Here is a 144,179-nt window from a genome sequence, read left to right as displayed (position 1 = left end):
TTGTGGACATTGATAAAGATGCCTTCATTAACAGACAAGCCCACTCTGTGACACAACATGACGAGAGGATAAGGTAGAGTGTTGGAGGTAAGAAAGAAGAAGAAGGAGAGGTTGAAGAGGAGGAGGAAAATGTTGAAGGAAAAGAGGAGACATAAAATACTCATGGAAGAGAGGAGGAAGGCAGGAAATAAAAATGGAATAATAAAGCAAAAGAGGAAACCCATGGGGAATCTTCTAAGCCTAGAGAGAAGAAGATACAAAAGAAGAAACTAAGCCTCTCAATAGGGAACACATAACAAGAGGTGGATTCCACCTTGGTGACACTTAACATGACTGCAAAATCTAAGAGAAAGCACCCCAAACAGGGACCATTGTACTTCAAGAAAAGAAAAATCACAAGAATCAAACAAGGGAAGCCTCAACCTATCTCAACAATCCCAATTACAATTGAGGAATCAACTAGCCACCAGGGAATGGATTTGGGACAGGGTGAAGGGAAAATTGAGGAGGTCACCTCCCTTAAATAAAATGGAAACAACTCTTGACACCCATGACAAGGCCCACCACTAAAGTAGTCATAGCCAAGTAGCTCAAGGCTAAAAACTTCCCTACTACAGGAGAAAACAAAGTTTCTATAGGAAGGAGAAAAAGTGCTACAAGAGGGGGGAGTAGCATCAAAATAGGTAGAAATAGGTCCCCAGGAACTCTAAGAGCTTGAATCACAACCTAACCTTGAGTCCTATTATAAATTTGTGGAAGCAGGAAGTATTATTCCCGAGAAATGTGCAACACCCCTCTTATTTGAATTTGAAAAAGAAGGGTAGAACTCATAGATGGATGCAAATTGAAAAATCAAAGAAGGTAGAGGATGTGGGTCTTATGGAGGAGAAATTGAAATAAATGGGCAGAGAAATAGCTAACCTAAGGTTAAGAGAGTCAAGCATGAGAGAAAAACTACAATTAGAAAATCAGAGACTAAAAGAGAAGCTACAGGAGAGAGAAGCACAACTTTCCACCATGGAAAGACTATCCATGGAAGCCATCTAGTGTAGGAAACCATCCAATTCCTATGCCATATTTCTCAAAGAGAAATGGTTGCAATACCAAATCAAGACATTGGCACAATATGGTTCTCTACCATTCCAAGATTATAGAAGGTTCATTAACTTCTGCCAATAGGTAAGCATTGAGGATAGGGCCAAATTGGCAAAATTTTACATGCATAACTTGATCCTCACAGACATGAAATTTTGGGACCCCAATTCAAGATTAGGGGATGCACAACTAATGGCATTGACCTCTTGTCTAGCACATGAGGAAACAAGGGTTGAGGAAGTCAAGAAAGTAATGGCCAAAGAGGAAAGTGAGCCCTTATACATCAGAGTAGAGTTAGTGAGCCCCAAGGCTCTCATTAGTAACCATAACCTCATCTCTACATATGCTAAATTAGGCCCTCTCTACCTAGAAAATAAAGAACGATCCATCCTCTATTTTTAAGACACCTTTAGGTCATTGTTAACTCAGAGCTTGTAGACTTGTCAGAGAAGGTGGCTTTACCCCACATCTTGCAAATAAGGGAGTATCACTCCCCTGAAAGGCTGACAAATTCCCTGGAAAGGAATCCATTCTACAAGGGGCTTATACAAAGATTGAAAATCAATTAGATAGTGCTTAATATTAGTTCTTATTTACTATTGGGCCTACAGGGAATAAGAGATCAGATAGAGGAACAAAGGGTGTGGGCATATATAGAAGCAAATGTAGGATTTTACCCATAGGAAGGCACACCATTTGAGATACCTTGGGATGTTAGGGAGGCCACCAGAGCCATGAATTAAATTTACATCAGTGAGAAACACCTTCAACAAGGTGGTGATGATGGGTCCCATCAATAGATATATTTTGAGGCTCATTGTGCTATCCTCCAACCCTTAAATTCTATTTTTCTCACATTTATTTACATTCCTTAGCCATAATTTGATTATTAGGAAGACTAAAGGGTGCTTCTAATATTTCATGGCCTAATGCGGTTAATGTGCAGGAAAAATAAGAATTTTTAGAGACATTTACTATGTAGGGGCACATTGGAGGCATCTAGAGAGAATATAGGAGGCGTGTCCACTATATTAACTCTCCAACTCAAATTAACTCCCAAGATTCCTCACCAGCAACTCGGATTCCACTGCTAGTTGATGAAATCAATTGCATGCAAGGACCTAAGGGGACTAAATCCACTAATTTCGAGGTTTTGGAGGGATGTAGTCCTCCTTTCAAGGGAGTTTCCCTTATTCATCTTTGGTATAAGTAAACGAGCCCAAGAGCTCATTAGGATTCGAACTTTAGAGAGATAGGAAGAGTTATTGAGATCCAAGTGCTCAAGTTTTTTATTTCCATTTTGATGTGATGTACCTGAAATCTATTGTCTATTAATGAAAGGTTTACTGTTGGTATATCACTAAGTCAACTTTAGAGGGGTGAGACCCTTGGGTTAGGGCCCAACATAGAGGCTCTAATCTTTGTCATGTATTATATTTTATCACTTGTATAGTAGCATTTCCTTTTTCTTTTTTGTTTTAGAAGAAGTTAAATTACAAAATTTGTGGTTGCAAGCCTGAGTACCACCTCTCCTTTGGAAATGTATTTGCAAAACATACAACAACATTCCAAAAATAAATATTTGTTTTACTTTTAAAATTGTTAGGATTTGGTTCATGGTTTCTTATATACTATGCTTTTGCATTCTAGAAGATACATCCATGTCCTTGAATAAGGATTAGATGCATGTTATAGGTTAGAATAATTCTTATAAAAATAAACTCATCCTTTCCATCTTGATTTGTTTTTGCTGCAACTTGACCACTAGGTTGATGTTCTTTCCAAGAATAAAAATGGGCTAATTGTTAGGTTGCAGGAACTATCAGTTATTTGCAGTGACTGGCACATTTCATCTTACATTTAGTTTTTTATTTCCCTTCTCCCCCTTGTTCCCTCATACTCTTCCTAAACTTCTCCACTAAGATCATCTTTTCAAGGTCAATGGAGGAAACTTTGGGCATGTACTTTTGTGCAAGATGGGCCTCTGAGGAGTGTCAAGCTTGGAAAAAGACTTCACATATCCTGCATACACCTTCATTCAACTCTTCCCACCTCTAGTACACCTTTTTTCCCTCATGATGCTCTCAGATCTAATCCTGTAGCAATCCTGAGTATCCTGTAGCACTATCTAAACTCCACTAGATTTTCCTCAAAACCTTGATCTTTTCATTTTGGGATTGAATAATGACCTCTAGGCCTTGAATCCATGGTTGGGGAGGATCAAAGACCACTCCAGACCCATTCCTCCTTCACTACAAACACAGATTAAATTTTAGTAGAGTTATGATTTACATGTTGCAAATAGAATGTTGATTTGAGTCTTGCAAGTAGAATAGTATGGTTGGTTTCTGCAATTAGCATATATGTTTACTTCCTACAGTTGTAATTAGTCATTACATTTGATAATTCATTTCTGCAATTAGTTTAGTCCTTTCCTTCCTACAATGGTAGTTAGTCTTTGCAATTGGTGGATGATACTTTCCCTTCTGCATATAGGATAATGTCTTTAGATTATATTATTGTCTCTTCATGCAAGTTTTCTTTGCAATTTAGTTGAAGGAGTGGCCTCTGTATGCCTTCATATGATTCAATGAATGAAGGTGACATGAATAGATCTTGACCTACTATGCATATAACATTGTCACCTCTAAGTTTGTATGAATCTCAAATTGATAATTAAAGTTGGTAACCCTAGTAAGTCTCAACATTCTTGGCAAGATACTAGGGCTCATTAGTATGCAAATCCACCCATTGCAAAATGTGTAGTTCTTCCAAAGGCTACACCATATTTTTCATGCCTTGTATATGATGACTTGTATAGAGCACTTAATTTACACCTAGATTTGACAATAACTTCTATCCTAGAACCAATAAGATGAATTACGAATGAGTCAGAATAAGAGCTCATAGTTTAAATAATGTGTTCATTGTGTTGAAGAAAAACCTTAGTTGGACCTTCTTCATTGTCTTAAGAAAATGTGAAATAATCTGAGGATTTTAAAAATAGGAACTCGATAATCATATTTTTGACGAACAAAACACTAGTGTCAAGAAAAGTACCCATTGTTTGCAAATAGCTTGTTCATTGTGTTGAATAAAAACGTGAAATAATTTGACGATTTTAAAACTAGGAACTCAACAGTCAATATTTGTTTCCAACAAAACACTGCCCAAGTCATACTGTGAATTAGGTAGCATCCTATGTATTAAAGTATTGAAAATATTCAATAAAAAGGGTGATGTATTCATGTAACTAATAATAAACACCATGAAAATCACCAATTGATCTAGAGTCTCTACATGCAACAAATTATTATAATTTGCTTCTCACAGCCTCAAGAATCAAGACCACAATGAAAAGAAACGTGCAAAAGAAGCCTACAAAAGAATATCATCTCAGGGAATAAAGTTTGATCTAATATCCAGGAAGCAAAGAAAAGTAGATAACACATGGAGTGAACCAAAAAAACTATACGTGGAGTATGTATAATTGGAAAAATCAGTAAAGATATAGAAATTATACTAAACAATCATCCGGAGTAGACTCAAAACAACTTTCTTATAGAAATATTTTGCACAAGGTGCATATTTATGAACATACCCTATAAGATTGGCACAAAGAGATAGGACACATATGTGAACAGGGTTGGCTAGTATGGCCCTCCCATACTACTACTCAATTGTTTCCAGATCATGTCAGACCTACATAGTCACAAGACCAGTATTGAGAAATTTTATGTATGAATATAAATTGTATACATAGCATGACTTTGATATATAAGGTATGGATGATACACAATTAAAAAAATTGAGATTACTTGTTATATAACAACACAAGGCTACTAAATGAAAATCAATTTTATTCTTCGATACTAACCTCTTGCAGGAGCTTCCCATAATTTGTTAACAAAAGTGTGTTTCTTGGTTCTACATGCAACATTTTGTTATAATAAGAATTCTTTTATTGGAAATTTTCTATTGGAATCTGATCTGAACCCAACTACTATTTTTTCTCACTACTATTTTTAGATCTATCTGTAATTCATCAATAAGGTTAAATTTAAACCAACTATATTTTAAGGAATAACTTCATATTTCCAACTAATTTACATTATTTAAAATATATATTAAACAAACTCATAAACTATAAATGTCCTTTTAACATTAGAGGGCTACTCGTATAACATATATCCATTTGAGGTGAGGAAAATGGATTTTCTTCAACGTGAAGCACTCCTTTCTCTCCACCTCTAATATGAAACATTGATAGGTAGATGAAGTCTTTTTCTCTACTTGAAAGCATTGTTTCCCTCTCTACCAAATAATAGAAATGAAACATTTGATAAAATTTATCTACATTTGATAAAATTGATAAACATTTGATAACATCATTTCTCATCAAGCTTTGTCTACAATAAACTTTAGTGTAGAATGTAGATGACATTCCAAGCTTATCTAAATAGCTACACAAAGTAGAGGAATCATTCATTAATATGAAGCAAGTTTCTGATAAGCATGATTTAGTTATGCATGATCCATGTCACATAGTTGAAAGAGCCATCATTCTACCCTAATCACAAGGATAACCATGGAGCCAATACACTTTGAAGGTGCACTGACAGTTAACATGAGTGACCCACTTCATACCTAATAAAAACAATGATTACACTTTAGTAGACTTTGCTTCCTTTGTATTTCACTTCCATGGGCGTGATTGGGAGGAAGCTTGCTAGGAGGAGGTAGGTGTGGTAGATTAATACAAAACTTTTGATAAGCGTGATTCGGTTGTAGATGATCCATATTTTTACTCCACATGAACCAAGGTCGATGCTTGTAAAAAGAAATGTCCATATATGCTATTTTTTCACTAACTTTCTGTGATGCATGGGTTTGAGATCTTCAAATGCATATTCAGAAAGGAAAAGTATTGAGAATGGCCAATGAATAATGTGATCTGATCTCACTTTGCTATACATCCTTAAATCATCTTAAGCACATTCATATTTTAAAGCACAAAGTATCTAGGTTCTTTAATTTAAAAAAAAAACTAACATATACAAGATCACCCCCATTAGATATTTGTGTTAGCTTTTCATTTTGATTGTCATAAAATATACTTAGGATTCAAATATTCTAGATTAGTTGATGGGCTTGAATTACGATAAATATTTTGAATTTCATTGCAAAAATTCTTGTTACTCTATTCCTTAAAGATTTTCAATTGCATTGAAAAAATTCTTGTTTCTTTGTTCCTTAAAATTGTTGTTCATCTAGCCAAAGACTTGGAGAATGGAGAAATTTATGAGAATCACATAAGAACACTCTCTTGCTAATCGAAATAAAGTCATTGATGAATTTGGTGATTTCATATACTATGTGAAATTTCCTTTGCGTGGTCTTGGTTTCTTCTTATTTTTTGTTTTGTGTAGTAATATCATTTGGTAATGTAGAGAATGCTTCCATTTGATTTGGAGTGGTGAAGCTTCCAAATGTCATGCCAAGTGTTTTGAAGTTTTTGGCTTGGGCCTGAAGCACAATAATGAACTGAAGAGGTATTGTGAAGAACCTTGCCCCTATTAGGGCTTGGTGGCAAGCACCATATGATGAGGCTCATCAATGGGTCAATTATATGGACCTTAATGCACCTCCAACTTACTAAAATAAACTTTTCTCATAATTATTTACATGTTTTAATTATATTTTGCTTAATGAGAAGAGTAAAGATGAGATGTCATCTCTAGTGGTCTAATGTGCATTGATTGCAAGTTTTGGAGCAAATTTTGGCTATTTAAATTGCAAGAACTCGAATGAGACAAGAAAGAGGGATTCTAGGAGATAGGATCTCCCTCCTTAAATCCTCACTCACTCGAAGATTACTCAATCAAATATCATCAGCTCGGAGTTGTAAGCAACTGAGTCATGAGGATCATTCGCAACCAAGCCAGTGACAGTTGAAGACCAATTGATCTCGAGATTGGGATCCAAAACTCCCTAAATTTAAGGAAGTTGTTGGTAACTTTAGTTGTATAAATAAAGAGGCCTAGAGCCTCATTAGGATTCATATTTTTTGTTCAAGATAGCTAAGCAACATTTTCGAGTTGAAGCATTGTAACTGAGCACTCTTGTGTATTTTTTATATTTTAATGAAAATGAGAAGCATTCCCTTGATCTAACACTGAGTTGACTCAGAGGGCTGAAGCTCTTGGGTTAGGGCCCAACCCTAGCAGCAGAGGTTCCTCTTTTTGTAGATGTATGCTTAGATTATACTCATAGTTAGCTGTTGAACTGATTTTGGTGTTGTTAATTTGCAAGTATTGGTAGGGTTAATTAGTTTTCTTCCATTTGTGAATAGTTCTAACAGTAGCATCGTAGTGACAAGAAGATATTCTAGAAATGTTGTCAGCAAGTGGTTTCCACCTCATTTCTCCCTTTCAGGGATCATGATTTGAGGAACACTTCCCATACAACCCAAAAAATAGAATTCTTTCTTTTTTGCATAATCTAGGGTTTCTTGATAATTAGGTCATTATCTTTCAGTTTCGTAGGATAAGTTGCAATTGGAATTTCTGATCTCTTAGGTTTTGTACTAATTTCACAGTGCTTTTGTATTGATTTCAAGCACTTCCATTCATGAACTTAGCAAATAAATGGTAACAACTCTATTTTCTTCTATTGAATAAACCCTTCTTGTTTATAGATGAATTTATGTATAAATGCAAACAATGATGTGTGTTGCTATAGGATCTTATACACTGTATGGAGACCTCATCTCATTAGCCTCATCCAAGCCATATCCACCCATGTTGCCAAAAGTCACTAAGGTCTCAATTCGAATTCTTGTTTTATAAGGAAAAATTGCCATTTCCATTAAGCAAATCCAACCATCTTAAAGCCTTTGCTTGAGTTCTGAGTAGTGTCTGCCATTTTCATGCCTTATTCCCTCATTATTAACCTTCTCCAAGCTACATTCCACCTTCTAGACCACTTCCTAAGCTTTCGGCCTATTCCTGTATTAAAACAGGGGATCCAATAGGAGAACTAGTACATCTTGTAGACATCTTGTAGGAAATCCTGTAGCAACCTATTTTGAGCCCGAAATGATAAAACTCATCGCTGAAACCAAGATTAGGCCCCTACTTGACCTCCAAGCCATCAAAACCATTGTACCCCTCTTCCTCCACACCTATCTTCCCTACCAAAGAACAAGGAAATATTAGCATTTACATTTATAAAGCAAAAAGATTTAAAAAAAAGGAGTTCTTTTATATTTACACATGCACACAACAGTTAGTACTCTCTAGATCAGATTTCATGCTTAGATTAGTTAAAACCTCACATGTGACAAGTAGGTTTCTTTTGCAAGCAAAGTGTGTTAACAAGTAGATAGAGGATTTCATGTTACTTTGCAAGCATTTTTTCCAGTCTTTCATTCTTGCAATTAGGCAGCATTTCTTTCTCTCATTTAGGGTAAATTTCCCCTCTCCAGTTGGTAATCAAACTTCTTCTAGTCAATAGAAGGTTGGTTTGAGAAACCCTAGTGGTCTATCACCCCAACTAAGTAGTGACAAGAGTAGACCAATTACATCTATTTGCTTATACAACATTGTCACCTCCAAGTTTGTATGAACCCTGGGTTGATGAAGTAAAGTCGGTAGCCCTAGGAGTTGCAACATCCTTGCTACAATGTTGGTGTTCATCACGTTTTGGCACCATTACCAGGGAGGTCTTTGAGTAGATGTGATTTACACTTTCTTTCTTCCTTTCCTTATCTCTTTCATTATGCAATTAGTTCCATTCAACGAATAGTTGCAATTTAGTTATGTTTTCTTTCAATTCTGCAAGCAGTTTCATGCCTCGTAGGAATAGATACAACTTAGGAAATTTTTGCCAAATACGCCCACAACTTCAAACAACCAACCTTCCCTCATCTTTAGTGGTTGTGAGCTAGAGGACCCCTTAGGCAAACAACCAGATATTTTTGAAGAGCCTATAGTGGAAGAAGAAGAAAGCATTCCACCAACTGACACAATGGATGAAAATAGAAATGAAAGGGGGGACAAAGAAAGAGTTGAGGGTGCTTTTCCCATCAGAGAAACTAATGGGGATGCTAAGATGAAAAACATAAACCCCTCTTCTCTTCCTCACTTCCATGGCCTAACCTCATAAGGTCCATATACTTTTTTGTTTGCCTTTGTTGGCATATGCAAAACTTATGATTACACCTCTGATGATCATAAGTTTAAATTATTCCCATCCACTCTCAAGGATGCAACCCTACGCTAGTTCATGGGTTTACCTGGGGATAGTATCGCCATTTGGGCTCAGATGCAACAAGCCTTCAACAAAAAGTATAGGGACTACTGTAGGTCCAAAGATACCAAAGAGGAAAATTTTAGAATGACCTTGGGACATGATGAATCTTTATAGGATTATGAGGAAAGATTTCAACTCAGCTACAAAAGGGCCAGGTCCACCCTTGACCTTGAATCACTTAAGTTAGTCATTCTCAGGGGGATTAGGGAAGATCTCCTAGAAACCCTAAACTTGTTGTCAGGAGGGGACATCTACCAGTTACCCTATGATGATATCAAGACAGTTTTCATGAATCATTCTAGAGTAGCTAGAAAGAATGGTAGGGCTAGTCAAGCGGTGGCCAGTTCATCCTCTTCTAATACATCCATAAAAAGTGAAATTGAGAACATGTTGGAATACTTTAAGAGTGAAATGTTGCAAACCCTTTCTCTGCAAATGGACACTATGCAAATCAAAAGGAAGCAGGAGGAAGCATAAGGAGCATTAGCCATCTTCTGCCCTAGATGCACAAGGAGGCACCCTAGGAATGAATGTCCATTGAACCTTATAAAAATTTGCTTGGTCTATGAGGAAAACCACTCCACAGAGAAGTGCCCTTCTCTTCCTGGATTAAAATTTGTGTATCAGGGAACTGAAGGGGTGACTGAACAACTCTGCTACATAAATCAAAGGAGGCCTCATGAACCTTAACCATATCAGTAGGGTATGCAAGGGTCATCCTATTCATATTACAACCTTAATAAAAAAACATCCATTCCCCCTTGGTGTCCCCCTATTCATCCTTCCTAGTCTACACCTTCTCCCGGTCTTGTGCACCTCAATAATATTCCCAATTGGCCAACCAACCATTTCAGTCATATACTCCTCCACAACCTCAGTGGAATGCACTGCCCCAAGGGTGGAAGCCCCCATACAACCAAGCTCCAGCTCTATTGTCTTCACCTCCATCTCAACCAAAACTCCTACACCCTGCTCCACCTAAATAAGCTCAGATGCATGCTCAACCAAACTCGAACCCGAACAATAGACATGCAGAACGGGTCTATAGTGGAGAAACATCCTACCCTTCCTATGCTATGTAAATTCATGAATTAACCTTAGCTCTAGGAGAGTGCTTCTGGATAAGCAACATTCATCTCCACCTAGGGAGAGTGAGGAGGAAAGGGAGGAAAGTGTACCTAGAGTGAATCCACCCCCCTTTCCTGAAAGGTTAACCCATACTATCCAGCACACCCCAGAAGAAACTGAACTTCTAGGTGAGTTGAAAAATCCATATGTCAAAATCCCGCTTCTCCAAGCTATCAAAGATGTCCCCATCTACAACAAGCTAATCAAAGAGAATTTTTTCAAACATCTAGGAAGGCAAAAGAATGACACACCTACCATTAATTTCATTGGACATATGTCCAACTTAATGTTGGGGCATGTAATTTTCCCAAAGTATCTAGATCCTGGGAGTCCCATAGTAGATGTACACATCGATGGAACCATTGTTCCCCATACCTTGATTGATCTTGGGGTTGCCATCAACGTGATGACTAAGGACACTATGCTCAAGATGAATCTCCAGGGATCATTAAGGAATACAAGGACAGTCTTGTAGCTTGCCGACTAATCCATAGTAGCTCCTGAGGGAACTGTTGAGGATGTGATGATCTCCATTGATTCCTAGGAATACCCTACTGACTTCTTAGTTGTCCAACCTAATACAAAATTCAATGGTTATCCTCTCATCCTTGGGAGGCCTTGGTAAGCCACTGTTGATGCCTACATAAGCTACAGGGCTAGAAATATGACCATAAAAAATGGGCATCTATCCAAAAAATTGGTCTTGTACCCTCCTTTGCAACCATCCAGAGAGCATGACTTACCTTTATGGCTAGAAGAGGAGGAATAAGATGAAGTCTATTCTTCCCAAATCTATACGCTAGAAACTACCATAGGAGGGGGACAGCCTGATGAAGATGGCCTGATTGAACACATCCTCCAAAATCAATCTCCCAACACCATGTCTCTAGAGGAAGTAGTAAAGGAAGCGAAGGATGACCCTCGAATTGATCTATGCTCAGCTGAATCAAACCCTACTCATGTCAAGACAGTAGAATTCAACCTGAAAAGAGCTTTGAAAATCAACCCCCCTCTCTGTACACCAAGAAGAGGAGTTATGTAACATGCTAAGAGAGCATTTGGATGCCTTTGCTTGGAATTACAAAGAAATGAAGGGAGTGCACCCTTCGGTTTGTACTCACCAAATTTACATCAAGGAAGGTTGCAAGCTAGTTCGCCAACCCTATAGCAGAATGAATCCAACCCACAAGGATATAGTCAAAGAGGAACTGCAGAAGTTGTTGGATGCATGATTCATTTACCGCATCGCGGACATTGAGTGGGTGTCTCCTCTAGTTCTAGTTCCAAAAAAAAATGGAAAGTGGAGGATTTGTGTGGATTACTAAGAGCTAAACAAAGCCACAAAGAAGGACCATTTCCCTATACATTTCATTGACCAAGTATTAAGTGGTCTGGTAGGAAAGAAGTCTTCTCTTTCTTGGATGGATTCAGTAGAGCAATCAAATCCAGATCAGCCCAGAGGACCAGGATAAAACCACCTTCACCTGTCCTTGGGGCACTTTTACTTATAGGGTCCTTCCTTTTGGTATATGCAATGCCCCTGCCACTTTGCACAGAGAATTCTTGAGCATCTTTGCAGAGCTAGTCCATGATTCAGTACAAATTTATATGGATGATTTCACCCCCTATGGGTGCGATTTCTTGGAGGCTCTCTCTAACCTAGGAAAGGTGTTAAATAAATGCATTGAAATGAACTAATCCCTTAGTCCAAAAAAATGTGAATTCTTAATGACTGCAGGGACTATTCTAGGTCACTCAATATCCTAGGAAGGACTACAAGTAGACCCAAATAAAATAGCCATCATAAAAATGGTCCCTACTCTGTAGAAGCAGAGGGATGTCAGAAGTTTCTTAGGTTTATCCAAATATTATAAGAGATTTATAAAAGATTTCAGCAAGTTAGCCTCACCATTCTTTAGACTACTGGCCAAAGACTCCAATTTTTTATGGTCAGAAAGCTGCCAAGTGGCCTTAGAAACCCTAAAGGACAAGTTGACTAATGCACCTATTCTCTAAGGCCCAAATTGTGCTCTTCCTTTTCACATTCATGCTGATGCCTCTCACAAAGCTATAGGAGCATCTCTAGGCTAGATAGAGGAAAAGCTACCTTATGCCATTTAATTCATCATAAATAATCTGTCCAATGCCAAGTTAAACTACAAAGTAATTGAAAAAGAGCTACTAGTTGTTGTCCATTCATTGAATAGATTTAGGAATTACATTATTGGTTACCAGACATTTGTACATACCAACCATGCTGCCATTAAATATTTGATGAACAAACTTGATGTGAATTCTCTGATTATTGTATGTTTACTTTTATTACAACAATTTGATCTAACTATTATTGATAAGCCGGGTAGAGAGAATGTAGTTGCAGATTTTTTATGTAGATTGACTTTGCCTGCAGGTGAGGAAGGAATGGTTGATGACCAACTACCAGATGAGCATTTATTCTCCATTTCAATTCTCTCTCCATGGTTTGCTGACATAGAAAACTACTTAGTATCTACAAAGTTTCCTACAAATTTGTCTTCCAAGGAAAAGAGCATAATCATAAGAAAAAACGCCCCATTCACTTGGATTGGGGGCAATCTCTTTAGGATGGGTCCATATCAAATTTTGAGAAGATGTATCAAGGAGGAGGAAGTTTTTGAAATCCTTTTGGCCTGTCATGATGGGCCTTGTGGAGGTCACTTTGCAGTCAAAAGGACATCATTCAAGGTACTACAAGCTGACTATTACTGGCCCACTCTCCACCAAGATGTAAAAAGGTATACCAACCAGTGTGATCGATGCCAAAGGATGGGGAAAAATACCCCCAGGGGTGAAATGCCTCTGCAACCTCAAGTGACTTTAGAGCCATTTGACAAGTGGGGCATGGATTTCATTGGGCGCATTGACCCTCCATCCAGAAAGAAGAAGTACATCATTGTGTGCACAGACTACTTAAGAAAGTGGGTTGAAGCCAAAGCTGTCAAGGTAGCCACAAAAGAAAAAGTTGTTGAATCAAGGTAGTCAATTTACATCCCACATGATTGAGAATCTATTAAGCCAACATAAGATCAAGCACAGAAAGTCCACTCCTTACCACCCACAGGCTAATTGGCAAGTAGAGGTAACCAATCGAGCATTGGAAAATATTCTCACCAAAGTGATTAGCAGCAGCAGAAAGGATTGGCAGATAGATTGGTGGACACCACCTAGGCTTACAATACTACTTCGAAGACCACCACTGGCCTCTCTCCTTATGAGCTGGTCTATGGGAAGACAGCCCTGTTTTCCATTGAATTTTAATACAACACCTTAAAGATGGCAGCACAATTGGATCTAGATGTCACAAGGGCACAACAAGAAATATTGCTCCAACTGAATGGATTAGATGAATTTAGGATGCAGGCCCTCCTCCACACAGAAGTGACTCAAATACAAAGTAAAATCTGGCATGATAGAAATATCAAGGACAAATTGTTTCAAGAAGGCGATTGGGCCTTGTTGTATGACTCCCAGTACAAAGATTTCAAAGGCATGTTATTGACCAGATGGTTGGGACCATATGTGATAGAAAAGTAACATGATAATGGTGTTATTCAAATCAGAACCATCAATGTAGAAGGTATCCCTTTTCTTGTCAATGGATATAGGTTAAAAGTATACAAAAATCCCTTATCAAAGCATGAATTCATCAGTAGAATCAACAAGGTAGTGATGGTGATTCAAGGAGTCTCGGTTTCCACCTCACCAGGTTCTTAAAAAAAGAAGATCTTTGGGTAAAACCTATTTTGAGGCAACCAGGGCAGGAAACAAGGATTAAAACCTACTTCGAGGCAGCCTAGTTGTCTTTAAAAAAAAGGGAAAAGAAAATAAAGAAAAAAAACATACAAAAATAATGGCAAGGACCTCACACCTTCCACTCATAACAATTATGTTTTTGCAGGTTTGTAAGAAGATGATGAGCACATGATATAGAGGGAAGTAGGCCCTACAACACACTATGTTTTCCTTCATCCATTTCATCTCCTCCATAATTCCCATGTTCTTCCATCCATACTCAACTCTAGATTCCAATTCCAAGCAATTTTGTGTTCTCTACGTGATTTCTTGTAATTACTACAGGAGTTTCCTATAGGTATTACAAGAGGTCTTGAAAAAGTACAGGAAGGGCAGTCCAATGGAAAATTTGTGACACAGGTATGTTTTGGAATATGAAAAGAGTCATTGACTTCACCACACCTTAGCCAACACCCTTCATGACCATGTCACCCCTGTGTCCATTAGAAAAAATCAAGTTAGAAAATATGAAAAAGAAAAAAGAGAAAAGAACATCAAAAAGGGGCATGCCAACAACAACCTACCTCACCTGCCACTCCATAACCACACCTTCCACTCATTCCAATACCCATTCAACTTCAAAGTAGAGAAAAGATGCAGAAATTCAAGAAAAAGGCAGCTACAAGACATCCTATAGACATCCTGTAGGAAATCTTGTAGCAGCCTATTCCACAAAAAAGACCACATCAACTCCAACCCACTTTCAGCACAATGACTACAAGAATAAGGAAGCTCCTCTAGAGCTTAGCAACAAAAAAAGTCAGCACCTATACATCATCAAAGAAACAAACCATCAGCAAAAGAAGAAAAAAACAGTTGAGAATATGCAACTAGGTCAAGAACAACAAATTGACACCACTCTCTAGCATGCATTAGCAAGGCAAAGGACCAACAGGTATGTCATCTCACCAATACTCCCTCATAGGTACGAATATGATTAAACTGTAGGAATATGTAGGAAGTTGATTTTATAAGTGAAGGTGGCCAGTTAACTTGGCCACCCTCAATTCGATAATGAAAAGTAAAGGGTTAGTCAACTGCACACGTGGCAAGGTCACATAAAAAAAAAGGAATGAATTGAAAAAGTGGTTAAGTTATGGTGAATAGAAGTGGGAGATGATTATGAGGAAAGGTGGTATGATGAACTTGTAGTGGGACCAATGGTCCAAAAGGAGGTATTTGTACTTGGCCAACCAGCACATCACTCAACGAAATCATCCACAAATAGAAATAATCACTGACTCCCATGCAAAGTATTGGTTATTTCAACAATCTGAAGGCGGAGGTAACCTCGAGGAGTCATCAAAGGAAAAAGTTACTCTCAGCCTCCCTGCAGTGAGCACCTACAACAAACAGTCAGCACCCACAAGAAACAAGAGAACCTACAGGAAACTACAGGAAAGTTACAGGATACAGGGAGAATTATCACATAATATTGTAGGTGGAAACCGAGGGCCATCAATTCAATAATTCTCATCACTAGAGCATAGAAAAGGAAGGTAGGTGCCATACCTTCTATGTTTTCCATTTGTAGGGAGAAAAAAAGGAAGAAATCCTCATTTCTTTTAAGTATTTGCAGTACGCATAGAGATAGACAGATTTCTGTGAAAGTTAATGAAGGGTAAACTTCGAACCCTCATCACCTACAAAATTTCTTAAACTATAGCCACCCAAACCCCATTCAGACAAAAAAATGCCAGAAAAATATGACAGGGGGTTTCAACAAAAGAGAGCCCACAAGCACAACCAGAATACACCATCATCCTCCTATGATAGAAATCTTTACAAGGCATTAATGGATGGGGCTCTTTGAGCTACTAAGGGGATACGATGATGATGTGGCTAGGGAATTTTCAATTCCACTCATATCTCTAGCTATAGCCAGTGCCACTTTTGTAGTGAGGGGTTTGTTAGTAAAAATTACCCTTGAGAGTATTAGCAAGATAACTACACTCCCCCCTAGGATTGTAGTGGAGAAAAGGGGACAAAACTGACAACGCTCTTGCCAATAAGGAATTTTTATTGGAAGGAGAAGAACCAATTGATGACAAAAATGGGGTTAGAAGGGAAATCATTATGTATCCTTGGAATGAAGTAAATTATCGCATCATCAAGTATATTTCCTGTGAAGGTAGATATAATGTAGTGTATGGCTACCATTTTAGACTCCTCCATGAGCTAAGATTTGGAGGGGAGACACCTCCTCTTAATAGACTTAGTGTACCTTACTTTTTGTTACAATCAATGATAGACATGAACATCAAGGTACAAGAAGGGAAACATTAGTAGCTAGCACATCATGGGTTGATCAAACTCATCCTAGAAAATGCTCTAAACAATTTGAGAATACCTATTACATGGTCAACATTTGCAAACATGAAGGAAGAATATGAAATTTAGGCCATTGAGTATGATAGAAGCCATACTTCTAGTGAGGGAGAAGAAGAAAAAGAGCATGAAGAAAAGGAGGCAAAAATAGATGAGACAAAGGATGAAGTATAGAAGGATGAACAAAATTATGAAAAACAAAGCAGGGAAGAAGAGGAATAACCAAGGGGGTCTCCAAAACCTATAGAGAAGGAGGTAGTAGCTGCTTTTACTACCATAAGTACACCTATCAAATCAAAGGGAAAGAGAGAGAGGCAAACTCCCCTTTACTTCATAATAAGGAAGAGCACCCCGATAAAAAGAGAGAGACCTCAAACCCCTACCAAGATTCTGATTATCATAGAGAAATCACTAAAAGAATAAGAGGAAGTAGTCCCTCTAGAGAAGAAGGAAGAAGAAGAAACATCAAAACAAGCTTCTCCTAGGTCACTAATCACCTATGTTAGGAGACTTGTCACCAGGACAGCCTCAACAAAACAAGTTAAACAACCTTTTACCCCTTCAAAAAAAGGGAAAGGTATCTTACATGAAACATAGACAGAACTACAAGAAGAAAAACAATCCTACAGGAAACCCTGTCAAAACTGCAGGAAACACAACAAAAAAGATCAGGGAAGGCTGTAAGGGCAAAGGGAATGAAAAGAGGCAGAAATTACTCAAGAAACAATATAGGGAGAGCCCCAAGAGTTGAAGGAGCCTAGCCCATAGCCAAACATCAGCTCCTACTACATATTCATTAAAAGGGGTAGGGTGATCCCAAAAAAATTTGTCATTCCTCTATTCTATGAACTTGAAAAAGAGAGAGCAAGGACACATTGGTGGATGAAAATTGCTAAATCAAAAGGGGTGGAGGATGTAGGCCACGTGGAAGAGAAGCTGCAAGAAATGGGAAGAGAATTAAGTAGCATAAGAGGTAGGGAAAAAATGGTGAAATCTAAATTAGAGTATGAGAACACATGGCTAAGAAAGAAGCTACAGGAACAGGAAGGCAAATTGACAACTATGGCAAGTCTATCCATGGAGGAAATTCAATGAAGGATGCCAGCAAAATCATATGCCTTATACCTCAAAGAAAAATGGCTGCAGTTTCAGATAAAAACCTCTATCACAAAGAGGAAATATGCCTTTCCAAGTCTACAGGGTGTTCATTGACCTCTGTGACTAAAGCACCCTTGAGGATAGAGCAAATATATCTTAATTCTACCTACACAATTTGGCTCTGACATATTTAAATGTGTGGGACCCCAATCCAAAGCTAGGGGACTTACAACTAATGGCCTTGGCATCTTGGATGAATCATGAGGAAGCCAAAGCTATAAAAATAAAAAGGGTATTGGCAAGAGAAGAAGTAGAACCCCTTTTCATTAGAGCAGAACAACCTAACTCAATGGTTGTCATTAGCACCCACAACGTCATTACCAATGATTCAAAGATTGCACCAAGATACCTTGTTGTACAACAACAATCAGTCACTCATTTTGGAGACATGCTGAGATTGCTAGGGGATGAGAGCCAGCAAGCCTGCCAAAGGATATGGAACACCTTATCCTACAACCTAAATACCAGAGAATATCATTCTCCTAAAAAAATGAGGGATGAACTAGAAAGAACCCCAATGTATAAGCAAGCATTACATAGACTCAAAGTCAATTGGATTAGATTGAAACTTAGTCCACCATTGCTTTTAGGTATGTTAGATGGGAGAAAGGAAGAAGAAGAAAGAAAGCAATGGGAGGAGCTAGAGAAGAATGCAGGGTTTTATCCACAAGAGGAGAAGACTACAGTAGAAACCTGGACTATCAGGGAGGCCACCAAACCAATGAAATGTATGGACATAGATTGAGTTGCTCAGAGGATGAGAAACATTTTCAGTAGGGGGGTGATGATGAGGCTCATAAATGGGTAAATTATATGGACCTTAATGCACCTCCATATTACTAAAATCAACTTCTCTCATAATTCTTTACAAGTTTTAATTATATTTTTTTTAGTGAGAAGAGTAAAGATGAGATGTCATGTCTAGTGGTCTAATGTGCATTGATTGCGGGTTTTGGAGAAAATTTTCGCTAATTAAAGCACAGGAACCCGAATGAGACAAGCAAGAGGGTGTCTAGGAGATATTATCTCCCTCCTTAACTCCTCACTCACTCAAAGATTCCTCAATCAAATCTCATCAGCTCAGAGTTGCAAGTAGTCGAGTCATGAGGATCATTGGCAGCCAAGCTAGTGATAGTTGAAGATCAGTTGATATCAAGATTGGGAGCCAAGCCTCCCTAAATTTAAGGAAGTTTTTGGTAACATTAGTTGTATAAATAAAGAGGCCTAGAGCCTCATTAGGATTCAGATTTTTTGTTCAATATAGCTAAGCAAAATTTTCGAGTTGAAGTATTGTAACTCAACACTCTTACATGTTTTTTTATATTTTAATGAAAATGAGAAGCATTCCTTGATCCAACACTGAGTTGACTAAGAGGGTTGAAGCTCTTATGTTAGGGCCCAACCCTAGCAGCATAGGTTCCTGTTTTTGTAGATGTATGCTTAGATTATACTCATAGTTAGCTTATGAACTAATTTTGGTGTTGTCAATTTGCAAGTATTGGTAGGGTTAATTAGTTTGCTTCCATTTGTGAATAGTTATAATAGTAGCATCGTAGTGACAAGAAGATATTCCAGAAAGGCTATCAGTAAGTGGTTTCCACCTCATTTCTCCCTTTTAGGGATCATGATTTGAGGAACACTTCCCATACAACCCAAAAAACAGAATTCTTGATTTTCTGCATAATCTAGGGTTTCTTGATAATTAGGTCATTATCTTTCAGTTTCGTAGGATAAGTTGCAATTAGAATTTCTAATCTCTTAGGTTTTGTACTAATTTCATAACGCTTTTGTATTGATTTCAAGCACTTACATTCATGAAATTAGCAAATAAATGGTAACAACTTTGCTTTCTTATATTGAATAAACCCTTCTTGTTTATAGATGAATTTATGTATAAATGCAAACAATGATGTGTGTTGTTGTAGGAGCTTCTACATTGTAGGGAGACCTCATCTCATTAGCCTCATCCAAGCCATATCCACCCATGTTGCCAAAAGTCACTAAGGTCTCAATTCAAATTCTTGTTTTATAAGGAAAAAATTCCATTTCCATTGAGCAAATCCAACCATCTTAAAGCCTTTGCTTGAGTTCTGAGTAGTGTCTGCCACTTCCATGCGATATTCCCACCTTATTCACATTTCCCAAGATCTATTCCACCTTCTAGACTACTTCCTAAGCTTTCGACATGTTCTTGTAATAAAACAGGGGATTTTGTAGCAGAACTAGTAGATCCTCTAGACATCCTGTAGGAAATCCTGTAGCAGCCTGTTTTGAGCCTGAATTGAGAAAAATCATCACTGAAGCCAGGATTAGGCCCCTACTTGACCTCCAAGCCATCAAAACCATTGTACCCCTCTTCCTCCACACCTTTCTTCCCTACCAAAGAATAAGGAAATATTAGCATTTACATTTATAAAGCAAAAATATTAAAAAAGGAGTTCTTTTAAAACATGCACACACTAGTTAGTACTCTCTAGATTAGATTTCATGCTTAGATTAGTTAAAACCTCACATGTGACAAGTAGGGTTAAAGTAGGGTTCTTTTGCAAGAAAAGTGTGTTAACAAGTAGATAGAGGATTTCATGTTACTTTGCAAGCATTTTTTTCAGTCTTTCATTCTTGCAATTAGGAAACATTTCTTTTCTCTCATTACCCTCTCCAGTTGGTAATCAAACTTATTCTAGTCAATAGAAGGTTGGTTTGAGAAACCCTAGTGATCTATCGCCCCAGCTAAGCAGTGACAAGAGTAGACCAATTACATCTATTTGTGTATATAGCACTGTCACCTCTAAGTTTGTACGAACCCTGGATTGATGAAGTAAAGTCGGTAGCCCCAGGAGTTGCAGCATCCTTGTTGCAATACTGGTGCTCATCACCATCTCTTCTATATTTTTAATAATAGATAGTTAAACAAATTTTCTTATATGGTTATTTGTAATATTTTTTCAAGATAAATTAAAATAAAAATGACTTAGAAGACCAACAAAGCTTACAATACCAGTGAAAGCAATCGTGTTAGTAGCCATGTTGATTTTCTAATGAAATTCGGGAGGATACTAGACTTCTGATGTTTTAGACTTTGTTTCTACGACAAAAAAATACTAGACTTCTAAGGAGGGAGCTACCATTAAAAAAAAATAAAAAATCAATACCTAAACTATGCATAACTTTTTTTTAAATTATTTAGTTTGATTTTTTTCGAAATACATGTTCTTCCATATTCAAACATGCCACTTCCTTTACCAAGATAATGTTATTTTCAACCAGTTTTTGAGAAATGAAACAGAGGAAACCTAACTTTATAACAAGAAATACAGATGATAGTTTTTAAAAATACAAAAAAATATCTCCTTTCTTACCCTTTCAATAAGAATTGAGAATAATTAGTAATCAAGATGAGAATTATATCTTTTCCATTTCCATGTTAGAAGGCTATTCATTCTCCTCACTTGAGATACAAGATGCACTTGATCGTCCCTTCTCCGATGTGGGAAGACATTAAAACCCTCACTTCTCCTTTGCACTCGGAACAATTACCACTTCAGGGAAGCATCCAATAATTCATTAATAGAGGATTTTCACAGTAAAAGAGGGTCTTTCTCATTAATTTTTTGTTTCATGTATTCAGGGGATTCATTTTTGCTTCAGGATTTCAATAAGGGAGTTAAGGAGAGAGTGAGCGTTCTTGTTTCAGAGATGCGCTAGACTTGAAGGTAAGTAACAACAACTTAAGTCCCATCCATAGAGGGAACTTAAATACCATAGGCAAAAGTAGTAGCAAATCTAGATGTTCCTATAATGAAGTATGTAGACTCCCTAGAGACCTAGTGTGTTATTTAAACAGATTGAGGATGAGAAGGGAAAAAAAAGAGGCCTCAGATTAGGTGGCTGCAAGAAAAAATTGGTTGATAAAATAAAATAGGATATGAAGAAGCATGGATAGAAATTGGATGACCGAAACTTCCTATTGCTCATGATCATTAGAATTTGGCTCTAGTTCTGGAACTGATATGGGTTAACTCTTACCGACATGAAGAACAATCCTTATAAGGGTATGGAATGATGGGAAATTCAAGACTTCAAGGAAAAATAGAGTGCCCAAGACTATTGTCAGCTATTCTCTCCTACTACCTATAATCTTCTCTCATACTAGGGTAAAGATAAAGTAAATGAACCAAATGGATTTGGCCAGTAAACTAATGCACCAAATGGCTTTAGGTCGATCACTCTAGCTTGAGGAGGCCATACAATAGTAACAAGCTCATTTTCATGCCTGCCCTCTTGTTTAAATAATTTGGAAACAAAAATTTAAATCAAGACCTCCCTGTGCCATGTGGACCCCACATTAAATACATGTGGTTCACCATTCCATTCTCCAAAACAACCATGCAAAACCTGAATGTCCCCACATGAAGTTGCAACGAACTAATGTATCCATATTGGGTCAGTTGTTTATTTGGTAAAGCCAAGTATCCTATTCCATTATGCTAAGGATGAATATCCGTTTGTGGATCCATAAAGCTAAGAACCTGGATACTTATGTTAGTCATTGACTATGTTTTTCCCTTTCACCTCAACCAATAGATTTCGTCCTTAAATTTACAAGTATTTCCCCATTGAAAATGTCCTAGTGCACCGAGGGGAGGAAGAGGAGGTCTCTTAATCGATCAATTATAAGTAGGAGTTCAAGGAAGGAATATCTATCAGTCGATCTCCACTCATCTCTCATATTTAAGAGGATGAAGCAGTAGCGACTTATCAAAGGAGAAAACTGAACAGAAAACACTTGAGAAATTCATTCCAAATGCTACAATTTATACACTGAGTGAGTCCGACAATCAATAGTGAGCCCAATGACTACCATTTATTTCTTACTGACTCTTAACGACTATTTATTATAAACCATCTATTGTCGACTAGGGAAAAATCATCGTCAGCGTTGTGATTAATATTTTGGCACCTCCCCTTAATCACAACCTACATGTTAACTTAACTACTGGTCTAAGTATTAGCTAGCCTTATAACATAGTTTGGATTTTCTACAACACACAACTTGGTTCTAAAAATTTAAAATTTAGCCTTTCCACGAGGCTTGGTGAATATTTCAGGCACATTTTCATTTGTATTACAACATGATAAGTCAATTTCTTTTGATTTCATTTTTTCTCTTACAAAATTATGTTGTATGTTTATATTCTTTGTCCTTGCATGATATATAGGATCGTTTTTCAATTTTATAGTGTTTTGATTGTCAAATCTGATTATTGTAGGTATTTGTTGTGTTTCTCCAACATCTTCAAGTATCCTTCTAAGCCATATTGCTTCGCAGGTATCAATGCTTAATTCCTTATACTCAACTTCAATGGATGACAAGGAAATAGTTGGTTTTTTCTTGTTGCTCCATGATATGCTTCTCAACCAATATTGAACACTTATCCAGTACTAGATTTCATGTCATCTGGATTTCTAGCGCAATCATAATCAGAATAACCTGCCAACTCAACATCAAATTCATCGGTATACATAAAACCAAAATTAAGTTCTCCTTTCAAATATCGAAGGACTTTCTTTGTTGCTTTCCAGTGGATTTCACAAGGCTTAGCCATGAATTGACTAAGTATGCTGACAGAATATGCTATATCTAGCCTGGTAGTGGTGAAATAGTTCAAACTTCCCACCAATTGTTGATACGAGGTTCCATTCACCTCTTTTCTTCCATCATCACTACACAATTTGACATTTTGTTCTAAAGGATTAGATACTAACTTACATTTAATTATATTGAACCTTTTAAGGATTTCCCTTATATATTTTATTTGTGCAATTAGTATCTTACCAGATTCCCTCGAAACTTCAAGACCTAAACAGTAATGCAATTCCCAAGATCCTTCATCTCAAATACCAATGATAATTGAATTTTAATTTCTTCAATCAACTTGGATGCATTTCCTGTTTTGATAAGATCATCAACATATACAGATATCAAAGAAACATTTCCATCTTCATCTTTCTTGTTGCATAAGTTAGGATCATTTTTGCTTCTCATAAAAGAAAGAATCAATTTTCATATACCAAGATCTTGGTGCTTGTTTCAAACCATATAAAGCTTTCTTTAACCTACAGACCAAATGCTCATGTCCCTGTTTTACAAACCCTTCAGGTTGAACCAGATAGAATTCATCTTTTAACTCACCATTTAAAAATGCAAATTAGACATCTAACCGCTGTATTTTTCAATTATGTTTTGTAGCTAATGCAACCATGATTCTAATTATGTTCAAATTAGCTACAAGTGCAAAAGTACCTTCATAATCAATTCCCTCTTTTTGTGAATAACCTTTTGCAACCAATCTAGTTTTATACTTATCAATACTTCCATCAACATTAAACTTGGATATATACGACCATTTACATCCTATGGGAACTTTATTTTTAGGCAATTTTGTTATTTCCCATGTATAATTCTTCGTTATAAAGTTATATTCTTCATTCATTACATCTCTCCATTATTCATATGCTTTAGCTCCTTCATAACTTGAAGGTTCTACAACATTCATTACAAGAGACATTGATGCATAATCTTTATACCTTATAGGTGCCTAAATTTGACGTGGTGACCTTCTTGGAGTTTTATTACTTTCATATTTCTTTCTTCTTTGTGGAGTCTCCTCTCCTCTGCTTGATGATCCTTTCTCTTGAACCTATACTTGTTCATGTGATTGTTCATGTTCATGTGCTTGTTCCTAATCATGTCCAACACTTGTATCTATTTTGACATGATCATCAGTAGCATACCATACACCAGTATTATTCATTTGATCACCTTTATTTGCATTCTCATCAAACACCACAACCCTACTTGCAAGAAATCTATGAGTATTATGATCAAACAACTTGTATGTTTTTTTATCATCAAAATAACCAATAAATATGCACTTAATTGACTTTGCATCAAGTTTTCTTCTTTCATATTTGGAATAATATGATCAAATGCCTTGCAACCAAAAACTCTTGAATGACTCAATTTTGGTTTATACCATAAAATAATTCAAAATGTGTTTTAAGCTCTAAAATTTTGGTTGGACTCCTATTTTTCAAATAAACAACATTATTAATGGCTTCAACCCAAAAACCATTAGAAATCATTTTACTTTGAATCATACTATGTGCACATTCTATTAGTGTTATGTTTTCCTCTTAGCAACTTCATTTTTCTTAGGTGTATGTGGCACTGTAAATTGCTGTAGAATCCCACTGATTTTACAATATTGATTAAATTATCTTGATTTATATTCTCCCCCCTGATCATATCTGATAATTTTGATGCACTTTCTAGTTTGTTTTTCCACCATACCCTTGAACTCTTTAAAGTACTCAAAAACATCACTCTTCTTTCTTATGAAATAGACCCATGTATACCTATATCTATCATCAAAAAAAAAAAAAAATACCATGCTCCACCAAGAGATCTAATGTACATATGTCCACATACATCAGTATGAATTAATTTAAGTATTTGCCTCTATATTTTCTATTTATGTATAAGAAATTCCTCCCCATTTTGTTTTCCAAGTACACATGCTTCACATTCAACATGATCATTCTTCATAACAGGAAGAACTTCAACCATTGTGTTCCTTTGAAGTAACATTGAATCATTGTGATTTAGATGCCCATACCTTTGATGCCATAATTCTACAGTTGAGATTGTTGTAGATGCCAACACTTGATGACCTATCCTGGTCACATCCAACTTATACAACCCACCAACTTTGGTACTTGTGGCAATAACCTTGTAGTGATCTTGAATGTCTTTCAAAACACACTATGATTTAATAAATTCCACCTTCAAATCTTGGTCAACAATAGTAGAAAAAAAATTAAATTCTTTTTAATATTGGTAACATACATGACATTATGGATTTGTCTCTCTTGTCCATTAGGAAAATTCACACCTATTACTCCATAACCTTGAACTTTAAGTGATCATTTATCTCCTAGATAAACATTTGTTCCATCAATGTTCTCATAATATTCATCAAACCAATCCTTATTACAAGCCGTTAATGGCATTGGACATCTATCCGACTTAATGTTGTGGCATTTAATTTGCCCAAAGTATCTAGATCCTAGGAGTCCCATAGTAGATGTACACATCGATGGAACCATTGTTCCCCATACCTTGATTGATCTTAGGGTTGCCATCAACGTGATGACTAAGGACACTATGCTCAAGCTGAATCTCCAGGGATCATTAAGGAAAACCACGTCAGTCTTGTAGCTTGCAGACTAATCCAAAGTAGCTCTTGACGGAATTGTTGAGGATGTGATGGTCTCCATTGATTCTTGGCAATACCTTGCTAAATTATTAGTTCTCCAGCCTAATACCAAATTCAATGGCTATCCTCTCATCCTTGGGAGGCCTTGGTTAGCAACTATCGATGCCTACATAAGCTACAGGGCTAGAAATATGACCATAAAAAATGGGCATCTATCCAAACAATTGGTCTTGTACCCTCCTTCGCAACCATCCCTAGAGCATGACTTACCTTTATGGCTAGAAGAGGTGGAAGAAGATGAATTCTACTCTTCCCCAATCTATACACTAGAAAATACCATAGGAGGGGGATAGCCTGATGAAGATGACTTGATTGAACACATCCTCCAAAATCAATCTCCCAACACCATGTCTCTGGAGGAAGTAGTAAAGGAAGCAAAAGATGCCCTCAAATTGATTTATGCTTAGCTAAATCAAACCCTACTCATGTCAAGACAATAGAATTCAACCCTGAAAGAGCTTTGAAAATCAACCCCTCTCTCTCTATACACCAAAAAAAGGAGTTATGTAACATGTAAAGAGAGAATTTGGATGCCTTTGCTTGGAATTACAAAGAAATGAAGGGAGTGCACCCTTCGGTGTGTACTCACCAAATTTACATCAAGGAAGGTTGCAAGCTAGTTCACCAACCCTATAGGAGAATGAATCCAACCCACAAGGATATAGTCAAAGAGGAACTGCAGAAGTTGTTGGATGCAGGATTCATTTCCCCATCTCGGACATTGAGTGGCTGTCTCCTCTAGTTCTGGTTCCAAAAAAAATGGAAAGTGGAGGATTTGTGTGGATTACTGAGAGCTAAACAAAGCCACAAAGAAGGATCATTTCCCTCTACATTTCATTGACCAAGTATTAGATGGTCTGGCAAGAAAGAAGCTCTTCTCTTTCCTGGATGGATTCAATGGAAAAATCAAATCCAGATCAGCCCAGAGGACCAGGATAAAATCACCTTCACCTTTCCTTGGGGTACCTTTACGTATAGGTCGCTTCCTTTTGGTTTATGCAATGCCCTGCAACTTTGCAGAGAGAATTCCTGAGCATCTTTGCAGAGCTAGTCCATGATTCAGTAGAAATTTATATGGATGATTCGCCCCCTATGGGTGCGATTTCCTGGAGGCTCTCTCTAACTTAGGAAAGGTGTTAAACAAATGGATTGAAATGAACTAATCCCTTAGTCCCGAAAAATGTGAATTCTTAATGACTACAAGCACTGTTCTAGGTCACTTAATATCCTAGGAAGGATTGCAAGTAGGCCCAAATAAAATAACCATCATAAAAAGGGTCCCTACTCTGTAGAAGAAGAGGGATGTCAAAAGTTTCTTAGGTTTATCTGTATATTATAGGATATTTATAAAATATTTCTACAAGGTAGCCTCACCCTTATTTGGACTATTGGCCAAAGACTCCGAATTTTTATGGTGAGAAAGCTGCCAAGTGGCCCTAGAAACCCTAAAGGACAAGTTGACTAATGCACCTATTCTCTAAGGCCCAAATTGGGCTCTTCCTTTTCACATTCATGCTGATGCCTCTCACAAAGCTATAGGAGAAACTCTAGGCCAGATAGAGGACAAGCTACCTTATTCCATTTAATTCATCAGAAAGAATCTGTCCAATGCTGAGTTAAACTACACAGTAATTGAAAAAGAGCTCCTAGCTGTTGTCCATTCATTGAATAGATTTAGGCATTACATTATTGGCTGCCAGACATTTGTACATACCGACCATGCTTCCGTTAAATATTTGATGAGAAAACCTGATGTAAATTCTTGGAATATTGTATGTTTACTTTTATTACAACAATTTGATCTAACTATTATTGATAAGCCTAGTAGAGAGAATGTAGTTGCATATTTTTTATGTAGATTGACTTTGCCTGCAGGTGAGGAAGGAATAGTTGATGACCAACTACCAGATAAGAATTTATTCTCCATTTCAGTTCTCTCTCCATGGTTTGCTGACATAGAAAACTACCTAGTATCTGCAAAGTTTCTTGCAAAATTGTCCTCCAAGGAAAGAGCATAATCATAAGAAAAAACGCCCCATTCACTTGGATTGGGAGCAATCTCTTCAGGATGGGTCCATATCAAATTCTGAGAAGATGAATCAGGGAGGAGGAAGTTTTTGAAATCCTTTTGGCATGTCATGATGGGCCTTGTGGAGGTCACTTTGCAGCCAAAAGGACATCATTCAAGGTACTACAAGCTGGCTATTACTAGCACACTCTCCACCAAGATGTAAAAAGGTATACCAACCAGTGTGATCGATGCCAAGGGATGGGGAAACATACCCCCAGGGGTGAAATGCCTCTGCAACCTCAAGTGACCTTAGAGCCATTTGACAAGTGGGGCATGGATTTCATTAGGCCCATTGACCCTCCATCCAGAAAGAAGAAGTACATTATTGTGTGCACAAATTACTTAAGAAAGTGGGCTAAAGCCAAAGCTGTCAAGGTAGCCACATAAGAAAAAGTTTTTGAATCAAGGTAGTCAATTTACATCCCACATGATTGAGAATCTATTAAGACAACATAAGATCAAGCACAGAAAGTCCACTCCTTACCACCCACAGGCTAATGGGCAAGTAGAAGTCACCAATCGAGCATTGGAAAACATTCTCACCAAAGTGATTAGCAGCAGCAGAAAGGATTGGGAAGAATAGATTGGTGGAGGCCACCTGGGCTTAAAATACTACTTCAAAGACCACCAGTGGCCTCACTCCTTATGAGCTGGTCTATGGGAAGAAAGCCCCGTTGTCCATTGAATTTGAATACAACACCTTAAGGATGGAAGCACAATTGGATCTAGATGTCACAAGGGCACAACAAGAAAGATTGCTCCAGCTGAATGGGTTAGGTGAATTTAGGATACAGGCACTCCTCCACACATAAGTGACTCAAGTACAAAGGAAAATATGGCATGATAGAAATATCAAGGACAAATTGTTTCAAGAAGGCGATTGGGCCTTGTTGTATGACTCCCAATACAAAGATTTCAAAGGCATGTTATTGACCAGATGGTTGGGACCATATGTGATAGAAAAGTGCCATGATAATGGCGCTATTCAAATAAGAACCATCGATGTAGAAGGTATCCCTTTTCTTGTCAATGGATATAGGTTAAAAGTATACAAAAATCCCTTATCAAAGCATGAATTCATCAGTAGAATCAGTAAGGCAGTGATGGTGATTGAAGGAGTCTCGGCTTCTACCTCACCAGGTTCTTAAAAAAAAATATCTTTGGGTGAAAACCTCTTTTGAGGCACTTATGGCAAGAAACAAGGATTAAAACCTACTTCGAGGCAGCCTATTTGTCTTTAAAAAAAGAAGGAAAAGAAAATAAAGAAAAAAAACATACAAAAATAATGGCAAGGACCTCACACCTGCCACTCATAACAATTCTGTTTTTGCAGGTTTGTAAGAAGATGATGAGCACATGATACAGAGGGCAACAAGCCCTACAACACACTATGTTTTCCTTCATCCATTTCATCTCCTCCATAATCCCCATGTTCTTCCATCCATACTCAACTCTAGATTCCAATTCCAAGCAATTTTGTGTTTTCTACATGATTTCCTGTAATTACTACAAGAGTTTCTTGTAGGTATTACAAGAGGTCTTGAAAAAGTACAGGAAGGGCAATCCAATGGAAAAATTGTGACACAGGTATGTTTTGGAATATGAAAAGAGCCATTGACTTCACCACACCTCAGCCAACACCCTTCATGACCATGTCACCCTTATGACCATCAGAAAAAAATCAAGTTAGAAAAATATCAAAAAGAATTAAAGAGAAAATAATATCAAAAAGAGGCATGCCAACAACAACCTACCTCACCTGTCGCTCCATAACCACACCTTCCACTCATTCCAATACCCATTGAACTTCAGAGCGGAGAAAAGATGTGGAAATTCAAGAAAAAGGCAGCTATAAGACATCTTATAGACATCCTATAGGAAATCTTGTAGTAGCCTATTCCACAAAAAAGACCACATCAACTCTAATCCACTTTCAACACAATGACTCCAGGAATAAGGGATCTCCTCCAGAACTCAGCAACAAAAAAAGTCGGCACCTACATATCATCAAAGAAACAAACCATCAACAGAAGAAGAGAAAAACAGTTGAGAATATGCAACTAGGTCAAGAGTAACAAATTGACACCACTCTCTAGCATGCATCAGCGAGGCAAAGGACCAACAGGTATGTCATCTCACCAATAGACCCTCATAGGTACGAATATGATTAAACTGTAGGAATATGTAGGAATTTTATTTTATAGCTGAACGTGGCCAGTTCACTTGGCCACCCTCAGTTCGATAATGAAAAGTAAAGGGTTAGTCAACTGCACACATGCCAAGGTCACATAAAAAAAAAAGGAACGAATTGAAAAGTGGTTAAGTTACGGTGAATAGAAGTGGGAGATGATTATGAGGAAAGGTGGTATGATGAACTTGCAGTGGGACCAATGGTCCAAAAGGAGGTCTTTGTACTCAGACAACCACCACATCACTCAACGAAACCATCCACAAATAGAAATAATCACTGACTCCCATGCAAAGTATTGCTTATTTAGAAAATCTGAAGGCAGAGGTAACCTAGAGGAGTCATCAAAGGAAAAAGTTACTCTCAGCGTCCCTGCAGTGAGCACCTACAACAAACAGTCAACACCCACAAGAAACAAGAGCACCTACAGGAAAGTTACAGGATACAGGGAGAATTATCACATAGTGTTGTAGGTGGACACCAAGGACCATCAATTCAAGAATTCTCATCAGTAGAGCATAGAAAAGGAAGGTATGTGCCATACCTTTTGTGTTTTTCATTTGTAGGGAGAAAAAAAGGAAGAAATCCTGATTTATTTTAAGTATTTGTAGTACGCATAGAGATAGACATATTTTTGTGAAAGTTAATGAAGGGTAAACTTCGAACCCTCATCACCTACAAAATTTCTTAAACTATAGCCACCCAAACCACATTTAGACAAAAAATTGCCAAAAAATATGACAGGGGGTTTCAACAAAAGAGAGCCCACAAGCACAACCAAAATACACCAGCATCCTCCTATGATAGAAATCTTTACAAGGCATCAATGGATGGGGTTCTTTGAGCTACTGAGGGGATACGATGATGATGTGGCTAGGGAATTTGCAATGTCACTCATACCTCTAGCTAGAGCCAGTGCCACTACTGTAGTGAGGGGTTTGTCAGTAACAATTACCCCTGAGAGTATTAGCAGGATAACTACACTCCCCCTAGGATTGCAGTGGAGAAAATCGAAAAAAACTAACAACACTCTTGCCAATAAGAAATTTTTATTGGAAGGAGAATAACCAATTGATGACAAAAATGGGATTAGAAGGGAAATCATTCAGTATCCTTGGAATGAAGTAAGAATATGAAATTCAAGCCATTGAGTATGACAGAAGCCATACTTCTAGTGAGGGAGAAGAAGAAAAAGAGCATGAAGAAGTGTTGGGCAATGGAGGCCCCGCATAACGGTTTTGGGGCATAAAGTCCATGGTTTAGAAGAATGATGGGGTAAAAGTCTGTAAAAAGCGTGGAGCGCGAAATGTAATGGGTCGAGTCAAGGGGTTGTTCGCCGAAAATAATATAAAGAAATAGGAAGTGAGTTGGCTTGACCATGGTCCGCGGACCATGGGAAGGTATAAATAGAGCAAGGATCTAAGGTAGAAAGTAGCTTTTTGGATAGATCTGATGTGTTATGGGTTTGAAGAAGCAATTATAGCTCTAATTCTGTACGTCTGAGTCTGGGGTGGTGATAGGAGATAGAGGCTCCACAGCTGTGTGCACGAAGGCCTCGTAGAGTTCGCAACTGTGTGCACAAACCCTTGTAGTTGTGTGCAAAGGGCGGAAGTGGAATGTACTAACTAAACGTATTAATAAAGATAAGTGATTCTGGAAAATCAGAGATCTGTTCATGTTCTGGTTTATGCATGGTTTAAGATCTATTTTTTATATTTATGATTGGGTTCTGCAAATGTATCTATTGAATGAATGCACACACTAGAATTATTGGTTAAAATGGTTGCTTAAGTATTAAAAGAAGTAGATCTGAACTTCATTAATGCCATAAGTAATAGAATAAAAGACCTGATCTATGCAGAACGAAAGGGCATGAGGCTAAGATATGATTTGTGAACAGTTAAATCCTCTCCAAGACACCCCCACGGTGCAGAAACCTGGTTCCAGCATCCCCTTGCTACCTCGGGTGAGACTTCAGTCCGCGCTCCATGGACTGTTGCTGAAAGGGCCGGTAGCACGGGTTTTGTTTGGCTAAATAACTCTTCCGAACCTAGGTCAGTCCCCAATAAGCCAACAAATGGTTACACTGCAGAGAAAAGGAATAAAGATCGACTAGATCAGAAGATAACATGGCAAGCACAATCAAGTTACTGGTGTTCAGGGGAGTAGGAAGAGAAAATCCAAAATAGTTTTGGTTTTTAGTGAAGGCAGTATGGGAATTGTACGAAGTTACAGACGACAATGTCAAAAAGGCCACTCTGGTAAGTGCACTACAGGATCAGGTGCTAACATGGTATATAAAGCATTGTAGCGATAATATGAATGCGAGGATAGCAGCAATTTAGGATGCATTGAACAAAGAATTCAGTCGACCGAAATCAGAAACATAGTCAATCATCAGATCCAAGGACATCTCGATGCTACCAGGTGAAACCCCATGGGATCTGGATCATAGACTGAAGAGTACGATCCGGGAAGCTAACATGATGCTGACGGACGTGTAGAACTGCGCATGGTTTGTGGCATCTTTGACACCACACCTCAGGACGGCGTTGTCGCAACAGAGGATCTCGACCCAGGCGGAGGCACTAGAAACAACAATGAGGTTGCACGAGACCCCAATACAGGACCTGGGGTTGGGAGTTTAGCAGATCCACGCACAGATCCAAAATATATGTCTAGAGATGCAAAATTTGAAACAGGAAAAGGCACCCAGACCAGAAGCACACGAAGAAGTATGGTGTATCAAGTGTAAAGGTCAGGGTCACGACAAAGATCACTATCTGGTGTTTACAAACTATTTGATCACAGGGGGACAAGTACCATTGCGACCAAAGGCATCGATAGGGCCGAGCGCGGCACCCTCGCTCTGGTGTGTAATTTGTCAGGTGGGAGGAAAGCACACCACAGACAACTGTCACCTGCTGCCAAGATTCACCCAAACCACCCCCCCCCCAAACAACTATTTTGTAGATCGGTAGGGCATGATAAGCGAGATTTCCGTAGCTATGAGTTATTGATGGATCAAACACTTGCCTACAGGATGCATACTGAGGCGCGAGGACAGGATCCAGCCGTAGCAATAGCGTGTGGTGGTTTCTGGGGACGCGAACGAGGACGAGGAGGCATGGGCCTAGGAAGGGGTCGCGGCCAGGGGATATGTTATAACTATGGAGGACCAAGGCACTACGTGTGAGATTGTACCAATCCGACAAGAATTTCGTGCCCATATTGTGAAGAGTTCGATCATGTAATGATAGATTGCCCCATGTTGATAGCACAGATACGCGAGAGAAGGGCAGCCCAAAAAACACCGACGCAGAATGTCCAAATGATGAGATCTGAGTAGCGCGAGGAAGATGCCCGCGTAAATCGGATGCACAGAAGTGGCACGACCACACGAGAAGATAAGGGAAACCTGACCAAGGAAGACGCTGGGGTCCGCAAGGAAACAAGGTTGGAAGCTAGGAAGAGCTTTGCGGAGGTCTCTACCCCAGGTATGAGGGACTAACCTGAAATAGGTCCCTCAATGCTAACTACCTTTTTAGAGACATGCATGAAGTTGCTACGTGATAGTAAGGCGGTTAAAGGATTGCAGGAGCTAATGAATAGATGCGTAAGGTCAGGTGAACCTCGCGTAATCAGGAAACTGGGGAAGCAGGTGTTGCATATTGGTAGAGAAATGCAATTAACGACGCGGATTGGCAATTATGAGATGGACCAAATCATTCTCGACTTAGGGTCGGATGCAAACGTCTTACCTAGGAAGACATGGGAATGCATGGGGCAACCTGCATTATAGTGGTCGTTGATTCAGTTACTGATGGCGAACCAACAAACGATCTTGCCCATGGGAAGACTGAAAGGAATCTCTATGGATATAGTCGGCGCTAGCACACAAACAGACTTTGAAGTAATAGAAGTCGTGGATGGTCGTAGCTCTTATCCTGCATTATTAGGGGTCGACTAGGCCACAGATATGAATGCAGTCATCAATTTAAAGGAAGGGGAGATGGTCTTTGAAAAGAAGTCCCTACGCGTAGTCATTTCGCTCGACCCAAAAGAAGGATCACGTTGCACGGAACCCATCTGCTAAAGGAATGCAGACTTAGATCATATCTACAAGATAACCGCGCGAGGGTAGGATTGAGTAAATCTGCCCACAGAAGGAAGGATGACAGAGGAACACGCAGATCCAAACTCTGACAAAGAAGATGAACGGTGGCATAACCGGTTGAGCAGTGTAACCACACTAAGTATCACGAGTTGCCAAAGTATGATGGGCTGACAGAGGTAGGCGTATTCCTGAACAAATTTTGAGAACACAGTACCAGAGCACCAGCGGTTCAACGCATTAAAATGGGCATTACGCACGCGGTGGTGGGGAACACATGAAGGAACCTTTGAAGATTGGCGCGACTGCAGAAAAATGATGCAGATCAGGTTTGGGAAACCAGAACTAAGACCGACCATGAAGTACGATGGACGTGATGACCTGCGCATGCACCTTAAAAGATAGACCAAGGCGTATGGGGAAGAGCCCGAGCCGGAGTGGGTTCATTTATTCTATCATACCTCAGATGTTATCCCAAGGAACTGGTATAATGAAACAGAGCTTGGACATGGTACCGGCGAGTGGGATATTTTGTGTGAAGGATTCTTGAAAGCATCCCTGTTCCAAGATGAATGGATGGATACTGTTGACGATGTGCTGAAAGCAGTGAAAGCCACCATTTTTAGAATTCCACCAGAACTAGAACAAGTAACGCAACCGAAATGGGCGCAGCAATTAATCCAGGCCTTGGAATGTTACAATGTGCAGGCAGAAGATGATGAGGATGACCCCAGGAACATTAATATTCCAGAAATAGAGGGGAGTTGCAAGGTTTGCAAACTAGCAATCAAGGACCCGGACATCACTGCACCGTTGAAAACAAAACCGGTGAACATTGGCACGGAGGAGGAGTCGAAGTATGCCACACTTGGAGACTATATGGGATAACGCAACAGTAGAGAAAGTCATCGAGTTACTCAAGGAATATCAAGATTTATTCCTGACAAAAATCACAGAGTTAAAAGGGATCCTCGGCGACCTAAGAATGATGAAGATAACTCTGAAGTTGGATGCGAAACCAGTCAAGCAGCGACCCTATTAGTTGAACCCAAAATATAAAATGAAGGTTTGCGAAGAATTGGACAAAATGCTTGTAGCAGGAATAATCGAACCAGTGGAGGAATCTGATTGGGTGAGTCCCATGGTTGTCCAGGAGAAGAAACAAAAGGGAGAGATTCGCATCTGTGTAGATCTCAAGAAACTAAATGATGCATGTGTGAACGACCCTTTCTCGACATCATTCATAGATGAAGTACTAGAGAACGTGGGCGGATAGGAAGCCTACTCTTTTACGGATGGTTTCTCGGGGTAACACCAGATCAAGATTGCGTCGGAGGATAGGAGAAAAAAAACATTCATGACTGAATGGGGTTGTTTTTAGTACACGGTGATGCCCTTTGGATTGAAGAACATGCCTGCAATATTCTCGCGCATTGTGGTAGTTGCATTCAAGGAGTTCATACACAAGTTTTTGGAGGTATATCTTGATGACTGGATTGTCTTCGGGCTAGTCAAGAAACATACCATGAGTTTTCGTTAATGCTGGATACATGCTGACGACACCAGATTGCGCTAAACCTAAAGAAGTGTACGTTCCTTGTCCCGTTTGAGAACTTGCTAGGTCATGTGGTGTGTAGGCAAGGTTTGATGGTCGACCCAACAAAGATTGTCGTCATACTCAATCTGCAAGCGCCGCGAAGTGTCAAACAATTGCGCACTACGCTAGGGCACACTGGTTACTATTGGAAGTCCATAAAGAGCTACGCGCAGATTACGGCTCCGATGGAACAATTATTGAAGAAAGATGCTACTTACTGTTGGAATGAGCAATGTAATAAAAGTATGGAAACTCTGAAAGAAAGGATGGCATCTGTGCTGATATTGGTCTTTCCAAAATGGGACGTCGAATTTCACATGTATGTGGACGCGTCGTGCTGGGTGCAGTACTCACACAAGAAGGGGTGGAAGGAATTGATCACCCGATCGCATTTGCCAGCAGACAATTGTCCAAAGCTAAAAGGAACTACACTACTATGGAGCGTGAGGGGTTGGACATGGTATACGCGCTACAGAAATATCGCCACTATCTACTCGAAGGACATTTCAAGATGTACACGGATCATTCTGCATTGAAATACCTAGTGAATAAGCCTGTGTTGGGGGGCGCATTTGTAGATGGTTGTTGTTGTTCCAAGAATATGATTTTGAAGTCGTTGTAAAGTTGGGACATTTAAACGCAGGCCCAGATCATTTGTCCTGAATTGAGAATGGTGAAGAGCCCATGAACCTAGAGGAAGGGTTACCGGATGCACACCTGTATTAGTACACGTCGCAGATGGTTACTTTGAGGATATCATCCACTTATTAACTACAGGAACTGTGCCACCAGGGTACTCCATTCAATAGAAGAAAGAATTGGTGATATGGACAACAGATTTCACTGTTATTGCATGACACCTCTACAAAATGGGCAACGATGAAATCTTACACAGATATGTACCAGAATTTGAGCGCGGACAAATCCTTGCCAAGGCACATGGGGGAGTTGCAGGCAGACATTATGCGGGGCATGCCACAACATAGAAGATTCTTCGAGCTAGATTATGGTGGTCGACTCTACATCAAGACTCCAAAGCATTCTGCCGGGCCTGTGATGTCTGTCAACAAACCAGGAAACCATCATGAAGAGATGAAATTCCACTCAAGCCACAGATTACGCTGCAATTGTTCAAAAAATGGGCGATCAACTTTGTAGGGCCTATCGCACTGCCGGGAAAGACGGGCGTGCGCTATATTATCACCGCGACAAAGTATTTGACCAAATGGGTGGAAGCACAGCCAGTTAAGGATTGCACGACCACTATAGCCGCAAAATTTTTGTTCGAGCATGTGCTGATGCGATTTGGATGTCCAAAAATTCTAATGAGCGATCGCGAAATGCATTTCCTAAATGAGACAATTAGCGTGCTCACGGAGGAATTCCAAATATATCATCAACAGAGTACGTCGTACCATCCACAAGCAAATGGGACTGTTGAAGCTTTTAATTAGATCCTAGAGACCGCGTTGACAAAGGTATGTAATGCGCAGTGAAATGATAGGGATTTACGCATACCTGTTGTATTATGGGCCTACTGAACAACGTGCAAAAATTTGACGAGCCAGACAACTTTCTGGTTAGTCTATGGCAAAGAAGCTGTGATGCCAATGGAATACATTGTCCCTAGTTTGCGCATTGTCGCAATGATAGGCATGGTTGACCGCACAATATTGGAAGAGAGGATCGCGTAACTAGAAGAGCTGGAGGAGGAACGATTCCTGGCAGGATTCCACCAACAGGTATAAAAGAAATGGAAGAAAGCTTGGCATGATCGTCACATCAAGTTGCGCACGTTCAAAGAGAATGACCTAGTGTTACTCTACGACAGCAAGTTTGAAAAATTTCCTGGAAAGCTCTGAATGCATTGGTTGGGGCCCTATGTTGTCAAAGAAGTCACTGATGGAGGCGCAATCCAGCTGGCCAAGCTTAATGGAGAACCCTTCTCGACCAGAGAAAACGGAAGTCGCCTGAAGCTATACAAAGGTGGGCCGACCGCCTAACTAACCGACCGACGTATAGTCTCACCGCTCCGGGCAATTGAAAGAGAGCGCAGGACGATAAAGAATTCTGCAAGGAAGCTATGTGTTCCCAAGGGTGCATGTAGAATCAGTATGGTATAAGTTTCACGGTTGTGCAGAAGGAGATGTGATGCTACGGGGCAAAATGAGGAAGTGATAGCAGCTGTCACTGTTCATGACAAGATATCTGAGCTAAGGCACAAAGGAGCGGGTGGCAGACATTTAAGTTACCAAGTATGAGCCAGATTTGGAACGATCCACCGCAGATGCAGTAGTACAACGCTAGGAAAGGAGGGAACAACTAAATTTGAATTTTGAACTGCTTATAAATTACAAGGGCACATCCATCGAACGAGTTGCGGTTGTGAAGCGAGTAAGCTATCTTGCCTATCTATTGTTATGGCGGTGTTGATCATTGAAGCCAAGGGGGTCAGCCCGGGGGTTGTTATATGGCCAATAAAGATGCAGGACCCTTTGGGAAGTGCCGTGTCAACGGTAGGGGAGGAACCGGTGACTCATAGACACGAAGCAGAACTGGTCCGGATGTCGTTTCCTAGCCCACGGGCTGGCCAGCGACCCATGAAAGATAAGGAAAAGACTGTGAATAAGGAGACAAAAGATGGAATTGCAGTTACCAGTTCGTCTCCACAGTACCTTGAAGATTGGGATTTCATGGACAACAACATCGTTCTTGTAAAAATGCAACACAGGCGGCAGCAGACAGTGCATAAGGTAGATCAGAGATTGGAGATTGGCTACTATGGCGCGAAGAGTTCCCGTATGTGGCACCCCAGCTTGAGCTAAAATCCTATGAGGGGGTGCTCTGTGTTAACTGAGCAGAGCAAAATGAGCATCATCGGTTGTGCAAGATAGTAAAGGAAACGAAGCAGGAGATTGTAGAAGAGTTGTAGGAGATCAAGAAGGAACAACAGTACGTAGAGCATCACTCAGAGGGATGGTAGACCGTGAAGCGATGGCAGAGCGTAGCACCGTACTGACGAGTAACTCGGGACAAGTCATGATGATTGTGTTGGGGGCCTGTTGGGCAGCAGAGGCCTCGTGTAATGATTTTGGGGCATAAAGTCTATAGTTTAGGGGAATGATGGGGTAAAAGTCTGTAAAAAGTGCGGAGCGCAAAATGTGATGGGTCGAGTCAAACGGTTGTCCGCCCGAAAATTTTATAAAGAAATAGGAAGTGAGTCGGCTTGACCATGGTCCGCGGACCATGGGAAGGTATAAATAGAGCGAGGCTCTAAGGTAGAAAGTAGCTTTTTGGATAGACCTGATGTGTTATGGATTTGAAGAAGCAATTATAGCTCTGAGTCTGTAAGTCCAAGTCTAGGGTGGTGATAAGAGATAGAGGCTCCATGCTGTGTGCGCGGAGGCCTAATAGAGTCCGCAATTGTGTGTGTGGACCCCTGCAGCTGTTTGTGCATGGCGGAAGTGGAATGTACTGACTGAACGTATTAATAGAGTTAAGTGATTTTGGAAAATCGCAAATCTATTCTCGCTCTGGTTTATGCATGGCTTACGATCTATTTGTTATATTTATGATTTGGTTCTGCAAATGTATCTGTTGAATGAATGTGCACACTAGAATTATCGGTTAAAATGGTTGCTTAAGTATTAAAAGAAGTAGATATGAACTTCATTAATGCCGTAAGTAATAGAATAAACGACCTGATCTATGTGGAATGAAAGGGCACAAGGCTGCGATATGATTCACGAATAGTTAAATCCTCTCCAAGACACCCCCATGGTGCGGAAACCTGGTTCCAGCACCCCCCTTGCTACCTCGGGTGAGACTTCAGTCTGCGCTCCGCGGACTGTTGCCGAAAGGGCCGGTAGCGCTGGTTTTGTTTGGCTAAATAACTCTTCTGAACCTGGGTTAGGCCCCAATAAGCCAACAAGAAGAGGAGGCAAAAACAGATGAGACAAAAGATGAAGTATAGAATGGTGAATAGAATTATGAAAAAGAAAGCAGGGAAGAAGAGGAATCACCAAGGGTGTCTCCAAAGCCTACAGAGAAGGAGGTAGTAGCTGCGTTAACTGCACTAAGTACACCTATCAAATCAAAGGTAAAGAGACATAGGAAAACTCCCCTTTACTTCAGAACAAGGAAGAGCACCCGGATAAAAAAAGAGAGACCTCAAACCCCTACCAAGATTCTGATTATCATAGAGGACTCACTAAAAGAACAAGAGGAAGTAGTCCCTGTAGAGAAGAAGGAAGAAGAAGAAACATAAAAATAAGCTTCTCCCATGTCACTAATCACCTATGTTAGGAGTCTTGTCACCAGGTCAACCTCAACAAAACAAGTTAAATAACCTTTGACCCCTTCAAAAAAGGGGAAAGGTCTCTTACATGAAACATAGACAGAACTACAAGAAGAAAAAACAGTCCTATAGGAAACCCTGTCAAAACTGTAGGAAACATAGGAAAAAAGATCAAGGAAGGCTGCAAGGGTAAAGGGAATGAAAAGAGGTAGAAATTACTCAAGAAACAATACAGGGAGAGTCCCAGGAGTTGAAGGAGCCTAGCCCATGCCCAAACCTTAACTCCTACTACATATTCATTGAAGGGGGTAGGGTGATCCCACAAAAGTTTTCCATTCCTCTATTCTTTGAACTTGAAAAAGAGAGAGCAAGGACACATTTGTGGATGCAAATTGCTAAATCAAAAGGGGTGGAGGATGTAGGCCACATGGAAGAGAAGCTGCAAGAAATGGGCAGAGAATTAAGTAGCATAAGAGATAGGGAAAAAATGGTGAAATATAAATTAGAGGCTGAGAACACATGGCTAAGAAAGAAGCTACATGAAAAGGAAGGCCAATTGGCAACTATGGAAAGTCTATCCATGGAGGAAATTCAAAGAAGGATGCTAGCAAAATCATATGCCTTATACCTCAAAAAACAATGGCTGCAGTTTCAGGTAAAAACCCTAGCACAAAGAGGAACTATGCCTTTCCAAGACTACAGGGAGTTCATTGACCTCTGTGACTAAGCACCCTTGAGGATAGAGCCAAGATATCTGAATTCTACCTACACAATTTGGCTTTGACATATTTAAATGTGTGGGACCCCAATCCAAAGCTAGGGGACTTACAACTAATGGCCTTGGCATCTTGGATGAATCATGAGGAAGCCAAAGCTATAGAAATAAAAAGGGTATTGGCAAGAGAAGAAGCAGAACCCCTTTTCATCAGAGCAGAACAACCTAACTCAATGGTTGTCATCAGCACCCACAACCTCATTGCCAATGATCCCAAGCTTGCACCAAGATACCTTGTTGTACAAGAACAAGCAGTCACTCATTTTGGAGACATGCTGAGATTGCTAGGGGATGAGAGCCAACAATCCTGCCAAAGGAGATGGAACACCTTATCCTGCAACTTAAAGACTAGAGAATATCATTCTCCTAACAAAATGAGGGATGCACTAGAAAGAACCCCAATGTATAAGCAAGAACTACATAGACTCAAAGTCAATTGGATTGGATTGAAACTCAGTCCACCATTGCTTTTAGGTATGTTAGATGGGAGAAAGGAAGAAGAAGAAGAAAGAAAGCAGTGGGAGGAGATAGAGAAGAATGCAGGGTTTTATCCACAAGAGGAGGACACTACAGTAGAAGCCTGGACTATAAGGGAGGCCACCAAACCAATGAAATATATGGACATAGATTGAGTTGCTTATAAGATGAGCAACATTTTCAGTAGGGGGGCTGATGATGAGGCTCATCAATGGGTAAATTATATGGACCTTAACCTTAATGCACCTCCATCTTACTAAAATCAACTTTTCTCATAATTCTTTACAAGTTTTAATTATATTTTTCTTAATGAGAAGAGTAAAGATGAGATGTCATGTCTAGTGATCTAATGTGGATTGATTGCGGGTTTTGGAGCAAATTTCGGCTAATTAAAGTGCAAGAACTTGAATGAGACAAGCAAGAGGGATTCTAGGAGATATGATCTCCCTCCTTAACTCCTCACTCACTCGAAGATTCTCAATCAAATCTCATCAGCTCAGAGTTGCAAGTAGTCGAGTCATGAGGATCATTGGCAGCCAAGCCAGTGACAGTTGAAGATCAGTTGATATCGAGATTAGGAGCCAAGCCTCCCTCAATTTAAGGAAGTTTTTCGAGTTTAAGTACTATAACTCAACACTCTTGCATATTTTTGATATTTTAATGAAAATGAGAAGCATTCCCTTGATCCAACACTGAGTTGACTCAGATGGTTGAAGCTCTTGGGTTAGCACCCAACCCTAGCAACAAAGGTTCCTCTTTTTGTAGATGTATGCTTAGATTATACTCATAGTTAGCTTATGAACTAATTTTGGTGTTGTTAATTTGTAAGTATTGGTAGGGTTAATTTATTTGCTTCCATTTGTGAATAGTTCTAATAGTAGCATCGTAGTGACAAGGAGATATTCCAAAAAGGATGTCAGTAAGTGGTTTCCACCTCATTTCTCCCTTTCAAGGGTCATGATTTGAGGAACACTTTCCATACAAACCAAAAAAAAGAATTCTTCATTTTCAGCATAATCTAGGGTTTCTTGATAATTAGATCATTATCTTTCAGTTTTGTAGGATAAGATGCAATTGGAATTTCTGATCTCTTACGTTTTGTACTAATTTCATAACGCTTTTGTATTGATTTCAAGCACTTCCATTCATGAACTTAGCAAATAAATGGTAAAAACTTTGTTTTCTTCTATTGAATAAACCCTTCTTGTTTATAGATGAATTTATGTATAAATGCAAACAATGATGTGTGTTGTTGCAGGAGCTTCTACATTGTAGGGAGACCTCATCTCATTAGCCTCATCCAAGCCATATCCACCCATGTTGCCAAAAGTCACTAAGGTCTCAATTCGAATTCTTGTTTTATAAGGAAAATTTTCCATTTTCATTGAGCAAATCCAACCATCTTAAAACCTTTGCTTGAGTTCTAAGTAGTGTCTTCCACTTCCATGCCTTATTCCCTCCTTATTCCCCTTTCCCAAGCTTCATTCCAGCTTCTAGACTACTTCCTAAGCTTTCGACATGTTCTTGTAGTAAAACAGGGAATCTTGTAGGAGAACTAGTAGATCCTCTAGACATCCTGTAGGAAATCCTTTAGCAACCTGTTTTGAGCCCAAATTAAGAAAAATCATCACAGAAGCCAGGATTAGACCCCTACTTGACCTCCAGGCCATCAAAACCATTGGACCCCTCTTCCTCCACACCTGTCTTCCCTGCCAAAGAAGAACGAAATATTAGCATTTACATTTATAAAGCAAAAAGATTTAAAAAATGAGTTCTTTTAACACATGCACACACCAGTTAGTACTCTCTAGATTACATTTCATGCTTAGATTAGTTAAAACCTCACATGTGACAAGTAGGGTTCTTTTGCAAGAAAAGTGTGTTAACAAGTAGATAGATGAGTTCATGTTACTTTGCAAGCATTTTTTTCAGTCTTTCATTCTTGCAATTAGGCAACATTTATTTTCTCTAATTTAGGGTAAATTTCCCCTCTCTAGTTGGTAATCAGACTTATTCTAGTCAATAGAAGGTTGGTTTGAGAAACCTTGGTGATCTATCGCCCCAGCTAAGCAGTGACAAGAGTAGACCAATTACATCTACTTGTTTATATAACATTGTCACCTCTAAGTTTGTACGAACCCTGGATTGATGAAGTAAAGTCGGTAGCCCCAGGAGTTGTAGAATCCTTGTCGCAATACTGGTGCTCACCACCATCTCTTCCAGATTTTTAATAATAGATAGTTAAACAAATTTTCTTATATGGTTATTTGTAATATTTTTTAGGATAAATTAAAATAAAAATTACTTAGAAGACCAATAAAGCTTAGAATAACAGTGAAATCAATCGTGTTAGTAGCCATGTTGATTTTCTAATGAAATTTGGGAGGATACCAGACTTCTGATGTTTTAGACTCTTTTTCTACCACAAAAAAAATACTAGATTTCTAAGGAGGGAGCTACCATTAAAAATAAATAAATAAATAATAATAATAACTAAAAAAAAAAAATCAATACCTAAACTATGCATAACTTTTTTTCAAATTCTTTAGTTTGATTTTTTCGAAATACATGTTCTTCCATATTCAAACATGCCACTTCCTTTACCAAGATAATGTTATTTTCAACCAATTTTTGAGAAATGAAACAAAGGAAACCTAACTTTATAACAAGAAATACAGGTGATAGTTTTTAAAAATACAAAAAATTATATCCTTTCTTACCCTTTCAATAAGAATTGAGAATAATTAGAACTCAAGATGAGAATTATATCTTTTCCATTTCCATGTTGGAAGGCTATTCATTCTCCTCAGTCGAGATACAAGATGCACTCGCTCGTCCCTTCCCCAATGTGGGAAGACGTTAAAACCCTCACTTCTCCTTTGCACTCGGAACAATTACCACTTCAGGGTAGCATCCAATAACTCTCTAGTAGATGATTTTCACAGTAAAACAGGGTCTTTCTCATTAATTTTTGGTTTCATGTATTCAGAAGATTCATTTTTGCTTCAGGATTTCAACAAGGGAATTAAGGAGAGAGTGAGCGTTCTTGTTTCAGAGATGGGCTAGACTTGAAGGTAAACAACAACAACTTAAGTCCCATCCGTAGAGGGAACTTAAATACCATAGGAAAAAGTAGTAGCAAATCTAGATGTTCCTATAATGAACTATGTAGACTCCATGGAGACCTAATGTGTTATTTAAACAGATTGAGTATGAGAAGGAAAAAAAAGAGGCCTTAGATCAGGTGGCTACAAAAGAAAAACTGGTTGATAAAATAAAATAGGATATGAAGAAGCATGGATAGAAATTGGATGACCGAAACTTCCTATTGATCACGATCATTATAATTTGGCACTAATTCTGGAACTGATATGGGATAGCTCTTACCTACATGAAGAACAATCCTTATAAGGGTTTGGAATGATGGGAAATTCAAGACTTCAAGGAAAAATAAAGTGCCCCAAGATTGTTGTCAGCTATTCTCTCCTAGTACCTATAATCTTCTCTCATACTAGGGTAAAGATAGAGTAAATGAACCAATGCACCAAATGGATTTGGCCAATAAACTAATGCACCACATGGCTTTGGTCGATCACTCTAGCCCGAGGAGGCCATATGATAGTAACAAGCTCATTTTCATGCCCGCCCTCTCGTTTAAATAATTTGGAAACAAAAATTTAAATTAAGACCTCCATGTGCCATGTGGACCCCACATTAAATCCATGTGGTTCACCATTCCATTCTCCAAAACAACCATGCAAAACCTGAATGTCCCCATGTGAAGCTGCAACGAACTAATGTATCCATATTGGGGCTGTTGTTTGTTTGGTAAAGCCAAGTATCCTATTCCATTATGGTAAGGATGAATATCAGTTTGTGGATCCATAAAGCTAAGACCCTGGATACTTATGTTAGTCAATGACTTTGTTTTTCCCTTTCACCTCAACCAATAGATTTGGTCCTTAAATTTACAACTATTTCCCCATCGAAAATGTCATAGTGCACTGAGGGGAGGAAGAGGAGGTCTCTTAATCGATCAATTATAAGCAGGAGTTCAAGGAAGGAATATCTATCGGTTGATCTCCACTCATCTCTCATCTTTAAGAGGATGAAGCGGCACCGACTTATCAAAGGAGAAAACTGAACACAAAACACTTGAGAAATTCATTCCAAATGCTATAATTTATACACTGAGTGAGTCTGAGAATCAATAGTGAGCCCAATGACTACTATTTATTTCTTACTGACTCCTGCCGACTATTTATTATAAACCATCTACTGTCGACTAGGGAACAATCATCGTCAGCGTTGTGATTAATATTTTGACACCTCCCCTTAATCACAACCTACATGTTAACTTACCTACTGGTCTAAGTATTAGTTCGGCTTATAACATAGTTTGGATTTTCTACAACACACAACTTGGTTCTAAAAATTTAAAAATTAGCCTTTCCATGAGGCTTGGTGAATATGTCAGCCACATTTTCATTTGTATTACAACATGATAAGTCAATTTCTTTTGATTTCACTTTTTCTCTTACAAAATGATGTTTTATGTCTATATGCTTTGTCCTTGCATGATATGTAGGATCATTTTTCAATTTTATAGTGCTTTGATTGTCACATTTGATTATTGTAGGTATTTTTTGTGTTTCTCCAACATCTTCAAGTATCCTTCTAAGCCATATTGCTTCGCAGGTATCACTACTTAATGCTTTATACTCAACTTCAATGGATGGCAAGGAAACAGTTGGTTTTTTCTTGTTGCTCCATGATATTGCTCCTCAACCAATATTGAACACATATCCAGTACTAGATTTCATGTCATCTGGATTTCTAGCCCAGTCAGAATCAGAATAACCTGCCAACTCAACATCAAATTCATCAGTATACATAAAACCAAAATTAAGTGCTCCTTTCAAATATTGAAGGACTTTCTTTGTTTCTTTCTAGTGGATTTCACAAGGCTTAGCCATGAACTGACTAAGTATGCTGATAGAATATGCTATATCTAGCCTGGTAGTGGTGAAATAGTTCAAACCTCCCACCAATTGTTGATACAAGGTTCCATTCACCTCTTTCTTCCATCATCACTGCACAATTTGACATTTTGTTCTAAAGCATTAGATACTACCTTAAATTTAATTATATTGAACCTTTTAAGGATTTCCCTTATATATTTTCTTTGTGCGATTAGTGTCTTGCCAGATTCCCTCAAAACTTCAAGACCTAAACAATAATGCAATTCACCAAGATCCTTCATCTCAAATACCTATGATAACTTAATGTTAATTTCTTCAATCAACTTGGATGCATTTCTTGTTATGATAAGATCACCAACATATATAGATATCAAAGCAACATTTCCATCTTCAACTTTCTTGATGCATAAGTTAGGATCATTTTTGCTTCTCATAAAAGAAAGAATCAATTTTCACATACCAAGATCTTGGTGCTTGTTTCAAACCATACAAAGCTTTCTATAACCTATAGACCAGATGCTCATGTCCCTGTTTTACAAACCCTTCAGGCTGAACCAAATAAAATTCCTCTTTTAACTCACCATTTAAAAATGAAAATTAGACATCTAACTTATGTATTTTTCAATTATGTTTTGTAGCTAATGCAACCATGATTCTAATTATGTTCAACCTAGCTACAAGTGCAAAAGTACCTTCATAATCAATTCCTTCTTTTTGTGAATAACCTTTTGCAACCAATCTAGTTTTATACTTATCAATACTTCCATCAACATTAAACTTGGATATATACAACCATTTGGATCCTATGGGAACTTTATTTTTAGGCAATTTTTTTAATTCCCATGTATCATTCTTTGTTATAGAGTTATATTCTTTATTCATTACATCTCTCCATTATTCATATTCTTTAGCTTCTTCATAACTTGAAGGTTCTACAACATTCATTACAAGAGAAATTGATGCATAATCTTTATGCCTTATAGGTGCCTAAATTTGATGTGGTGACCTTCTTGGAGTTTTATTGCTTTCATATTTATTTCTTCTTTGTGGAGTCTCCTCTACTCTGCTTGATGATCCTTTCTCTTGAACCTGTACTTGTTCATGTGCTTGTTCCTGGTCATGTTCAACACTTATATCTATTTTGACATGATCATCAGTATCATGCCATACACTAGTATTATTCATTTGATCACCTTTATTTTCATTCTCATCAAACACCACATCCCTACTTGCAAGAAATCTACGAGTATTGCGATCAAACAACTTGTATGCTTTTTTATCATCACAATAACCAATAAATATGCACTTAATTTACTTTGCATCAAGTTTTCTTCTTCCATCTTTTGGAATAATATGATCAAATGCCTTGCAACCAAAAACCCTTAAATGACTCAATTTTGGTTTATACCATAAAATGATTCAAAATGTGTTTTAAGCTCTAAACTTTTGGTTGGACTCCTATTTTTCAAATAAACAACATTATTAATGGCTTAAACCCAAAAACCATTAGAAATCATTTTACCTTGAATCATACTACGTGCACATTCTATTAGTGTTATGTTTTTCCTCTTAGCAACTTCATTTTGGTTAGGTGCATGTGGCACTGTAAATTGCTGTAGAATCCCATTGATTTTACAATATTGATTAAATTATCTTGATTTATATTCTCCCCCCTGATCATATATGATAATTTTGGTGCACTTTCTAGTGTGCTTTTTCACCATACCCTTGAACTCTTTAAAGTACTCAAAAACATCACTCTTCTTTCTTATGAAATAGACCCATGTATATCTAGATCTATCATCAACAAAAATAAGAAAACACCATGCTCCACCAAGAGATCTAGTGTACATATGTCCACATACATTAGTATGAATTAATTGAAGTATTTGCCTCTATATTTTCTCTTTATGTGTAAGAAATTCCTCCCTATTTTGTTTTCCAAGTACACATGCTTCACATTCAACATGATCATCTTCATAATAGGAAGAACTTCAACCATTGTGTTATTTTGAAGTAACATTAAATCATTGTGATTTAGATGCACATACCTTTGATGCCATAATTCTACAGTTGAGATTGTTGTATATGCCAACACTTGATGACCTATCCTGGTCACATCCAACTTATACAACCCACCAACTTTGGTACTTGTGGGAATAACCTTGTAGTGATCTTGAATGTCTTTCACAACACACTATGATTTAACAAATTCCACCTTCAAATCTTGGTCAACAATAGTAGAAAAAAAAAAAAATCTTTTTAATATTGGTAACATACATCACATTATGAATTTGTCTCTCTTGTCCATTAGGAAGATTCACGCATATTACTCCATAACCTTCAACTTTAAGTGATCATTTATCTCCTAGATAAACATTCATTCCATCAATGTTCTCATAATATTCATCAAACCATTCCTTATTACAAGCCATATGGAGTGATGCAACAGAATCAATGAACCAAGCATTCACATCATCCATTTCCACAGACAATGCAGCATCAGAAACAAACAATTTAAGATTTTTAAATCCATTTGTGATTGAGGTGTCTTTGTCCACAAAATTTTCATTATTCCTTATGTTTCTTTGTCTGGACTCATGATATTCACTTTTATAACAATATTTAGAGTGATGATTAGGTTTTCCACAATAATAACAATCACCATTTCTCTTATCATGAGTTGGAAATTTAGATTGTATCATACTTTTTGTTTTGCTTGAAACTTGCTTCCTTTTTTTTGTCCCACAATTTGCCTCTAAATGGTTATTTACACTTGGCTACTAATGCCAAATCTGAACTATTGGAGCCTAAATTAAAGCTCTTCATCCTCTCCTCCTCTTGTAGAAGAATTTCTGCCAATTCATCAAATGTAGGGGGCTTCTCTCTAGCTGAAAGACTTGAAACATAAATTTGATAATCTTGCACTAAGCCATTTAATGTGATGGTGACTAAGTTAGTACTAGACACCTTTTCACAAATATCTCTTAACTTATCACTTAAATCTTTGACGCGAGATATGAAATTGCTTATATTTTCATTTACTTCCATTTTTAGAGATAAAATCTTAGTCTTCAAAAACAAGATCTGCTTTGTATTTGTTGTTTCATACAAACCCTTGAGAACATCCCATGTTTCCTTGGATGTTTTGAAATCTCTGATGTGAGTAATAATGTTGTCCTTTATAGACATACACAACAACACCTTTGCTTTCGTCTCCTGTTTCCCCCAATTTGCAACAAAAGTTGCAACAGTGGGCTTGGGCTCATCCCCACTCAGAATTGACCACAAATTATAACCTTCTAGAATTGTTAGCAACTTGAATTTCCAATTCACATAATTTCCTCCATCAAATTTAGTGGATTCATTCAAATAAGTATCAGCGAGAAGATTTGACATTTCTAGATGTCCCCAAAATTACACGAAATACCAAATAATCTCATAAATACTTTCACCACACATACACCATAAAAATATATTTACCAAGTCCTTTTCACCATTAAATTTATATCAATAACCTTTTTTCTTTTTCTTTTATATAGTCCTTTTCACCACAAAAATTTCCACCAACAAATATTTTTTTTTTTTATTCTCTCCGCACGTAATAAAAAAAGGCAAATATTTAAAAAAAAACCTTATCACTCCTTATCTCTTAAAAACCTTATCATTGCTTATGATAGTGTTCAAAAAAACTTCTTTATAAAACCTTTATACCACAACGTTACTTAAAAAAACACACATATTTTGATTTATTCAGTGCAGTGCATAATACACTTACTTTACTGTTATAGACATTTTTGGGCACTACAACCCCAATCAAACATGTCCATAAACCAAGGTCTCATAAGTCCCTAAAATTGTTGTTCCATACCCTAAAAGAACAAGGTCAACTGATTACATCATCTCCCAGAAGTTCTCCATGGAAAACTGCTCAGAATTGGTCAAAACTGGACCATCTCACCTGCTCCATGGTCAAAGTGTGATGCATCCCACCTAATGCACATGGGAGGTGCGATGCATACTGAAAAGCCCTTTTGTAGGGTGCGATGGGCGAGAGTGGACAAATGGCAGAGACAGTTTGCGAGGTGGATGATCATGGAATATTCCAAAAACTTCTCCTGTGACACTTGCCTCTCTGAATTCGCCCAAGGATGAGTAAGAGATCATCAATCTCCAAGTGGAATCAAGAACTATTAGAGAGAGGACACTAATCAAAATCCCAGAAGCTGACTCACCCCCCTGCAATCATCTATATATGGATCCCTCATCCCAGAGATCTAGAGGCTGGAAAATTGTATCTTGTAAGGAAGTGTTGTTGGTTTCTTGTTGGAATATCATAGTGTTGGGTGATATAAGCTTTTCATGAGGTGAAAGAAGGGCTTTCATGCTGGAGGATGACACTGAGTCAGAACAATTGGTTGTAATCCTCTTTGCTATTCTTGATATTAATAAAGCTATTCAAGTTTTCCTCCACATTCTTGTATGTTTGATGATATATTCATTTGTGTGGTCGATATACATCTGGTCCTATATTTTTTATGATTGTAGATATTTGTTCTTCGATAGTATTATGCTGCTTTGTTTCCACAGGTGCTCTTTGAAGCTGAGTAGATGAAGGAGAAGCAGCAAGGATCTGTCAGAAGGGAGAGGAATCAAGCAAGGAACCAAGTGCAAGACTGAGGTTGGTGTCCTTCGTTCCACTCTTATCTACTTCTCATAAAGGAAAACGAAAGTAGTTTTAGTTTGTTTGTTTCTAAGACGAAAGTGCTATCCCTCCTCTAGATTTTAATATTTTTGGACTTGACGGATTATTACACAAAAAGATTGAGCGCTTGTTTTGTTTGGCTCGTTAAAATTACAGAAAATTCATCCCTTTCGTATTATTTTATACTTTTTCGGACTTAAGGGATTATATGACGAAAAAGGATTATTGAGTTTCCTTTACGTCCCTTTCAAACTCTCTAAAATTGAAAAGGATCGAGTTATCTTTGTCGTTAAACTCGTTAAACCCAAATAGCGAAAAACTTGTCCATACAGACAAGAACGAGTTTCACTGTTGCTAGGCTCATTAAAATATAGTGACGGGTTTGCCCGAAGGGAAAATTATAGAACAAGCATATGTTATCCTCCTCAAGCTTGACAAAAATAAAGAGGTATTGGTCAGCAATGACTGGGGGAAAATTGGGAAGAAAACTTGAAGAAACTTTATTGGTAGCAAGTTGCTCTTGAACATGACACTTTCACTCCGCATCCAAGTCAGGTTGGGTTGTTCAGTTCACTGGTCATATCACCATTGGTCCATCACACCATCCATATTTGGGGTTAACGCTACCAATCCATGTCAGTTTGGCCGGTATGTTCAAGAGAAGTCGCTCAGAGAATTCACCTGTGTCTCATCCGTTGCAATACATTCACGCTCCATTCTTTCATGACGCCACCCTGAACCCTGTATCATCAGATCGTTTTCACCTCCAAAATCATTTACTCCGTTCCGTGTCGTAGATGTGGGATTCATTAAGGCCCTCCTACGACAGGTTGCTTCTTGTCGACATCAGCTCATTATCCAAGAAGTCGACCTAGGAACAACCCTTTCAGTACTTTGAAGCTTGCATGCCTCAATGGCAAGTTTCTCACTTCCGGCGACAGGTTTACATCAATGACCTTTGACCGAAAGATTTTGCGCGGTGTTCGACGCCAAGTCCCTTATTCACACCACGCGAATTGTACTGTAGTACCTTGAGGGTCATCATCATTATCGGTGATTCCTCTCGTGCCTGTTAATAGCTTACATCATTGGCTGGTAATCAGGCGATGTCTTTCCATGTTCGACTCCAGAACATCTTTCACATGGATCGACTTGTACTCCGAGTGAAGATTGAATGAGTTTGAAGACCCTGAATCTAGTTTCATCCATCCGGGTTGCGATATATTCAGGAAAATAAAGACATCAAATGTACATTGTTGCTACACAGATGATCATCTGAATCAAAGGATGATGACTCTATTAGAATCATCAGTCTCCCGCACAGACGGTTGTCTGTCTTATGTACATGAAAATGAATTTATAAAGCTGAGCATGGGAATGCCCGCCTCAGCTAGATCATGAAAAATATTATGAAGATAATGTATTGTATTGTATCTTATTACAGGTCACCTTCCAGCTCGAAAAAACTTCGGATCCTCATGATAAAGCATTTCACCCGACATCAAAAGATTAACGACCTCATGCTTTAGGGGGCAACTGTTATAGACATTTTTGGGCACTGCAACCCCAATCAAACATGTCCATAAACCAAGGGCTCATAAGTCCCTAAAAGTGTTGTCCCATACCCTAAAAGAACAAGGTCAGTGGATTACATCATCTCCCAGAAGTTCTCCATGGAAAACTGCTCAGAACTGGTCAAAACTGGACCATCTCACCTGCTCCATGGTCAAAGTGCGATGCATCCCACCTAATGCACACGAGAGGTTTGATGCATACTGAAAATCCCTTCTGTAGGGTGCGATGGGCGAGAGTGGACAAATGGCAGAGACAGTTTGCGAGGTGGATGATCATGGAATCTTCCAAAAACTTCTCCTGTGACACTTTCCTTTCTGAAATCGCCCAGGGATGAGTAAGAGATCATCAATCTCCAAGTGGAATCAAGAACTATCAGAGAGAGGACACTAATCAAAATCCCAGAAGTTGACTCACCCTCCTGCAATCATCTATATATGGATCCCTCATCCCAGAGATCCAGAGGCTGGAAAATTGTATCTTGTAAGGAAGTGTTGTTGGTTTCTTGTTGGAATATCATAGTGTTGGGTGATCTAAGCTTTTCATGAGGTGAAAGAAGGGCTTTCATGCTGGAGGATGACACTGGGTCAGAACAATTGGTTGTAATCCTCTTTGCTATTCTTGATATTAATAAAGCTATTCAAGTTTTCCTCCACATTCTTGTATGTTTGATGATATATGCATTTGTGTGGTTGATATACATCTGGTCCTATATTGTTTATGATTGTAGATCTCTGTTCTTCTATAGTATTATGCTACTTTGATTCCACAGGTGCTCTTTGAAGCTGGGTAGATGAAGGAGAAGCAACAAGGATTTGCCAGAAGGGAGAGGAATCGAGAAAGGAACCAAGCGCAAGACTGAGGTTGGTGTCCTTCATTTCACTCTTATCTACTTCTCATAAAGGAAAACGAAAGTAGTTTTAGTTTGTTTGTTTCTAAGATAGCTACCAGTCTTAGTGGGACTAGCAGCTCCGAGTGGACACTAGATTTCCCAATAACATTCACAAAGCAACGGTGGCATGCACCAAACAAATACTTTTCTTCACGTTGACTTAATCACAATGCATCAGTCCTACGCGGCCAGCCACAAGTCTAAATGCGAGTCGAGGCCAATATTTGATATAGGGAATATGGCACAATATTTGGGCATAGCCTAATGAGGCAGAGGAGTTTCCCTGAAAGTTATGGAAATTCTGGTCATATTTAGAGAAAATCCGGTAAGGATTTTTGTAAATCCAAGTTTTAGTTGTTAAACTTCAAAATTTTAGGTGTCTTAGACGTTTTTGATGGTGCTGAATCCATTTCCACCATCAAAAACACAATTCAAACACTACCTCTACAAGATTTTTTGAATTGTTTGCCTAGATTTCAGCTATTTTTGGCTGTCCGGGCAATTCCTCCACCTCGTTAGATGACTCCCAATATTTGTAGCCATAACATCTTCAATTGACAGTGACGACGAAAATCGGTGGTTTATACAAAGAAGCACCTCCCATGTAGCGCAAATCTTAATAACCTTTGGTTTCACACAAGCCTCAAAGCAACTTACAGTTGACAAGCTCGCTACTCCATAGAGCCAACTCACAACAGATACCACAAGCTCGCTACTCCACAGAGCCAACTCACAACAGATACCACAGGCTCACAACTCTTCATAATAAACCTCCAAGCAACCTTCACACTCAACCTTTACACCAATGATATAGCCCTCACGACCCTCGCTCTGATGAGGAGAAAAATGAACAGAAAATACTTGAGAAATTTATTCCAAAAGCTGTAATTTATACAATGAATGAGCTAGAGAATCAATAGTGAATCCGTCGACTACCATTTACTTCTTACTGACTCCAGTTAACTATTGATTATGAACCATCTATCGCTGACTAGGGAAAAATCATCACTTGTCTCTTGATTAATATTCTGACAAGACTTAAGAAATTGTATAAACAAAGAGCTCCTAATGTGGAGTAAAAGATTTAGCTCAGGACCAATGTCCCTATCTGGTTCAAAACCTTTCCCATAGGTAGCTCACTTAGGTCAAGACCATATTATCCAGAATTCACAAAGTGGATGAGGTCAGGTAGACATATTGGTGTAACATTTGCATAGGCCAGGTAGACATATTGGTGTAGCATCTGCACAAAATATTTTTTTGGCAGGTTTTTGATTAATTAAGGGATTCCTGCAAGTATGTAAGCCCTCTCCTCAACTCTCCTCAACTGGTATGGATGTCTAACTGGTGCGGAACAAGATTGAGACGTTCATTGGAGTTCCAGGGCTAGCATTCATGCTACTAATGACAAATAACCAATCAATCTATATTTAGACCTTAGAATGAAATAAACATGACAATATCCACAAGAATACTACAACCCTTCATCAGTTGATGAAGCCCATCCATAACAATAATCAGATCTAAAGCAAGATGCTCTTTCCTTTATTGTGAAACTTTGCTTTTGAGGAGTAATTCCATTACCTCCAGTTTCGAACAAGCACAACAGCCTCTGCTTTTAATGCATATAGGAAGTAGAGGTATTTGGCCTAGTTAAGCGCACAACAAAAATAGGCAATAATGCTACCAAATGTTGTAGAGAATCACGCATAAGTAAGTAAGGGCCTCATTTTTAACTAGTTTTCCTCTTTTATGATGATATAATAATTTTTAACTAAAACGCTGACACGAAGTATTGACTATGTTATTTTGCATACTTATGTGTAGTAAATTGATAACATAGCATTAGTAGACTATTTAAAAATCAATGTTTTGGAGAAGAACTTATTAGGGAGTCACAACCAAAAATTTATCCCATGTATTTAACCCTTATATTCTTTGTTCAAAAATGTAGACAACAAATTCAACAAAAAGTCACCACTAAAAAAGTTAATTTTAACTTGCTTGTGAAAATGTCTCTCGTAATTCTTCTCGGATTTACACTCTTAAGCTTATATACTTCATGTTGGATGTATGCTTAACACCCATCAAGTTGTAATTTCAAGGGCCATTTTCTTATAAACGGAGAAAATAATGAATAATTTAACAAAGACGCTACAAGCTATGATTTAAACCTAGTCATTTAAACTCGAAATGGCTTCCATTGTCTTTGTTGAGCCACCCCCACTCATAAGTTGTTCAAGTAAGCTAATATGCAGTTAAGGAGTAGGAGCTGGGAGGGAAATTGTATGTAAGAATGATGCACATAGCACAAGCATATTTTGGATCAAAGCATAGAGAGAAATATCACTTGTTGTCTACAAACAAAGCTTGATACTTGAGTGCTTGCTCTCCAGCGACAAAACGTGATACCTAAGCTCATGGGTGCCCTTGCCATAGGATTGAAAGATTGAAAGAACGACACAATTGAAAGAAACAGAACTACACAATTAAAAGAAACATTGAGACGAAGAAAATACATACAAGTGAAGGCCAATTTTTGCATGGTGTGTGTGTGGCACACCAACATTAGCATGGAAGGTGTATGTGAGAAAATGAGTTGTAGTATATGGTTAATTTTATGATTTAGAACAAATATTTAATGATAACCAACTACTATAAAATATTTTAGCATTATTTAGTTATCAATAAAATTGTTCAGTAATATTTTTTTAACCCAAGTTGTTTTCCTCCTATGCTTCAATGAAGAGGCTAAATAAGGAAAATATTTTAGCATTATTTAGTTATCAACAAAATTGTTCAGTAATATTTTTTTAACCTAAATTGTTTTCCTTCCATGCTTCAATGAAGAGGCTATATAAGAACTCAATATTATTGATTGGTTAAGGAAAATCATTGTCAATATTCAATAGACTAAGAAAAAAATGTTTTGATTTTTAGTTTAATATTTCGTTTTTTATGCGGGGAGTAATAAAAAAGAGGACGGATTACTATAATCCCTGCTGCCTTATGGGAGTGACTAATAAGATGCTGCCAGGACGACTCGTACATGTCCTTATATGAACTGGATTGAAATCCGTTGCATAGGTCGGTTGGATAATTAAGATCTTAAACTCTTTCAAAATATATATAGGGATGAGAGAGAATATCGATCATTGATGTGACATATTGATATATTTTAACGCGTCAATTTGTTAGGATTCAAAGGATCGCAGCACCTCAAACGGTCGTAACCCTTCAGACTGAAATAAAAGCCAACCTTTCAAATTTCATCCGGGAATCCTTATTTAATAGGTACCCGGATTCCTCAAACGAAGCCATTCACCGCCTTGCTGCTATTTCTCCAACCTCACCTCACCTCACCTAAACTTGTAACTGGGTAAGTCGGGCAGCGTTAGCGCACTCCCACATCACATGAACAACACAGCCAAAATGACGGATGCCCTCCTTGAAAACTACCAATTGGAAGACGAAGTTATCGGCAAAGGTAAATTCGGAGTTATCAAGAGATGTTTCAACAAGCGAACTGGCCAAGAGGCTGCCTGCAAGACCATCAGAAAATCAGATATCCTGCGCCACAATCGCGTCGACAAACAATGCTGCAACAATGAAATAAGGATGATGCAGCGTGTTTCAGGTCACCCCGCTGTAGTTTCCTTGCATGCAGCTTATGAGGACGAAGAATATGTCCATCTGGTAATGGAGATGTGCTCAGGTGGAGATCTGTTCGACAGAATCGACAGCAAGAAAGATACAGTACCCTTCTCCGAAGAAGAGGCAGCCACCATCCTGCAGAAGCTTATGGAGGCCATCAGTTACTGCCATTCCATGGGAATTGCCCACCGAGATATAAAACCCGAAAACATTCTCTTTGCCAATAATTCAAATTCCCTTGCTGAAATCAAGCTTTCAGACTTTGGGGACGCTTGCTCTTTCTCTCCAGGTATGTTTCTTATGCTAATTGCCTCCTTTTACTGTCACACAAATCTACTAAAATTGTATGTGTGGATCGAAATCTCATGGTTGAAATTCTCGCATTACTATACGCAGGGCAAGGATTAATGCAAGGATTTGTGGGTACTCCGTATTACATCGCACCTGAGGTGGTAGTAGACACGCGTTACAGCGAGAAAGTGGATGTGTGGAGCGCAGGGGTAATCCTGTACTTAATGCTTAGTGGACAGGTTCCTTTTGGGGGAAAGACAACTTTGGAAAGAATTGAGGCTGTCATCTGTGGGCACCTTCGTTTCCGAAGTGATCGGTGGCGCTCAATCTCTGACTCTGCCAAAGACTTGATAACCCGTATGCTCTCCAGAGACGTCACCAAGAGACTCAGCGCACACCAAGTCCTCGGTATTCCTTCTTTTCCCCTTCTACCGTGTTTGTTGTTTTCATAGTAAATTTTTGCGCAGCTTCAATACAAATTGTTGTTGGGTTCTGTAAGATCCATGAGCATTAATGTGAAATATTCATTTTGCTGCAGAGCATCCATGGATCACAACTCATGCCCTGCGCAAACCCACCTAATGGGTGGTGGAGCTCCGTTGGATATGACAAATGGAGAAGGGCGGCTCTCTGTGTGGCCACAGGTATAGTAGATAACAGGTGAAGTCACAACGGCATAAAGTTGCAATTTATAGTTTTGTTTTTCTTTTTGAACTCTGGGTTATCTTCAATTCAATTCAATTATACGAGGCATAGGTGATTTTAGATGTAACAGGCAGAAAATAGTGCGCTTTCCTGTGTAACGATTGCCATGCAGATTTCTCTGAAAAAAAACGATTGCCATGCAGATACCACTGTCTAGATCAAAATTAGTTAATTTTGGGTACCAGCAATTCTTCTTACACTTACGGTCTTTGGACTTTTTATATAAAGATATATGATCTTTAATATAAAAATCTTTAGATATGTTGTTTATGAAGCTTTCTCTAACATTCGAAACTTGTTTCTGGTTAGCCGCTGCAGAAAAGGTAATGATCTTGAGAAGACGACGACATCTCCACAACCCTTGATGCCATTGTTTTACTTTAACTTGCATCTAATCATTTTGTTGATTTTTAGCTCGTTTTAAAAGTAAATGATTTATTTTTTTTCAAGAAGTTTTGCATATTTATGAAATATGTTTAGATCATAACGATAATCAAAATTTCTTATATATTTTCATGATAAAGTTATATAATAACCTATTTATAATAAAAAACATATAAAAGTAATTACGCTTGAAATTTTCAAATTTAATTAAGTTTAATTGATTCGTGAGAAGAAAAGAGAATGTTTATAACTTTTTCATTAGTTTATGATGAAATACTTATATTTTTAAGGAAGACGTTAAACCTTTTATGCTTTCATCCTGTTCACTTTGGTAAGCCAATTGGAAATCTATGCCAAATTGCTATTTTGAACCAATAAAGTAATTTATTTATTTATTTTGGTAAGTGGACAATATTTTATTAAATCATGAAATTTATATATTGCGGGAAGCCTTTCTGAAAATAAAAAAATAGCCTCCATCTCACTGGATTAATTATTTATTTTAGTAAGTGGACAATATTTTATTAAATCATGAAATTTATACATTGCGGGAAGCTTTCCTGAAAATAAAAAATAGCCTTCATCTCATTGTATTTTTTTGGCTTTCAAGTACAAGCACAACAAATAAAAATCAATTGAGTAAAGCAAGGGTCTGATTTGTCCATAGTTTATTGTGCACGAAAATCCATCGATAATCACTCCCAATGGGGAAGTTTTTTCTATTTGAATGAGCGTTTCTAAATGAACCAGGTTGGCTCCATTGGAGAATAAAAATCAATTGAGTAAAGCAAGGGTCTGATTTGTCCATAGTTTATTGTGCACGAAAATCATTGGAGAATAAAAATCAATTGAGTAAAGCAAGGGTCTGATTTGTCCATAGTTTATTGTGCACGAAAATCCATCGACAGTCACTCCCAATGGGGAAGTTTTCTCTATTTGAATGAGCGTTTCTAAATGAACCAGGTTGGCTCCATTGGAGGTGGCTAGTCTGATACAAGATCACGGGAGTCTTCTGCAGCACCCTGGTTTGCTAGCCAATTTGTTATTTTATTTCATTCCCATTTGTTATGAGTAGGAATCATATGAGGGAAGGAGAGAAGAAGGTCCTTGTTGTAGGACCTTTATACCTCTAGTCTCCAACTTCTAATCACCTTTTCCACTAGTACACCATGAAGAATATTTTGCGTCGTTTTGATCTTTGAGTCCCTAGTAATACGAATATTTGGGATGTTTTTCATTTTGGCTATTATTAATTCCTTTTCAAGGGAATTTATCTCTGCCATATTGTTTGTTGTGTGCTCGCATGGTCCAAGGAAAATGCCTATAGGATATCCCAACTAGTTCCTTAAAATTCCACAAAACCTAATAGGACTTGGTTTTCCTTCCAAGGCAACAGGTGGATAGAGCATGCACGTAAGTAAAGTCAAGTAGTATTAATAAAGTAAAGAGCAATCAATGTTCAGCCCACGCACGCACCCACTAAGCAAGCCTGTCCAATATATAAGTTAAGGTAAGCTGGTATATATGCCTCTGGGGTCAAGAACTCATATTTTTGAGTAGGGTGAGTAAACGAACTCTCGACCAGGGGGAGAGGCAACTCGATTCATTTCTCAAAGTTGTCCCCTGAATGAGGTGATATGCATAAAACTGAGTCCTCCCGTCTGGGTATGAATGTAATAAACCTTCAGGATGTAAGCACTGAATGTATCCGAACACGTAAAGCAAGCTGTCATTGTGATAAAGAAAATATCCTCCCTTCCCTAAAAAGGTGGGGTGTAAAGGCCATAAAAAGTTGGTTACTACCTTTAGTATTGTTGCTCTACTTAGAAGATTAAGTGAAAAGAATGTCCCTGAAGACATATTTTTAACTAATTTATTACAAATCCCCTTCCATCATGCGATCCTTAATGGGTTTGCCACCAGAGGCATGCCTAGATACATTGAGGTGAGGGTGCCAATTGAGAAATCCATGATTTTGGCTAGATGTATTTGAATCTAAACATGGGTGTTAAATAATATTATCTTTGATTTTTCTTTGTTAAGATACATACTTATGGCTAGCTCCAACTTCTCCAAGATGGAACGTGGAGCCTGAGATTCATGAATTGTCGGTTCCTTAAAGAGAAGGTTGTCATCGACAAATTTCTAGTGCGTCACTGAGGGATCAGTGTTAAGGATCCTTATTCCTTTGATTTGACCCATTTTCTTTGCCTCGTTAATTAGTTGGCTCAAGCCTTCTACTGCAATCATGAACAAGAACAAGGATAGGGGATCCCCTTGTCTCAAGCCATGGCGGGATTAGAAGGTCTTGGATGGGGATCTGTTGAGCAAGATAGAAAAGAAGAGAGTGGTCACCATCTATTAGACCCAACAGACCCACTCTTTCTAGAAGCTAAAATTCGTCAACGTCTAGAAAAGGAATTTCCAATTCAAGTGATCATATGCTTTATATATGTCCAGTTTCATCAACATCCCAAGTCATCACTGGGATTTTAATTATTTGTTACTAAAACCTATAAAAAATACACTGAAGGAAAAATGGAAAAACATTAAAATTACACTTTAGATATTTATCTCAATGTTATTTTGAGAATGGTCGCTAGGCCATGTGATTTTGGATGATAGGATTATTTGCATGAGATGCCCATTATTTATGCTAAAAATAATTGCAATATAGTTGGATGGTTGTATCATAGTTTATTACAAGTTGGATGGTCTCTACATGCAACATTTTGAATCACAAGACATTGTCCATAGTACTACTCACTTGGTTTGATTTTGTGATTGGATCGACTCTATGCTTGATGAGACTAAATGGGTTAGACAATATTTATATCTCAAATATACATGGGTCTTTCATCAAGTCAGAGACCATTGTGTTCAAGCTGATGGGACAAAGAGGTGAGGTAGTGGTATCTACGCTCACACAAATCTTGGAAACTTAGTTAGTAATATATCTACCCAACGTTTTGTAATTTAGTAGCCTAAACATTTTTTTAAGTAAAAATCAATCCCTATTCACATATTGTTATTTTATCAAGGCCCCTACAGATACAAAAGCATTATCCGCTTGTTAGAGTTCTCAAAAAAGTTATTTCTTTCATAAATTTGCAACTTAAAAAATCTTACTTTTTATGAAGGTGCTTAGTTTGTCAAAGAGGATTGGCCAATTGTTAGTGATTTTTGGTATATCCCCAAGCTTATTCAAATGTTACTTTGAATTATTTTTAAAAACACTAAAGGTTCACAACCTAAGAAGTAACCATGACATTGTAAAACCATGTGATACTTTCCCTCAATGTTTTAATATATTCTTATCACTTGTGGATTTAATTAACGTAATGCAAAATGACTTCCACACAATGAAATTTTGCACAAGCGATACTTTCGCATAATGTTTTTAATATATTTTTATTTCTTGTGGATTTAATCGATGGAAGGCATGATGATAGAACAATTCTTGGTCATGGTTTCGTTTCAATGGATTTACATCACACAAGAAAGTGTTTTCATATGAGCCCTCGAGTATATTTTTATCATGAGATGTTATTAAGATTAGACCACCTGGTTCCACCACATTTATATTTTTTTAGACGATCCAATTATCCTTCGTGAGGTAGTTATTGTTAGACCAAGCCACTACTTTCTTTCTAGTTGTCATGTCTTGAAGAAGTGGTGGCTTCACTTCCTGAAGGTATGAATGTTGCTACCTACGGTGTAATGTGGCAAGGAAAGATTTTTGTGAGTCTTTCTGCTTTCAATTGTGGTGTTCAGTTGTGTTACATGTTGGAGAATTGTTGTTAGATATGCTCCTCTAACATGATCAAGAACAATGGGCTATAACTCCTTTATATATGGCTTTATAAATGGAAGGGATGCTACCAGAGATGGCACTGTTGGCTATGGACAGAATAGTAGTTGCTAGTGGTGGGGTTAGTAGCTTCTAGCTTAGGCTCTCTCTCCCAATTTTTATCTAGGTAAGGATGAGCTAGATGGTTGGCCACCATGAAAGGTAGAGGTCGGTTCAATTTCCGCACTAGCTCAGATGCTTATCTTTTTGGCGTGCAAATGGCGGAATAGAGAAGGATGTAAGTGGTACTAGGATGAGTAAGTAGGAAAAAGCTTTTGCATAGGAAAAAATAATAGATTCCCTTGTGAAAGTTGAGGTTGCTAATGCCAGGGAAGAGGAGGCTATAGAGGAGGTAAAAGTTGTGATTCTCAAGATGGAAAATAGTAGTCAGAGAGAAAAAATGAAAAAAATAATCAAAGGTAGTTAAAGGAATTATCTTAAGAAATATTTCACATAAAACTCAAAAAGATTGAATACAAAGACTAATACACCTCAACAAGAGCATAACATGTCATCAACATTACAACACTGAAATATCCAGGATCAAAGCCATCATAAAAGGATCATAAAGGATGCAAAAAAGGAGAATAAAGTAGCCATGTATGAATGGAGCGGGTGTGCAAAAATGATTCCTCTAGCAACTTGTACTATAAACCATCCCTCAAGACATGAAAAAAAGCATGATATTAGCATGGAGAACCACATAATGTTAATATTGACTCTATTTCTAAAAGTCATAAGGAAATAAACATTGTTAATTGACATAAATATGAGTATCCAACATGTAGGGCAATCAGAATAAAGGGTCTGGGAGGACAACTACCTTTACCCTGTAGGCAAGGCAACAATAGCCCTTTCCTTTTGGCATTCCTTGAGCCTACCTTTGTGATTACCCAACAACCTTGTTAATTCTATGCATATGGGTGAGTATGGGATGTCCCATCATTTGTTCAGCTCAATAATTAACTCTATTGATGGGTTATCTACATGCTTGAGTACCATTCATATGTTCATTCACTCAATCTTATGCTCTTGTGGAGATATGTTTTAGGAAAAGATTCTAGTTGATATGAGGCTACTTGCTTTCTAGACTATTTTCTCTGTGTCACAATTTATCCGAAATCATGTTAGTGTTTCTTGAGGCTGCTTATTGTTATGCTCCTCGGTGACTTGGCTCCTTTCCTAATCTCATCCCATCTAGCAAAACTCCAATATAGTTGCTCACTTGGTAATATCCTATAATGCAGTCTTGTGCTAGTCTTGACCTCCCCTATGAGGTTTTCTTGACCACTACAACTTCCTTCTTCACATTAGCTTTGTCATCCCCTCAACTTGTACTCACTAGTATCTTCTTCTTGCCTGCACTTCTTTGGATACTTGTTCTCACAAATGGTTTTTCATTAGATAAATTTTGAGGTAAAAAATGGACCTCAAAATAAAAATGTATAACCAAAATCATCTTTATAAGAACCAATAGGATGATTCATCATTTTCAGAGTAAATATATATCTATATATCTATATATATAGATATATAGACACTGAAATTTTGAGTAGGGGCACTCATTGGATGCGAAATTGAGTTCTTCATCCAAGGAGTACCTAATTAGGATACTTTCGATGGACCCTGCTACATGAAAAATGAGAAATACGGCAAAAAAACATTATTGCAATCATGTTTTTTCATGTATTTCTCATTTTTCATGTAGCAGGGTCCATCGAAAGTATGCATCATGGGTAGTCATTGGATGAGGAATTAAATTGTGCATCCAATTAGTGATCTCGCTCAAAATTTGAGTAAAACTATAGGGAGACTAGTTGAAAATACAAGTTGAAAAAGTAATTTTTTTTTTACCCTCTAAAATTTGATAATATAATCTAATCTTATTTTATTACTTCCATTATTATTTTATAATATTCCTTAGGATGCCCATTTTAGGCCTCAAGATTCCTCTAATTGATGGATTTAGGTGATTAAGCGATAGTTGGGTGCCCTTTAGTGTATTAGCTTTTATCTTTGCAAGGGCTGCTAACTTGGCAATGGAAGCCAAAATGAAGAGATTTGAGGATACAAACTAAGCAATGGATGTAGGAATTTACAGGGTAATTTCCTTAGATAGAACACCAAAGGACACCACTCACAAACAAATCACATATCAGTACACCAATATCCTTGACATGGTTAAAACCCTCAAAGAGGGAATCAATCCGTGGTTTGATCCAATGCAACCACTTCAGGCAATTTATTAATGTAAAAGAAAGAAATTTACATAAGCTTCTCTCATGAATGGTCACCTAACAAATGACCCTCCAGATCAAGTGTCGGTAATACCTAGGAGAGAATGAACTGTCATATCACTTCATGTCTAGAACATATTGTGATCATCGGATTTTAAGTTACAAAAAGTACATATTAAGGAAACACACTTTACTTAACTATACATTAGACCAAGTTGTACTTAATTATTTCCTATGTGTCAAGATATCCTAACATGGCCCCTTAAGGACAACTTGGGATAGTATTGAAGGATGTACAAAGATGACAAAATAGGAGAATGAAGGAGGCATTAGAGCCTATCCCCCCTAGTGACAACTTCCTAAAATCTAACCATAAATCGAAGTTTAGTAAAATTCACCTCTATGAGATCCTTTGTAAAGATGTATGCAACTTGATCACCGATTGAACAATATTGCACTTCAAGAACATGGTCATGAATGAGATTTCTATGAAGTGCATGTGTAGTTCAATATGTTTGTTGTGCTAATGTTGGACTGGATCATTGCATAGTTGAATGGCACTTTGATTATCACACCAAAGTGTAGTCAGATGTTGCTGCTAAAAACCAAACTTTGACAGGATTTGACGAAGCCACATGGCTTCCTTACTAGCTTCAATGACGCCATGATACTCTGCGTCTGCTGAAGAAAGAGAAATGGCACTTTGTTTCTTGCAAACCCAAATAATAGGTCCAGAACCAAGAGTGAAGACATAACCTGCGGTAGAATTTCGATCATTAGAGTCGCCAACCCAATCAAAATCAATGAAACCAACCAATAGAGGAGATGCTTTTGCACTGTAATGAATCCCAAACTAAATTGTACCTTGAACATAACGAAGTATTCTTTTAGATGCTTTCCAATGACTTTCATGTGGGTTTTTCATAAACTAAGAAAAAATGCCAACAACAAAGGAAAGGTCAAGACAGGTATGGGTCAAATACAAAATTTTTCCAACAAGATGACGGTATAAGGTAGCATCAACTTTAGGGGAAGTACAAGTGACTGAAAGTTTGGCTCCAGATTGAAAGGGAGAAGGGGCTAGCTTACAACCTTCCATGTGAAAGTGGCATAGAAGATCACATGCATACTTGGACTGGGAAAGGGAAATACCTTCTTCGGATTGCAAGACTTGAAGGCCAAGAAAATAGTGCAAGTGTCCTAAGTTTGTCATTTCAAACTGCTTTTTAAGGTTGGACTTCACATGGTTTATAAGGTTGGGATCACTACTAGTAACGATAAGATCATCAACATAAAGAACAATAATGATAAGAGACTTACCCACTTTCTTGGTGTATATAATATTGTCAGAATGACACCTAGAAAAGCAGTATCTAAAAGAAAGCTATCCAGTTTGGCATACAAAGCCCGAGGGGCTTGCTTGAGACTGTAAAGGGATTTCTTAAGCCGACATACAAGGTTGGAGTCTGTTTGTACAAAGCCAGGAGGTTGTTCCATATATATTTCTTCACGCAAGTCCCCATGCAAGAAGGTGGATTTAACATCCATCTGATCGACTTCCCATTTGAAAGAGAAAGCAAGGGAAAGAACAAGGCAGATAGAGTTCATTTTGGCAATAGGGGAGAAGGTTTCAGTATAGTCAATGCCTTCAACTTTTGAAAAACCCTAGCAACAATACGAGCTTTATGTTTATCAACTTTTCCATCTGGTCCAAACTTAGTTCTATAAACCCATTTGCATCTAACAAGTCCTTGTCCCTTTGGAAGAGGAACAAGATCCCATGTATCATTTGCCAATAGTGAACGATATTCTTCATTCATACCTGTATCCCAATCTAAATGGCTTGAAACTTCTACAAAGGTGTCGGGATCATAGTTTGTTGAAGCTCGAGCCAGTAAAGAAGAGGCTCTATCAAACTGAGAACTTATATGACGCTGATATGTAGGATCACCTGCAAGAGCACTTGTTACATCTCGAGTAGCGCAAAACCATTTTGGACGTTGAGGAGCTGATGGAGGATCCTGAGAAAGTGGGAGAGGATTGTAATCCTCTTTGTCATCATCTGAAGAAGAAATGTTTTCAGAAGTAGAAGGGATAGAGAGAGGTGGCACATTCACTGAACTAGGCTCGTAGGCCGATATATTTTCAACAAACTTTACATCTCTTCTATTGATAACATTTTTCGATTTAGGTTGAAGAATTCTATATCCTTTGACATCTTCAGAATATCCAACAAAAATACATTTTTCACTCTTAGGTTCTAAGGTTTTATGTTTCTCATCTGGAATATGGGCCCATGCTTCACTTCCAAAAACACAAAAGTGAATTACATATGGTTTAATTGAGCTCCATGCTTCTTCTGGAGTGATATTCTGTAAAACCTTAGTAGGAGTGTGATTTACTATGTAATTTGCACAGTTAATTGCTTCTGCCCAAAAATTAAGACTAAGTCCTTTAGATTGAAGCATACAATTCGCCATTTCCTTTAAGGTGTGATTCTTCCTTTCAGTTATACCATTTTTCTGTGGAGCATATGGAACAATATGTTGCAAATTGAATTCCATGCTCAGTGAAAAAGTTGATGAATTTTTTGTTAACATATTCTCCGCCATTATCAGATCTTAGCTTAAGAATTTGATGTCCAAATTGTTTCTCAACAAAGGCCTTAAAGGCCAAGAACATGTTAAAAAATTCACTCTTGAGTTTTAAGAAGTATACCCAAGGGCATTTAAAGAAATCATTAATGAAAGTTAAGAAATACTTGTAGCAAGAGAATGAAACAACTAGAAGTGGACCACATAAATCACTATGCACAATCTATAAAGGGGTTGAGGCATGCCGAGTGGCACGTTTTTCAAAACTATCTTGATGATGTTTTCCAAGTACACATCTGGAACAAACACCATCCCTACAAGATACCATAGGAAGACCTGTCACCATATCTTCTTTACATATATTTTGAAGAGAGCGATAGTGTAAGTGGCCAAATTGTTGATGCCAAAGTTTGCTCACTTCATCATTATGAGCAACAAATACCGATGGAAGAGTTGATGACCCAAAGTTGTTAAACTTATACAACCTTGTAGAATCATCAGCAATGCCAGTAGCTAAAATATGTCTAAGATCTCTTAGGTCCTTAATTACAACATCATGAGGTGAAATTTCAACAGTTTTACCTTCACCTGAATGAGCTATCTAATATACAGATAGAAGGTTGTAGGATAAGGTAGGAACACATAATACATCATTAAATTGACCATTGTCTAGATGAATAGTTCTAGTCCCTACAACACTAAGAGATCTATCATCACCAACATATATATGATTGGTGTTACAATTATTTAAAGAAGAAAACATGGCTTTGTTTTTGGCCATGTGATAAGAAGCTCTAGAATCGATGAGCCACTCATGAGAATGAGAAGAAGAAGATACATTTAGTGCATAACCAGACCAAGATGTTTGACAACCACCTGTAGAGAGTTTTATTCATGAAGATGAAGTTGAAGTTGAAGAGTGCTCCAAATGGATGTTATGCTTCTTCATTGTTGCTTCCAAGGCTTCCATCTTCTTAAGGCATTTGGATTCTAAGTGGCCATGACGATTACAAAAGTTGCAATGTCTATCAGTCTTCTTCCCTTTGTTTTTAATTGCCTTGTCATTTTCTTGAGTTGATTTTTCATTTTGAGACTAAATTGGCTTAAGACCTTTGTTTGGTTTAGGACCTTTCTTTTTAGGATGCTGCTTTTTAGGATTCTTTGAACAATGTTTGTTATTAGGCTGCTAAGGCTTTCTTAAAAGAGTTTCCAGTATTAAGAAGACCAAGATGTAAGAGTTTTTTTTGTTCTCTTAGTAAAGAATCACAAAAGGAATCGAAAGAAGGCGACTTGTAGTCTTTTCCTTGAGAAATAAAGGCTTCCCTAGTAGAATGGAAGTTGGAAAAAAACATATAGTAGGTTGGTCCCAACTTAGTAAGAATGGAATAGATAAGGCTACCATCTTCTTTCTTAACCTTAACACCTTCCAAGAGAAGTCTAAGGGTCTTGAATTTAGGCAAAAAAATATTCAATGGAAGAAAAATTATTGGGGTCCGATGTAAGCAACTCATGTTCGATTTCTGCAATATGGAATCTAAGGTCTGGAGAAATAGACATCCCTATCAACCCACATGCTTGATCTTGCTTATTTTCCCATTTGGATTGCTTATCTTCATCTTTAGGTTTAAACTCTTGGCATGAGGTTATTCTATAAAGACCTTTACTTCTAAGTAAATCCACTATGTAGGATAGCCATTGGAAGTAGTTGGTGTTGTTAAGAATAACTAGGCATGGACTTTCCATTTGAAAAGAAATTGAAGTTGTAAATGCTGAAACTAAGTGTTCAAATGGAAAGATCTCAAAAAATTAGGCCGATTAAAAAAACGGCTCTGAAAATGGTTTGGATATGATGGTTTTAATAACTTTGTATCAAGAGGGTAGATAACTTTGTGTCAAATGAGTGTGAAATATTAATGGAATCGAGTCCTCACTATATAGAGATAAATATTGGATGTTTTGAAATTTTTTTGATCCATGGACTTATTGCTTATTTTTTGAGAGTAGGTGGTGTGATTTAAGTCTTGTTGCAAACAGTCTATTCATTGAATTTAATATACGCCATTTCTCCTTATTTATTAATAGTTGTTGGTGTAGATTAAGCTTCACTATAATCATCACTATTTAGTATTTGAGAAACATGTTTTTTAGATTGTAACATGTATATGTTTATTTACTAGGTTATTGAAATTTGAATTTAACATATTTTCCTGTGTGAAAGGGGGATTGTACACAAATATTAATTGTACAAGCCTTGAATTTAACAATGTAAACTTTGAAACGGGAACTGATACTGTTACCCGTTTCGCAGAGATAGCTAAAAAGTGACCTGATTTTGAAAATGGGTGATGCAAAACGCACATGTTTTTTCTAGAGCATAGTTTTTGGCACTTTAGTTTTTTTATGTACATCACGTTTTAGAATGGTAGTGATTTTCATGCTGATTTAAAAAAGTGAGCATTCTGCATCACACTCCTTTTTTAAAAGCCCTGTTTTTAGGCTTTAAATTTTTTAATGTATAAAATGTAAATAATTATTTAGTAAATTTGATCATTTTTGAAGAGGTCGTTTTCTTCACATTTTCTTGCTTTTTATTATAATTTTAAAAAAAAATTCGTGAGGTTTTTATTGTTTTGCATTTTTAAATTAGAAGGTCGATATTTAGAATTTTCGATATTCTACATATTTATACATCCTTAATTAATTTTTCAATCGACATGAAATAATTGTTTCTAAAAAACAATATTTTTTAACAATGGACATAAAAATAACAATTTTTAACATAAATATAACTAAAAAACTACACGTTTTGATAATTTTTTGTTAGAATTGACATGTCAAAATCACAATTTTTATACGATAATTTTAACTAAAAATGGTTAAATAATAGCTTTTTCTATGAATTTCATGTCAAAAAAATAATAAAAATCACTTTTTTTTTTCAAAAAATAATGATTAACTTAAAAATCAATGCAAAAATCACATATTACCAATATTGAACGTATAACAACCCTAATTGAGTGTTTATTCTTCTCATAAAATGTCAAAGTCAAAACATTGCAAAGCTTGATTTACAAGCATAACTTAAATTTAATCAACAATGTCACGTAATCCAAACTCTTCGTCCTCTAGAGTTTCATCATTGTCCTCTTCCACAATATTTTCTGTTTCATTTTGCTCATTTTCCTCTTCTAATGGGTCTTTGATGTCTGCGAAACTCCCAATGTATGTCTTTCCAAACATTCCATGTAATGGTGGTTGGGGTTCCTTTGCCTTTTTTGCCACACGTGATTCACTAAAGTCCCCTTTCTTCAACCCAATTTCTTGCATTGCATCTGGAAGAAATTGAAGAGCATTAATTCTTTGCTGAATGAAATTGCACTATACTGGATCTTTTTCAATTGCAATGCAATTTCTTCCTTTTTGAAGGCAACATGCTAGTGTTGTACCTAATTTTCAAGCACAAAAGAAATAATGAACTAAATTAGTACAATGACATATTAATTTAAAAAATAACATATTGAAATTCAATTCCATATAATAAAACTTACCTGAGCCAGAAAATAAATCCAAAACCCAATCTCCTTCATTTGAACAAATGTCTATAAGATAGTTAATCAATAACTGTGGTTTTTGATAAATGTTAACTATCTCTCCTTTTGCTTCTTTGTCTTCATATGTTAGTTTTCTCACAACAGCATCATAACTCAGTGTTTGGCTATGACTCTTTCTGTCTACCCGATTAAAAATCATAGACATATGGCTATCATCTTTTGCCCAACTATCAATATGAATGAACTCACAATCATTTATAAATTGTTGATCTTCATTGTGAAGAAGATTTGACTTTTCCCTGTAACATGAAATAGTAAAAGTTAAATTAACTTGTACATAAATAAATTTTTCAACATTAATCAAATATACATTTTAAACGTCTTACCATGTAAGCTGCATCCTTGAATTTGTTTTCCCCTTGAAGCTTGACAATATCATTGCCAATTGTGTGTCTGAATGAAATGTCACAAATCTCCATAATGGTGATGACGTGACTTCTACAAATCCCGCAACCACTTTACTAAAAGCTTGATAAGTATAAGGGTCACTATCATAGTCAATGTTTGGAATATTGAAACCATGGGGAATATCTGCAATGACTAGGGCATAATCCCTTTTAGGTATGAGTTTAGCAATGTCTTCACAGTCGCCTTGTATTACTTGATATTGAATAGTGTCTAGCCCATTCCAAATGAAATGATTAAGAGTTGGATCAAGTTGAATATCCTTAATACGTTGCTTCCTCAGTCTTTCGATCTTTATCTTTTCGATAAAGGTTTTGAAACTATCTGGCACTCCATTATCATCCTTCCTCATCTTTTATAAAATAAACAATTATATGTGTAAGTTATAAATTAAAAATAGTACACATGTGAATAAAAATGAATGTATAAATCAAGATACCTTTTTAAATGCAAGATAAAAAGATTTTAATGTTGATGTAGAACTTGAATCTGGATAGTTGTGTACGACATCATCCCAACTATCTTCATTCAACAATCTAACCATTTGTTCTTGAATTTTCATGTAAACTTTGTGACTGCATAGATAAAGTAACAAAAAGTTAATATAATGATATGTATAACAAATACTACCAAGAACAGCATGTTTTATTTAAAATATAATTATAATCTAGAAATAAATAAAAATATTTCAAGAAACTTACTTTTGAAATTCTTCAGACATTTCCTCCAATGATAATTCCCCTGACCTCACACGAGATAATATTGTTTTGACAATTTTCTCATCTTTCACTCCTTGCATCGCCCTCCAAGGTGTGATATTCATATCGTCTGAAAGATGCTTCATTTCAGGAGCTAATTTACTGTTGCCACATATGAATGGCTTAGACTTTTTGACCTTCTAGTTTTTAATGGAAATGTCTTCCCACATGCCAAAAATCTCATCAATCAACCTCCAAACATCTCCAGTTCTAAATGCCAATTGGAAAATGGTATCAACACCTCTGAATAAATCACTATGTTTGCTGCCCTTTCCACCTTTTGAATTGGTTTTCTCTTCAATTTGATATCCTATTTCCATACAACATTCCTTTCGGAACTCTGCAGTAACTTTTGTCCTATCCCCACCACATTTTTCTTCAAATTCACTATGAATAAATCTAACTCTTTGGATGAAAGTCATAGACATCCTATATTCATTATCTGAATTATGATCCCATGCCACTAACTTTGCTTCTGTATCAGATAAGCTAGCGTAAATGATACATTTCATTGTTTCAAAACGTGGGTTATTAGGATATTCCTCCATCAATTGTCTTTGAGCTTCTACAGAATGGTTCCCCCCCAAGCACATAATAATTGTATTCAAAACATTTTGACTTATCAAATGCTTCTTTGTTGGGAACTTGAAGTGGATCAACAATAAGCACATAACTAACCACATGAGCATATGGATTGTACCTCATTAATGTCTTCAAGTTGTGAACATGCAGATGATGTGGCTTTCTAACTTGATATTGACATTGTCCTTCACTTGCTTTATAGGTTTGCCTGACATTAAGCTGAAATGTGCGACCACCATCAATTAAGTTTCTCTTTGTCAAATTCTCTCGAATGACATTTTGTTTTGTTTTGATAATGCCATCTTCTAAATCAGCTCCTGGTGTAATGATTTCTCTGCTTTCTTTTGAAGTTTCACTAGGTTCTTGATTGCTGGTAATGACTGCTTCAAAATCATCAACTCTACTTTTCTTGGTCATAACATTCCCACCAGAGTTATTCTTGGGCATTGTTACTTTTGTATTTTTATGGCTCTTCTCAGTTCCAATGTCATCTTCAGTAATGACAACATATGTTTCATCATCAATTTCAACTTCATCGTTCTCAAAAGTAACTTGTTTACCCTTGCTAGATTTATCCACCAGAGACCCTTTTTTCTGATTCTTTGGATGTAGTTTTGTAGCATTATCAATTACTTCATTTTGCCTATTTTCCATATTTTCTTCAGACACTGAGTAAAAACTGCTGAGAACTTTCATGATATCATTCTCAATGAAATGAATGCCTCCCAACCTAATTGAACAACTTTCAACGAAATTCTACCAAACAAAATATCATATGTCAATAAAAAACAAAGTTAAAAAATATAGTGAGAAACTTTAAAAAACGCAAAATACAAATATAAATAATAATACTTACGATGTTTTGTGTCATCTCATTTACGATTTGACTACACAACTTTGTAGATACCTCTCTCGTGTCATACAATGAATATGATAGTTGGTATTTAACCCTTTCATTCGGTATATCGATATATAGATATATATTCACATTTGCGCTTTCTCTTTCTTTCACATACCACATTCTTGATGGAAATTTCACCTCTTTCGAATTCTTCCAGTCTGAAATCATCTTCTTATCACTTGAGGCACTTGAAAGATTTGTAGTCATGAGCTCAGGTGGAGTTCGTTCACCAATGTTTCTTTTAGATGCACCTTTATGAGTCTTTGGTCCAGAAAGATTCACTGAAATTCTCTTTGATGCCATTTTCCTGAAAAATAGAAACACATAAATCAGTAAATAATAAAAACATATTAACTTAAAGTAACAACAAAAACATATCATAAATTTTAATCAACAATCGCCCCACCCACCACCCCTCATATTCCAAAAGGACATGCATTAACATTCCAGTGTAAAAAAGTAAATCACGAATAAAACATTTTGCTCGGGTGCCCTCACCGCCCCACCACCCCCCCCTGCACGGCATGGGTGCCCTCACCCACCCACCCCCCCCAAGCATCCCAACCCCCCCACCCCAGCGGCCCGGGCGCCCCGGCCCAACCCCCACAACCCTCTCCGGCCCGGGCGCCCTCACCCGCCTGCCCACCCCAACTCTCTCCCTACTCTGCCCGCCCGCCCGACCAACCGACCGACCGACCCAGGTGCCCTCACCCACCCCTCCGGGCGCCCTCCCTACCTCTCCCCCAACCCGTGCGCGCCGCACCCCCTCACTCGCCCGCTCCAACCCTCCCGGCGCCCCACCCCTCCGGGCGCCCTCGCCCACCCGCCCGCCCCACCCCTCCGGGCGCCCTCACCTGGCCCCACGCCCGACACCCTCACCCACCCGCCCGCCTCACCCGAACCCCCCTCCGCCCGGGCTCCCTACCTCTTCCCACACCCGCCCACCCCGCACCCCCTCACCTGCCCGCTCCAACCCTCCCGGCGCCCTCACCCCTTCGGGCGCCCTCGCCCGCCCGTCCACCCGGCGCCCTCACCCCTTCGGGCGCCCTCGCCCGCCCGTCCGCCCGGCGCCCTCACCTACCCGCCAGCCTCAACCGAACCCCCCTCCGCCTGGGCTCCCTACCTCTCCCCCAACCCGCCCACCCCGCACCCCATCATGCACCCCTCACCCACCCGCTCAACCCCTCCCAGCGCCCTCTCCCGCGCCCCGCCCGGCGCCCTCACCCGAACCCCCCGGGAATCGCCCTGCCTGCCGGGCGAGGGCGCGGGCGGCCCGGGTGGCGCCTGCACGAGGGCGCCCACCCCCGTGCAGGCGCCACCCGGGCCGCCCGCGCCCTCGCCCGGCAGGCAGGGCGATTCCCGAAATCGCCCTGCCTGCCGAGCGAGGGCGCGGGCGGCCCGGGTGGTGCCTGCACGAGGGCGCCCCTTGTAAGGCCTTCGTGCAGCAGGGCGACGGCGGGCGATCGTGCACGGGCGCGGGCAAGAGCGCGGGCGGGCGCGCGGGCGCGTTCAACCACGATGTGCGACGCGTTCAACCACGATGTGCGACGGGCGCGACGGAGTGCGGAGGAAATGCAACAAACTTCCGACACTGTGCGACATAAAAATGCGACGATGGGTGAACACTTAATTCGACTAAGTGTTGGAGCGAGGATGTATATACGATGGCTAAGAAATGTATGGGAGCCGACATGTAAATGTGGCACATGAGCATATGATGGTGGCTTTGTGGGGTCGGCCATGGGGCTGCACACCCCCATCAACCCACTTTAACTTGTGTATAAGTATGAGGAGCGTAAGGCTCATTCCATCATCGACATTCGCTCTCACACCTTCGCAATAAGGCAAGGGACAAGTGCGCAAAAGGGAGCTGCGCATATCTCATGCGCAGGAGGATTGTACGCTTGAAGGAAGCCTTGAAAAGAAGTCGAAGGTTGGGCTAGTGTGCCCAGGGTGGATCTTGGTGTACGGTTTTGTGTAGGACTTGGCTAAGGGATCTTTGGTGGCTCGGGTGAGCACCTCCCTTCATGCAAGGGTGCACAGCATGTTGTAAAAGGTAGGTGGCTTGTTTATTGTAAAAATTGGTTAAGTGTGAGACTTGGTTTGGCCAAGACACACTATTGTATTGTAATCCGATATTCTTAATAAAATTGTGGGGCAGACTCACATTACGGGGAGTTTCCCCTCCCTTTATACTTGTTGCAATTGTTGATGTTCTTGGTTAATTGCATGATGATAATGAATGAATATGGGCTTCATTAAGTATAAAGGATAATTGCTTTTACTTAGTTGCGAAACACAAGCTAAGTATGTTAATGTGAAAGTAGGCGTAGTCCACGAATGTTAGTATTGGTGAAAAGAACGTGTTCGGTGGTGCCGCACCTTGCTACAAGCAGTTGGAAGACTACCGCAGGTGTAGGGGCATGACACCCCCCCTCGTGCAGGCACCAGCCGGGCCGCCCGCGCCCTCGCCTGGTAGGCAGGGCGATTCCCAGAATCACCCTGCCTGCCGAGGGGGGGCGCGGGCAGCCCGGGTGCGCCTGCACGAGCCCCGCTCATGGGGCTGAGGGAGGGTCGGTGAGGCCGAGGGCGGAGGGTGGGTGAGGCGGGTTAGGGCGCCCGCGGGCGGGTGGGGCGGGCGGGTTAGGGCGCCCGTGCCGTGCGGGCGGGCGGGCGGGTGGGGCGGGCAGGTTAGGGCGCCCGTGTCGTGCGAGCGGGTGGGTGAGGGCGCCCGGGGGTGGGTGAGGGCGCCCGGGGGTGGGTGGGGCGTGCAGGTGAGGGCGCCCGGGGGTGGGTGAGGGCGCTCGGGGGTGGGTGGGGCATGCGGGTGAGGCCGCCCGGGGGTGGGTGGCCCGCCCGGAGGGGTGAGGCACCCGGGTGAGGGTGCCGGGAGGGGTTGGGCAGGCGGGTGAGGGCGCCTGGGCTAGGCGAGCAGGTGAGGGGGGCGTGGGTGGTTCAACCGGAGGGGTGGGGGGGGCGGGCGGGCGGGCGAGGGGGGGTGGGGAGCACCCACGGGTGTTATGAAAATGAGGTTGACCGGGCCCACCATGCTCACGATTTTTCATGAAACTAATTTAATATAAAAGTTTTCAAGAAAAAAATTTAACTTACCTTTTAATTGCGAGAATTCTTCGTTGATTATGTTGTTGATAGCGATTTAGCTGCTCCACAAATTCACGACCTCTTTCTCCGATTTTCAAAAAGCCTGGATGTGATGTTAGTAATAGTGATAATGAAATTTTAATATGTAAGTGAAGTTACAAGGATGTTTTACTATACGATTAATATGGGATAATTTGTTTTACAATATTATAAAGTGAATATTATTGATTTGTTTTACAATGGATTGAATGTGGGATAATTTGTTTTAAAATATTTTAAAGTGAATATTGTAGTATTGGAAAGCGAATATTATATGGTTTAACTATTATAATAATTGTAGAAGTTGTAGTGTACAATTTTAATTATGATTTCATAAAAAAATTAGTTTACATTTTCCAATAAATTGTAGAACAAAGTAATAAAGGTAAATAAATTTAACAGACTTTTTGGAGGGAAATATTTTCGCGAAACTTTTTGGAGGGAAATATTTTCGCGAAACTTTTTGGAGGGAAATATTTTCGCGAAATTTTTTGGAGGGAAAATTTTTGGAGGGAAAATTTCATTCTTTAAGCTATATAATATCTTTAGGAGACTCTCCATTTGTATCATTCAACATCTTCTATTTGAAAGGGATGGATTGTTCTAATAGTGAAGTTTCGATTTATACACCATCAACTTCTTCATCGCGTAACAACTCTATTCATATTGATGAACATAGCGGGAATTCTTCCACTATGAATAGAAAGTCACTTCTTCCACTTAGTCCTGATTCTAAGGACTATGAGAGCAGCACTGATGAAAGAGGGGATGGAGAATTTCAAATAAATAAAGAGTCACAGATTCCACTTAGTCCTACTTCTAAGGACTATGAAAGCTGCAGTGATGAAGAGCATGATGGTGAAGTTCAAAAGAACGGAGTGTCACGATGTCCACTTAGTCCTAATTCTGAGGACTATGAGAGCAGAAGTTTTGAAGAGCATGATGGTGAAGTTCAAAAGAATGGAGGGTCACGGTGTCCACTTAGTCCTAATTCTGAGGACTATGAGAGCAGCAGTTTTGACGAGCATGATGGTGAAGTTCAAAAGAATGGAGTGTCACGGTGTCCACTTAGTCCTAATTCCGAGGACTATGAGAGCAGCAGTTTTGAAGAGCATAATGGTGAAGTTCAAAAGAAGGGAGTGTCACGGTGTCCACTTAGTCCTAATTCTGAGGACTATGAGAGCAGCAGTTTTGAAAAGCATAATGGTGAAGTTCAAAAGAAGAGAGTGTCAAGGTGTCCACTTAGTCCTAATTCTGAGGACTATGAGAGCAACAGTTTTGAAGCGCATGATGGAAAATTTCAAAAGAATGGAGTGTCACGGTGTCCACTTAGTCCTAATTCTGAAGACTATGAGAGCAGCAGTGATGAAAAGCATGATGTTGATTTTCAAAAGTATGGAGTGTCAAAGTGTCCACTTAGTCCTAATTCTAAGGACTATGAGAGCAGTAGTGATGAAAAGCATGATGTTGATTTTCAAAAGTATGGAGTGTCACGGTGTCTAGTTAGTCCAAATTCTAAGGACTATGAGAGCAGCAGTGATGAAGAGTGGGATGATGAAATTCAAAAGATTGGAGTACCACAGTGTCCACTTAGTCCTAATTCTGCGAACTATGAGAGCAATAGTTATGAAGAGCGTGATGATGAATTTCAAAATAATAGAGTGTCACTGTGTCCTCTTAGTCCTAATTCTGCGGACTATGAGAGCAGCAGTGATGAAGGACAGGATGATGCACTTAGTCCTAATTCTAATGAGTATAAAGGTAGCAGTGACAAAGGACGGGATGTAGCATCTTCAATAAGTAAACAGTCACATTTTCAACGTAGTCCTAATTCTATGGACTATGAGAGTAGCACTGGCAATGCATATGAGGAAGAATATCCATTAAACATCAAGTCAAATTTTCCATTCAGTCCGAATTCTAAGGACTACGACAGTAGCACTGAAGAAGCAGAAGATGAAGAATATCCTCCAAGTCAATATTTGAAAAGCAGAGATGATCATAGTGTGGATAACATTCCTCTTAATGATGATGAAAAGCCTTATACAAATGATGATCAAATGATGGAGATGTTGCCAAGAAACATTGTATCAAGGAGTAGGAGCAGACCTTTTCATATCAATGCAAGTTGTTCTAGTTATACAAGGGGTAGAGCAGAATATCTGACGAGAAGAAGTTCTATCAGTGCTCTCATTTCAAGTGAATGTTGCCAAAAAGATTGCTTGAAACATATGGATTTCAAATTTTCATTAGAAAGCAGGAAGAGATATTTGCCAATGAATAAAAGCATGCAAAATTCATATTTATTTGGGTGCATGCAATCTACATTGTCAGGTTATGATTATCATATTGGGACTTTTTTTATCTGTAGAAAAGGTTTCAAAATGTTTCATTCGATTGGGAATTTTTGTCTCTCGAGAATTCAAGAAAATTTGGAAAAGGATCCCACATTTTATTCAGAAGTACGTCATAAAAGACAGTTTGGTCCATTATCAAATACTACAATGTCATGGATGAAAGATTTCTTTTCAAAGCATGGAGAGTGTATGCCAAATGGAGAGACAATACATATTCCAGATAATTTTTCAAGACGAGAAATCTACAACTTATACAAAGAATATGCAGAAGGTGCTGAGGGACATGGCCAGTTTATTACATATCAATATTTTGTGAAGGTATGGAAGAAAGAATTCAACAATGTCCGTATTCCTAAGAAGACAAGGATGGGGATTTGCAGTACATGTGCTTCTCTTAAATAAAAAAGGGACAAAAGTGAAGGCTCAGAAAGAGGTAAGCGTTCATAACTTTAACTTTTAAAATTGTATAGTCATCAACTATGAAAACATATTTCTTAATGAATCTCTTTTATGTTGTGTAGATTTAATTGTCAAACAACTTCAGGAGCATCGCGAACAACAAACAAACGAAAGGAAGAAGTTGTACAAGCATCGAAAAAAGTGCTATGATAATCCAAATAAATATTTGGGTTTGATAATTGATGGTATGGACCAGAAGAAAACACTTTTACCACATTTTGTTCGCACACCTAAAAATTTACAGGAGGAAAACTTTATTCAATTTCACTTGGTCGGTTGTATGGTCTTCAATGGGAAAATGTTGCCAAGGGTGTACTTCACAGCTCCAAATATTCATAATGATGCAAATCTGACCATAACTATAATTCATGATGTGATTTCTCATTGGTCTGGTAATCTTCCTGAAGTTTTGTATCTACAATTGGACAACACTTGCCGTGAAAACAAAAATCAGGTTGTTTTTGGATATCTAAACATGCTTGTTGAATTGGGAATTTTTTAGAAGGTAAAGGTTGGTTTCCTTCTTGTTGGGCACACTCATGACCATATTGATCAGATGTTCAGTCGTTTTTTAGTCACATTGAGGAGGAAGGAAGTTGGTAGCTTGCCATCACTAATTGAATGTATTAAGAAATCATACATGCCAGAGCCTACTTTTGATGTGTTGGAAGAAACTATTGACATGCGAAGGTTTATTCTGGGATCATATGGTGAGGGGAAATGCATTGAACAACTTAATGACATTAGCTTCCAACATCAATTTCGTATCAAAAAATTGATGGGAAAACACTAATATGGGGCAAGAAGTATTCAACTACTACAGAATGGGCACCGTCATCAGGATTGCAATTTTTGAAGTTCATTCCAGATCATCCAATATTTGCATCAAAAATATTGTTATTACAATCATTTGGTGAAGTTCAGAATGCACATAGACAGAACAGGGCTATAAATTATTCTGATTGCCTGGAAGAAATTAAAAAATGTATTAGATATACATATGAGTACTTTGACATTGCTGATTCAGTTTGGTGGGAGTCGTTTTTCAATAATCAAAGTGATACCATTTCGAAAACAATAAATGAAGATATACCTTTGAAAAATCCATTTATTTGGCCACATAATGTGTCGAATGAACATGAGGAAGTAAACATTGTTGAACAGCAACAATCTCAAGGTATTATTAATTCTTCACAGGCAGAGGAAAGAGAGATGTATATTGGTTCCAGAAGATCTCGTGCACAACGTGAAGCCATGGAAGACCTTTATAGGGGTTCAGTACAGGATATTAAGGAGGGTTGCATGATTGCAGTGCTAGCAGATGGAGATCCCAATGGCTATCTATTTTGGGTTGCTAAAGTTATAAAGGTCTTTACAGAAAATGAGGATGTTACAAGTGTTGAAGTACATTGGTATGCCACAAATACACACCCATTCAATGGTGTGTATAAGCCAGAGATGGTAGTTGACAAAAAAAATGGCGGAAAAAGAAAAAGAAAGGGTACAAATGTAAATCACTGCCGCACAGACATATTAAAATTGGAGGATGTAGACATACTTGTTTATGACTTCAATTTAACAAAGAGAGGAACTCTTCGCTTCAAGACGATAGAGATTCTGAAAAGGTTGTTACCAGAAGGAACAGTGTTGACATGGGAGTCACCTAAAACCAGTCGTAGATCTAGAAGAATTTTGAAACCTGAAATGTTGGGCATGCATGTGGACTCAGATGGGGCACTAATTGATGAAAGAGAAGAATATGGAACATCTTCGTCAGCATCCAGTCACTCATCTGAAGATATGAATTCTGATGGTGTGCCAGAAAACATGAGTGATTTTGAATAATTGTTTAAGACAATTTATATAACTGATGTATGCATCGTATCTTCAAATAAAATTAATGTTTTCCATATGGTGTTAAATGAGAAGTTATGAGGCATTTTTATGTTGTTGGATTATATGTCTTAGTTATGATAAATTTTATTGTTTAAAATATCGACAATGCAATATTAGATTAGAGATATAAAATATGTTTTATTCAATATACAAATAATGACTTTTGAATGCATTTAGTGATGTAATTTGTTCATAATGTCATGGTTTTTTTTATTTTATAGTTGAAAAAATTTCAATTTTTTTTGTATCTAGCATGTTATGGTTGAAAACATGTTAAATTTATACTTAGGAAAGAAAAATGATATTCTACCAAAAACATTAGTGTGTTTTTTCCCGCATAAACAACTTTGTTTGACACATAGAAATTTGGTTTTATTAGCATTTTTTTTAAATACTGAAAATTGACCCTAAAAAAAAATCATTGTTCCAGTGTCATCAGTTTCATTTTGAAGCTATATTTTGCACGAAAATTTCATAGTAAATTTTGTAGTCACTGCCAATTTTAAAACATGTTCAAAATTGACGCCTAAAAAATAAAAACATCGTTCCAGTATACACACTTTTCGTTTTGAGCACTGTTTTTGATGTTTTTTTGGGGTTTTTTGGCTAGAGTTCCCATTTTGAGTTTATAGTTCCCGTTCCAAAGTTTACATTGTTATTTAATAAACATTACATTTTCAAAAAAGTGACAATAGATAAACCACTCATTGGGTATGTTTCCATTCAATTCAAAAGTGTGTGGATGACTCTAGTGGTGAAGGAAATACTTTTCCCATTTTGAGAATGAAAAAGTGACACTTTTTCTTTTGTAAATGAGCAATTGCAGGTGTTGGTTCTGAGAATGCGAAAAAATCGATGTCGCGAAACTTCATCTTTGAGTTCTCAATTTCAGTGATTCCATCACTTTAGAAGCGTTCTTTGAGGGTCTTTAGAAACCCTCCTCTCTTCTCAACACCAATATTTTAGGGCCAACATAGCTTGTTGTTCCAACACTTTTTTCCCACCCAAAATTTGTCTTCTGACCTCCCACCCACTATTTGGGTTGGCAATGGCTTGTCCCTCTCTACAACCTGTCTTATAGTGGTTTCCAATCAATACAATAAGTCTCAATATCAAACCATTTCACTGAACTTCTCGTTCACCCAACTCAACTTAAAATTATGAAATATAAAAGGTAAAATTATAAACATTTTAGATTTCTCAGAACCTCGAAAGTTGTACATTTTAAAATTTTATAGAATTGGGGTAAATGTTTATTTGGGCCAGAAAAATTTATATTGATAAAAAAGTTAAATTTTTAGTCTTATACATGACAAAAATAACATACACAAATTTAAATACAAATTATGATTGACTCTAACATTTTAGAAATTAAATTTATATTTTTATTATATATACTTTATTTTAAAATTTAATATTAAATTTTTTGATATAATTTATAAATCATTAAATAATTTATAAATTATATGTAATACATATACAAATCTTAATTTAATACTAATATTTTTATTAATAATAAATTTTATAATATACTAAAACATTTTAATAAATATCAAATTTAATTATCAATTTAATAATTAAAAATAATTCTAATAAAAATTACAAATTTGACATCGACACCAGCTCTACAACTCCTCTCATAATTGTCCCAACAATAAACCCTTTTCTTTAGTTACCTCTCAAGAATGTTTACTTTAATATTACAATATTTTATTATAATTATATAATTCAAATAAATCTACTTTACTTAATAAATTGGTAACCCCGGGAAATATTTTATTATAATTATTTAATTTAAATGAATCTATTTTACTTAATAAACAAATCTATTTTTATTTTTTTTGTTATAATGAATTTATTTTGGTAACCCTATGAAACCTTGGTAAGAAGGACTGTTCCTTTTTTTATTAGGAAAAATAATATTCTTATTTTTTTAATTTTGTTATTATCTATATATATATATATTATTTTTGAAATACAATAAAAATTTGATTAAAAATATCTTTTTATTTATTTATGTAATAAATACTGTATTGAAATATGTATTATTAATTTTAAAATGCTATTTATAATATTTATTACATTATTACATTATAGCAACTAATAATTAATAGTAATATAAAATTAAAGAAAACTTTAAAAGATTGGAAAACAAATTCTAAGTCGTCAATTATTCTTCCTCTAACACACAATTTTCCTTCATGTCTATGCGCTTTTTTCAAATTGTTCACAAGCTATCAATGACTTTCCATTATGATATACATGGGTTCCTTCAACAAAGTTCTAGAAATAATAAATGCACATTATTGGGTGGATATCATGAAACATGGGTTCCTTTCAAATTGTTCACAAGCTATCAATGACTTTCCATTATGATATACATGGGTTCCTTCAACAAAGTTCTAGAAATAATAAATGCACATTATTGGGTGGATATCATGAAACATGGGTTCCTTCAACAAAGTTCTAGAAATAATAAATGCACATTATTGGGTGGATATCATGAAATTTATATGCATGCACAACATATATCTCCGTCCCAAGCTATCTTAACGACATTTCGTTGATATGAATGAATTATTTATTAGGAGAATGGGGAAATAGACCGTCGAGAACATGGATATGCCAGGATTTTAAGGCTCATAATGTTTGAGTTGAAATCATTTATACACATGGCATATAATTAGACATTTGGTGGATATCATGGATTAAAGAACTAAGGTTATATGGATTTTTCATATAATTGTGCAAGTTGTTTATATAATACTATTTATCTATGTAACTATGGTTATCATTAGAGAATTAGTGATTAAAAATCTAAAATTATGATGGTATATATATATATATATATATATATATAATTGTTTATACAATACCATTTATCTATATTAATAATAACTTTTATTTGAGAATTAGTTTTGTAATTTACAGAGTTCTAAATATTAGTGTATGTTAAAATGTAGATTCAACTATATATTTGTTTATGACTAAAATATTATTAAATATGGATTTACCATGTATTATTTTTTCATGGTTATGTTTTCATATTCTATATAACTTTATGGATCTACAATGTACTTGATTTGGTATCCATGTTTGTTTTCTCTTAAGCATGGGTAGTATGCACATTTTGGAAAGAGAGTTATCTGATACTTTGATTTTTGTTCTTAAGTACCTTTCTTATATTAGATGTGCTTAAATCCACCTATTTTCATTTGTCTAATTCCTTTGTATAATGTATTTCAATCAACATCTTCCCTTCTCACATCATATGTTAGCTGGTATTTTCTATCATTGTATTTGGTCATTGTTGATCATATATACCAGATAAAAATCAAACTTTGAATTAAATGGAGGAGTTGCAGCTCACAGGTGTGTACAGCACCTGGGAGACTGCACTCAAACAAAGAGGAGACTTTCACTCTCGTTCACTCTACATTACATCAAATGAATATTACAATATTAAATACATCACTGAAAATTAGGTAGTTGTGAACAACCTCCTAAACTCTAGGAACTAATCCTAAACTAAGGAGATGTGTTACAACCATATAACCATTTCTCCATTATTTTTAACTCCCCCCCTTAATGGAGAAAGGGTTATTCTGCACACCTAACATCCCTCTAAATAACTCAAACTTTACTCGCCCTAGAGGCTTAGTAAAAATATCAGCTAAATTATCACAAGTGTTACAATACTCCACACATATTTCTTTTGACTGTATCTTTTCTCGAACAAAATGAAACTAAGGGTCAATATGTTTAGTATTTTTATGGAAAATTAGATTGTATGCAAGCTTTATTGTGCTCTGGTTGTCAATTTTGATGCTGGTTGCTTCTTTCTGTCCTTCGCCTGCATTGCTAAGCAATCTCCTCAACCAGATGGCTTCACATGTGGCTGCACACAACGCCTGGTACTCAGCTTCACATGATGATAATGCTACAATACTTTTCTTTTTGCTACTCCACGAAATAACCCTGGATCCAATACTAAATGCGTAACCTGTGATGGATCTACGATCATCCAGGTCACCTACCCAATCAGAATCTGAATAACCTGCTAAAGTAACATTAGAAATGTCAGTGTATAAAATACCATAATTACAAGTACCACTAAGGTACCTCAACACACATTTTGCTGCAATCCAGTGACTTTCAAGTGGTTTGGACATAAACTGGCTCAACACACTAACGGAATATGCCAGATCAGGTCTAGTTGTCGTGAGATATATCAAACTTCCCACTAGCTGTCTATACAAAGTGGCATCCACTTGTTTTGTGCCATCATCACTGCTTAACTTGAGATTCTGTTGCAATGGTGTTGCTGTTGTTTTACACTGTTCCATTCTGAATCTTTCCAACAGGTTTCTGGCATTCTTTCCTTGAGTTAGAAAAGTTTGACCAGAATCTTTCCACACCTCCAAACCTAGGCAATAATGAAGATCTCCAAGGTCTTTCATTTCAAATACCTATGACATTTGCTGCTTGATTTCTTTGATCAAATTATTTGCATTTCCTGTTATAATCATGTCATCCACATACAAAGAAATCAAAATGATTTGCCTCTGTTTATTTATCTTGGTATACAGGTTTGGGTTGTTGAGGCTCCTATGAAAGCCATGTTGTATAAAAAATGAATCAATTTTCTCATAACATGACCTGGGTGCTTGTTTCAAACCATAAAGTGCCTTATGCAATTTACACACTAAATGCTCCTGCCCTTTTTTCACAAAACCAGGAGGTTGTACTAAATAAATTTCTTCCTTTAATTCTCCATTCAGAAATGCAGACTTAACATCTAGTTGGTGTAGCTTCCATTTATGTTTTGTTGCTAAAGAAATTAGCATTCTAATTGTATTTAGTTTAGCTACAGGGGAAAAGGTGTCATCGAAATCTATTCCTTCTTGCTGTGAGTAACCCTTTGCTACCAGTCTAGCTTTAAATTTTTCTACACTCCCATCTGCATTTATCTTAGGTTTATACAGCCACTTGCATCCTATAGGGGTTTTTCCTTCAGGCAACTCAACTAAATCCCAAGTTTGATTTCTATATATTGATTCAATTTCCTCATGCATTGCAACCCTCCATTCATCTGATTTACTTGCTTCTTCATAGTTTGAAGGTTCTACAATGTTTAAAATTTTGGACATTAAAGCATAGCCTTTCAATCTTTCAGGTAGTCTAGTCTTCCTACCTGATCTTCTAGGTAGAGGACTTACCTCAACTCTATCTGTTTCAGCACTTTTCGGGCCTGCATCATCACTTATTACACTATCTGCTGCTACTTCTTCTTGTTTCTGCTCCTGCTCCTGCTCTTCATCTTCGTCACTGTTCATCTCTATCAGCAATGGAATGTGGCTGTCACTATTAGAGTCTTCCTTTCCATCTTCAGTCTGTTCATGAAAAATAACATCTCTGCTTGCAAAAACTTTATGAGTCATAGGATTATATAACTTGTATGCCTTATACTCTGTGCCATATCCTACAAATATACATTTCAAGGCTTTGGGGTCTAACTTCTTTCTATCTGCTTTTGGTATATGAGCATAAGCTTTAGATCCAAATATTCTTAGATGACTAACTGCTGGTTTGAGTCCAAACAATGCTTCAAAGGGGGTTTTGAAGCCTAGACATTTAGTAGGACTCCTATTCTTTAAATAAACAGCAGTATTAATGGCTTCTGCCCAAAGACCATTCGATAGACCTTTACCTTGAAGCATACTTCTCGCGCACTCCACAAGAGTTATGTTCTTGCGTTCTGCTACTCCATTCTGCTGTGGAGTGTGTGGCACTGTGAATTGCTGCATAATCCCATGCTGCTTGCAGAAGTTCATGAACTCTCCTAACCTGTATTCTCCCCCTTGGTCCGAGCGGAGAATCTTTATCCTTTTTCCTGTTTGGTTCTCTATCATAGATTTAAACTCTTTAAAGTACCGAAAGGCTTGACTCTTTTTACTTAAAAAATACACCCATGAAAACCTAGTGCAATCATCTGTAAATAGCAAAAAATAATATGTACCTCCTAAAGACCTTGTTTGCATAGGTCCACAAATATCTGTATGCACTAGTTCTAGGATGTCTCTTTCCTTTCTGTTGACATGCAAAGGGAACTCTTCTCTATGCATTTTCCCTAATGCACATCCATCACATTCCAGCTTGACATTATGAAAAACAGGGAGTCCATCGACCATGCCTTTCTTCTGAAGTAAGATGAGGTCTTGCAAATTGAGATGTCCAAATCTCTGATGCCAGAGATTTTTGACTGTTGATCCAGCTGCAACCATTGCTTGTCGTGGCATACTCTTTGCATCCAATCTGTACAAATTCCCCTCGCGTACTCCTGTTGCAACTATTTCCATCTGGCTATCCTTAATGACACAACCATTCTTAAAGAATTGCACTTGCATGTCCCGGTCTGTAATCATTGAGACAGAGATCAAGTTTTTCTTAATTCCTGGAACATATAATACATTTTTAAGATGTTTAATGACGCCACTAGGTAGCTTCACAGGAATATCTCCATATCCTTTGATCTCATACCCATTGTCATCTCCTAGATAAATTTTTGATCCACATGCAAATTCTTCAAGAAATTCAAAACAATCCTTCTTACCGGTCATATGTGAGGATGCACCAGAGTCGACATACCATATGTCGTCCTCATCTCCCTTTGATGCTGAAAGAGCACAATCGACTGTGAATAGTCGAAGATCATGGTTGTGGTCCTCCTTTTCTCCAGCAAAACAGCCCTGATGTTTCCTCTGTTTTCCTTTTCTTTCATCCGCCTGCCTCTTATAACATTCTTTAATCTGATGACCAGGTTTCCCACAATAAAAACATCTCTTAACATAATTATCAGTCATACCTCTGAATGATCTCTTTTGAAAAGAGTTGGCTCCCTTCTGCTGCTGCTGTTGCAGTTGCTGGTGCTGATGTTGGTGCTGGTGCTGCTTTCCTCTGTACTGTCGCCTCTTCGCCATCAGAGCTAGGTCATTGCTCTGAGTTTTTAGATTCTGTCGTCGCTCCTCCTCCTGGAGTAGAATCGCTGTCAGCTCATCAAATGAAGGGGCTTTCTCCCTCGCTGACAGTCTTGTGATGAATGTCTGGTATTCATTAGTCATTCTGTTCAATGTGAGTGTAACTAGATCTGAGTCGGACACCTTTTCTCCAATAGCTCCCAGTTTGTCTCTCAGATCCTTGACTCTGGCCATGAATCCACCAACGAACTCATTCTCGTCCATCTTCAATGCAAACAGCTTTCCCTTGAGTGCCAGAACACGATTTGTATTCTGAGTCTCGTACAGGTTCTTGATCGTTGTCCATATATCAGCGGCCGACTTGGAATCTCTGATATGTGGGATAATATTGTCCTTAACGGACATCTTCAGTATAACTTTTGCTTTCGTTTCTCTTTTATCCCAGTCTTGTTCTTGGGTCGTTGTTCCAGATCTCGGTTCATTTCCCTCAATGATCGCCCATGCATTTACGCTCTCCAGTAAAGTTTGCATTTTGAATTTCCAGTTGGAGAAATTCGTTCCATTGAGTTTGCCAAACTCGTGGAGGTATGATTCTATACTGTTGTTCATTTTCACCGAACTGAACACTCCAATCGGCCCCCACCGGGCAAGTCCGATCTGCTACCACTGAACAGATCAGGGACTTCACTGTGCCACCACCGGGCAAAACCCATCTGCCACCACCGAACAGATCAAAAAACAAGCTCCAACACGCCACCACCGGGCAAAGGCGATCTGCTTCCACCGAACAGATCGAGGAGCTGCACTGCGCCACCACCGGGCAAAGGCGATCTGCTTCCACCGAACAGATCGAGGAGTTGCACTGCGCCACCACTGGGCAAAAAACTGATATGCTTCCACCAAGCAGATCACAGACCTCTTATTCGCCACCACCGGGCAGGTCCGATCTGCTACCTCCGAGCGGATCACGGAACCCCAACTCGCCACGACCGGGCAGGTCCGATCTGCTACCTCCGAGCAGATCAAGGAACCTCAATTCGGCACCACCGGGCAAATCAAATTTGCTGCCACCGAGCAGAAATCTCCACGTGCCACCACCGGGTAACTCTGATCTGCAACGAAAAATTGCAGATTTCCAGAGAGAAAGAGGTTGGCTCTATGGCGCTCTGAACAGCTACAAATTCGTGCCAATTGCAGAAAAGAAAAATTCACGGTGTCCACAGAAATTGGCATGCTTAACAGCCACGGATCTGCGCCAATTCAGTTACAATTTCGTTGTCGCGCTTATCAGCCCCAAACCCGTGCCAATGGGCGTGTCTGTTCTTTAAAAAAATCACGCCTTTCTGTTCTGTTCTGGATTGGCGCAACTGTCTGCAAAAAATTCACGCCAATTGCTCCAACCCTTTCTTCGACTCAGATATGATCAGTCATCTGAGACCCTTCGCTCCAGGTGTTACTGTAGTTCCACCTGATCACACAGACACATTTACATACTCTCCTACCACTACAAATATGTAACTAATGATACATCCCTAAAAAAAATTTGAGGCTATCTCTACCCTAAGCTCTGATACCAAGATAAAAATCAAACTTTGAATTAAATGGAGTTGCAGCTCACAGGTGTGTACAGCACCTGGGAGACTGCACTCAAACAAAGAGGAGACTCTCACTCTCGTTCACTCTACATTACATCAAATGAATATTACAATATTAAATACATCACTGAAAATTAGGTAGTTGTGAACAACCTCCTAAACTCTAGGAACTAATCCTAAACTAAGGAGATTTGTTACAACCATATAACCATTTCTCCATTATTTTTAACTATACCTTATTGGCCATTCAACTTTAATTGGTGAATCATTCTTCCACTTCGTGCATACAATTTTCCTCCATTAACCTCATGCACGTGTCTTGTCTTCAAGTTCCTAACATGACCACAATTTTCCTTTATGAAACATGTGGTTGCCTTCAACGAAATTTTTAAAATAATAAATGTGCACTAAATACATGTTCTTGAGTGGATATCATGAAGTTCATACATATTTGTACAACCTAGATCTCCATGCCCAACTATCTTAACTTCATTTCCTTATATAAATATGAGTTATTTGTTGGGAGAAGGGGAAAAAGACCATTGAAAGAAAGGATATGCTAGATCAATTATAAGAGGGCAATCCTTGATGGTTGTTTGCATTATGTGATTTCAATGCCCAACAAAAATGAGAATGTGATGATATTAATTGAAACTCTTCCTAATGTAGAACTTGCTAAATCATGAAGGCAACTGAGGAATAACTCTCTGGTCATCCAAAAATTTGGTTGAGATACAATAGTTCTTAAGTTCTCACTTTCCTTTGAGTGAATAATTCCTTGGAATGCTCTATCCAATAACATTTACACAACAAATTATAATGATATACTCTCCATTCTTTGAAATTATATGGAGTACACTTATTTTTTCTCTCTTTGTCAATATCCTTATTGTGCATGATCCCCCTACTTATAGGCATATTTCTTCATGATTCCAAATTTTATTTGGGACACAAGGTTTGGCCTCATACACCTTACACAAATTTTCATAAAATGTAGAAGTAATGGAAAGTCTAAGTATGTTTGTTTTGTCTCCATTTTATCCCTAAGTAGTGCTCAATATCAAATATAAATGCCTTTAACCGAATCCATCATGACTTTCCTAAAAATCCATCCTAAATGGATTAAGTCAGGTTTGGGATATGTATACAAATTTAGTAGAAGTATTTCATGACCATAGACTAGTTCATTCCATGCCTTTACAACATTGAATAATTAATCATTCTCTTCTTTTGATAACGCATTGGAGGCCCTTTTATTGTTGTGGTATTGAGCTCTTAAAATGAATGTGCAACTTTCCTAGATATATTACCCCATTTCTTAGGAACAACAAAGGTGGAATAAATATTATCTTTCCAATTTTTATTAAGAGATATTATATTTGTAGCACCAACATAATTACTTGTAACATTCACGTCATTTCAAATAACTTGTGATGGAAATTCTATAGCTAACTTTGAAGACACTTTAGTTGGCAAATAATCAACTCTTATCGGATGGCTTGGTGGAGGCTACATCATTCCTCTTAACAACTCGATCTCTTGTGTATCCTGCAAATTCGGATCATAAACCACGGTAGCCATATTTTTGTGTTGACGTTTCAAGTCTATAAAAAGACTCATTGTCAAGAAAAATCCATAGAGAAGAGTAAGGTTGAAGGGATATAAATATGAAATGGAGGCTAAGAAATGAGAAGGAGCCAACTCAAAGCGGCTCTTCTCTGAATTTTTTACGAATCTCAATCCATGTGTTCTTTCCATACAAGTGACTAATGAGTGATTGAAGAGTTCTGCAGTGATAATTATGTGTATCTCTCTTACTAATTCTATTTATTAAATTTGACAAGATGATTGTCTCATAAAATTGTTGCACTTGAACACTAGAATTTAAGTAGGAAACTTGGAGTAAATCAAACTTACAATGAGACTAGAAACACATTGAACTTATAGTGACAACACACAATAGGGAAATTTTGAGCACAAATGTAGGCAAAAGAACCAAAAACTTCTTATGAAGTGAATACAAAATATTCAACAGGGACAACATTACAACATTGAGAATGTTGAGCACATTTGGATTATGTGGTTATAAGAACTTTGTATGAGGAGTGTTGATAACTTTGTGTCAAAAGGATATTAATATAAATGGAATCGAGTCTTCGCTATATAGATATATATTTTGAATGTTTTGAAATTTGTTTGATCCATGGACTTACTACTTATTTGTTGAGTAATTGGTGTGGATTGAATCTTGTTGTGAACATGTCTATCATTAAATTTGATTTATGCACTTTCTCATTTGTTGATAGTGTTGGTGTATATTGAGCGCCACTATAAACATCAATATATTTGTTATTCGAAGAATATACCTTTTGATTATGACATGTGCATACTTTTTACTAAGTTATTGAAATTAGAATTTAACATATTTGTGTGTGTCAATATGAAGTTGTACACAATTCTTAATCTTGTACCTATTAAAGTTAATGGAAATTGCATTTCAAAAAATGACAATAATTAGACCTTTCAATTACAAAGCCATATTAGTGACTCTTTATTCATAAAGATGATAGTCCTTTCATTTTTCAAATATATAATTGTGAAATTAAAGACTCTTTAGATTTTTTATATCTTCTAAAATGATACATTTTAAAACTTTAAAGGATTAAAATAAGAATTTATTTTAACAAGATGAGTTTGAATTTCTATTAAGTAAAATAGTTCAATTTTTTTTTGTTGTACAAGAAAAAATAATATATATATATAAGTTTGAATGATATTAACTCAACATTTTATAAGTTTTATTATATTCATTTTACTTTAAAATTTTAAAATAAATTTATAATATAAATATTTTATTGTATATATCAATTTAATATTAATATATTTATTAAAAAAAATTCATAAATAAACATTTAAAAAATACTTAATTCAATAATTACAAATATTTTCAATAATTACAAATATTTTTAATAAATAATTGCAAGTTACTTTAATAGAGATCATTCTCTACAATTCTCCTTATAACTTTAATCATAATTACCTTATTTTTAAACTTATATTTATAATTTTACTATTTTATATTATTATTATTCTATAATTTAAATGAATATATTTTACTCTTGATAATTTTAATATAAAAATTTAATAGAAAAATAACACTATTGAAATATATATATATATATATAAAATCATTTTTTCCTATTTCAAAAAATATTCCATAACAGATTCATTAACTTGCCTCAAAAGCTTCTTGATATGTCTTTACACAGCAGTCAACTGCCGAAGGATACAAGAAAATAACATAAAACAATTGATATGCTAAAAATACCACCCTTCATTAAAATATATATTATTATTATTCTTTTTATTTTTTTAAATACTGTGCCAGAGAATAAAAGAAATAACAGAAAACAGACTGATATGCTAAAGATAACACCATTCATTGAAATATATATTAGTATTTTTAAAATACTGTTTATAACATTTATTACATTACACCTAAAATTATACAGAAAAAGAAAACTTTAAAGACCTCGCAAAAAATCAATAATATGATGTAAAAGACTTGTACGTGATTTGGTTCTTGCCTAATCTGTAGTCTGAGTCATGTACACAATTTAACGTCCAAAATCACCTAATGAACCAAATTGAAGATCGACTATGTGTGGAAAAGACGGAAACTATAGAATATCTCTGTATACAAAATTACAATGTATATCACCGATGAATCTCGTAGTATATTCAGTTATATTACCCACTGCTCTCGCATTATATTCATTTATCTGTATTGGCATATTTACACGGTATATCACGTACTATGCAAGTGTGACTTCACCAATTATGGATTTATTCTATACAAACTTATGGATTTATTCTATACAAACATTGAAATTGTGGTTAAAATTATAAAATATAGTAAAATAATATAGATTCAACTCACTTTGGCCGAGGCAAATGCTATAATCCTAACAAAATATCTTTTTATTAAATGAAAAGATTAATCTTTTTATTATATTTTTAGAAGATAACGTCAAAGATATTATTATTTTTAAATTTAAGGATAAATTGTGGGATGATAAAGAGTTGGAGGAAAAAAAAGCTTAGATATCATAAGGAGGTGATCAACCCCATTCTCGATAACCAGAATTATCTTTATGTTATGACTAGCACTAAGAAAAAATGAACATCTCTAGGATTAGAACTAATTTTCATGAGCTTCGAAGTGAAACAGCCGGTGGTCTACTCCCAAAACTCCCTGGGACGATAGAATTTGTCAACTTTGGGATACTAAGAAGGTGGAAGATGAAAAACATTTCCTACCCCACTCTTATTGGCATCATTAGGTCTCATTTCCCTAACATCTGCCACACTTCCAATCTTTTTTACTAGTAAAGTGAACCCAACTATAGTAATCTAGGAGCGTTTCTTTCCCTTCTTTTTGATTATAAAAATAAGATTTTAAAGAATCACAATTAGTCTTTTTTTCAATCTTTTCAACTGCATTGGTCTTAATAGATGTTAATCATAATCATCATAATATTAATACTTTACATATTAATTTAATATTAATATATTTATTAATAATAAAATTCATAAATAAATATTTTAATAAAAAAATAAAAAAATTTATTAATTTAATAATCAGACATATTTTTAATAAATAATTAAAAGTTATTTAACATTGATATCTTCCTCTGCATCTCTCTTCATAATTATCCAAAGAATGAAACCTTTATGATTTTAAGATTTTTATTTTGACATTTATGTTTATCATTATAGTATTTTATTATCATCTAATTTAAATAAATAGATTTACTTGATAGATAGATAAAATATATTTTATTTGATAGATGGATAACTTTCATGATAATAAAAAAATTAAAAAAAAAATATTAAAACAATTATATTATAAAGTTAATATATTTTATTTACTTGAGAAGAAATAAAAATAGTATTATTCACTACTATATTAAATTTTATATTAAAATATCTTGAATAATATAATAAAATAAGGTTTTTTTATCTATATTTTGAATATTATATTAAAATATCAGAATTTAGATTTTTGTGATTTATATCTTGTTTGTGGGGAAATTTTAGGATAAGATCTTATCAAATTAAAATATCAGAATTTAGACTTTTGGGATCTATATCTTGAATATTATATAAAGTTTCAGAATTTAGATTTTTGTGATCTATATCTTGAATATTATATAAAGTTTCAGAATTTAGATTTTTGTGATTTATATCTTGATTGTCAGAAATGTTTCAGAAAAAATCACATCAAATTTTATTTGTAAACCCGTTTCTAGCCATCTAATATAGTTTATCATCAAAAAAAATTGAAAAACTATTTGAAACAAATCCACACATGTTAAAATTTCTCACCATCACTCTATTAAAATATATATTATTACTTTTAAAATACGATGTATAACCTTAAAATTATACACAGAAAGAAAGCTTTAAAGATCTTGCAACAAATCAATAATATGATGTAAAAGACTTATATAGGTCATTTGGTTTGTCTCTGTATCTTGTACACAATTTAATGTCCAAAATCATCTATCGAATCAAATCGAAGATCGATTATGAGTGGAAAGGACCGAAACTATAGAATATCTCTGTATATCCTTTATACTTATTGACAAAATTATACTGTATATCACCAACTACTCTCGCAGTATATTCATTTATACAACCCACTGCTCTCGCACTACATTCATTTATCTGTATTTGGCATACCTACACATTCGGTATATCAGGTTCTATGCAAGTATGATATTTTCCTTTTTCTTTGGAAAAATAAAAATATTTATTATGGTTTTGATATTTTAGTTAAAATTGTAAAAATACAATCAAATAATATAAAGTCAAAGTATCTTGATGGTGAGACCAATACTATTTGATAACCAGACAAATACTATTTGACAACCAAACAAATACTATAAATAATATTTAACTGCTAAAGTCAAAGCATCTTGATAGAGAGACCAATATTATTTGATAACTAGACTTGACAACCAAACAAATGCTATAAATAATATTTGACAACTAAACAAATGCTATAATCCTTAAAAAGATAGTAACAAAATAAATTTTCAGGAAAAAGAAATTTTTATTATTAAATAACAAGTTTGAATACTTATTATAATGTTGACCCACCTTTTTAGATAATGGATTTAAACTTTTATTATATTTATTTTATTTTAAAATTTGAAATAAATTTATAATATTAATATTTTATAGGTTAATTTAATATTAATATATTTATTAATAATAAATTTATAAATAAATATTTTAATAAATACTTAAATTAATTATTAATTTAATAATTAAAAATGATTTTAATAAATAATTAAAAATTATTGAACATTCTTTTCTTTATTCCTCATAATTATTCAAATAATAAAAAAATTTATAATTTTAAAATAATTTATTTTTTTTACATTTATCAAATTTTATTATTTTTTTGTTTGTCAAGTTGTGTGTAATCTTCCACCTATAGTTTTAGGGACTCCCAACTAGAGGCATCTAATTCTTCAAAGTCACCCCATATTTATGATTATAGTATTTTGTTTTATTTTTTTATTTGTTTATGATTATAGTGTTTTATTATTTTGTTTGTTTGTTTATGATTATAGTATTTTTTTTTGTTTAAGTTGTCTGTGATCCTCTAGACTTGACTTATGCCTTGAGGAACTCCCAACCAAGGGCATCTAATTCATCAAAGTCACCCGGAGATTGCATGTTTATGATTATAGTATTTTATTTTATTTTGTTTTCTTATTTATGATTGTAGTATTTTGTTATTTTTGTTTTTTTATTTATGATTATAGTATTTTATTTTATTTTTTGCTTATTTATGATTCTAGTATTTTGTTACTTTTGTTTGTTTATTTATGACTATAGTATTTTATTATTTTCAAGTTGTCTGTGATCCCCAGGCTTGGCCTTGAGGAGTTTCGATCCAGAGGCATCTAATCCGTGAAAGTCACCCAGGGATGAGATATTTTAGAATCTCTCCTCTCTCTAGCCCAGGCACAACCACCACCGTGAGGTTTGATCTTGGGTCACATTGCTAACAAAACCCATCCTCAAAAATTGTGCTAAGCAGACTCAACATTATAGTATTTTATTATTATCATATAATCTAAATAAATATATTTTACTTGATATATAAATAACTTTGATGATAATAAAAAAAATATTATAAAAATTATATATTTTAAAGTTAATATTTTTATTTTTATTATTTTAAAAATATAAAAATATATTAATATTATATATTTTTGAAATGAAATAAAAATTAACATCATTCAATAATATATTAAAATATATATTATTGAGCCTAGAGGCTTATTCTACAGTTCAGTATGACGTGTAAGTCTCTTAGTATATCATCAAAGTTGAAATTTTACTTACATCAACCAAAATTAAACAAAAATTAAAAATCTAAAAAAGTAACTATAAAAACATTTAAATAATATAAACTCATAAAAAAATTACAAGTGAAAAAATTAAATCCCTCTCAACTTATATTAAATCAATATTTAAAATAAATTTATGCTAATTATTTTTAAAATACTATTTATTAGGTTAAACCTATATAATAAATAAAAAAACGAAAACAAAAAACTTTAATGACCTTGCAACAAATCAATAATATGATGTAAAAGACTTGGGTAAGTCATTTGGTTTCTCGCTTCATCTTTAGTCTCTACGTAAGGTACACAATTTAATGTCCAAAATCATCTGTCGAATCAAATTGAAGATCGACTATGAGTGTAAAAGATACAAACTATAGAATATCTCATTATATCCCTTTATGTATTGACAAATTTACAGTGTATATTCCCCATTGCTCCCGCAGAATACTCATTTTTAACACCCACTGTTCTCGCACTACACTCATTTATAGGTATTTGGCATATTTACAGACTCGGTATGTCACGCTCTATTCAACTGTGACTTACCAAATTATCTACGGACCTACTCCAACGGTACTCTCTTTCTCCACTGTACAAGCCTGCAACTCTTCCATTTGCAAAACCCAATGGAATTCCGTCTCCACGGCTCAAAATGTCTCCTTATCAAATGCCGCGTTCTGCACTCAAAACCTGTTACATACGGAGATGGGTTCTTCACCAAAACGTAAAAGACCAGACAAGAGGTCTTCCACAAGGTAATATTTTACACAGTAACAGGACTATGCTAGCCGTAAGGACTCGGGCGGACAACACACCCATAGGGCAGATAGCGAGAATCGAACCTGGCTCTGTGCCACAGGCTCACCCGACTATTAAGCTTTACAGAGCGTTATAGAACATGACATCTCATCGTTTGCATATCTCATTTTCATAGTCCATGCCCCAAAACACTTTGGCTTAATCAAATTAGCTGGGATTGCACAGGGCATGAGTGGTGATCCATGGATGCTCTGTAGCAAAAGGAATATTTCTCATCAATATTCCATGAATCTTACACAACCCAACATCAATTTGGGTTGAAGCTGCAAGATTCAGTATTAATAATGAATAGTAATATACTACACTAACTAATAGTAACATAAAATTATGTAGTAAAGAAAACTTTAAAACTTTGTAAAAACAAATTTTAAATGGTTAATTATCTTTCCTCTAACACACAATTTTCCTTCATGTTTATGCGTTTTTTTCAAATTATTCACAAGCTATCAATGACTTTAAAAAAAATACATGGGTTCTTATGAAATACATGGGATTTAAAAGAAAATAGAAATAATAAATGTAAATTAAATGTACATTCTTGATCGGAGATCATGAAATTTATATGCCTGCACAACATATATTTCCATCTCAAACTATCTTAATGACATTATCTTGATATCAATGAAATTTATATGCATGCACAACATATATTTCCATCTCAAACTATCTTAATGACATTATCTTGATATCAATGAGTTATTTATTTGGAGAAGGGGAAATAGATCATCGAGAGAATGGATATGAGTTGAAATCATTTATTCACATGGTATATAATCAGACATTTGGAAGGAATGATCATGCATTAAAGACTTAAGGCTATGGTGGCTTTCTTTTTTATATAATTGCCTAGGTTGCTTATACAATATCATCTATCCATATCAACATGATTATTTTTGGGGAACTAGTTTTGTAATTTACAGAGTTATACTAAAACGTAGATTCAACTATATATTTGCTCATCACTACAATAATATTGGGCATAGATCCATCATGTATATTTTTTCATGGCTTTCTTTCACATTCTATACAACTTCGTGGATCCACAATGTACTTGATTTGGTATCCATGCTTATTTGCTCCTAAGCGTGGGTAGTATGCACACCTTGGGGAAGAGATTTATCGAATGCTTTGATTTTTGTTCATAGGTACCATTTTTATATTAGATGTGCTAAAATCCACCTATTTTCACTTGTCTAATTCCTTTGTATAATGTATTTTAATCAACATCTCCCCTTCTCACATCATATGTTAGCTTGTATTTTCTATCATTGTATTTGGTCTTTGTTGACTGTATATTCCTTATTGGACATTCAACTTTAATAGGTGAATCATTCCTCCACTTCCTACATACAATTTTCCTCCATTAACTTCATGCATGTGTCTTGTCTCCAAGTTCCTAGCGTGACCACAATTTTCCTTTGTGAAACATGTGGGTGCCTTCATAGAAGTTTTTAAAATAATAAATGTGCATTAAATGCATGCTCTTGAGTGGATATTATGAAGTTCATACATATTTTTACAACCTAGATCTCCATGCCCAATTATCTTAACTTGATTTCCTTATAAAAATATCAGTTGTTTGTTGGGAGAAGGGGAAAAAGACCATTGAAAGAAAGGATATGCTAGATCAATTCTAAGAGGGACAACCCTTGATGGTTGTTTGCATTATTTGATTTCAACTCCCGATAAAAATGAGAAACTGATGATCTTAATTGAAACTCTTCCTAGTGTAGAACTTGCCAAATAATGAAGCCAATTGAGGAACTACTCTCTGGTCATACAAGCATGTGGTTGAGATTGCATATATGTGTTTGGCTCATATCCAATAAAATAGCTCTTAAGTTCTAACTTTCCTTTGAGTGAATAATTCCTTAGAATGCTCTATCCAATAACATTCACACAACAAATTATAATGATCTACTCTCGATTCTTTGGAATTATATGGAGTACACTTATTTTGTCTTTTTCAATATCCTCATAGTGCATGATGTCCCTACGTATAGGCATATTTCTTCATGATTCCAAATTTTACTTGGGACACAAGGGTTGGCCTCATACACATTACACAATTTTTCATAAAATGTAGAAGTAATAGGAAGTCTAAGTATGTTTGTTTTGTCTCCATTTTATCCCTAATTAGTGCTCAATATCAAATCTAAACTCCTTTAACTGAATCCATCATGACTTTCCTAAAAGTCCATCCTAAATGGATTAAGTCAGGTTTGGGATATGTATACAAATTTAGTAGAAGTATTTCATGACCATGGATTAGTTCATTCCATGTCTTTAGACCATTGAATAATTAATCATGCTCTTCTTTTGATAACACATTGGAGGCCCTTTTATTGTTGTGGTATTGAGCTCTTGAAATGAATGTGCAACTTTCCTAGATGGATTACCCAATTTCTTAGGAACAACATAGGTGGACTAACAATCATCCTCAATGTTTTCAATAGCACCATCCATATCTCTCTTTTCCAATTTTTATTAGGAGATATTATATTTGTAGCACCAACATAACTACTTGTAACATTCACATCATTTTGAATAACTTCTGATGACAATTCTATAGCTAACTTTGAAGACACTTTAGTTGATACATAATCAACTCTTATTTGATGGCTTGTTGGAGGCCACATCATTCCTCTTAACAACTTGATTTCTCTTACTAATTATATTTATTGTTGTGGCACAATAGACTTAATTAAAATTCGATAGAAATTTGACAATGATGATTGTCACATAAAATTGTTGCACTTGAACACCAGAATTTAAGTAGGAAACTTAGAGTAAATCAAACTTACAATGAGAGTAGAAACACATTGGACTCATAGTAACAACACACAATAGGGAAATGTTGAGCACAAATGTAGCAAGAGAACTAAAAACTTCTTATGAAGTGAATAAAAATATTCAATAGTGACAACATTGCAACATTGAGAATGTTGAGCACATTTGGATTATGTGGTTATAAAAACTTTCTACGAAGAGTGTTAATAACTTTGTGTCAAATGAATATTAATATAAATGGAATCAATTCTTCGCTATATAGATATATATTTTGAATGTTTTGAAATTTGTTTGATCCATGGACTTACCATTTATTTGTTGAGCAACTGGTGTGGGTGTGGATTAAGTCTTGCTGTAAACATGTCTAATCATTCAATTTGATTTATGCACTTTCTCCTTATCTGTAAAAAGTGTTGGTGTGGATTGAGCCCCACTGTAAACATCACTATATTTGTTCTTTGAAGAATATACGTTTTAGATTATGGCAAGTGCATACTTTTTAATAAGTTATTGAAATTTGAATTTAACATATTTGTTTGTGTCAAAGTGAGGTTTTACACAATTTTTAATCTTGTACCCATTGATGTTAATGGAAATTGCATTTCCAAAAAGTGACAATAATTAGACCACTAGTTAGGTATGTTCCCTTTCAATTCAAAAGCCATGATAATGACTCTTTATTCATAAGACTATAGCCTTTTCATTTTTCAAATATATAATAGTGAAATTAAGGACTCTTTAGATTTTTCATATCTTCTAAAGTTGTACATTTTAAAATTTTATAGGATTAGAGTAAGAATTTATTTTAACAAGATGAATTTTTATTAAATGAAAGAGTTCAACACTTTTTTTTTGGTTGTACATGAAAAAAATAACATATATTAATTTAAATGATATTAATTTAACATTCTAGAATTTTTATTATATTCATTTTATTTTAAAATAAATTTATAATATAAATATTTTATTATATATATTAATAATGATAATAATGATTAACTTCCACTAAAACCAATATGATCTTAATATTAATATTTTTATTAAAAATAAAATTCATAAATAAACATTTTAATAAATACTTAATTTAATAATTAAAAATATTTCTAATAAATAATTAAAAGCTACTTTAACATTCACTACAATTTTCCCTCATAATTATCCAAATAATAAAACTTTAATCATTAACTACAATTCTCCCTCATGATTATCCAAATAATGAAACTTTATCATAATTACCTTTCTCTTAATTACCTTACTTTTACGCTTATATTTATGATTACACTATTTTATTATTATTATAATATAATTTAAATAAATATATTTTACTTAATAAATAGATAACCTTAATAATAATATTAATAAAAAAGACACTATACCTTAAAAAAAATATATATATATATATATATATATATATTTGGGTAAAAAAATGATTTTCTATTTCAAAAAATATTCCATAACAGCTTCATTAACGCATATCAAAAGCTTCCTGATATGTCCTTACAAAGCAGGTTGCAATTCTCCGGAGGATAAAATAAAATAACGGAAAACAGGCTGATATCCTAAACATAACACCAGTCATTGAAATTTATATTATTATTTTTAAAATACTGTTTAAAACATTTATTACATTATACCTAAAATTATACGGAAAAAGAAAATTTTTAAGCCCTCGCAAAAAATCAATAATATGATATGAAAGACTTGTACGGGATTTGGTTTCTCGCCTAATCTGTAGTCTGTGTCATGTACACAATTTAATGTCCAAAATCATCTATGGAACCAAATTGAAGATCGTGGAAAAAGACAGACACTATAGAATATCTCTGTGTATCCTTTATACTTGTTGACAAAATTACAATGTATATCACCAACGACTCTCGTGGTATATTCATTTATACCACCGACTGTTCGGAGTATCACGTACTATTCAAATGTGATTTCGCTAATTATCTATGTATCTATTTATAGTATTTTTTGTTTTATGGAAAAATATAATTATTAAGTATTGTTTTGAAATTTTAATTAAAATTGTTAAAATACAGCTAAATGATATACAGTCAACCTACTTTGATGTCAAAACAAATGCTATAATATCTAACAACAAAACAAACACTAACAAAATAAATTTCTATTTGATAAAAAAATTAAAACTTTTATTATTAAGTGACATATACGGTTAAATACTTATTATAACATTGACCCAACTCTCTAGATAATGGATTTAAACTCTTAATATATTTATTTTATTTTAAAATTTTAAAATAAATTTATAATATTAATATTTTAGATGTTAATATAATATTAATATTATTATTTTTTTTTTGTGTTTGTTTGTTTGTTTTTTCTTTTTCCCGGGTGAGGGTTGAACGTTGAGCATTGAGGGAGGAGCTTGAGAGTTGGGGCTTTGCGCGTGGAGCAAGGCCGATGGTGAGGGAAATTTTGAGTTTCATTTTTAGTTGAAGGAACAGATCCGGAGCCGGAGTGGAAAAAAAAATCATCATTGGTCCCTAGGGTTTTCTCTGTGCGAGAGCGAGGAGGCTGCTCTAGCTGCCTCTGCCCCAGTTTCGCCTCTGCTCTGGCAAACAGTGCTGTTTTGGACGCACGCTGGCCTACTGCCGTTTTTGCAGCGTTGAGGGAATAGGGGTGAGGAGGTGACTGTCTTTGCTTTGTTTCATGCCACTTCAACATGGTTGGGTTTGCTGGGGTTTCTGAAGGCTGCTGAGGAAGTATGGGGCAGCGATACTTACCTCTGGTTCGTCTGTTTCAGGAGGAGAGTTCTGAGGGGGTCGGGGAGGGGTGGCTACCTTGGCTTCTCTCTTCCTCATTCCGTGCCTCTCTTTCTTGTTTGGGCCGCCAGTTCTAGAGCTTTATGTTCTCGATTTCTCTCCTCAGGAGTTTATATCCGCTTGTGGTGGTTCGGTGTCGGGTCTGAGCTGAACGGCTGTTCGAACGTTTCTTTCTTGGTGCTGCACCTCTGCTCTCTTTGTTGTTTTTTGTAATGGGTATGGGTTACCCTCTACAGGTCTATTCCTGGGTTCGCCGTTTGGGGTTTTTCGGGCCCCTTTTTTACTGCAGGTTCGCTGGGGTTTACATACCCATTTGTTCTTTCTACCCTGTTTGAGGGCTTTTGTGGAATACTTCATTTGGAATATCGTTTTGTAAGTGGCTCTGCGCACATTTCTTCATATGCTTTTAAATATCTACAACATGTAATTTTCTGAAATCAATAAAAATTAAGATATTTCTCCCCGAAAATAAATAAATAAATTTACTATTTTTATTAATAACAAAATTTCTCAATAAATATTTTAATATAATTCTTAATTTAATAATTAAAAATAATTTTATTAAATAATTAAAAATTATTTAACATTGATACGCTCCCTTCAACTCTCCTCATAATTATCCAAATAATGTAACCTTACCTTTACGATTTTAAAAGATTTTTATTTTTACATTTATGTTTAGGATTATAGTATTTTATTATTATTATAGGATTATAGTATTTTATTATTATTATATAATTTAAATAAATATATTTTATTAGATAGATGGATTTTTATTATTATTATTATTTTATTAGATAGATGGATAACTTTGATGATGATAAAAAATTGTTAAAAAATATTAAAAAAATTTAAATTATAAAGTTAATATTTATATTTATAATTTTTTATATTAATAATATATATTTTTAAGAGGAAATAATTAAAAAAATAGCATTATTTAATAATATATTAAATACTATATTAAATATCAGAATTTAGATTTCTGTCATTTATCTTAATGTTATATTAAAATATTAGAGTGATCTATATCTTGATTGCCAGTTTTTTAAAGAAAAATTCACATCCTTAAAATATCAAAATATTAAATATTATATTAAAATAGTAAAATTTAGATTTAAAAAGAAAAAAAAAAATTCACCTCAAATTTTATCTATCAATACATTTAAACAGATTAAAATTTCTCACAATATATTATGATTTCTGTTTATAACATTTATTACATTACGGTTACAGTAACATGAGTATGCTCGCCGTAAGGACTCGGGCGGACAACACAGCCATAGGGCAGATAGCGAGAATCGAACCCTCTCTGCCACAACGGTACAGAACATGACATCTCATCGTTTGCCGGAAGTCATTCAGCATATCTGATTTTTACAGTCGATGCCCCAAAACACTCTGGCTTAATCAAATTAGCTGGGATTGCACAGGGCATGAGTGGTGATCCATGGATGCTCTGTAGCAAAACGAATATTTCTCATCAATATTCCATGAATCTTACACAACCCAACATCAGTTTGTATGGAAGCTACAAGATTCAGTATTAATAATTAATATTAATATACTACACTAACTAATAACTAAAAGTAATATAAAATTATGTAGTAAAGAAAACTTTAAAACCGTGTAAAAACAAATTTTAAATGGTGAATTATCCTTCCTCTAACACAATTTTCCTTCATGTTTATGCGCTTTTCTCAAATTAGTCACAAGCTATCTGACTTTCTATTATGAAATATATGGGTTTTAAAAAAAAATTGAAAAATAATAAATGCAAACTAAATATACATTTTTGGTCAGAGATTATGAAGTTTATATGCATGCACAATATATATTTCCATCTCAAACTATCTTAATGACATTACTTTGATATGAAAACTTTATTTATTTGGAGAAGGGGAAATAGACCATCGAAGAAAATGGAACTTTATTTATTTGGAGAAGGGGAAATAGACCATCGAAGAAAATGGATATGATATATAATCAGACATTTGGTGGAATGATTATGGATTAGAGACTTGACTTTCCATTATGAAATGTATGGGTTCTTTAAAAAAAAATGAGAAATAATAAATGCAAATTAAATGTACATTCTTGGTTGGAGATCATGAAGTTTATATGCATGCACAACATATATCTCCATCTCAAACTATCTTAATGACATTATCTTGATATGTGATGACCCCGTAAAAATGTAATTATTTAAAAGTTACTACAGCAAAAACTGAATTAGAATGATATTGAGGAATTTATTTTCTTTTGAGAGTATTCTGTTGATTTTACATGTGCACTAAAATAATGATTAAAAGAATTACTCATGAAAATATCTGAATTCCCAAAAGGGAACTGGAAAAGAAAAGTTAGTTAACAAAACTAGAAATAACCACCTTCCCTAACTGGAAGGGTTTCCAGGGAAAAGGGGAGGTTGGTTGGGAGAACTCTGGGCTGTAGAGACAGGCAGAGAAAGAGAAAGGGAAGGAAAAACCCTGTATGGACTAAGTCTGGTAAGGACCAGATAGTCAAGCACACAGTGTTGTCTTACTGAGGATAGTGATCCGGTAAGCAGAAGCTTGGGGGGAAGACTCAGGTCCCGCAGGACAAGTCTCGCAGTTGGGTGGATAACAAGCTTTACACAGAGATTTGGTAGGAGACTTGTTCCAGACTCACCTTACCAGCGGAGATCAGGTAAGTAACGGAACCCTCATGTCCCCATAGTTATCTGTGTAACTTATAGTGTAACTGTGATTGTCTATGCAATAATTGTAAACAATATATAATGTAACTATGATTTACTGTGCAAAAGAAATTATAGACAGAGTATCTGTAAAACTTGAAGAATAGAGAAATGAGATTATCTGAACAAAAGAGAGTGGTATATTTGCAAAAACAAGCCTGATTCCTACCAGACAAATAGGCTTACAGTCGTGGGGAAACCAAACCAGGAAAAACTAGCTATTTATGAGGAAAATAGAACTCTGGGTCGATATCAAATCTTGACCCTTAATGTTCACAGTAAGTCGAATATCTCTCGTTATAATCTTAGACAAAATACCTTTTCTGATAACTTCAATCAGTTAGATGGTGTCAAGTGAAGATCTTAATAAGGTAATAAGAAGGAACAAATAAACCCTGAACCCCGAACCAGGTCAAACCGTAGCAGGTGGGGGTTCTGGAGATTCCATAGCGTCGGAATAAGCCTGAAGGAAGAACAGACAAATATGAACAGGGAAACAAAAACCTAGATAATATCTTGAATCTTAAGATCTTAACAGTTAAGTGGAACAGACTTCTGAATATTACGACGATTAAATATGCAAACCATTACCAAAAAGAGCAAAGAGCTATACGGTAAAACCATATTGACATTCCTGTAATGTACAGTGGAAATATTTAAATTGCATCAAGGAAAGTACCAAATTAGACAATCGCATAGAGGTCGCAGAAGTATTGTCCGCTAATAACAAACTAGGAAATCAATAACCATTCTGTATAACTATATATAACTTCCAGAACATCAGGGTTTCGTGTTACGGAGAACCCAGAACTAGTCGACCATACATCTATAATAATCAGATGCAGGCGCGACAGTTCTTTAAATTTATGCATATCTATTAAATACATTGACGATATGGGATGGACCCTTAGATCATACTGTAAACAAAGTGCATGCATGCCGTAAATTGAAAAAGCAGGATTCCAAAATGAGAAATTGCATTACGCATCCAGGTAACAATCAAACCATATATTTCATAAAAGAGAACCATTTCTTATCAGCATGAAAAGTAACAGTAGCGTAACATAAACAGTGAGTTATATTAAACTATCGACCGCAAGCCATATGAGTCCAAATTAAACAAGCTAGCCGGTTTCCAACCAGGCTTCAATACAGTCACAATACATACGGCTATAGTCCCAGTACATTCGGCAAACCAAAGATATAAACAGCTGTTTAATAGAACTAAGTGAACTTCAGCCTCGGGGACCAGAGGTAGAACCCAAATCACCGCAAACGAAGAGGTACCCAATTTCCTTAAGCAGACCCAGAACATTTGGAACCGGAATAAGAGCATCGGTCCATCGTGATCTGCGGCCAACCGTGCAATAATAAGGTTGGGGCCTCATTTCAAGCACAGAGGAAAACCCCTGGCAACCCGAAGCGGGGCAGAGGAGAATCAACCGAAAACTAAACCCTTGAACCAAGATAAATACCTGTGTAACTCGGCGGGCCTCATCTGGAGGGATTTTCCAATGCCGTAGAAGCTGGAAGTTGCCGTTCACAACCTGTCAAGCAATGGTTAAAATATTAAACTTCTGCATAGCAATTAAATTCAAAATCGCATCAGAACTTCCAATTGATTGTATAATTACCTGGCCGATTCGAGAATGAGAAACCATGGAGCAGAAGCCCCTCAGGGATGGCGCATGTGCCTGGAATGGCGGGTGGTCTCGGCGCGGAGCTATGGGGTAAAACCCTTGCAGTGGGGAGCAGAGAGCTGTGAAGCGCCGAGCAGTATGAGGAAAACCTCGAAGAATCCGGAAAAGACCACGTATATACCCTACCTGCCAGTGGTGGAAGCGTGGAGCATTTGTGACCCTCGATCTCATGCAGAAACCTCACACCGTTGATCAAGGCGTTATTACCCAAAAGCAAGGCGCGGGAAAGTCCCAAGCTCAGCAACCATACCCCAATCACGTGAATAGGCCAGCGAGATTCAATGCTGTTGCCAGATGTCCAGCGCAGGAGGCGCCAACAAATGAGGGCAGGACAGTCTTGATACGCTCGAGGAGAAGTCACAGGGTTTTTATGCCATCGTATCAACGATAGATTATAGACAAGTAATAAACATTGAATAAACATTGGTATGACAACGTTACCTGCCACACCATATACCTCCTCGGGTTAGGCATGTATACGAGGTGGTGGCTATATATAACCTTATATTTAAAACAAGTGCAGGCGCATAACCAAAGTGTGGACACTATATTAAAAAAAAAAATTAATGTATATATGTTTTAGCATGTAGATATATGACAATTGGTATCGGAGCCCAGATTATCCATACTGTGGCCCCTGGGATGTGAATGAAGTATTAAAAGATGAGAAGGTCATTATGACATTGATATTCTTTTTGGGGTAACAAAATTGTGCAGGTAGCTCACAATGTTAAATGTTTCATGATCAGACTAGGCCAGGTACAGGCTAGTCAAAAGGAAAGAAAAGAGCAATCAAGGTACCACAAAGTAATAGTTAGCATGCAGGGAGCTGGCAGCGCACCGCATAGGTCCGCAGTCAATCGGGGGCCTGCAACAAATCCTGGAGTCAACCCAGAGTCGTGGGTGCAGCTGGGTGAGGAGACCCGCAGCACGAATCTGGCCATACTAGAAACAGTTCAAGAGCTGAAAAACGAAATGGCTCGGCTACGGGAGGATAATGCACGATTGACAATGGAGCAGGAAAGGATTTTAAAAAGTTTGTCTGACAAACAGAACCCGCCATTAGCTAACCCCAGCGCAGAACAACAGAGAATGACGGAGGAGCAACGTTATCAAGCGGAATCTGAAATCCCTAAAGAAGGAGAGGATCAATCTGATAATGCATCAGAACAGCAGACCTCAAAGCGTCAAAAGGTGGAATTACAAGGAGAATTTCGGAAAATTAAACCCCCACACTTCGATGGGGAACAAGAGGAAGCGGCTGAGGCATGGCTAATCAATATGAATAAATATTTTCAGTTATATGAGTATGATCATAACTTGAAGGCACGATTGGCTATCTTCCAGTTACAAGGGAAGGCGACACTATGGTGGGAGGAAGTTAAAATCGTTAAAGGGGTAAGCGAACGAACCATAACGTGGGAAAAATTCCAGAAATATTTTAAGGAGAGATACTTGACGGAACGCTTTTATGATGAAAAGGCAAAGGAATTCCATGATCTGCGATTAGGACAACAGACTATGGATGAGTTCATCAATCGTTTCACATCTTTGCTCCGCTATGTACCCTACCTTAAAGAAGAAAAAGCCAAGGTGCAGCGGTTTGTTAGCAGTTTACCCATGTATATGAGGGAAAGGATTGAATTTGACAATCCTAGAACCATGGATGAAGCTATTCGCAAGGCCAGAATCCGCTACCAGCAGAGCAAACAGAAAGAGGACAGTTCTAACAGAAAATGGAATGAGAAAAAGAATAGTAAAATTGTTGGAAATAATAGGGGAAGTCGGAGCAGTGGAATCAAAGGAAGCAGCAAGGGCCAGAACAGTAGAGCAGCACCGAGAGGTTCATTCAGACCCAAGCCCATCAGTGAAACCAGAATGGGTGAACAACCCGCCAAGATGGATGCTGAAGGAATAACCAGACCCCCAGTGCAGTGCTGGGGTTGTGGCGGACCGCACTACGTCAAGAATTGTCCGCAAAGGAAGGGAACTGATCAGATATCCCAGATTCATGAGGCATCAACCGTGGGTGACGTGGGACGAAGTATGCCAAGAATTAATGCAGCCTTGGACGATCGCCAGGCAGAGTACCAGCCCACCATGGTAGAGTTTGAAGGTAAAATTTTAGACCTTTCTATCACTGTTCTAATTGATCCTGGAGCTACTTTAAGTTATATTAGTTTAAAGATAGTTGAACAGTGTAAATTGCAGCCTGAAAAATTCAGGAACCCTTGGCTGGTACAGCTAGCTACAGGGGCTAAAAGACGAGTAATGGCAAAAATCAAAAGTTGCCCTATAGTGATAGCAGGACAACCAGTAGTGGCAGACCAGAATATGCTTCCACTCAGGTCCTATGATGTCCTAATTGGGATGGACTGGCTAGAAAAGCATTGGGCTTTAGTGAACTGCAAAACGAAGATCATACGGTACAAGGATGATGCGGGAATAGAACAAGAAATGCAGGGAATTAAACGACCAGTGCAGATCCGGCCAATCACTGCATCTTAGCTGGCAAAATGCATCTGGAATAGATGCCAAGTGTATGCTATTCAGGTGGGCTATGCAGAAACTAAGAATAAGGTAAACCCGCTAGACCACCTCCCGGTAATAAAAGAGTTCGCAGATGTGTTTCTGGAGGAAATTCCTGGACTACCTCCAAAGAGGGATATAGACTTCACCATTGAGTTAATACGAGGAGCTGCTCCAGTTTCGCGGACACCTTATAGAATGAGTGTACCTGATTTGACCGAGTTGAAAATGCAACTACAAGAATTGCTGGATAAAAATTATATCCGCCCCAGTGTATCTCCATGGGGAGCGTCGGTGTTATTCGTCAGGAAGAAAGACGGAACTCTTCGAATGTGTATTGATTACCGGCAGCTGAACAAGCTCACAATTAAAAATAAATACCCCTTACCTCGGATCGATGAGCTTTTTGATCAAGTTAAGGGGGCGACAATATTTTCTAAAATTGATTTGCGATCTGGTTACCATCAAATCATAATTAAAGAAGAGGATATTGCTAAAACAGCCTTCAGGACCCGGTATGGACACTACGAGTTTGTAGTACTGCCTTTTGGATTGACTAATGCACCCGCCACATTCATGTGCTTAATGAACAGCGTGTTCCATCAATTTTTAGACAAATTTGTACTAATATTCATTGATGATATTTTGATTTATTCTCGCTCTAAGGAGGAGCATGAGGAACATCTCCGGATGGTACTGCAAACTCTGCGAGAACATCAGTTGTATGCTAAGCTCAGCAAATGTGATTTCTATAAAGAGGAAATTCAGTATTTGGGTCATGTGATTACAAAGGAAGGGATTGCCGTGGATCCTGAAAAAATAAAAACCATACTGGATTGGCCTGTGCCAAAAGACGTGGCGGATATCAGATCTTTCATGGGATTGGCTAGATATTACAGAAGATTTGTGGAAGGCTTTTCGAGGGTGGCATATCCCATCACGTCCTTGCAAAAGAAAGGGAGGACATTCAAATGGAGTTCTGAATGTCAACAAAGTTTTGAAAGACTTAAGCAATTACTCACGTCTGCTCCCGTTTTAAGTATAGCTGATCCAGATAAGGACTATGTGGTATGTACCGATGCCAGCCGAGAAGGCGTCGGAGGTGTGTTAATGCAAGAAGGGAAAGTGATCGCCTATGAATCGAGAAAATTGAAGGAACATGAGCAGAAGTATTCTGCCTATGATTTGGAGTTGGCAGCTGTCATACATGCGCTTAAGATGTGGCGGCACTACCTTCTGGGAAGGAAATTTCTGTTATTAACAGATCATCACAGCTTAACAAATTATTTTAGTCAGCCCACACTGAATGCAAGACAAGCTCGTTGGGCAGATTTCTTAAGCGGGTTCGACTTTGACATTAAACATCTGAAGGGAAAGGAAAATCGCGTAGCAGACGCACTGAGTCGAAAGGTACAGTGTGTGTACGAAGTTACACTCAGTAGATGGGAAAATTCCTTGTGGGAAATGATGAAAACAGCAGCAAGCCAAGATGCTGAATACCAACAAATGAAGCAGCAAATGCCACTTTCCAGCAAAGAAAGTCAGCAAGAATATGAAGTAAGCAGGGATGGAATGCTGCTTTATAAGAAGCGATTGTTTGTACCAAATGACAACAGCCTTAAAAATTTAATTTTGAATGAATTTCATACCAGCCACTACGCAGGGCATCCCGGGTATCAGAAAATGCTTACTGCACTGCGGAAGGAATATTACTGGCCGGGAATGAAAAAGCATGTGGCTGAATATTTAGCGCGATGTTTGGAGTGTCAGCAGATCAAGACGGAACACCAGCATCCGGCTGGGTTATTGCAACCCCTGCCAATCCCAGAATGGAAATGGGAAATTATATATATGGACTTTATAACTGGGCTGCCTAAAACAAAGAGGAACAATGACTCTATTATGGTAGTGATAGATAAGTTAAGTAAGGCAGCACACTTTATACCAGTGCAATCCACCTACAGGGCGGTACAAATTGCACACATTTTCATGCAAAATGTGTTCAGACTTCATGGACTCCCAAAGACTATAATATCAGATCGGGATGTAAAGTTTACATCCGCCTTTTGGAGAGCGTTATTTGCAGAACTGGGTACACAGCTGAATTTTAGCACAGCTTACCATCCCCAGACTGATGGATAGACGGAGAGAGTAAATCAGATGGTGGAGGACATGTTGAGGGCATGTGTCATGCAAAAACCGACACAATGGGAAGACTATTTGCACTTGGTGGAATTCGCTTACAACAATGGATATCACACATCAATTCAGATGTCTCCATTTGAAGTCTTGTATGGACGAAAATGTCGGACACCCTCAAATTGGAGTGGCCCGGAGGAAAAATTAAGGTTGGGACCAGAAATGCTCAAGGAGATGGAGGACATGGTCAAAAAGGTGCGAGCCAACCTAAAGGCCGCTCAAGATCGGCAGAAAATTTTGCAGATCGGAAAAGAAGGTTCAAAGAGTATCAGGTGGGCGATCACGTCTACATCAGAATTCAAGCCAGGAAAAGTACTCTGCAATGGAGCAGTGGTGCTAAACTTGCACCTCGTTACTTCGGACCTTTTCAGGTCTTGGCAAGAGTTGGGCCAGTAGCTTACCAGCTAGCTTTACCAAGCCACATTAGAATTCATAATGTCTTCCATGTATCCATGCTTAAAAAGTATATCTATGACCCTAAGCATGTGATCAAGTGGCAAGATATACGGGTAAGGATTGCTTTCAATTGAACTAATTAGAAATGTATCTGGAACAAAAGACTGATACTGTTATTGGTTGCAGGTCGAACCAGAAGGAGAGGTCCTGGTCGAGCCGCTGAGCATTCTCGACCGGAGAGAAGTGCAGCTGCGGAAGCGGGTTATTACCCAAATTAAAGTGCAGTGGCAGCACTATGGACCTGAAGAGGCCACTTGGGAAGACGAAGAGCTTTTTCGTAAAGCTTACCCGGAACTGTTTGGAGACACTAGACATCGGGACGATGTCCAATCTCAGGAGGGGGAGATGTGATGACCCCGAAAAAATGTAATTATTTAAAAGTTACTACAACAAAAACTGAATTAGAATGATATTGAGGAATTTATTTTCTTTTGAGAGTATTCTGTTGATTTTACATGTGCACTAAAATAATGATTAAAAGAATTACTCATGAAAATATCTGAATTCCCAAAAGGGAATTGGAAAAGAAAAGTTAGTTAACAAAACTAGAAATAACCACCTTCCCTAACTGGAAGGGTTTCCAGGGAAAAGGGGAGGTTGGTTGGGAGAACTCTGGGCTGTAGAGACAGGCAGAGAAAGAGAAAGGGAAGGAAAAACCCTGTATGGACTAAGTCTGGTAAGGACCAGATAGTCAAGCACACAGTGCTGTCTTACTGAGGATAGTGATCCGGTAAGCAGAAGCTTGGGGGGAAGACTCAGGTCCCGAAGGACAAGTCTCGCGGTTGGGTGGATAACAAGATTTACACAGAGATTTGGTAGGAGACTTGTTCCAGACTCACCTTACCAGCGGAGATCAGGTAAGTAACGGAACCCTCATGTCCCCATAGTTATCTGTGTAACTTATAGTGTAACTGTGATTGTCTATGCAATAATTGTAAACAGTAAATAGTGTAACTATGATTTACTGTGCAAAAGAAATTATAGACGGAGTATCTGTAAAACTCGAAGAATAGAGAACTGAGATTATCTGAACAAAAGAGAGTGGTATATTTGCAAAAACAAGCCTGATTCCTACCAGACAAATAGGCTTACAGTCGTGGGGAAACCAAACCAGGAAAAACTAGCTATTTATGAGGAAAATAGAACTCTGGGTCGATATCAAATCTTGACCCTTAATGTTCACAGTAAGTCGAATATCTCTCGTTATAATATTAGACAAAATACCTTTTCTGATAACTTCAATCAGTTAGATGGTGTCAAGTGAAGATCTTAATAAGGTAATAAGAAGGAACAAATAAACCCTGAACCCCGAACCAGGTCAAACCGTAGCAGGTGGGGGTTCTGGAGATTCCATAGCGTCGGAATAAGCCTGAAGGAAGAACAAACAAATATGAACAGGGAAACAAAAACCTAGATAATATCTTGAATCTTAAGATCTGAACAGTTAAGTGGAACAGACTTCTGAATATTACGACGATTAAATATGCAAACCATTACCAAAAAGAGCAAAGAGCTATACGGTAAAACCATATTGACATTCCTGTAATGTACAGTGGAAATATTTAAATTGCATCAAGGAAAGTACCAAATTAAACAATCGCATAGAGGTCGCAGAAGTATTGTCCGCTAATAACGAACTAGGAAATCAATAACCATTCTGTATAACTATATATAACTTCCAGAACATCAGGGTTTCGTGTTACAGAGAACCCAGAACTAGTCGACCATACATCTATAATAATCAGATGCAGGCGCGACAGTTCTTTAAATTTATGCATATCTGTTAAATACATTGACGATATGGGATGGACCCTTAGATCATACTGTAAACAAAGTGCATGCATGCCGTAAATCGAAAAAGCAGGATTCCAAAATGAGAAATTGCATTACGCATCCAGGTAACAATCAAACCATATATTTCATAAAAGAGAACCATTTCTTATCAGCATGAAAAGTAATAGTAGCGTAACATAAACAGTGAGTTATATTAAACTATCGGCCGCAAGCCATATGAGTCCAAATTAAACAAGCTAGCCGGTTTCCAACCAGGCTTCAATACAGTCACAATACATACGGCTATAGTCCCAGTACATTCGGCAAACCAAAGATATAAACAGCTGTTTAATAGAACTAAGTGAACTTCAGCCTCGGGGACCAGAGGTAGAACCCAAATCACCGCAAACGAAGAGGTACCCAATTTCCTTAAGCAGACCCAGAACATTTGGAACCGGAATAAGAGCATCGGTCCATCGTGATGTGCGGCCAACCGTGCAATAATAAGGTTGGGGCCTCATTTCAAGCACAGAGGAAAACCCCTGGCAACCCGAAGCGGGGCAGAGGAGAATCAACCGAAAACTAAACCCTTGAACCAAGATAAATACCTGTGTAACTCGGCGGGCCTCATCTGGAGGGATTTTCCAATGCCGTAGAAGCTGGAAGTTGCCGTTCACAACCTGTCAAGCAATGGATAAAATATTAAACTTCTGCATAGCAATTAAATTCAAAATCGCATCAGAACTTCCAATTGATTGTATAATTACCTGGCCGATTCGAGAATGAGAAACCATGGAGCAGAAGCCCCTCAGGGATGGCGCATGTGCCTGGAATGGCGGGTGGTCTCGGCGCGGAGCTATGGGGTAAAACCCTTGTAGTGGGGAGCAGAGAGCTGTGAAGCGCCGAGCAGTATGAGGAAAACCTCGAAGAATCCGGAAAAGACCACGTATATACCCTACCTGCCAGTGGTGGAAGCGTGGAGCATTTGTGACCCTCGATCTCATGCAGAAACCTCACACCGTTGATCAAGGCGTTATTACCCAAAAGCAAGGCGCGGGAAAGTCCCAAGCTCAGCAACCATACCCCAATCACGTGAACAGGCCAGCGGGATTCAATGCTGTTGCCAGATGTCCAGCGCAGGAGACGCCAACAAATGAGGGCAGGACAGTCTTGATACGCTCGAGGAGAAGTCACAGGGTTTTTATGCCATCGTATCAGCGATAGATTATAGACAAGTAATAAACATTGAATAAACATTGGTATGACAACGTTACCTGCCACACCATATACCTCCTCGGGTTAGGCATGTATACGAGGTGGTGGCTATATATAACCTTATATTTAAAACAAGTGCAGGTGCATAACCAAAGTGTGGACACTATATTAAAAAAAAAAATTTTATGTATATATGTTTTAGCATGTAGATATATGACATGATATGAATGAGTTATTTATTTGGAGAAGGGGAAATAGACCATCGAGAGAATGGATATGGTATATAATCAGACATTTGGTAGAATGATCATGGATTAAAGACTTAAGGCTATAGTGGCTTTTTTTTTTTATATATAATTGTCTAAGTTGCTTATACAATATCATTTATCCATATCAACATGATTATCTTTGGGGAACTAGTTTTGTAATTTACAGAGTTCTAGATACTAGTGTATACTAAAAAGTAGATTTAACTATATATTTTCTCATCACTACAATAATATTGAGCATGGATCCATCATGTTTTGTTTTTTCATGGCTTGTTTTCACATTCTATACAACTTCATGTATCCACAATGTACTTGATTTGGTATCCATGCTTATAGTAGTATGCACACCTTGGGGAAGAGAATTATCCGATACTTTGATTTTTGTTCATATTTTTATATTAGATGTGCTAAAATCCACCTATTTTCACTTGTCTAATTCCTTTGTGTAATGTATTTCAATCAACATCTCCCCTTCTCACATCATATGTTAGCTGGTATTTTCTATCATTGTATTTGGTCTTTGTTGACCATATATGCATTACTGGCCATTCAAATTTAATAGGTGAATCATTCCTCCACTTCTTGCATACAATTTTCCTCCATTAACTTCATGCATGTGTCTTGTCTCATAGTTCCTTGTGTGGCCACAATTTTCTTTTATGAAACATGTGGGTGTCTTCAATGAAGTTTTCAAAATAATAAATGTGCACTAAATGCATTCTCTTGAGTGGAGATCATGAAGTTCATACATATTTGTACAACCTAGATCTCCATGACCAATTATCTTAACTTCCATTACTTATAAAAATATTAGTTATTTGTTGGGAGAAGGGGAAAAATACCATTGAAAGAAAGGATATGCTAGATCAATTCTAAGAGGGAAAACCCTTGATGGTTGTTTTCATTATTTGATTTCAATTCCCGATAAAAATCAGAAAGTGATGATCTTAATTGAAACTCTTCCTAGTGTAAAACTTGCCAAATTATGAAGCCAATTGAGGAACAACTCTCCGAACATCCAAGCATGTGGTTGAGATTCCATATATGTGTTTGGCTCATATCCAATAAGATAGTTCTTAAGTTTTAACTTTCCTTTGAGTGAATAATTCTTTGGAATATTCTATCCAACAACATTCACACAACAAATTATAATGATCTACTCTGCATTCTTTGGAATTGTATGGAATACACTTATTTTGTCTTTGTCAATATCCTCATAGTGCATGATCTCCCTACCTATAGGAATATTTCTTCACGATTCAAAATTTTATTTGCGACACAAGGGTTGGCCTCATACACCTTACACAATTTTTCTTAAAATGTAGAAGTAATGGGAAGTCTAAGTATGTTTGTTTTGTCTCCATTTTATCCCTAAGTAGTGCTCAATATCAAATATAAATGTCTTTAACCGATTTCATCATGACTTGCCTAAAGTCCATCCTAAATGGATTGAGTCAGGTTTGGGATAGTTCATTTTGTGTCTTTACAACATTGAATAATTAAGCACGCTCTTCATTTGATTACAGATTGGAGGCCCTTTTATTGTTGTTGTATTGAGCTCTTGAAATGAATGTGCAACTTTCCTAGATGGATTACCCCATTTCTTAGGAACAACATAGGTGGAATAACTATTCTCCTTAATGTTTTTAATAACACCATCCATATCTTTCTTTTTCCAATTTTTATTAGGAGATATTATATTTGTAGCACCAACATAACTACTTGTAACATTCACACCATTTCGAATAACTTGTGATGGCAATCTTATAGCTAACTTTGAAGGAACTTTAGTTGATACATAATCAACTCTTATTTGATGGCTTGGTGGAGGCTACATTATTCCTCTTAACAACTTGAATTCTCTTACTAATTCTATTTATTGTTGCAACACAACAAAATTAATTAAAATTTAATAGAAATTTGACAATGATGATTGTCTCATAAAATTGTTGCACTTGAACACTAGAATTTAAGTAGGAAACTTAAAGTAAATCAGACTTACAATGAGAGTAGAAACACATTGGATTCATAGTGACAACACACAATAGGAAAATGTTGAGCACAAATGTAGGAAAGAGAATTAAAAAATTCTTATGAAGTGAATAAAAAATATTCGATAGTGACAACATTGCAACATTGAGAATGTTGAGCACATTTGGAATATGTGGTTATAAGAACTTTGTATGAGGAGTGTTGATAACTTTTTGTCAAATGGATATTAACATAAATGGCATCGAGTCTTCACTATATAGATATACATTTTGTATGTTTTTAAATTTGTTTCATACATGGACTTACCATTTATTTGTTAAGTAATTGGTGTGGATTGAGTCTTGTTGTAAACATGTATAGTCATTGAATTTGATTTATGCACTTTCTCCTTATTTGTTGATATTGTTGGTGTAGATTGAGCCCCAATGTAAACATGACTATATTTGTTATTTGAAGAATATACCTGTTAGATTATGACATGTGCAATATGCCTTTTACTAAGTTATTGAAATTTGAATTTAATGTATTTGTTTGTGTGAGTGGGAGGTTGTACACAATTTTTAGTCTTGTACCCTTTGAAGTTTATGAAATTGCATTTTCAAAAAGTGACAATAATTGGACCACTAGTTAGGTTGTTTCCTTTCAATTCAAAAGGCATGTTAATGATTCGTTATTCATAAAGATGATAATCTTTTCATTTCTCAAATATAAAATTGTGAAAGTAAGGACGCTTTAGATTTTTCATATCTTTAAAGATTGTACATTTTAAGATTTTAAAAGATTGGAGTAAGAATTTATTTTGACAAAATGAATTTCTATTAGATAAAGAGTTCAAAGTTTGTTTCGGTTGTATAGGAAAAAAAAAATAACATATATAAGTTTGAATATCAACTTCAACATTCTTGAATTTTTATTATATTCATTTTATTTTAAAATTTTAAATACTTAATTTAATAATTGAAAGTGTTTTTAATAAATAATTGAAAACTATGTTAATATTAACTACAATTCTCGTTAGTAATTATCTAAATAATGAGACTTTAATCATGATTACTTTTCTCTTAATTATTTTATTTTTACTTATATTTATAATTATACTACTTTATTATTATTATTACAATATAATTTAAATAAATATATTTTACTTAATAAATAAATAATTTTAATAATAATATTATTAAAAAAATTAATAAAAGATAACATCATTCATTAAAATATATATTTTTTTTGAAAAAATAATCATGTCGTTTCTATTTTAAAAAATATTCCATAACAGCTCCATTAACGCAGATCAAAAGCTTCATGATACGTCTTTACAAAGCAGGTTGCAATCTGCCGGAGGATAAAAGAAAATAACAGAAAACAGGCTGACATGCTAAAGATAACATCATTTATTGAAATATGTATTATTATTTTTATTTTTAATTTTTATTGAAAAGACAGAAACCATAGAATATCTATGTATATCCTTTATACTTATTGACAAAATTACACTGTATATCACCAACTACTCTCGTAGGATATTCATTTAGATCACCCACTGCTATATTCATTTATCTGTATTTGGCATATTTACACATTCGGTATATCGCGTTCTATGCAAGTGTGATTTCTACAGATTGGAAAAATAGAAATATTAAACATGGTTTGTATCTTTTTCGTTAAAATGGTAAAAACACAACAAAATAAAATAATATAAAGTCAATCAATTTTGATAATAAGACAAATAAAGTCAATCAATTTTGATAATAAGATAAATACTATTTGACAGTCAAATAAATATTATAAATATTATTTGAAAAGTAAATAAATACTATGATTTCTAAAAAAGACAATTTTCAAATAAATATTATAAATATTATTTGAAAATTAAATAAATACTATGATATCTAAGAAGACAAAATTAATTTCTAGAAAAAATTACATTTTTATTATTAAATGAGATATAAGTTCGAAAATTTATTATAATGTTTACCCAACTTTCTACATAATGAATTTAAACTCTTATTATATTTACTTTATTTTAAAATTTGAAAATAAATTTATAATATTAATACTTTATATGTTATTAACATATTTATTAATAATAAATTCATAAATAAATAAATAATTGAAATATTAATTTAATAATTAAAAGTTATTTAACATTTATGATTATAGTATTTTATTTTATAGTATTTTATTTTGTTTGTTTATTTGTTAAGTTGTTTGTAATTTTTTAGGCATGACCTGTGGCTACTGGACATCTAGTCCGTTGAAGTCACCCAGATCACATGTTTATGATTATAGTATTTTATTATTATCTTTTGTTTGTCAAGTTGTATGTCATCCTCCTTGCCCTGTGGCTTGAGGAAACCCAGGGGTATTTAATCAGTCAAAGTCACCAGGGGATTCAATCGACCTTGGCCATTTTAAAATGTCTTCTCCCCCTAGCACATGACACAACCACCACAGTGATGTTTGATCTTGAGTAGCCTTGCTAACTAGACTCATCCTCAGAAGTTGTGTTAGTAGAATTAGACATTATAGTATTTTATTAATATCATATAATCTAAATATATATATTTTACTTGATATATGGATAACTTTGATGATAATAAAACAAATATTATAAAAATGGTATATTTTAAAGTTAATATTTTTATTTTTATTATTTTACAAATATAAAAATATATTAATATTATATATTTTTGAAATGAAATAGAAATTAGCACTGTTTAATAATATATTGAAATATATATTATGAAGTTTAGAAGCTTATTCTACAGTGCACTATGATGTGTAAGCCTCTCATCAAAATTGAAATTTTATTTATGTCTATCAAAATAAGACATTTAAAAAATTTAAAAAATAAATAAATCAAATAACTATACAAAACATTTAAATAATATAAACTCGTAAAAAAAATACACATGAAAAAATTAAATTAAAAAAATTAAATCTTGATTCATGATTAAAATAAATTTATACTAATTATTTTTAAAATACGATTTATAACCTTTATTACATTACACCTAGAATTATACACACAAAAAGGATTTAATGACCTTGCAACAAATCAATAATATGATGTAAAAGCCTTATATAAGTCATTTGGTTTCTCGCCTCATTTAGTCTGTGTTGTGTACACAATTTAATGTCCAAAATCATCTATCGAATCAAATTGAAGATCGACTGAGTGGAAAAGACACAAACTATAGAATATCTGTGTCTATCCTTTTATTTATTGACAAAATTACACTGTATATTCCCCATTGCTCCCGCAGAATACTCATTTATATCACCCACTGCTCTCGCACTACACTCATTTATAGGTATTTGGCATATTTACAGACTCAGTATATCACGCACTATGCAACTGTGACTTCCCAAATTATCTACGGACCTACTTCAACGGTACTCTCTTTCTCTACTGTACAATCCTGCAACTTTTCCATTTTGCAAAAGCCAATGGAATTCCGTCTCCATTGCTCAAAATATCTCTGTATCAGATGCCGCGTTTTGCAATCAAAACCTGTTACATACGGAGATGGGTTCTTCACCAAAACGTAAAAAACCAGACAAGAGGTCTTTCACAAGGTAATATTTTACACAGTAACATGAGTATGCTCGCCGTAAGGACTCGGGCGGACAACACACCCATAGGTCAGATAGCGAGAATCGAACCAGGCTCTCTGCCACAGGCTCACGGACTATTAAGCTTTACAACGTTATAGAACATAACATCTCATCGTTTGCATATCTCATTTTCACCGTCCATGCCCCAAAACACTTTGGCTTAATCAAATTAGCTGGGATTGCACAGGGCATGAGTGGTGACCCATGGATGCTCTGTAGCAAAACGAATATTTCTCATCAATATTCCATGAATCTTACACAACCCAACAGCAATTTGTATTGAACCTGCAAGATTCAGTATAGAAAAGAGGGAATACCTAGCACTTGGTGTGCGCTGAGTCTCTTGGTAACGTCTCTGCAGAGCATCCGGCGTATCAAGTCCTTGGCAGAGTGAGATATCGACAGCCACTGATCAGTTGGGAAGCGAAGACGCCCATAGAGGACTGCATCAAATATCTCCTGCGGTGAGTCTCCGAAAAAAGGGGGAACGCCACTAAGCATTATGTACAGGATCGCCCCTGCGCTCCACACATCCACTTTCTCACTGTAATCCTTCCCTTCCAACACCTCCGGTGCTACGTAATAGGGAGTACCCACAATTCCTTGCATTAATCCTTCCCCTGCATACATTAATCTGAGAATTTCAACCATGGGATTCATCAATCCATACCCACCAACAATTTCAGACTTAAAGAGGCAAAGGGGGCAAGCATAATAAGCATACCTGGAGAGAAAGAGGAGGCCTGCCCAAAGTCTGCAAGCTTGATTTCAGCGAGGAAACTTGAATTATTTGCAAAGAGAATGTTATCAGGTTTTATATCTCGATGGGCAATTCCCATGGAGTGGCAGTAACTGATGGCTTCCATGAGCTTTTGCAGGATGCTGGCGGCCTCTTCTTCCGAAAAGGGAACTGTATTCTTCCTGCCAACAATTCTGTCGAACAGATCTCCGCCTGAGCACATCTCCATTACCAGATGGACAAACTCATCATCCTCATAAACGTCATGAAGCGTAACCACAGTGGGGTGCCCTGAGAGATACTGCATGATCTTGATTTCGTTATTGAGGCATTCTCTGTCGATGGAATCCTGCAGATCTGCTTTTGTTATGGTCTTGCAGGCGGCCTGTTGCCCACTTTGCTTGTTGAAACATCTCCTGATGACTCCAAATCTTCCTCTACCGATTACTTCCTCTTGCAATTGATAGTCCTGAAGGAGGGCATCCGTCATTTTTGCTGCTGTTGCTTGTGCGTTCTTGGCTTGCGGCTGTTGCTTCGTGTATGTTCTGAATACAAGATGGATGGATAAATGGAGTGCTCGGCTTACCTACGTATCTAGTTTAGGTCAGGTTAGGTTAGAGAAAAGTGCAAACAGGGTCAGGTTAGGTTAGACAATGGCCTAAGAAAAGTACAGGGCGGCGAAGAGAGATATTGGTTAGCAGCGTATCGAACCCGGGAATTGTTCGCAAGAATATTCGTTTCATTTCAAAAGGTACGGTAGGGGAAGATGGAGATTGATGCTAGTGCCCTAGAAATCGGGAAGCGGAAGATTCCAAATAGGTGGAAGTTGGAACTTGTGGGATGAAAGATGGAGAAATTTTATTGGTACGGTTACGGTTCTCTTTTTATTCAAGGAATATTTTATGAATATGCTATAGTACCATGCCATTACAGCTCGCTTGATAAGGATGCTTTTACTTTATTACTTCCCAAAAAACCTGTTGACGAATACAATTCCAAAACTTGCCGTGCGCCAGGAGCCTTGGTAGGCCCCACCTTTTTTTCTTTTGAATTTCTGAAATATGGAATTCCTATCACATGATCACGAGTGGTATCACACCGTGTGCTGTGAGTACTGGGAAAGATAACTTCACATGTATATGGAAGCTTCCGATACTGTTACACACCTAGAAGTCTCTGGACTTATAAAAGTTTTTCCCATAGAAAACGCAGCACCGACCGTGAAAATATATTCTTTTTTTTATTGTAAAGTTTTCTTAATAGGAAAAATCAACATCGAGTGTGAAATATTCTATGTGGAATTAGGATTGTTTTTATAGAGTTGGAGGTTCTTAGAAAAACAATTATATATATATATATATATAAAGAATAAGAAATTCCTAGAAGATGGATTTTAGACTGATTCTCGTAGATTTGGAGGTTTTTTTCGAGAGATTAGTTTATTATATAAAATAATATTAATAAATTTTTTAGTATAGGTATAAATTTATACCTACATAAAATCAATGGACTAAAAACTTTATTAATATTTATTTTATATAATGAACCAATCTCCCAATAAATGAGAATTAGTCTATAAAATATATATATTAATATTAAAAATGTATATAAAATATATATATTAATATTAAAAATATATATTAATAAAGAAAATTTAATTTAAAATTAAATATATATATAGAAATATGATGTCAGCCCACATGGAAGCAACTTCTTAAAAAACCCACGAGAGAAATAGAAGATAGAACCAAAAATACTAGGGGAGGGATTCCTATTCTTGTGCAGGGACCAGTAGTTGATATAATACTGGTCCCACCAAACCACCAGTGATTAAGACTTGTGAAACCAAATTTTAAACAGAAATAAATAACATTATGTATAAATAAGTTTTAAATTATGTCCAAAAATCACCCATACATTGACTGGGCCCACAACTGTCCATAAATAGTATTTTACTACTTAATATTGCAAAACATATTGACCCAAGTAGAAAACAGCTAGAGCCATAAAGGCTTCCAAACTGGTCTATTCCAGAAGTACAAAAGAGCAGTCACTTCAACCCCCATTCACGAGAACTCCAACTTTGCATCCCAAATAAATATGCCTACCTGCACATAACAAAAGGAATGTATGTCAGCCATAACTGTTGTGTTGTTCAACAACTAAGCACCCTATGTTCAATAAATGACACCCAACCCAATAACAATTAAATCCAATTTGTTTAATAAATGACACCCAACCCAATAACAATTAAATCCACTTTGTTCAATAAATGACACCCAGACCCAATAACTGCAATAAATGACACCCAACTCATTCTATTTCTCATTAAAACAAATCAAAGCACATGGATCAACAAATAAACAATTCCCAACCATTAGATCACAACAAATTAAATCCATACCACACATTCAAAATGAAGCCATTGCAATCCATGTGCATCCATGTCCACCAATTAAAATCAAGTCCCCAAAACTATAAAACAAGTCCACCCACTGTTGAAGTTGCATCTTATGCTTTCAAACTATTCAGCAAACTTGAAGACAACATCACAAAACAGTGGTCAATATATTCAAGTTAGTTATATGAATTACAACTCATTCTTCTTACAGTTCTGTTTTCATTTATCAGATTTTTCTTACATTACAGTTCTGTTTTCATTGTTTTCATTTATCAGATTTCTTACATTACAGTTCTGTCCATTCATTTATCAGATTTCTTACATTACAGTTCTGTCCATAGGGTGGTGACAGTTAACCTATACAGTTACAATTAACCTTTTTTATACAGAGTTTATGTATGTGTTCTAGCTTATACAGTTAACCTATTGAATACAATGGGAAACTTCTAAACATCTAAACATCGTTTCTCCTAGTTTCTTCAATGGGAAACTTCTAAACATCGTTTCTCGTCCTGTTGTCGTTCCCGATAACCCTTTATACACGGTAGGGTCTCCGCAACGAAAGCCCCGCTGTGTCCATGTTGATTGGACCAACTTAACAAAAGCAATATGAAACAATACACTGTACAGTAAGCGCAACGAAAGCCCCGCTGTGTCCATGTTGATTGGACCAACTTAACAAAAGCAATATGAAACAATACACTGTACAGTAAGCTCAACTTTCAGACTTCTAAAATAGATCATTTTTTCTAGGATTACAAACAAATTAGTGCAGTACGCTATCAAACATCTTGCTCAGAAAGACAGCAAATCAAATAAGAGGACAAGATGCTATTAGATTTTAAGTCTGCTTAATAAAACAGGTGTTTTTAAGTTTAAAAATACTTGGGCTACATTAGTAATCCAACTCGCTATTAAGCCATAGCTGCAAAACTCAAAACTTTAAAGGTGCCAATTTCAGAAATACTAGTTTAAGTTCTCCTGGCGTAAGAATTATTATTTCACACTTGGTCATGTTATGAATATATATTAGAATTGCAAAGATTTTGGAACTGCAACAAAAGTGGTATACCAGAAAAAAACAGATACTGAAGAAACCCCGTGAACTTACATAATTATGAGAGAAAATTTCACAAATATATCAAAATATAATGAAAAGTGAGACCTCTCAGCCGAATTTTAAGTTCAGTTACATTTTACAATGGTCGCGCTTAAGTGGTATACCAGGAAAAACAGATACTGAAGAAACCCGTGAACTTACATGATTATGAGAGAAAATTTCACAAATATATCAAAATATAATGAAAAGTGAGACCTCTCAGCCGAATTTTAAGTTCAGTCACATTTTACAAAGGTCGCGCTTATTTTTGCTCATGCAACAAGCACATGGAACAAACTAAATAGGATTTTAGTGAACTATCGGTGAAGTAATATGAGGAGATGCAAGCCATTTGTTTCAAAAAGCCTAAGGACAAATTAATTGAAAGAAGAGACAGAGTAACTGTAAAGGAAACAATCAAAACAGGGCACTGAATCCAAATTTCCAGTAAGCATGGTAAACACCAATAAAATACTAAGCACTGAAGCAATAATTTCAACTCTTTTGAAATTATGTAAAGATAGAGAAAAAGACTCATTTAGACATTACATGAAAAACTAAAATCAAACTCACAAATTCCATATCAGTCAAGTGGGAAGCATTTCTAAGTTTTTGTAACCAGATATGCGAAGCAGAGGAAGACATGTCCCAATAATGTAAATAAAAGCACAAGTTTACCTCCATCGTAAAAATCTTGTTTTGACACCACAGATGAGAAAACATCTTATCTACCTAAATTTTTGTAGTCAGATATGCTAAGCAGAGAAAGAAAGTCCCAATAATGTAAATAAAAGCACAAGTTCACCACCATGGTAAAAACTTGTTCTGACATCACAGATGAGAAAAAATCTTAATCTCAAGATCTACCTAGTGTTGTAAGTTACAAATGGTATGAATTCTTTCAAAATGGTATTCATGTGTGTAAGTCTTTTGTTAGCCTTGAAAATTTAAGAATGCTATCTATTTATGTTTAATTTTATTTTTAAAACTGTAATAATTTGTTGACCTTATTTGTTGCTTACCTTACAGGAATTGAAGGTTAGCTTACAGGAATTATTCGATCATCAGCTTCATAGGGATAATTTTTGCAGAAGTAATAAAGCATAATTTAACGTATATTCTAATGTCTAAATGCATGCAATAATTTTATAGGTTGTTGCATCTATGGCAAAAGGAAGTTACTCTGCTCGTACAAGGAGAAGTGGCAGGAGAGTGACAAGGGGTGCGCAGCTACGATGCACATCGTCTGATGATGACAGGCCAGCTGATGTCGATGCCAGCAATGCACCAGGGAACATTGTTGAAGATGACCATGTGACAGCTGCTGATGTTAACACACCATCCGCCACAGAACCACCATCAACAACAGTCCAAGGGGCAAGCTCAACTAAAAAAATCAGTGATATAAGAGGATGGACAAAAGAACAAATGTTAGTTGCAATTGACGACATAGAGTTTAATGGATACTCAGTTCGGGCATCTGCAAAAAAACATGGTATTCCTCCCTCATCAATACAATATTGGATAAATGGACTGACTCATACAAAACGTAGAGGGCCTCTTACAGTTATGACTGAGGATGAGGAGGCCGAGGTGGTTGAGTGGTGTAAAGAGATGGCCCAATTGGGACATGGGCTAGAGTTGATACAACTCAAATCAACAGTTGCTCAAATCTGTCAAGGGAGGCCAAACCCATTCAAAGATGGGTTTCCTGGTAAATCATGGTGGTTTGGGTTTAAAAAAAGGCATCCAGAACTTGTATTGCGTACTGCTGAGGGCCTTGACAGAGACAAAGCATTAAATTTGCGCCCTGCAGTTGTGCAAAAATTCTATGACACACTTTCTAGTGCTTATGATAAACATTCTTATGGAGCAGACCATTATGGAACTGTGATGAAACAGGTTTACAGGCAGGGAGGAATTGTGGCATGCGGGTAATTGCCAAGAGAGGGAGCCGAAATGTGCCAAAGATTTTGCCCAAGAGCAGGGAGTGGATAACTATTTTATGTTGTGTTAATGCAATTGGTACTTCAATCCCAGGATTTTATCTATTCAAAGGTAAAAATCAACTGAAAAACTATATACAGAACTGTGAACCAGGTGCATGCATGGCTGCACATCCCCATGCATGGATGACTAAAGAACTGTTTCTAAGTTGGCTTTTTCACTTTGCTGCATCGGTACCAGGTGGCGTCTCGCCTAATAACAGACACCTTTTGATATTAGATGGCCATGGGAGCCACATGGCTGTACAAACAATTGAGGAAGCAAACAATTTAGGCATCGACCTATTGACATTGCCAGCTCATACCACTCATAGACTGCAACCCCTTGATGTTAGTGTGTTTGGCCCTTTCAAGAACTATTTCAGGTCGGAGCGTGCTGCATGGATGGCAAAGAATCCAGGGGTTGAGGTGAAAAGGTTTGAGCTAGCAGAGCTTGCAAGTAAAGCTTTTAAAAGGGCTTTGACACCATCAAATATCAAGGCTGGCTTTAGGAGGACAGGAATCTGGCCACTGAACTATGATGCTCTCATGCATGATACTGGTTGTAGCCAAGCGTTTCATGTGGATGGTCAGGAAGAAGGGAATGCCCAAATAGGTGTTGAAGTGCAAGAAGTAGATGACCAAGATGATGTTGTTGCAGCTGGTAATATGATTTCCTTGTCTCAAGGACACTTATATGCTGAAGATGATGAAACTGTATGTGAAACACAATATAACAATGAACAAATTCGCAGTAACATGGAGATTGTTCCACCAACTCAAGAACATGAAATTCCTGTTGTTGATATTGTTAATGTTATTGCTGAACATGCAGTTGACAATGACCAATTGACATTGCCAAGCCAAGTAACCCCACCTTCATGGCTAGCAGAAGCAATGATCAATATGAATGCACATAGTGTCTCAGCAACCAATGAAGAAAGCATGAACATGCCCTCACAACCAGCAGAATTGAATAGTGAAATTGTTCATTTTTTTGTGGACAATATATCAATGGAAGAAGATGAAGGACATAATGAGGCATCAAATGAAGATAATGATATAGTTCGATCAGTTCCAACAGAAACTGGAAGGGAAGTACCAAGCAATGACATGCAGGTGGGAGGGGTGGAGAAGACACTTGGACGATTCCTAAAGCTACCAGTACAGAGAGTATCAATGAAAAAAAAGCAAGGTGCACCAGGTAGTCTTCATCTGGGCCGAAGCTCACAGTTACTCACCTCAGAGGACTATATAAACCTGTTAGTTGAGTCTGAAAAAAAGAAATTTGGAATGCAAGAATTAAAACAGAAAAAGAAGGATCTAGTCAAGGAGAAGAAGGCAGCAAGGATTGTTGCAGCACAACATCGAGCAGATGAAAAGATTGAAAGAGATAAAGCAAGGCAAATTAAGGACCAACAAAAGCAAATGGCAAGACAGGAAAAGGAAAAACGAAAGGCACAACAAATGCTTGAAAAGGAACAAGGGATGATCAATATGGTTGACAATGATACAAGAATAGCTAATGAAACCAGAATTATTTCAAACTCATTGGACTCCATTGCAGATAATACACCATTATTCCAAGATCTCATAAACATTCAAGTGCCTCACTATACCACTGAGGGTTTACCCACTTGCCTTATTCCTACCAGAGTTGGTGCCAATTCTATGTATGCTCATTACACACCTCCACTTAATGCAGGGACCAGTAGTGCAAATGTGAGGTATGGGTACTCAATACCTCCATGGTTGGAAGCTGCAAATTGGAGTCAATCATATGGCAGCAATCAACCATTTCCTAATCAACCCTTGACAGGTAGGCCAACCTACTTGGCTCAAGAAGGTAACTCGGGGAGTTTTGGCACTCAAGATTCTCAGGGCCATAAAGAATAGGGGTGTCATATGTTTTTGTTTGTAACCACATTATGATGTGGATTTTGGATGGATTGTGTCTTTTTCTTGTCACAAAAACATTCTGGCTTACAACCTAGGTTGTTTTATTGCTTTGAAACACTAACAACATTATGGTGCTATGCATTCACTACATTGAAAAGCCAACAGCAGCTTGGTTGGTTGTAAAGCAGTTTTATATGTGAGTTAAGCACAAATGATATCAGTCCACAAAAGACGCTACAATGATAACTTAGATACTTATTCCCCTTTTGAAATTGTTATGTCAATTCATATTATGTCTTGGGGCATCTTTTTCCACTGCAAAGATGAACTATATTTCACAAAATAAATCACTTAATACTTCACCATTAGCTTCAAAATGATGCTCCCAACTCTGATAAGTGATTTCTTATGGATATTAAACCTTAGCAAATTGATTTCTTCTTACTAAAACAAGTACACCAGATCTCGAAAAGCATATTTCAGATATCAGAAAACATATACCAGACCTTAGATAAACACTTGGAAAGTCACCAACAGAAAAACATATGACTTTATTAGTCTCTTATGGTCAATGTGCAGTGGTCTTGGGCTTATTATTATTGTCTTATGGTATTTATGCAGTCACCGTAGCAATATGCTTTAGATCTAATTATTCATTGCAGTCAACAAGTATCATAGAAAGCAGGCCACTGTAAGTAGTTTTTCAACTTTGAAAGAATAACCTAGATCTAAGTAAGCTTACCTACAAGCACATACTTCTGTAAAATATCCTAACTCTCAAACACATCCATCTTCTAGTGAATACAGAAAGAAGTTAATACACAACAATAGCTCAAAACCAAAACTGAACTAAACTTAAAGCCTACACAACATATGTACTCCACAAAGATCATAAAGAGTTACAATTGGAACTACTGGACTCTTTGAAGTCATTTTCTTCATTTTTGAAGTAATTATTATTTAAATTTGTTGAAGAAAACCTGAAACACTGAGATAATAAGACACAGAGCTGCAAATAAATTCTCAACCATAAATAAGTAAATAAATCCAACAAATCTGATTTTAATATAATCAAATATGTAGTCATATATAGTTCTAAAATAATTGAGCTAAGTATTGTTCCAAGGAAACGAACAAAATGCATGTGATAGACAAAATTGAATGGCATAGGCAAACATGGGAGATAGTCTTTAGGAACCTAACCCAAACTACTGCAAGCACTATATCGGTATTCATCAGATTAGTCCCATGGAAGTGAGAAGCTAACACAATGCTTGAATAAGAGTACTCATTGTAATCAATTCAATGGAAATCGGAGCCATATGTGTGAAATAGTTATAGGTATAAATGTATTACAGCTTCTACTAATATGGAGTTTAAGCTTAGTAAATTATATATGGTACATCAATTGATACCGTGTAAGTGATTAGACTATACGCTTCATATTCCATATCCTTACATTGAGCTTATATCAGTAATATGTAAGAGTTATGATATCACTGTAATCAAGCTATACTAATACAGGAACAAGAGCTTATCGTAATTAAGGCATGTAGATTATGTGAACACTGTCCATAAGGTTATGCATTGTGATTACTAGTAACCAATACAGAGAAACAAGCTATCATAATATATGAATAATACGTAAGCTGCTAGGCTCTAGTATCCTTCAAGAAGCAAACCAACATTCCGAAGAAGGACAGAGACAATCTGAAGATGGTCTGAGACATTAGCTTAGAAGGACTGAGGAAGCTAGATCTTTGGAATGAAACACTAGACCTTGAATCCTTACAATACCTGCTTAGGAAGGAATCCGCATACCTTCTTATCTGTATAACTCCCTTCAAACCCTCAGAACAAGACTAGACGCAGTAGAACCCTAGAAACAGCTTAGCCACCTTAAGACAGTCTGACAAACTTCCTACAAGCAAACAACCTTACATCTCATAGAAGGATTTAGAACACCACCGGCTTAGGAGTCTTACAATTCATGAAGTATGCCTAAATTATATGGAATGGTACAGAAGCTCGAAAGGCAGTTGAAACATTCTCTGTTCATGCTCCAATATTGAAAGGCAGCCTATAATATGGCAGGGACCTGAAGCCTCACAATCTCCTGGTGGATAAGCAAAGAGGTGTAGTAAAAATAGCATATCTTGGCCTCGGAAGAGCATTTACAATTCCTATTAAGAAATATACACATGAGAATCCAAAACCCTAAACCCTTCAACAAAGCAGCTAATAAATTATACCTTCAACAAAACCAGAGGGCTACCATTATATCAGAAAAAAGCACAAGACCTTAACACCGAAAAGCTACAACATCATTTCCGTATGTTCCGAGTCTCACACTAGCTGCAAGCTTTGGAGATGGCAACCAAAACCAAGCTGCCATTAGAATCCAAAACCCTAAACCCTTCAACAAAGCAGCTAATAAATTATACATTCAACAAAACCAGAGGGCTACCATTATATCAGAAAAAAGCACAAGACCTTAACACCGAAAAAAGCACAAAACCTTAACACCGAAAAGCTACAACAAAACTTCCAATAAGCGAGGTGAGGTGTTGAGAAACACACGGTGAGAGGTGTTGAAAAACACTTCAGAAAATGGCTGGTAGGATAAAAATCCTACCAGATAGAAGCCATCAGTCCAGAGCTCGCCACACATTCGGCGGACCTTCTCGAGTGCTCGCCGGACCTGCCACACCTGCAACAATTGGAAAAAATTAACAAATGAGCAAATGCAGAAGAAAAAAACCCAAAAAACCACACAAATACCACCGAAATTTGCAGTTACCTGTAAATTGGTACTGGCTCCTCCCCAAACAGCAAATAGCACGAATTAAACAACCACCCAGGAAACCCTAAACCACCGGCGGTCCAGACTAAACAGCAATTGGCACAGCAATTGGCGGGCAAATAGCGCGAATTAAACAACCACCCAGGAAACCCTAAACCACCGGCGGTCCAGGCTGAACAGCAATTGGCGGACATGAGCTCAACCATGGCGGACATCATGCACAGGTAATGGAGCCCTCCCGCGCCATCATCGGCGGAGGGCTTCGAACAAACACCGGACCCGAACAGAAAACCCACAGTCGGAGCATACATCGCGCGGTAAAGGCGGAAATGAGCGGATCCATGGTCGTTAAATAAAGTGTAAACCCTTGACACGCATGTTAACAGGTGGCGGATTGAGTTGGCGTGGTGTCGTACGAGGCCACGTGCCTGCAACGTGCTTGTCCGCCAGGTGGAGGGGAGGGCGCACAGGTAATGGCGTCCCTCCCCTATGTAGTTCCTTTTTTATTGCACTATGTACTTACGCAAGAGATGGGACCAAAAATACACTGACAAGCCACATTCTGAAAAGCAAATAGAAACCAGGTCGAAAATCCATAAAGAAATAATTGTTAAAGAAAAAGTTTTAGAAAATAATAAACTCTTATAATAAATTTTATATTATAACTTAAGATGAGTTATTATTATTTTTTTAATTATTATTTAAAATCATAATTATTATTTCAAATTACAATCATTATTTCAAATTACAATCATTATTTCAAATTATAATTATAATTATTTTATTATTATTATTTGAAATTATAATTATTATTGAAATTACAATTATTATTTCAAATTATAATTATTACTTATATATTTTTAATTTTAATTTATATAAGAAAAATATTTATGTTTAATATAATTTAAAATTTAATGGAAACAAGTTCACAATGTGTAGAATAAACTTTAGGAAAATAGTGGGGTTATGTATTACTTATATATTTTTAATTTTAATTTAAAATTTAATAGAAACAAGTTCACAATCTGTAGAATAGACTTTAAGAAAATAGTAAGGCTATGTTGAGTGAGCAAGTAATTTTGATAATTTAAATATTTTTAATAATAATTGTTGAAATTATATATTAAATATATAGATTATCTCAAAAATCATATAACCAATAAGTTAAACTTACAGATAATCTCAAAGTAATATCACCAATCGACCAAAACAAAAAATAATAAAATAAATTTTTTAATCCTAAATTAATATTTAATTTACCATTTCATAGAAATAATAAAATCTATCTATTCATTATGATTAAAGTTACGAAAAATTATTATTATTATTTTGATCCCAACACTTTAAAAATTAACGCACCTTTCTTTTTAATTAAATAAACATGTCGTCATTCAAGATGTCACTTTGAGGGGCTTAAATTATTGTTTACCAACTAAAACCTGTGTAATTTCTATATAAAAATATTGTGAAACAACCACTATAATATGGTCCACCATCACCGATTTATGACTAAAAGATGAATTATTGCAGGATTAAAATGTTGATAAAAGGAAAACCATAGTGTTACGCAAGGTTTCTTGTCATATAGTTTTATTTATAAACCTTTTTCGTGAATCTTCTTCTCTTAAACTTGTATACGCTAATTCTATTTTATATAAAGTTAGAAGGCTGAAAGTCCTCCATCTAACTTTATTTATTAATTTTTGCGAGGTTAGTTTCTTTTTAAAAGTTATATGTCCTTATACACATTCCTAAAGTTGGAAGAGGTTCAAGACATAAAACTTTCTTGTATTTGTTTTTAGCATTCCTTTTTAAGACTTGTATGTATAAATGAAGAAGTTGAAATGTAAAGAACTTTTCTTCATTTTTTTTTAATATAATTCGATAGAAGCATTTCCATCTTTTCTTAATGGACTTGGTTTTATTGTTGAATTTTGGATTTCTGTATTTATAAGTTTATGGTTTTTTAATATATGTAATTAGAAAGTGTATATTTTTTAGTTTATTTTATAATTTTTAGTAAGTATAGAATTTAGTAATTTGATTAATATATTTTTAATTATTGGAGTTGGAGTTTAAATTAATTTGGTTAAAATAAGAACTAATTTTTGTGAGCTTCAAGTGAAATAAAGTGTTATAAAGTGTTGATAAACTCCCAAAACTCTTGGAATAAAAGAGTCTTTCATCGTTGTTCATATTTTTTAGCTTCCTTGTGGTTTATAACTATTATTCTCTTAGTTTCTTTGACGGGGCGGCTCAAAACTCTCATTGTGGAGTTGGTTCTCTTATTGGCCTTCAAGGGTCTCCCTCCTTCTTGATTTGGACAAATTTTGGCACTGGCCCAAATGTGTTTGCTTGACCCTTCTCTCTTTTGCATCCATCCTTCACATTTCCTCTCTTCAGGTTCTTGGAGACTCCAAATGTGTTATTCTCAAAGCTCTCATTGTGGAGTTGGTGCTCTTATTGGCCTTCAAGGGTCCTCCTCCTTGATTTGGACAAATTTTGGTACTGGCCCAAATACTAAAGCTAAAATTTGTGTTTGTTCAATCCTTCTCTCTTTTGCATCCATCCTTCACATTTCCTCTCTTCAGGTTCTTGGAGACTCCAAATGTGTTATAGATTGGGTCTTGGGTAAATTCCCTTTGAAGGTCCTTAACTTAAGTCATTGGATGGATCACATCTCTGCATTGAAAGAAAAATTTTGGTCTCTCAATTTCTTGCACACTCACCAGGAGTGGAACCAAAAGGCGAATTATCTTTCACAGAGAGCCCTTGGAGTAAGACAGAAGAAGGATCCATCTATTATGAAGAAATCAGTGGGTCTCAGATCATTAATAATGTGTGTTTCTCTCTTTCCACAGGTCTTCAAAGTCAAAGGAAACAATAGAAAACTCGGTAGATGAGCACAGTTGGGGTTTTTGAAAGACACAAGCTTCTTTCCTGAAATCAAATTCCTTTGTTGCTACAATGACTCTTTTTGCATATATTCTTGCAGTTGGTTTTGGTAGAATAGTTTTCTTAGAACCATCTTTTTTATCCAGTACATTCTTGGGATTTTTGGTCTTAGTCTTTGTTGATATATCTCTAGTTGTAAAATGATCACGATCCACCTTATTTGTATATGTGGTCCTACAGAAAATTATGGCCATTTTGCTCAAAGCTTTGTATAGTCATTTCGAAATATAGTTGAAGCATTGTAATATGACAATTTTATTAATGGAAAAGTAGGTTGGAAAAATATTGAAAACGGTTTGTTGGACACCTAATCCGCTAAGGGTTTTGGGTGTGGAATGTGAATAGTCAAAGCAAGTCCAAAACACCTTGAAATATGAAATCGACGTCATAAAAATGTACTATAAATGTATATCATTGTGAATAGAGAAAAAAAATCACAATATATCTTTCATATCTTATGTATGAAGTGTGTTTAACATGGTATCAAAATAAGTAGACTAGACGCCCTGTCATATCTGCCTCTCATACCTACTACCTGTTGGGCATAAATTGTTTTGTCATACATGTGCATATTTTCCATGCGTTGTAATGCTTGACCTGAGCTATACGCTTCTGCATTTCCTCTGCTACATCATAGCCCCACATCATTTCCTTAATCTATACCAAAATGTCTCTATTTATGCTTCAGGCCCCAGCCCGCACTCCTCCAACACCTATCACCTACGCTCTCTCTACTCAAATCTCTCTACCGAATTGATGTTGTAACCTTAAATTGAACATGCCTCTGTAGTGGAATCTTCTATTCTCTGGTATGAACTAAACTCATGCCTAAAAAAACCTAGTTTGAGTGTGCATACAAAGGATATGAAGGGTGGGTTTGTGAGTATAAATAATATTGGGCTTGTATGCTCATGCATTATACCAAGTATACTTCCATGCTCAAGGCCTAATTGCTAGAGCTACTGATAATGTTGAAAAACATATTTGTCTTGCTCTTGTCTGAATCTAACATCTTATAGCTTGTGCAGGTGCCATGGTGAATCTAGGTGTGGTAGTGTGTTCTCTCTTATGTCTCTGAATTGCGCCCCCTTCACAGCACACGATGTTGTTGTTTATTAAAAAGAAAAGGCATACAACATTGTTCCTTATAGTCATCCCCTCCTATGTGTGTAATGTTTGCTTTGGTCAGAGATATAGGGTCCAGCCAGCCTGCCTGCTTCTTTGCTGTGGAAATTTGGCATTTTACATCCCACTCAACAAAATAATTTGTTGTATATTTTCCAGCGAGTTGGAAGGTACTGAAATGCGCTCTCTGCCATCCCTCTCTTGAAATGCACTGGTGTGTGACATCATTGCATTTTCTGTTTCACGTGCCTTCCTCATAACTCTCTACCAAATCGCATCCCGTCTTTAGACCCAAAGTGTCACGCCCCTGAGTCTACGGTAGTCTTTCAACCGTTATCTGGCGGGGTGCGACACTACCATGTATTTTATTTTTCGTAATACTCATACATGTAGACTACGCCTTACACGTTAATGTACTTAATTAATCTTCTTTAACCAAGTAGAGTGCATAAAACTTCATAAGCATTCATAACCAATATAATCAATATGCAATGTAAACCGAGCACATAACATTGACACACAATTATAATGGGAGGGGCAACTCCCGAACGAGTTCGCCCAAATATATTATGAACCTTTTTCTTCAATAATACAACAAGTGTGCCGGGTAGCCCACGGCCAACACTTAGAATTTATACAATGTAGGCAAGAACGCCTTTTACAATCCGATACCAATTACCTTCGGTTAGAGCGAGCTCACCCGAGCCTCTTAGAACTCCACCGAATCAATTTCCGCACCAAACTGTCTTCACCGTGAACTGTTCGACCTCCAAACTAATCCCCGGTTTGAACTGCGCACTTTATTCACTTATGCGCATGAGGAATGCGCACTTCTGCGTCCTTCTTGTTTCTAGATCGAACACCAAGAGGAGAGCGAAGTGCTTGGTTGCAAATGAGCTCTCTGCGCCATACATATATAGCCATCCTAGCTCCAAAACGAAGGGGTGTCAGCTCTTTAAGCCGACCCCCAAAACATATGCGTTGAAGCCCCTTTGTTACTTATGGGCAGGTCGGCCCTTGCCTAAAGGCAAGGCCGCCCTACGCCCTTATAAACTTTTCGCTCCATCGCATTATTTCATAACCATTTCGTAAGTGCTCCAAGATCGTCGCAACCGGCTCATGAGAACGTCGCACTCGTCCTGCAGCTCGTCGCATTGCTGTCTTGCTGTCGCACTCCGTTTGCTGTCGTGTTCCGCCCGTCCACCTGTCGTATGGAGGGGCGCCCGCCCGGGTCGTCCTCCCTTCGTCCACGTCTACACGCTCAACCGCCCACACTTGTGTCTGAACCAACTCGCGCCCATGTCCGTGTCCACCAGCTCGCGGTCCTAACCTGTTGTTCGCCATGCCTTCGTTTGTTGGTTCGCCCACCGGGTGTGGGTCGCCCTTGGGTCGCCCGCCCGTCGGGCGCGGGTCGCCCTCGGGTCGACTCATCGTTTCGGCTCGCCCGAGCCTCAACCATATGCTGTTTCGCCGGTTCGGGTTGCTGTGCCCGCGTCCATGACCACTGCGGCTCGTCCGCAGCTCGCCTTCCGTTCGCCGAAACCGCAGCTCGCCCAAACCTGTAACTGTCCGCCGTGCATGGGTCGCGCGCCCGGGGCGCCCGCCCGTCGTGCACGGGTCGCCCGCGGGTCGCCCACTCGTGTCGCCCGCCCATCGTGCACGGGTCGCCCACGGGTCGCCTGTCGGGTGAAGGCGCGCCTCTGCCCAAAACGCCAAGGCGTTACACTCTCCTCCACCTGAAGACGTTGTCGTCCCGACAACATTCCATCTTAGTGATCCCTTCACCAAGACATCTCCATGTGCCAACTGCCCATGTATAACAAGTGTTACACATCCTAGCCATGTGCCAACACTCATCTCCACGGTTCCATGCCCAGGTCCATGGAAACCCCATCTTTCTGCAGCATGTTATTTTCACCATACCTGCTCAACCAAGTTTGAGGGCTCACTGCCATGAGCAGCTTAACAATGAGCCCCATATTCTATGTCATCTAAGAAGATGTGGAGCGAGAAGAGCCTGGAGGCTCTCCTTCACTAATCAACTCGATCCATCTATCCGGATCCTCAACCTCCATCCTTTGTAGATATGCTTCCCGATCTTCCTTCTGGATGTTCGGCCTCACATATAGCTCATCATCATCATCATCGTCCTCCACCAACTCTAGCCTTCTCAATAGGTCTGAGATGCTATCTGAAAGTGCTCGGATGACCACAGATTGTTCTGCAATCTTTGCCTCCATCGTAGACAACCGCTTGTCTACCTTTACCTTGTCCTCCATCTGCATTCCTCCTAACTTATGATCGGGTTTTGTTACACCAATGGTTGGAACACCAATGGGCACATCTTCCCTTCCATCATAAATGAAGAGTTTCCTTAAATGTGGCACAACCATAGCTTCAAACTGTTTCATGAACTCCATCCCCAATACTGCTTCATAGTCATCAATCCGCACTATGGTGAAGTCCACCTTTCCGGTCCATGCACCAAGTGTAGTGTCCACCTTTTCGGCCATACCAAGGATCGCCATAGGAGGAGAATTCACCGTCTTCATTTGTGCCTTCACAGGTACAAATTTCAGCCCAAGTCTCCTTGTGGTATCTTCACTCATGAAGTTATGTGAAGCCCCACTATCAACCATAGTGAGTACATCGGCTCCACCAATCTTCATCTGAACATATTCTAACCTGTTTCTTTCCGATCCCTCCTAGAAGGCACTTCCGTAGTAGCAGCTGCACCAAGTATCTGCATCATCCCCACGTAAGCATTGTCATCCTCTTCGGTAGGTTGTGTAACAACAGTTATCTTTGGTTTAGATGGGCAATTCTTCACTGTGTGTGGTCCTTCACACAACCAACACTTCAAAGGCTTCTTCATCTTTGCACCATCATCCGATTTCGGAGCATCCTCCTTCTTCTTGTCTTTCGGTTTGTCGGACTTCTTTTCCTTATTAGAAGTCTCATCATAGTGGTCCACCAACCTGTCAACCGCAGCAAAAGCTTCTTCAAGTGTTCTTATCTTCTGCCTCTTCACCTCATTGCGTGCCCAAGGCTTCAACCCAATAATAAAGTTGAACACCTTGTCCCTTTCCGCCATGTCGGGAAGTTCCAAAGCTGCACTTGAAAACTCTCGCTGATATGCTTGTAAGCTCCCGGTTTGTTTGATGAACTTGATTTTTGTCCTTGCTTCCCATGTTTCATCCTGAGGACTGAAATGGTTCTGCAAAGCTTTCTTCATGTCTTCCCACGAAGTGATGTCATCAGCATTACCATTGATAATCTGATCCACCCTCCTTCGCCACCACATCTTGGCATCATTTGTCAGGAATTGAGCGGCCACCTTGACTTGTGTCTCCCCATCAGGTAGACTCAACCGTTCCAAGTACTGCTCCATGTCCCACAAGAAGTTACCAAGAGTCTTTGCACTCCTTGTACCATCATAAGATTCCGGCTCTTTGACCTTTACATGGGGTACTCCTCCACCTGAGTTATACCTCATGGCTCTCTTCAATACCGCAATCTCGTCCTTGGCTTCATCAAGACTTTTATTTACCTTGTCAAGAGTTCCTCTCAAGTTCGTGATCACTGCAAGACCCTGATCTCTTGATTCTTCAACTTCCTTGACCCTTCCTTCCAATCGAGTACACATAAGATCGTTGTACTCACATTGTGCTTTGAGCTCCTCGTTTTGTGTCCGGAGTTCTTCAAGTTCTTCTCTAACCTTCGAGATGGCTTCTCGTTCTTTAGTAAGCGAGTCCACATCTTGGTTCCAAGAAGACTCCAAAGTCTCCATCCTTTCAATTACCTTCCCCATGAACTCAAGATGAGGATCCTTCACGGGATCCTTCATTGTATGGCTAGACCCGGCTTGAGAGTTAGCGGCCATCTTCTTTTGCGACCTTGTTTCGACCATTCATCGGCTTCCCCAAGTCACCTGCAAGAACCTTGTCAACTGCCAACTTCAAGTGTGTGAGCAACCCTGCTCACCAGCTCTAGACCGAGCTCTGATACCACCTGTCACGCCCCTGAGTCTACGGTAGTCTTTCAACCGTTATCTGGCGGGGTGCGGCACTACCATGTATTTTCTTTTTCGTAATACTCATACATGTAGACTACGCCTTACACGTTAATGTACTTAATTAATCTTCTTTAACCAAGTAGAGTGCATAAAACTTCATAAGCATTCATAACCAATATAATCAATATGCAATGTAAACCGAGCACATAACATTGACACACAATTATAATGGGAGGGGCAACTCCCGAACGAGTTCGCCCAAATATATTATGAACCTTTTTCTTCAATAATACAACAAGTGTGCCGGGAAGCCCACGGCCAACACTTAGAATTTATACAATGTAGGCAAGAACGCCTTTTACAATCCGATACCAATTACCTTCGGTTAGAGCGAGCTCACCCGAGCCTCTTAGAACTCCACCGAATCAATTTCCGCACCAAACTGTTATCGCCGTGAACTGTTCAACCTCCAAACTAATCCTCGGTTTGAACTGTGCACTTTATTCACTTATGCGCATGAGGAATGCGCACTTCTGTGTCCTTCTTGTTTCTAGATCGAACACCAAGAGGAGAGCGAAGTGCCTCGTTGCAAATGAGCTCTCTGCGCTATACATATATAGCCATCCTAGCTCCAAAACGAAGGGGTGTCAGCTCTTTAAGCCGACCCCCAAAACATATACGTTGAAGCCCCTTTATTATTTATGGGCAGGTCGGCCCTTGCCTAAAGGCAAGGCCGCCCTACACCCTTATAAACTTTTCGCTCCATCGTATTATTTCATAACCATTTCGCAAGTGCTCGAAGATCGTCGCAACCGGCTCATGAGAACGTCGCACTCGTCCTGCAGCTCGTTGCATTGCGGTCTTGCTGTCGCACTCTGTTTGCTGTCGTGTTTCGCCTGCCGTTCGCTGTCGTGTTCCGCCTGTCGTATGGAGGGGCGCCCGCCCGGGTCGTCCTCCCTTCGTCCACGTCTACACGCTCAACCGCCCACACTTGTGTCTGAACCAACTCGCGCCCATGTCCGTGTCCACCAGCTCGCGGTCCTAACCTGCTGTTCGCCATGCCTTCGTTTGTTGGTTCGCCCACCGGGTGTGGGTCGCCCGCCCGTCGGGCGCGGGTCGCCCTCGGGTCGACTCATCGTTTCGGCTCGCCCGAGCCTCAACCGTATGCTGTTCCGCCAGTTCGGGTTGTTGTGCCCGCGTCCATGACCACTACGGCTCGTCCGCAGCTCGCCTTCCGTTCGCCAAAACCGCAGCTCGCCCAAACCTGTAACTGTCCGCCGTGCACGGGTCGCGTGCCCGGGGCACCCGCCCGTCGTGCACAGGTCGCCCACGGGTCGCCCACCCGTGTCGCCCGCCCGTCGTGCACGGGTCGCCCACGGGTCGCCCGTCGGGTGAAGGCGCGCCTCTGCCCAAAACGCCAGGGCGTTACACAAAGGCTCTTGATAGTTTTCCTTTGAATATTCCTTGCACAAATCAACCATCATTGTACCTTTGATTTATCACACAAAATAATTACCTCACGTCTATTTTGTGCCTCTACACGACCTGTGTTGGGAGTCAAATATCAACGAAAAAAAGGGAAGCTTCTTGGCCTTCAAATAGAGAAAAGAGAGCCACAAATTCCAAAATATGGCGTGGAAATTCCACTGTGCTTATGAATAATGGAAACACAAATTACCATATGGCAACACTGAATATTTGCACTACGAGAATCAAGCATTTGAGCTCTGTAATTTGACTGTAATTACTGGAGCTCTGCTGGAAATAAAATTTCATTATTAGAGGTAGAACCGACCCTTGGAATCCATTACTAAGCGTGAGTAGAGCGATAACTAAGTTAATGGAAACTAAGCTTGGGTTATTTAAAATGATGTTACAACCCGACCTCGGATCCACGTACCAGAGATCGAGATAAGGCATCTATTGATGGCAGCTATTGGATTGAAAGGCCTTGGAGGCTTTCTCTTCATCTTCGGTAGCACTCTGGGGGCATACTTGTTGCTTATTTTCTTGGCATGCACAACACACAGTCCTTGCTCTTTAATGACCACTGAATGGTTTTAATCAGTACAGTGATGTGTGGTTTGACGGTAATTCTACTTGGGCGAACCCTGAGAGATGGTAGTTCAAATCTCATTGAGTACACTGCCCTGCTGTAGTAGATGCTCGAGACATAGATTTCCCACCCCCGAGAGTCTTGCTTTGCTAAAACCATAAGATCTTAGTATATCTACTTGCAGGTAGTTGGATGTACTCTTGGTGTTATAGTGGTTTGCTAAAACCATAAGATCTTAGGATATCGACTTGCAGGTAGTTGGATGTACTTTTCGTGTTATAGTGGCAGCTACGAGGATTGATACTGGGTCTCCCATAAATTAGTACTGATAGTTACCGATTCACCATATAGTTCAAAAAAACAAAAAATTGTTTTAATTAAAATATAACTATACATATAAACTTGTGTCTATTCAGCTACTAGGATTCGCAAAGGGTCTTCTTATTTTTTGATGAAGCTAATATTAAAATAATTACACAGTTTCTTCTCTCTACTAATACTAAAAAACAAAAAATTGTTTTAATTAAAAT

General features: G+C 37.1%; 2 protein-coding genes across 4 annotated transcripts; one reads left to right on the top strand and one right to left on the bottom strand.

The window, feature by feature from the left end:
- Positions 1 to 57,294: 57,294 nt before the first annotated feature.
- On the top strand, positions 57,295 to 89,992 carry LOC149227786 (phosphoenolpyruvate carboxylase kinase 2-like). Its single transcript, XM_089380598.1, has 4 exons — positions 57,295 to 57,805; positions 57,913 to 58,208; positions 58,346 to 58,451; positions 89,796 to 89,992. Exons 1-4 carry the CDS (start codon positions 57,295 to 57,297, stop codon positions 89,990 to 89,992), a joined length of 1,110 nt encoding a protein of 369 aa, XP_089236724.1.
- Positions 89,993 to 98,582: 8,590 nt separating this feature from the next.
- LOC149227785 (phosphoenolpyruvate carboxylase kinase 1-like) lies at positions 98,583 to 123,869 on the bottom strand. 3 transcript variants are annotated; one of them, XM_089375562.1, is made up of 3 exons: positions 123,297 to 123,869; positions 122,890 to 123,192; positions 98,583 to 98,699 (listed from the first exon to the last, which is right to left on the bottom strand). In XM_089375562.1, the coding sequence occupies exons 1-3, from the start codon at positions 123,799 to 123,801 to the stop codon at positions 98,656 to 98,658; spliced, it is 852 nt and encodes a 283-aa protein (XP_089231688.1). In that variant the 5' UTR covers positions 123,802 to 123,869; the 3' UTR covers positions 98,583 to 98,655. The 3 variants fall into 3 exon arrangements, with proteins under 3 accessions (XP_089231688.1, XP_089231687.1, XP_089231686.1); XM_089375561.1 differs by lacking the exon at positions 98,583 to 98,699 and adding an exon at positions 105,449 to 105,543; XM_089375560.1 differs by lacking the exon at positions 98,583 to 98,699 and adding an exon at positions 122,130 to 122,785 and having other exon boundaries at positions 123,297 to 123,868.
- Between the last annotated feature and the right edge of the window lie 20,310 nt (positions 123,870 to 144,179).

This window comes from Pinus tabuliformis, chromosome J, assembly GCF_031772625.1.
Source record: "Pinus tabuliformis cultivar Carrire ecotype Pingquan chromosome J, CPIR1, whole genome shotgun sequence".
NCBI classification, from domain to species: domain Eukaryota; kingdom Viridiplantae; phylum Streptophyta; class Pinopsida; order Pinales; family Pinaceae; genus Pinus; species Pinus tabuliformis.
This window is presented reverse-complemented; position numbering and strand designations above follow the sequence as displayed.

Excerpts from the sequence above, each read along its gene's own strand:
- LOC149227786 (XM_089380598.1), top strand. The coding sequence starts at position 57,295 with ATGACGGATGCCCTCCTTGAAAACTACCAATTGGAAGACGAAGTTATC. Across the intron at positions 58,209-58,345 it reads AGAGACTCAGCGCACACCAA|AGCATCCATGGATCACAACT; the intron begins GTCCTCGGTATT and ends ATTTTGCTGCAG. Across the intron at positions 58,452-89,795 it reads GGCTCTCTGTGTGGCCACAG|ATTTCCAGAGAGAAAGAGGT; the intron begins GTATAGTAGATA and ends GAAAAATTGCAG.
- LOC149227785 (XM_089375562.1), bottom strand. The coding sequence starts at position 123,801 with ATGACGGATGCCCTCCTTCAGGACTATCAATTGCAAGAGGAAGTAATC. Across the intron at positions 123,193-123,296 it reads GGCCTCCTCTTTCTCTCCAG|GGGAAGGATTAATGCAAGGA; the intron begins GTATGCTTATTA and ends TAATGTATGCAG. Across the intron at positions 98,700-122,889 it reads CAGCGCACACCAAGTGCTAG|AGCATCCATGGATCACCACT; the intron begins GTATTCCCTCTT and ends CTTTTGCTACAG.